Raw genomic sequence first — 140355 nt, 5'->3', positions numbered from 1 at the left:
AGTTGAATAGATCCTACGTCTGATACTATGCACGACCCTCTCTGATACGCTGAGCAGATCCTACGGCTGATACTATGCAGAACCCTATTGGATACGTTGAATAGATCCTACGGCTGATACTATGTACGACCCTCTCTGATACGTTGAATAGATCCTACGGCTGATTCTATGTACAACCCTCTTTGATACATTGCATTCCTTCTATGGCTGATACTATGAACGACCCTCTCTGAAACACTGAATACCCCTGCTGTGTATTTCTTAAAGGTTGTCTGCTGCCTTTGATTGAACAGACTTGTTTTTGTGCTACACATTTATTTTAGAAATAGGCTGCACGTGTTTTATTATTCAGTTCTTCTGCTGGGATTTGAAAGAACATTTCGTACAAGGTTGAAATAAACTGTGCTTTATTTGCTCTGTGCTCGGATAAATCTTATCATATAAATCTAAATTTGTTATTTTAAAAACAGAGTGGACACATTCAGACAAAGCAAAGTCCCTGACACATGAAATAGCTCTACTGCCTGAGATGTAAAACCACTCCCTATGTAAGCCAGGGATGGGGTCCCCCACAAGTCCAGGCGATCTCTAATACATCACTGTGCTTCTATAGTGAGAGTAGGTTTAGGCACAACTGTCTTCCAATATTCCAGGCCTTTTCATTGTAAACAGTTTGTTAACTATGTTAATCACATTTTTGACTTTTGATTGCAGAGCAGCTATTGCAAAATAGAGCACAATAGTTTCAATAAATATTGTAAGCTTGCCTCTTGTCTCTTTTCTTTGCATTGTGGATACGTATGAGTGAGCTAACGAAAGGTGTTTGCATGCTACCGGGATCCCTGTAAGGGTTTAGAGTCTGTGTTCTGGGGCGCCAAACTACCTGTTACTCTGTAAAGGTTGGGAAGGAAGCTGCAGCACTATGAGCTAGTCTTGATTTGGGCTCAGAGGTACTGATGTGGGATGGTGATTCACTTCCGACAAACTGATGCTCTGTGGCCCCCGGCATAGTTCTGTTCCTAAGTGGAATCCTTGCCCCAACCCTGGCTGATATATTGAACAGATTCCGCTTGTAATATACTGGCTTTATCTCAGCATTACTAATAGTTTGAAGCTTTTTTCATGTCACGTTGGATCTTCAATAATGAACTTGTTTCACCGACAGTCAAATCTCTCACTACTTCTGCCAATCCTTCCTAGTAAATAAGTAAACTGCCCCCTCTGTCACACCCCTGAGATAGCTCCCCCCAGGCTGTCGCCCACAGGATGGACTTCAAGGCATCAAGAGCTTGCTTATAAGCCCTCCTACATCCTGAAAACCACTTTGGATTTTGGAGGCCCCACTGCTGAGGGTAGTTTTTGTGAATAGACTAAGAATGCCCAGAGCAATACCATCAAAAGGTCTCTTCCTCCAGCATCTGTATCCAGGCAAGTGGGAAACTCCTGCGCACACTTAGCAAAGAGATAAGCTCCATGGGCCTCATTTATGAAAAGTGACGCATCGCTGCGTGAAAACACCGATGCGACACTTTTCACTGCGCCCTCCTTGGGACACCAAAGATGCGTCATATTTACAGTATGGCGCATCACGGCGCAAGGAGTTTCAGCTACGTCAGTATATCTCACGTATCTGTATGGCGCAAAAGTGACACAAAATTGATGCAACTCCAGCAATGTGTCCTTTGACATGGGGAAAGCCCCATGTGAAAGGGCCTGCGTCAGTCTTACGCCTGCTGTGAGGTAGGCATAAATTTTGACACATTTGAGTCCTAGAAGTGGCGCCGTGAAATCTCATAGATTTCACTGCGTCACTTCCATGACCCTTTCTTGTGTCAATACGCCCCCCTTGCATACATTATACCTGGCGCAGGTATAATGTGGCGCAGAAGTTTACAAAGTGATGCATCTGCTTAGATGCGTCACTTTGTAAATATGGCGCAACAAGGTGCATTTTTTACGCCACTGGTGCGTCACAAAAAGTGGCGCACCGGCGGCGTAAAAGTGACGCACAGCCTCATAAATGAGGCCCTAAATCTGTTACCCTGGCAAAAAGATACCAATTGACACCTCCTTTTACAGTGTCCATGGGGCCGTAGGAACATCCAAATATAGGGGCACAGGATTGTGATCACTAAAGAGTGGCTGTGAATAATATTAAAAGTAAAAGTAAGCAAAAATAAAGGAGCTGAAACAAAAATTAAATCAATGATCGACATACAAATCCTCCCCTTGATCGTCAGAACAATTGTGGATTAGGGGATGTTTACTAACTTGTCCAGATTAGGTGAGTCCAGGAAAGCGCTAAGCTTGAGCCCCTTCTTAGAGAGGACAAAGTCGCAGAGAAGACAAATAAAGTCCCCTGCAAGCAAGATTCGTTCCCTCCCAGTTACCCCCTCCCACAGTGTCTTAACCCTTTCCATGCTGATGACGGAACCGCTCCTTCATCAGCTGCGGTTGGGCTGTGCTGATGACGGAGCGGTTCCGTCATGGCCCGGCCGCCGCGCCTGCACGGCGCTGGTTTCGCGCCTGCGCGGCGCGTTCTATTGAGCGGGTGGGGCAATGACGGAACTGCTCCGTCATGAGCACAGCCCAACCGCGGCTAATGACGGAGCGGTTCCGTCATCAGCATGCGGACGCCCCGCGGCCGCCCCACCCCCTTAGCGCTGGGGCGGAATAGCCGCCGCAGCGATGCTGTTAACACCCAAATCAGGCCGGTGGACACAAGTGCCCATAAGAAGTCTCCCCCCCCCCCCCAAAGCAGCATGGAAGTTAATTAAAACAAATAGAGGGGAATTTGGGAATGAGAACAACCTCTGCATCATCTGGCCCTCCAAGCAGAGGTCACAGATATATTTACTCAGCTCAACTGCAACAGATGTGATCAGTCTCCCCGAGCCCTCCCTGCCACCGAGGGCTCTGCTGGTATAAAGTAGGAAGAGTGACCTTCTAGGAATGAACAAGGTGCTTGGAGGTAGACAACTTGACAGCTATTTACCAACTGTAGTCATCGAGGGTTAGTAAAATTAGCAGAAAAGTCCAACAATATTCCATGCCAGGAGAGTCCAACCAATTGAAGATTGAAGAGTGGCTGCTGAAGAAGTAGGCGGGGCTGGGGGCAACAAAGGGGGTCATGGGAGCCGCGTCAAGTGCATGACTCCAGAGCACTCAGAGGAGCAAATCTAGTTGTAGCATCAGAGAGGGGATTGCCTAGAAGCCATCCAGGCGCTCAGTGGGGGAGTCCCGCCCACCGGAACCGGAGGAGACCAACCCTTTCAGGCCTATAGAAATATCCCAACGGGAGGGCAACTATACCGGGTGGGTCACATATCTTCAGTGGGGTAGGGCTGACAGTATATCTGCCACAATCCGGGGATAGTTTGCTGTCTGAGTCCACACAACTCACTCTAGGGCCATAATGACAGATTCCACAGCCCCCAGCCTCGATGAGTTTGCAACTTTACCCAGTGCACCTCCATGTCTTTGAGCTCAATGAAGGTTTCACAAAAGAGGGGGGGGGGGCGGAGAGTGACATTGCCCAGCATGGAAACATAGGGAGTTGGCAGTAGATTGAGCACCGCACCAGGATTAATGGAGGGGGGCAGGGTACGTAAACTGTCCAGTTTGCTTGAGACTGCACTGGGGGACGGGCAACTATGGAAGCCTCTGTCAAGCTCTTCAACCCAGGAACATTTAGAGAGCAACCAATCACACCGGGCTCACCTCCGATGTTAGGGTCTGTGACAGGATGGCTAAGGTTGGTGGACTTCTGCTGTACCATAGGTAGGCTCTGCTCCTGTTGCGACCCCCTCCCCAAACTTATATGATTCAGAATCTCCCACACCCTGCCATGAAGTGGGAGAGCCTCGCCAGAATGGGGTCACGATTCTTAATCAGAAATGTATTAAGCTCAGTTAGTAACTACTTATTGGGGATGGGCTTCCCTCTACACAGATGGGGTAAGGGTCAGTTTGAGCTAACTCATTAAACCTGGAATGATTCCAGTTGTGACGCAACCCTTCCTCTTTCACTTGTGTGTAGGGCTAGCCACCAGGGATGAAGTGGTGGGGGGCTGAGTGTGACCCTGCCCAAACACCCTCTGTCCTTCTCTCTGATCGTCCTGATGAGGCGACCCAGGAACCCTGCTAGAGGCAAGTAAACCACAAATGGGTATGGGGAGGCTATCCCTGGACAAAGACAGCCTTCATTCAGCCAGCTCTATTTCTTTAGATACTACCCCCACCACCGATTTAAGAATCCCTCTGTAGGGTAAACACGAGGGCAGCCGGCGGGGGTGGCAATTAGGCTGAAGACCCTTTTTTCCCCCATGTTTGAAGCATCCTCAAGTACATTGAGACCCCCTGGTTCCACACAAAAATGGAGAGTAACCCTTCTCAGCTGGACTCCAGAAGTCCAAGACCAGCCCCCACAACAGCAGCCTAGCCGGGTGCGATACGAGTAGCCGCTAAGGATGTAGCCATTACAGGATGTAAATTAACAGCTACGATTTCGAAACAGGGTGAGAGAGCTGACTAAATAAACAAGATAATCCCACTTCCAGAGTCATCAAGGTCCAAGGTAAGTAATCAGGCCATCAGGTAAGTCCTCCCCCACGACAAGCTCCTCTCCTTCCCAAAGTTAGAACCAAGGGTGATGACTTCGCCAGCCTCTTGCTAATGCTGACGGGTGCAGGATGGGCCCAGACTTGGCCCGGGCTTTGCCCAGGCACAGCTGTGCATATCCCGCACAGTGATGGGAGAGTTAGCGCTATATGCGCGAAGGTCTCTCCTCCCCCTGAGAGCAGCTACGAAAGATTTTGGGCATGTTGCACCCTGGTACTGAATTTAAACCAAACAGAAATTCGCGAGACAGCCCCCAACCAATATAGCGTCCCATGCAGCAAGGGGAGAGGCAGACCTGCATGTGTGATGGTGATGCCTCCCCCTGAGATCAGCTTCAAATGATTTTGGACAATATGGACACTAGGACTGGAAGTCCCACCAGGGTGATTTAGGGCCAAACAGAAGTCCGGCAGGCAGTCCTCGAACAACACAGCTCACTGAGTCAATTCTCTGAATTTATGACTTCAACCCCTTCCTGGAGTCCCACAAAGCACAGGTTATTTATCATCATTGTGCACCCTTCCCTAATTCTTCCAAGTTCTTTGTTGTGTTCATCAGCTGTGGTACCTCCGCTTGTAGGGCTTTAGTCTCTTTAGGCTTGAGATACATCTATCTGCCTCAACCGCTCTATCTACAGCATTCCTGAGGGCTTGGCACAGGAAATTAATATCTAGGCCACCTTCCTTCATCTGGGTCCTAATAGTGTTATGTGAGGACTAAGCAGCTTGTAAAATACCTTCTGTGGATGTTGAGGGGATGTATGTCAGTACAACGCGATCATTTTGATCGCGGTACTTGACAACGCTGTTTTCACACAGCGCAAGTCGTTACAACGACTTGCGTTGGAGGGCGCTGGATTGTGGAATAATTTAATTTTCTATTCCAACTCCAGCCCACGTAACAGTAGGGAAGGTGTTGGAATAGAAAATCAACCTATTCCTAAAGCAAGAGCGTCATCCAGCGCAAGTTGTAGTAATGACTTGCGTTGTAATGGCAGAGTCCTAAAGGACACGCGGTGTAAACACCGCGTTGTAAAGGATGTTTCCCTGTTGAGGGTTTGAAATCATATACACTAGCACTTGTCTGGCTTGAGGTTCTCCGGTAAAGTCAAGGGTAGGTTATCATCACTTTTAGTGAATATGGGGCATATTATCAAGGGGCGCGATAAAATTATCGCCCCTTTAGCGTCCGTTTTGGGGTGAAAAGCGGTGATAACTTTATCGCATTATCATCAAGGACACATTAGCGCGTGATTCCATGCCTCAGCGCCCGTTTTCTAAATGCCCAGGATCGCAATGCTAATGATATGCAAAGAAGGCGTGTCTGACATAACATCACGGGAGAATATCGCTAACCAGGCTTCACGATATTTACAACAATGCTCCGGCCACTATAGCGATACACAAAATCGCGCGAACTGCCTATTCACGCTGGATTTTAATGTCTGCTAAAATCCAAACTTGGGTTATGACCACAAGGTCCTATCAGCAAGGTTTTTGCCGTTTATAGGTGAACATCGCTGGATTTCCAGCGATGTTCGCCCTTATTCCCGTCATCCCTGAAATTCTTTTTGCCAATGTGCTGAGCGTTGTTAATACAGCGCTAGGTTGGCGATAAGTTCCAGCGATAGGCTGTGATAAAAAAAAACTGCGCTAAGCGTGGTCAGCAATAAATATCGCTGCCTCTTGTTAATGTGCCCTCTTGTCTTTTTTGGTCTGACAGAATATGTGCACCATTTATCCTTTGCCGTGATGTCTTTCTTGCTTTTTATAATGTTTGTCAGATCGGATTTTTCCAGCTGCCCATCAAAGAACTTGGGGGCATATTATCAAAAACTAGCGAAATTTATCGATAAATAAGCTTAGCGTCATTTTTTCTATCGCCGTGCATCGCCAGATTTTATAGCTGAGATAACGTGCTATTAGCAACGTTTATCTCAAATGCGATTACATTTCCGGCGTTAGCGGCGAAATGCGTGAATATCGGTGGTAATACAGCAATATTCACGCATTATCGACAATGGGGACTCAGTCAGAATATCCACCTCCCATTGGATATAATGGCTAAGAACTGGTCTGAGCAGGCGTTCGTTTTCAGCGATATTCGCGCTTAGTTCAATTTTTTTTATTGCTACACCTGCCTTGCTTATAGTCGATAGCGACGTTAGCGACTGCTTTCAGTCACAAACTGGTTGGGTACGCCCACTTTGCATGTCATTAGCCATAAATATCGCTGATTTGCAAAGCGGGCCCCAAACCACTTGCTATCACCTACAAACTGTCGCTAACTGCTGTTAGCGACAGCTTGCTAATAGGGCGATGAAATTATGGGCGCTTTGCGGCTGAAAACGGCCGCTAAAGCTGCGATGATCTCATATCGCCTGCCTTGATAATATGCCCCTTGTTGTAGTCATATCTCAGGTACTCTCCTGGCAAATGAATATCCACAGAGCCTTGTCATTCTTCAGCTGCAGACACCATTAGTGTCCCACCCCAAGTCTCATTTGTGTTCTTTGGGAGGTACTCTCTGTTACTTCTTCAGTCTCTCAATCCACAGTGGATCCTGTCACTGTCCTTGTTGACCCATAAGGCTCTCCTGAATACAGGGAGGGGGTATTTAGCCCTCTTGTGAACAGTAAAACTTCACATTTATTGCAGGAAACTTGAAATCTATTTGCAAAGCTCTCCTTTCACCACAACAACTCCACCAGAGGAAAAGAGGGGATGGGAAATATTTTCTCCTGTCCTTACCCACTGCCCGTTCTCTGTCATAGACCCCAGTAGGAAGCCTGCACTGCCAACAAAGCTGCAAGCCTCTGACCGATACCCACTGTGCCTTTGGCTGGGTCAATATCTGTGGGACCAACACCATCTTGTCCACTGACCTGCTTTCTCACCACAGCTACAGTTCACTATGGCCCAGAAAGGTGTATGTCACATCGCTTCCCAATGGCATTGTTTCACATTTTATGCCAGGAGCCCATCCTGTGTTTATCCTCTATGCTCGTCTTGGCCAATAGTTCCTTCTGAAACCTGCCCTGCTATTATAGGCGGAACGTGGGATTCTCCTCTGCCAGTCGACAGCTCTCCTGTCTCCTTTTAGGCAGTGCAGTCAATGCTTCAGACAGGGTGTGCTTCCTGGTTACCTGCACCTTCTCCATCCTGCTGACTCACTCTGTTTGAAGTCATCGCTGATTGTCTATCGGTGTCCACTTCACACTCTCTCCTTGTCGCTTTGCTGTACTCCTCAGTTTGCCGTCGCCTGGTAGTCTCAGGGTTTTTTTCCCCAAAGACTGCAATTTTGTCCACTTCATCTCAGGTTCTCTCCTCAGTTCTCTATTGCCATGTCAGTCCTCTCCCCTCCTCACAGACCTAACTCCTCCACCGTTCACAGGAAACATGAGCAGCCTGTCAGGACCTGTCAGAGAGCTTCAGCTTGAGACACAATGGATGTGGTTATCGCCGGCACAGGCGCAAAGCTTCAGATGACCGGTGGGTGTAAGGGTTCCGTAGAGTGGTCGGACAGAGCTCTTTTTAGACCAGTCCGCCATGTTGGCCACCCAGGACCTGCTCCATTAGCGAGTACACTTGACTTTTGTCGCTTGCATTTACCACCTATTCACTAATGTTTAAGTTTCTGTGTGCTATGAGAAACAGATTCCTGTTTACAATTAAGTAGTTGCATACCTACAGAGATTCTATATTATTTTATTTCTTTCCTTTATTGTACAAATATAGTGATCAATTTTGGAGTCATATATTATCAGCACTATGCACAGGGATCTTCTGAAAATCTGTGTGCTTGGATTTATGAGGCTGTTGCCTCGGTATTGCAAAAATCTCCCAACTCAGATGCACTGTCAGGACCACATGCCATATTACTGCACACCCCCTCCACACACACCCATAAATCACATTCATTCTGAGGATAGCGACCACCCACTAACTCCTAAGCCGACGTTTAATCTCAGCTGTTTTCATTTGCACTACCCAACGCGGGTCATCCCCCACCAGTTTTAAGGATAATATGTTCTAGCGCAGAGACCCCTTTTTTTTCATTCATTTCAAGCTGTGTTTTTAAACATGTAACAAGTGATGAATTGCTGTCTCATCAAATGTATGGTTCTGGCATGTGCCATTATTCCATAATTATATAATGAACATATAAGCAAGATCAATCACAAACACATACAGTGATCATTTAGTGACTATTTAGCTGAAAAAAGATTCCAGGAATGTCATATGTCTTATTTTAGTTTTAGGTTCTTAAACACATACAGGGCAGGTTCCATTTTAGCTATGGTCTCGATTATAATTAGGTTCTCCAGCATGTTTACCTTTGTAGCAAATCCATCCTACATAAAGGAAGCTGCCATCTTAGACCATGGAGGCTGCCATCGTAGGCCATGGAGGCTGCCATCTTAGACCATGGAGGCTGCCATTTTAGATCATGGAGTCTACCATCGTAGACCATGGAGGCAGCCTTCTTAGACCATGGAGGCTGCCATCTTAGACCATGGTGGCTGCCATCTTAGACCATGGAGGCTGGCATCTAAGATCATGGAGGCTGCCATCTTAGACCATGGAGGCTGCCATCGTAGGCCATGGAGGCTCCCACCTTTGACAATGAATGCTGCCACCTTGGACAATGAATGCTGCCATGTTTCCTCAAATTATGCAGGATCATCAACATGTCTGTCTTTGCCCTAATGTTGTCTGTGCCCATCTGTCCAAGACTGTTAAAGTGTCAAGTCATTCAGATATAGACATCAACAGAGGCCTCAGTGTGACATCAGTCTGGGATAGGTACCTTTTCCAAGGTCATATGACAGCCATAACCCAAATAATGTAGTTTATATTGAAGTGTTTTTACGATATTAGTACATCCACTGATGTATATAATTATGCCCTCCTTTTTGCAGATTACACCTTGATGATCTCTAAATTGCCACATGGACTTCAAGAGCTTTAGATTGTTTTTCGGCTACTCTGTGTTGAGAGGGGTCTGTAACTAAATAGCTTCAAGACCAAATATCTGTTTTCTTCTTCAGAGAAGGCAAGCCTAAGTAAGAAATTAATTCTGCTGGGTGATGTCCCTTAGATGAGGTGGCTGAATTTGATCACTTAGGAATACAACTTACTAAAAATCCATGCTGGGCTCCGCAAGTGGAAATGGCACAGTTGTCCCTGGTTCAAATCACTACTAATCAAGAATAACTGTATCCAGAAGGGAGGCCCCTGCTCTATAGATTTACAGTGTTAAGGCGCTAGGTTATGTCGTGAATGGTGTGGAGTTATGGGGCAGTACAAACACCCGCAGCCTGTCTACAGTGGAGCACACGTTCTTGAGACCTTTATTAAGACTCACAGCGAGTACCTCCTTGATTCCGCTTTATTTAGATCTGGCACAAAAGAAAATTGCCCATAAGATTGAATAGAGACTCTTTATTTTTTGGCACAGGCTCTGCGTTAGAATCATATTGGGTGAGTCTTAGAGACCTTCTGACTCTGCACTGTGTTGGCAGATTTACAAGCCCCTTGCGTCACTTTTGCACTGCCGTTGCATCACTTTTGTGATGCAGCGGTGCCGTAAAAGTTGCGGCCTATTTACAATGTGACGCATCTAAGGAGATGCGTCACTTTGTAAAGCCCTGCGTCACGTTATACCTGTGTCAGGTATAACGTATGCAGGGTAGGCGTTCCCATGCAAAAAGCCACATAGAATTGGTGCGGTGAAATTTACAAGAATTTACTGCGTCACTCTACGCCTTCACTGCGTCAAAATCCCTATGCCTTTTGGGGTGGGAGGATCGCTTGACGTTGGCGACGCCGCTTTACGCCTCGGAACGTTTGGGCGGACTTTGGTCCATCAAGGGTTTCGACCGCTGGGATATGATAGGGATTTGTAAGGTGGGTGATGTGTGCACGGTAGTGTGAAGTCGTTCCAGGCCCTCCAGGCGGAATATGGTTTGAGTGGTAGGGAATTTTTTCGCTACCTGCAGGTCCGGCATGCCCTCGCCTCAGTTTTGGTTCCTAATGAGGCCCTGCCTGAATCTTCCCCCCTCGAGGACCGTGTCCTTGATGGGCATCTTCCCGATAGTACTATTTCTCTGATTTACAAGAAATTGATCAATAATCGGGCGGACTTATTGGTCCGACTTCGGGAGACTTGGGTTGGCGATGGGTTGGAGCTGGACGACGAGGATTGGCAGTCGGCACTCTCTTCTCCCAAGGAGGTGGCCATTCCTGCCCGTCTCCGTTTGGTTCAACTTAAGATTCTTCATCGAGTTTATGTCACGGGTCCGCGTCTGGTGTCGATGGGCTTTTCTTCGGATGGGCTATGCAAGCGTGGTTGTGGTTTGAATGCGACCTTTTTACATATCCTTTGGGAATGCCCGGCTGTAGCGGCTTACTGGACTGCTGTGCTTGAGGTGATGACTGCTGTGACTGGTGTTGCCCTGCGGCCGGAGCCGCGACGGTGTCTGTTGAATGTGTGGGAGCCCACTGACTACTCTGTGGCCCAGACCAGATGGGCTACCCTGGGATACATGATTGCGAAGCGGGATGTTGCGCAACTCTGGGGCGCTTCCAGGCCCCCTGAGGTTTCGAAGTGGGAAGACAACATGGACTGGTCCATGTTTCGTGAGAAGACGGTTTATGTTGCCAGGGGCAGACCCAGGGCGTGGACGAAGGTTTGGGGCCAGTGGAATGATTATCGTGGGGATGTTTGCACCCCTCCCCTTGTAGGCACTGCTGAGATTGTCCTATCTCCCTAGACGTGCGTTCCCGGATCCTCCCCATACGGGTTTTTTCTATATTTCCGGTTCTCCCCGCTGCTCCCCTCCCCCCCCTTCCGACTCGATTGGAGCCTCCGGGCTCTAGGTGTGTTCTCCTGTTCGTGGACCGTCCCCTCCTTTCTTTGAGCTGACCTTACTTATCGTACATTCGCCTTTTAGTGTTTGTTTTTCTTTTGTAAAATAAAAATTCGAGTTGCTCTGTGATATTTGTGGAGCGATGCTTTGTGCTCGAGCTGTACCCGACCGCGGGTGTACGTTTCTGTTTCATGCACTGTGCCTTGTTATTAGCGGCCAGCCCGTGCGGTTGTAGGCCCATTCTTGTACTTTTCCATGCTTGCTCCAATAAAGGTTTTTGAAAAAAAAAAAAAATCCCTATGCCTGCTCAGACCAGGCGTAAGGATTGACGCAGGGCATTTTACATGTGACCTCCCTATGTTTTGTGGTGCATTCCTGGAGTTGCATCACTTTTGTGACAAACTCCAACAATACGTCACTTTTCCTCCCACAGATATGTCAGAATTTCTGACACATCTATAATTCCTTGCACCATGGTGCGCTGTATTGTAAATACAGTGCACCCATGGTGGTGCAAGAAAACTATGCAGATGCATCACTTCCTTGTACATGTGCCCCATAGTTTGGACATGCCTCCTGCAATGGGTATGCCCTGTATACTCGGTGAATGACGAATGAGAGCGGCGAGGGGTTCAATGGTCAATAGGAATACGAAGGGGGAAAGAGGGGAGCCTTGACGGGTATCTCTTTGAATCTGAAAGGCGTCTGATATAAATCCTCCGCAATCGACCTGGGCTACGTGATTATCATAGAGCAGGCGAACCTTGGCAATAAACTGATCATCACCCAGGTCAAAGTGTTTCATGGTAGTGAAGAGGTAGCCCCAGTCAATGCGATTAAATGTCTTTTCTGCATCCTGGGAGAGGGTCGCATGTGCTGTTATTTTAATGTGTATTAATAGATGGCAATGTCCAAGATTTGGTTGTTCTAAGTATTATGTATGTAGTGTGTTATTTATATTTGTTTTTACTTTTTTGTAAGTGTCTTTTTTACGTACTTTTATGATCTAAAGTGATTGAAATAAAGTCCTTTGATTGAGTGATTGTGTCAAATCATTCCTAAGGTGACTTTGCAAATTCCATTGCAGGTAAAAAACAATATATAAATAAGAACTTCCACTTGACTACTTAGCCTGGAGAGAAACCTCACCCAGGTCGCGAACGCAGATCCAGATGAGCACAGCACAATATTCCATCTTGACCAAAGAAGCCTGCAGCAAGACACCCCAAGGCTCTGTGAAGCGTTCCATCACGCCTTCACAAACCAGTCCCAGGATTGTGTTCTCTCATAGACACAATCTCATAGCTCATGGTCTTGTGCTCAAAATAGCTGAGAAGATATTGCAAGCAAAACTAAAACCATGGCGCCCAGGTATGCGCACTTCCTGTGAAACTCAGGCTCATTATGTATTCATGTGCTAGAACTAGCATAGCGCTTAGAGATAGCACAGTAATTGTGATTTTTAAAAGGATATCTGTTTTTTATTATATCCTGTGATGTTACCAATATTATGTGCACTAGATGCTGGTATTTAAAAATATATAATTATGTTGACCTACATATTCCCCTGCTAGTGATCTTGAGTGTGTAAATCGTTAATAAACGATTGCTTGGATCACCATTGCTCCTACCTCATTTTCATACTTGGTGGGGTTCTGCGGGGCTACAATATCCTGTCTTTCACATTCAGCGCTGGTGCATTGGACTGAGTTCACTCTTGTCACCGGGGTATGAAAACAAACCTTGTAGCGCTGAGCCAGAGACTCAGTTTACGCAACACATGCAGCCGGGTGAGTCACCAGCCTGAGGCCAAAGCTTTTTTTTCCAGCCACATTCCTGCCAGAGCTCATAGACGAGCTGCTGTAGGCGGAGCCTTAATCATCCTCTCTGTTTTGTCCCAGAGCCAGACTTGATCAGTTCAAACTTAAGTGGTTGAAATTATGAGAAAGTCAAAAGCTCCCTCTTTCAAGAGAAAATGACAACATACACAGTGAGGCAACTTCCTCTTTTTGGAAGTTCACAAGGGTGCTTCCTTCTTTGTTTCCTTCCACACAGACTGTGGTTTTTTGTCAATAATCTCCTCCACTCACGCATTTAATAACTGCTCTTCATTGGGACAATACAGCTGGGATTTCTGAATATTTATTCCCTGTATGATATGTGTGGCATACAGAGCTCAGATTCAGTCTCAGCACACAGCGTGAAGCTCCCGTCCCAGGAGGAGATCCTGATCAAGGAGGCTGCTGAGGATCCACCACTGAGGATTCACCACTGAGGATCCACCACTGAGGATCCACCACTGAGCATTCACCACTGAGGATTCACCACTGAGGATCCACCACTGAGGATTCACCACTGAGGATTTACCACTGAGGATTCACCACTGAGGATTCACCACTGATGATTCACCACTGATGATTTACCACTGTGGATTCATCACTGCGGATTCACCACTGAGGATTCACCACCGAGGATGATTCAGGGACCTCTGCAGAGGCTGATCTACCTCAGGAACTCCCTAAACACCCTCCTTCAAAAGGGGCAGAGCATTTTCTTCACCTGAGGCATGAGCCAGGTAAGTATCGTATCCGCTCTTATCCAATAGAGGGGACAGAGCATCCGGTAAGTGACAGTGCAACTCTCCACCAATAGATGGGTCAAGGGATGGAACCGATAGAGCCAATCACTGCCAGGTGAGATGACATAGCCATGCTACATCAAACACAGTCCTTTCTGACCATGGGGAAAAGTGGAAAAAGTGGCAGCCACAAATGGGCAAAAGAATAGGTAGAGCAATGTGAAAGTGACAGAACATATCTCTGCAAGGGAAAGGACTTGGCAATGTGATATCTGGCAAAATCACTCTTTGCCCACAAAAATAAAAGGGCAATCTGACTTCAGGTATCAACATCGGCTGGAGCTACTCTCACAACACCTCAACCCCAGATCTTCCCTGAACTGGCAGATGCAGGAATACACTGCAGGAAGTGCCTAACTACTCTCTGTGTTTGAGAACTTTCTATCATCAACCTTCTCAAAACACACAAGTGTTAATTGTTGGGGGGATTTAGAACCTGAAGTTGAACTACACAAGTTTTTTATTAATTTAGAAATGTAAAAAATACTAAAAATAAAACATTGTAAGGAAATCCTACTGTAGGATACCTTTGCACAACTGAAGTTCCCTTTCCCTCCCTTTGTATACTCTAATATATGCCAAAGACAAAAATGGAAGTGGTCAAATCAGTTCTGTCCAGAGATTGACAAGGCTAGGAAGCATGTCAATAAAGCTGTTTCTGCTTACCTCAGAAACCATAACATGGGCTTATCTATAACAACAATCAACATTTTAACATGCATAACATCTACAGAACTGATGGAGTTCACTTCACAGATGAAGGGAACAGAGTGTTTCTCAACAGCCTTAAGCTGTGCATCCGCACCTACATGCAGCTGTAACAAAGCCAACAAAGTCATAATAAACACAAGAGCCCTTCTTAGAGCCACCCAAAACCCAACAGTAAAAGTTATTTATTTTTACACATATATAGTATTTTGATTCTTTTTTGGATACGCACGCCCATCGTGAAACTGAAAGATAAAAGCACTAATTCAATGTACTACAACCCATATAACCGTTCCACTATAATTTTTAATTTACATTTTAAATATTATATCAAACTCTGATTTTGAAGTTCAATATCACTACTTTAAAAAAAGTTCACAACTATAACATTACTTTCTGAATTAGATAGTATTTAATTATTTATTTAAGATGTATTTGTGATTTCACCCCAATGTTACTCTGGGGGGCAGCGCTGAGAAATGCGACTCCTCCACGAGAGAAAATAAAAATAAGTAATCCCTCCCACTTCCATAGGGCCCCTTCCACCCCGGAACACCATTTCATACATTATTTATATTTATTAGTAGAGGCCCGGCGGCCCCCTCCCCAGGCCGATTACAGCCCCTCTCTCCTGGGACCCGACCATTATTATTTTTTTTTTTAAGGGATTGGGACCCTAACTCCCGGAGCATGGCCGTCTCTTTAGGGATCATGGTCCCAGCCACCTCCCACCTCCTCGGGGAGCCAGCATTGCTTTTTATCCTGACATGTTGCTCCCTGAAGGTAGAAATCAAAGTGCCACACTCTGAACAGGTGAGAGCAAAATGCTCTCACTTTTTCACAGTGGAGCACTAGTTTGCTATGGGATGTCGAGAGCAGTGCTCCTTCTGTCCCACAGCAAACTGAGACCTCTGACCCTGCTCACAGGCAGGTCGCTCCCCACGCTGCTGCACTGCCAGGTTGGCATTGTTTTCTGCACCGCTGCTGAATTGCTTGTTGTGGTGATTCTGCCGTTTTTCTGCTCACTGCCTAGATTCCTTTTTTTTCCTCTCCCTCCTGCCTAACTCTCCTTTGTTTTTTATTCCCCTCCTGCCTTTTCTCTGTGCCCTGTTTTGCCTCTTGTTCTTCCCCAGCCGTACTCCACCCGTCTTTTCCCGCCGCTGTGTCCCTGTGGCCCTGTCCCCCTGCTTGCCCACTCGCCGCCCTGCTCCCGCCTCCCAGGTGCTCCTCCCTCCCCTCATATGGAGGCTGCGCAGTGGTGAAAGGAGTGACCTCTGACCCTGCTTGCAGGCCGGTCGCTCCCCATGCTGCTGCACGGCCAGGTTGGCATTGTTTTCTGCACCACTGCTGAATTGCTTGTTGTGGTGATTCTGCCGTTTCTCTGCTCACTGCCTACATTCCTTTTCTTTCTCTCCCTCCTGCCTAAATCCTCTCTGTTTTTTATTACCCTTCTGCTTTTTCTCTGTGCCCTGTTTTGCCTCTTGTTTTTCCCTCTGCCATACTCCACCCGTCTTTTCCCGCCGCTACGGCCCCACCCCACTGCTCGCCCACTTGACACCCCGCTCCCGCCTCCCAGCTGCTCCTCCCTCCCACCTCCTCTCATATGGAGGCCGCGCAGCAGACGCATGCCTAAGGCAAGCCTGTCTGCGCCCGTCCGCGACTGGACCACGCCCAGCGCCAGAACCCCTAGCCCTGTGAATGCCACAAAACCAGTCTCCGCTACGACTCCAGCACCCTCCATACCCTCAACGCCGGACGATCATGCACCTGCTGCCTGGCCGCCCCGAAGCACACCCAAGGACCCTTCTCCTGCCATAACTGCAGCTTCACCAGCATCCGGACTGCCCACCCACCTACCAAAGAACCCAACCACCTCAGATGCATCCTTCTCAACGCCTGCCCCACCCACAAACACGCCGTTAAACCCTGGGACCTACTCGACACCAACACCCCATACTTTACCTTCCTGATGGAGACCTGGCTGAACCCCTCCTCGGGCACCTGACATTGCCATAGCCACCCCAGAAGAAAACAAGATCACCTGCAAGGACCGCACCAATGGAGTAGGAGAAGGAATTGCCATCGTACACTGGAACACTCTCAAAATCTCGACAAACACCAATGACACCCTCTGCACCGCCGAACACCTGCACTTTCAGATCCACACCAACCCCAACACCACCCTCAGAGGAACCCTCGTCCACAGACCCCCCGGACCTTGACCACAGTTCAGCGACTCCATCGCTGACTTTGTCAGCACACACGCCCTAGCCTGCACTGACTACATCCTCCTCGGGGACTTGAACTTCCAACTCGAGAACAACGACTCCAACTCCTCCACCCTGATTGACAATCTTGCCAGCCTCGGACTCAGACAACTTGTCACTACACCCACCCACTCCGCCGGCCACACACTTGACCACATCTTCTCAGGAAGCTCCAACATCTTCATCAACCACACCACCGAACTCCACTGGACCGACCACCGTTTCATCCACTTCACCTTCCGGAAACACACCACACACCACTGCACCCAACAGATGCCTCACCGCTGCTGGAGCAAAGTCACCGAAGACCAGCTAAACACCACCCTCGCCTGAAGCCCACCCGCAGACCCAACCGACCTCGACGCCACAACCCGCAACCTCAGACAGTGGATCAACGACTGCACCAACACCCTTGCCCCGATCAAGAAACCCTCCAGCAGACAGACCAGAAAGAAAGCGAGCTGGTTCACTGAAGACCTCCAGGCCTCCAAACAAGCCTGCCAAATGCTAGAGAAGAACTGGAACCGTGAACGAACACCGGAAAGCTATGCAGCTCACAAGAACGCAACCCGCAGACACCACCACCTCATCAGATCCGCCAAAAGGGCCTCCTTCAAAGACTGCCTAGAAAACAACGATACAATAAGTGGTGCATCCCTGCATATTAGCAGGGATGCGCCACTTATTGTGCGCCATGTCTCCGCCCCAGGAACTCACCACATATGATAGGGGGCTCGGGGCCTCACAGTTCCTCCAGGGTAGGCCTCATGATGTGGCTGTCAGCCTCCCCTGAGATGACTTTTCAGGCGGGTGTTCACGAGCACAGGATAGGGGCAGGTCTCTGCGCCTAATGAGGTCTTCACCTTGTACGCTTTTCCTCAGGGTTCAGGTCTTTTGTGGGTCACTGTTGAGTCTCAGATATGGCTGACAATGCTGGACAAGGTGTGAGGGGGATTTCCTGCAGCTCCAATTCAATGGCTTACTCCTGTTTTCAGACTCACGACAGGAGGTTAGCCGAGTCACATGGGGAGCTAGCTCAGTTCCCAAGTACGCACCCGTCGAATCTTTGCATTGCCCTGTTTTGCCTCTTGTTCTTCCCCAGCCGTATTCCACCCGTCTTTTCCCGCCGCTGTGTCCCTGTGGCCCTGTCCCCCTGCTTGCCCACTCGCCGCCCTGCTCCCGCCTCCGAGGTGCTCCTCCCTCCCCTCATATGGAGGCTGCGCAGTGGTGAAAGGAGTGACCTCTGACCCTGCTTGCAGGCCGGTCGCTCCCCATGCTGCTGCACGGCCAGGTTGGCATTGTTTTCTGCACCACTGCTGAATTGCTTGTTGTGGTGATTCTGCCGTTTCTCTGCTCACTGCCTACATTCCTTTTCTTTCTCTCCCTCCTGCCTAAATCCTCTCTGTTTTTTATTACCCTTCTGCTTTTTCTCTGTGCCCTGTTTTGCCTCTTGTTTTTCCCTCTGCCATACTCCACCCGTCTTTTCCCGCCGCTACGGCCCCACCCCACTGCTCGCCCACTTGACACCCCGCCACCGCCTCCCAGCTGCTCCTCCCTCCCACCTCCTCTCATATGGAGGCCGCGCAGCAGACGCGTGCCTAAGGCAAGCCTGTCTGCGCCCGTCCGCGACTGGACCGCGCCCAGCGCCAGAACCCCTAGCCCTGTGAATGCCACAAAACCAGTCTCCGCTACGACTCCAGCACCCTCCATACCCTCAACGCCGGACGATCATGCACCTGCTGCCTGGCCGCCCCGAAGCACACCCAAGGACCCTTCTCCTGCCATAACTGCAGCTTCACCAGCATCCGGACTGCCCACCCACCTACCAAAGAACCCAACCACCTCAGATGCATCCTTCTCAACGCCTGCCCCACCCACAAACACGCCGTTGAACCCTGGGACCTACTCGACACCAACACCCCAGACTTTACCTTCCTGATGGAGACCTGGCTGAACCCCTCCTCGGGCACCTGACATTGCCATAGCCACCCCAGAAGAAAACAAGATCACCTGCAAGGACCGCACTAATGGAGTAGGAGAAGGAATTGCCATCGTACACTGGAACACTCTCAAAATCTCGACAAACACCAATGACACCCTCTGCACCGCCGAACACCTGCACTTTCAGATCCACACCAACCCCAACACCACCCTCAGAGGAACCCTCGTCCACAGACCCCCCGGACCTTGACCACAGTTCAGCGACTCCATCGCTGACTTTGTCAGCACACACGCCCTAGCCTGCACTGACTACATCCTCCTCGGGGACTTGAACTTCCAACTCGAGAACAACGACTCCAACTCCTCCACCCTGATTGACAATCTTGCCAGCCTTGGACTCAGACAACTTGTCACTACACCCACCCACTCCGCCGGCCACACACTTGACCACATCTTCTCGGGAAGCTCCAACGTCTTCATCAACCACACCACCGAACTCCACTGGACCGACCACCGTTTCATCCACTTCACCTTCCGGAAACACACCACACACCACTGCACCCAACAGATGCCTCACCGCTGCTGGAGCAAAGTCACCGAAGACCAGCTAAACACCACCCTCGCCTGAAGCCCACCCGCAGACCCAACCGACCTCGACGCCACAACCCGCAACCTCAGACAGTGGATCAACGACTGCACCAACACCCTTGCCCCGATCAAGAAACCCTCCAGCAGACAGACCAGAAAGAAAGCGAGCTGGTTCACTGAAGACTTCCAGGCCTCCAAACAAGCCTGCCAAATGCTAGAGAAGAACTGGAACCGTGAACGAACACCGGAAAGCTATGCAGCTCACAAGAACGCAACCCGCAGTCACCACCACCTCATCAGATCTGCCAAAAGGGCCTCCTTCAAAGACTGCCTAGAAAACAACGATACAATAAGTGGTGCATCCCTGCATATTAGCAGGGATGCGCCACTTATTGTGCGCCATGTCTCCGACCCAGGAACTCACCACATATGATAGGGGGCTCGAGGCCTCGCAGTTCCTCCAGGGTAGGCCTCATGATGTGGCTGTCAGCCTCCCCCTGAGATGACTTTTCAGGCGGGTGTTCACGAGCACAGGATAGGGGCAGGTCTCTGCGCCTAATGAGGTCTTCACCTTGTACGCTTTTCCTCAGGGTTCAGGTCTTTTGTGGGTCACTGTTGAGTCTCAGATATGGCTGACAATGCTGGACAAGGTGTAAGGGGGATTTCCTGCAGCTCCAATTCAATGGCTTACTCCTGTTTTCAGACTCACGACAGGAGGTTAGCCGAGTCACATGGGGAGCTAGCTCAGTTCCCAAGTCCGCACCCGTCGAATCTCTGCATTGCCCACTCTGTCGTTATAAGCTGCAGAGCGCTCCTGATGGGGCCACAGTGTCCGCCACGGCAGCCAACGATCAGTGTGCAACCTCCCCGATATGTGCTGGGGCTTAAGCGATAGGGTACAATATGATTGTAGCTGTGGCAGCCGGAGCTCCTCAAGATGCAGTCATCTTCGTGCATGTCTGAGCCCTGTTCACACTGATTTTAGCCAAATCCATCTCTACAAGTCTTCGTAGATTTGAGCTTGCATCAACATCCATGGGAGGATGCACATGTTTCACAGCATACCGCCAGTCTCTGCACATCATCACAATATTGTTATCATGACTCTTGATAATGTAGTCTTTGATGCAATGGATTATTAACAATGCATATATGTCTGTACAATTACTTGAAGTACAACAACATAGAATGATTTTGAGGATGTGTTATTCATTTCATATATGAACAATTCACAATGTGTATCCAATATATCTATTTATAAAAAGTTTTGCTGACAAATATCAGTTTGATATCAGTTCTGATAATTATTGCCAATATTATTGTTGCAATTGTAGAATTCTCTTGCCCGTATTAGTTGTTATTCACCGTGCCCAGGTGTGTCTTTTCATGTTATCAATGATTCCCTGTCAGTGCTTATTTATCCTACATACAGGAGCCCCAGTCCTTTTCCAGATGATGCACAGGAATGGCCATGAACCATTCGTGGAATGCTTCCTTGAAGCAGAGTAATGCAAGGCAGAGCATTGGGCAGCATTACCTTTTGTTACAAACCAACACAAATCACCATTTGAATTGGTTTGTAAAGAACAACCTTGATTTTGCTTTAGGTCTGTGTTACAAAAGTAATGCAAATTTGATGTAAAATCTTTCTGGATCTGGGCGATAGCGTCTCCATGTCCTGTCTGAGATAGCAGGCCTGCAAAGTTAAAAATATAACCAAAGACCTGGCAATCGTTTCCTGCTGGAGAAAGAGGTACTGACTTTGGTTGTGAAATAAACTCATGCAGAGGTTTTCTTAGAAGAGTGACCAGCTCTAACCACAGACCCATGGAGTCACAGCTGGTGAGAGGGGAGGAGACATCCTTGGCACGAAGGGCTGGAGGAGACTGTCTGCAGACAGGGCAAGAGCAGGCACTCTCACTGCACACAGGACTGTTCAAGGGTCAGATTGTGAAAGGCTCAGGACTCCTGCCTCCGCAGACAGGGGAGTGAGGACACAGGGCCAGTGCAGGCACACTTGCTGCACACAGGAGTCCTGTCTCTGCAGACAGGGGAGTGAGGACACAGGGCGGGATCTCCACACTGAACTCTTCTTCCAGCTCAAGTGTGAGCTCAGCTCCTGGTGTTTGAAGCACAATGGTTATTTCCCTGAAGAGCTGGAGGCCGGGTGGACGAGTTCATGGTCGCTGGGGCTGGATCCATACAGGTGAGGCAAGTGACGGGTGAGACACCATGACCGGTGCCTGTAGTTTCCGCACACACAGGAGATTCCCAGGGTCACACATTGTGTCATTTATAGATAGAGGCAACTGACCTCACATCATTACTACCTAAATGCTATGTTGGTGGCTCAGAACTCCAAGAATGTGGAAATCCACGTCTCTGATGAATGACGTAAGCATGACATAAGAAGGGAGAGGCAGGTGTGTTTATGAATTACTCCTTAATGTATTCTTTCATTGTTTTTATAAAGCACTTAAAGAACCTTTAGAAGTCTTCCAAGCACATGAGTTGGGAATTATAGAGGAGACAGAGTAAAGAGTGAGTGTTCACACAGTTAGTGATCCACTGTTAAAAGATGTACACGATATGTGTGCACTATTGTTACTAACTGTGCACCATTCGTGTGTACCAATGTTACAAGTTGGCCTGAGACCTCCTAATCTCCAGGATGAGAGTTAATTGCTGTCCATGGCTTCAATCCACATCCATGTGCAGTCGTGTCCTGGAGGTCGTCATCTCTTTTAATGACTTTTATGAGATCTTGTTCCACAAAGAGAGGATCTGGGAGGGAGGTGAAGAGAAGGGAGCCGGTGTGTGTGCAAAGCAATTCTCCAGAGTGTTCCTACCTCGGGGAGTGTCTCCTGAGAGAGAGGTAAAGAGAAGAGAGCCCGATGTGTGTGCAGAACAGTCTCCAGAGTTTTCCTACCTTGGGGACAGGGAAGTGAAGAGATGGGAGAGTGGTGTGTGTGCCAAGCACTCTCCACACTGTGCCTACCTTGAGGAGTAAAACACACAAGGTGATGGATGGAATTTTGCACATTGGCAAAACATTCACCCCCCGTTACAGATCTGGGTTCAATCCATGGTTATTTTGCTCACCACGCCACCCCAGTTCAGACATGGCCATATGCAAATTAGTCTTGACCCTGTGCCTCATGGGAACAGTCCAGCCCGAACTGCCAAGCCATATCTTCCCACTTGTTTCCAGTCCAGGGAGGACCTGGCTTGGCAGTTCGGGCTGGACTATTTCCATAGGGCACAGGGTCAAGACTGATTTGCATATGGCTGGGTTCAAACTGGAATGGCATGGTGAGCAAAAAAACAATGGATTTAGGCCCATATATCTGTACTAGGGTGAATGTATGACATTTTTCTGCATTCTGTCCATCAGCTGTTTATTTTACCTTAGGGAGTATCTCCTGTGAGGGAGGTGAAGAGAAAGGAGCCAGGTGTGTACAGAGCCATCTCCAGAGTTTTCCTAACTTGGGGAGTATATCCTGGGAGGGCGGTTAAGAGAAGCGACATGGGTGTGTTCCTACCTTGGGGATTATATCCTAACAGGAGGTGAAGAGAAGGGAGCTGGGAGTGTACAGAGCCCTCTCCAGGGTGTTCCTACCTTGGGAAGAGCCTCCTGGGAGGGAGGTGAAGAGAAAGGCACCAGATTGGTGTTCAGAGACCTCTCCAGAGTGTTCTTACCTTGGGGAGAGTCTCATGGGAGGGAGGTGAAGAGAAAGGAGCCTGGTGTGTGTGTGCAGAGACCTCTCTAGAGTGTTCTTACCCTGCGGATAATCTCCTGGGACGGAGCCGAAGAGAAGAGAGCCGGGTGTGTGCAGAGCCCTCTCCAGACCGATCCTACCTTGGTGAGTGTCTCCTGTGAAGGAGGTGAAGGGTAGGGAGCCGGGTTTGAATGCAGATCCCTCGCCAGAGTGTACCTACCTTGGGGGGTGTCTCCTGTGAAGGAGGTGAAGAGAAATAAGCCTGGTCTGTGTCTTCAGAGACCTCTCCATACTGTTCCTACATTGGGGAGAGTCTCCTGGGAGGGAGGTGAAGAGAAGGGAGCTGGATGTGTACAGAGCCCTCTCTGGAGTGTTGCTATCTCCAGGAGTGTCTGCTGAAGGTAAGAAGAAGGGAGCCAGGTGTGTGCAAAGCCCTTCCCCAGAGGTGTCATACCTTGGGGAGTGTCTCCTGGAAGGGAGGGGAAGAGAAGAGAACTGGGAGTGTACAGAGCCCTCTCTCAGAGTGTTCTTACCTTGGGGAGTGTCTCCTGTGAGGGAGGTAAAGAGAAGAGAGCTATGTGTTTGTGGAGACCCCTCTCCAGAGTGTTTCTATCTTGGGGAGTATCTCCTGGGAAGGATGTGAAGAGAAAGGAGCCTGGTCTGTGTGTTCAGAGCCATCTCTAGAGTGTTCCTACCTTGGGGAGTGCCTCCTGTGAGGGAGGGGATAGAAGGGAGCTGGGAGTGTACAGAGCCCTCTCTCAGAGTGTTCTTACCTTGGGGAGTGTCTGCTTGGTGGGTGTGCAGAGCCCTCTCCAGAGTGTTCCTACCTTGGGGAATATCTCCTGGGAGGGAGGTGGTTAGAAGCGAGCCGGTGTGTACAAAACCCTCTCCGAAGTGTTCCTACCTTGGTGAGTGTCTCCTATTGTGTGTTACGGAGAATATCCAAGAGGAAAAAGACAATCTTGGCTCAGGCAAGGACTTAATAATCTTCCTGCACAAAGCAATCCTGAGTTCTGCATCACATATAGAAAGGGGAAAAATGGGAATAAATAAAGATATTTCTCCTCTTTATCTTTTTGGCACATTTCCAGTTTTACAAGTCCTTGTAAATGAGTCAAAAACCTAGGGAGTTTCATGGGAACACCGACCGCAACGCCTATGGAATGCCTCCGTTGCGCAGAGTACGGCATCAGCGATGATTTGCGATGTGTCACTTCACTCAAGATTTATGATGCCACTCATCGCCTCGCAGGGTGGCTTTGCACGGCTTCAAACATCTGCCATAAAGTTTGGAAGCATGATGCAACTTTTGTTGCTATTTCTAAAAATGGATAAATCATTCATGTACTTTTTCATCCTTGTGAAAGCCAGTTCTAATTGCTAAATCTGCCATAAAGTTTGGAAGCATGATGCAAAGCTCTCAAAAATATGTCCCTCAGTCTCTGCCACTTTTCCTTTCCCTTTCTATTGTGTTGGACTCTGTTCTTGTTGTACTTTAGCTCTGGCAGAGGCCAGTGATTATTAACTATGTTCTTAAGTTTATCTGTATATTAAAACAGTCAACTAGTTTAATAAAAAGTCAAAGCTATGCAGCACCAACTAACAGTCTACCACTGCCCAGGGCCTGGGAAAGTAAAAAGGTGGCGCCACTAAAAAACACACAGGATTTGCCTGTACTTCTTCCACCGTCCTGACTGGCTGATTGTTGTCAGTGCCGCCTCCACCCTTCCTTTTCCCTGGACATTTCTCCTGTCTATCTCCTCCTTGAAGCATTGGATTAGAAGGCTCACACCTAATGCCTGTCCTTGTTGCACAATAACCCCTACGGCTCAGATTTCAGTTCATGAATTTTTCACCACCTTTGGTCCTCCACTGTGGTGTCTGTTATTCCTGGCCTAGAGGGCCTTGCAGTCTCACTGACTGCTGCTGGTCCTAATCTTGGTGTTCTCGGTTCTGCCCACCCTCAGCTCCTATATTCCTATGTTTGCGACAAGGCGGGCCGGTGCTGCTGAGGAGACGATGCAGGAGTTTCTGACTCTCTGGGTGGGGTGGGGGGCACGAGCACGGCAGCACAGCGCAACGCGGCACAAATCAGCTTTACAGAGTCAACCAGTCAGGAGATGGTTTCACATCAGACCCAGTAACTCCAGGGCATACATTGGCTCTCAGAGCCACTCCCAACCCTTGCGACGGGGCTGGGTCTGTGTCCTCTTGTGCTCCTGGCTGTGGCTCCTTCTCTCTTCAACTCCAAGATGACAAAACTAGAAAGTGTTGAGATATCCTGCATAGGGGTCGTGGAAGCACCTCATCTCATAGTCAAAGTCCGTGTCAGGTGGACGATAGCAGCGCCCTACAAGCTCCTGGCAGAGCTTACAATTTGATTATATCCCCAAGAAGGGAAGGGACAGAAGCCATGACCCTGTCCCCTTGAAAGGGTTTTCTAAAAAAATGACCCTAGTTACCCCAGGTCTATATTTATGCCCCTCTGAGAGGTTGTTTCTACTCTGAAGGTCTCTCAGAGCCTGAGCTGTTCAATATAAACTCAGGAGTGCAGGGATCCCCATTCATGTGTCCCAGAGCTGCAGACACACATTGAATAAAGTAGAAGAAAGGCTCTGGGACACGTCATTCAATTCAGTGCTTGATTGACATGGAAGATGGTAAACAGAGCATGGTTTTACAGTATAATGAATGCTATTGACTTCAAGGGTGGGTTATAACATGTATCGCATGCTGGTACTATTCACATTGACTTCAGGGCGGGTAAAATGGTGAAATATAACATGTTGCTGCTTTTACTGATGTGATGACACCCTTCTTGGTAATGCCCCCCTTACATTATGATAATGTATCCAGTATCGATTGGGGTTATAGCGGGTATAGTTTTCAGGATGTGAGATGATTATATCGCCAAATGTATGTTCATCCACCTGAATGTACATATTTGCACTTTAAGGGGTAATGTTTAATACTGTTTGCACCATAAAAATACTTTTGATTTTTATAAGACAAGGTCTTGGCTGGAAATGCTTTATTGAGTGTTGTTGTGGTTATTAGCCACACCGCTCCCCCTTAGTAGGTCTTGTACTGTTCTGCTTCGCTACCCTGAGAGAGTCAAGTGCTATAATGGGGTACTTGATACCTAGTAAATAAACAGATGTAGACTTATTACTGGTGAAGGACTCTGATTCTTATTGTAGCATTTTAGCAGTCACCTTTTCAACTTTTAACACTTTTTATGTCAACATTGTCCCTTATGTTTATAGCCGATGGGTCCAAGGGTGCAAGGAACCACAGTCGGGACAGAGGACAATCTTACCAAGCCCTTCTGTCGATATGAAATGTGCCCGACTATCGACCTTCATATTTGGATTCTGGTATAGCAGCTCGACCTTCTTAATGATCCCTTCCCCCAGCCTGAACTGCTGAGCACCCTGAAGAGGAAGTCACGTGGAACCTAATAAACGTTTCTTCTCCATTCAACAGCACTGCCGTTCAAGGGACCCCCTTCTCCTCACCACCCACAGCACATGAGCTGATGATCTCAAATTACTCTATGGGCATCGTCCTGTTGTGAAGCTCACTTGCTCTTCTTGTACTAAGTCTGCTTTGTGTGGTTTTGGCTGTTTCACCAACACATTTGTCAATATATTTACATCTGCTGTTGTCAACAACATAGGGTGATAGTTGACACATTTAGGGCAGTCCTGATCCAGCTTAGGAAGAACCGGTATACCTGCCCTATTGAACTCACTTTTACTCTCCCATAGTCAACAGATCCTTGAAACTCTTGACCAGCACTCTGGCCATAACTTCACCACATATTTTATAAGATTCAGCAGAGAAACCTTCAGCCTCTGGTTCCTCTGTCCCCAGTCCTTGATAGCCTCCCTCATTCCTCTCCGGTGATCAGCGCCTTGATATCCTCATGGGTGACAAGTCCCGATATCTCTTGTCCAACCTTCAGAATTCTTACTTTTGAAGGTATACTGTAGAATGTCACAGTGGCGAACGTTCTGAGGCGAGCTCCCTGCGTGGAGTCAGAGAAGGCTTTCAAGACGAACAGTTGTGGCCCTTTTCGTTGTACTTAAAAAAATAAGTGTCACCTTTTATACATCTGCGTCTCCTGTGCTTTTAGCAACTGACTTGAATTCGGGAGCAGAGCAGCACAAGAGAAAGTGACCTTAACACGCGAATGAAAGACTCCGATGGTGTACTGCAACGGAACCGTGAGCACTACGAGGAGAGTTTCCTGCTGCCTTTTGGGAACGTATGCTACAAAGTGTGGAGCGCATTTTACTAGACGAGGGCAGAAGAACAACTACAATTAAAAGAAAGGAAAATTATTCCCTTACCTTCTGCCGGAGTCTTGGTTAATCTCATCCTATGAAGTACCGGCTATGCACCGCTCTTATCTCAGACTGTTAGTTCTATATGCTGTCGCCTGGCGAGCGGTGCTTTGGCTCTGAGGAGGAAGGTCAGAGATTGGGGGCACCCTACCAGTCGTGTGTCAAATCAGTGAGGTGGAGTATTGGTGAGAAGATCATCGGAGTGGGGCGCGTTTAGAGGCAGCACTGTGTTCCCTTTTCCGCTCACTTTGCGCTTCACGGGTGACTTCTGCCATTGGGACGGCTCAGAGAGGTTTGCCTTGCCTGGGTGGGCACTCTGTGGCCGGGAGTTGCTTTCCCAAGCTCGCTACGTAAGGCCGAGTTCAATTACTCGGTAATCGAGAAAGAAGCACTAGCGGCGTATTGGGCCATAAACAAATTCAGAGACTTTGTGTGGGGAATGAAGTTTAACCTGATGACCGATCATAAGCCCCTGGTCGAAGTCTTCAGCAAGAAAGGGCTAGACTCCATCTCGAGCAGGATCAGATGATGGGTCGTGAGCCTCCAAGAGTACGCATTTGAGGTGGAATTCATACCGGGAGTGAGTAATCTTGTAGATGACTGTCTTTCTCACCTGGTGAGTGAGGGTCATGATGAAGCAGTCGATGTGGAGGAGGATAATGAGGTTGATAAAGAAATGCAGGTAGGGAACGTGTGCGTCATCACTCAAGGAGCCATTGAAGAAAAAAGCTGGACGGAAGCTCTCAGAGCTGACATGCTCCTACATAAAGTTTGTAAAAAGGGTGTTTGTATGGACTAAGACAAGTGGGAAGAGACTCTTCGACTATTCTGGATGGTGAGAAATGAACTATCCTTCACAGATGATTGTCTTTTTAGGGGTACAAGGTTGGTCCCTCCCAAGACCTTGAGAGAGAGTTTAGTCAACCTGGCCCCCGAGGGGCACTTGGGAGTTACCAAAACCAAACAAAGATTGCGGCTAGACTACTGGTGGCCCAGCATGGATCTCGAAATCAAGAGGAAAATAAGAGACTGTCTGCCATGCTCCGCCAGTGACAAGGTTCTAAAACAGCACACACCTCCCATGCAGTGTAGGCCTCTTCCTGTGGGTCCATGAGTGTATGTGGCTTTAGACATTGTGGGTCCCTTGACTGGGGAACATCGTACACCCTACATCTTGGTACTCATAAATCTTTACTCCAGGTGGCCGGAAGTGAAATTTGTGTCTGGGAACACCACGAGGGCTGTCATAGAGTTTCTACTAGAAGTATTCATCAGGGAAGTTTTGCCAAGTAGCTTATTGACAGACAATGGGTTGCAACTCTGCTCTAAAGAAATGAGAGAATTCTTAGAGTATAATGGGATTGTACATAAGCAGTGTGCACTTTATCACCCAGAGACGAAGGGGATGGTTGAACGATTCAACAGGACCATCAAGGAGTGTTGTGTGGCATTTTAAGCTCAGAGTGAATTTTCCCGATTCATGCCCTTATATAGGTACAATTCACATTGCCCTTATATAGGCATAGAAATCAATCCCTTATTTAGGCATAGACCATGCTACCCAAATACAGGCATGGCTACTTTCACCCGTACCAAACGTCACAATGATTTCTTGGAAAATCGGCTTAAGCAGTCAGGGAACTTCCCCTTGCTTGAATATTGATTTGCCCAAGGAAGTCATGTATTTTGCAAATAACAACTATTCCCTAGGGGTTCTTTCCTGACGTTCATATGCCCGACTTTACGTCAAACTATGGCATTCCTAAACACCTTCAAGGTATAAATATGCCTTCACTTGCTATGGCAAACTACGGTGGTTCGGAGCAGTTCGAAGACCTACTTGCCCGCCGCAGCTCGCTACAGCAAGTGCAGAAAGAAGCCGACTCTCCAGCTGACACACTGATCAAGAGGCTGCCCTTCTCTTGCCGAGAATCCAGCTCCAGTGTTTCCAAGCTCCCCTTGCGGGGTGTTGGGAAATCGAGTCCTGAGACTGAGATACCAGACCTCCTTCATTCTAACTAAGGTATGGAGCTGATTAGAACCTACAGAAACCTTTGGTAGATTCTTGGCAAAACAACTAAACCTATGCTACACAATACTTACTTCTTCCCTCGTGCTGAACTTAGGTTAGGTATATTGGGGTCGGCGTATTTTAGAAGCACCAGTTGAGTATTTTTAGTCAATGTTATTTATGTATGTATTTTTATATGGCTTAGAAACCATACAATGCTTTTACAGTATTATTTTATAATACTATTCTCGCTGTAGGCATTATACTTTGCAGTCTTCTTAATAATTGTAGCAGTTCACTTCTCTTGTATGAGAAAGAAGACTGTTCAATAATCCTTTTTATTGAAAACGCCCGTCTCTCTATTTCTCTACAACTCTGTTGAAACGAAGCATGCACGATTGACTGAGTGAAATACTTATCTATTGTTTACGCAACTCTGAGAGATATATTTCTTATTCTTGGGAAACAAAGTTGTCATGTTTATGCAGTTGTCAGAATCTAATCCCTTCTTGTGAATTCGAGAAAGTTTCTAGTGACCTCTGAGCTAGCTGTCACTCACTATTAGTTATTGCATCAGCACTTGGTTGGTCTGACCTCTCCCCAAGAATTGGGAAAGAAGGCAGACAAATGGGTCAGAACCAGGGTGAAGCAGAAGGCACAGAACCAAGGTGGTGACCAAAGAAGCAAGACCAAAAGGGTGGGAAGAAAGCAAAGACTAGAAGTCTTCTCAAGGTCCCCAAAAAGCTTCTAATGGTGGGGGCTCCCAGCAATCTAAGAAGAAAGAAGGCCCAAAGAAACCATGGCCCTAGTTTTGTAAAGTAAATACTCACTGGACCAGTGATTGCGCCAAGAAGGAGGCCGCTCCAGCCACCATTGCCGCTAAGGCAACCGTTCCCTCTAGTTCAGCTCCACGTGGTGGCTCTCAACAGAATGTTTTAGTAGGGTTAACCCTGGTAACTGAGATGGATTCTGGCCTAGTCAGAATACCAACTCAAGCTGTTTTGATCTGTGATGGGGACACAATTCTGTCCTCTACTGTGAGTCCCAATAACTTGGGCAAGTACAGACAAACTCCTTTTTTAATTAATGGCAAATTAAAGTGGAGAAGTGTGGCTCAATGGTTAGAGCAGCAGACCCTGATGCAGAGGTCTGGTCCGGGACCAGGGTTCAATTTCCTCGGACCTGATAATTCTCGCCTCGGTGCCTATTCTAATCATGAGTCCCACTCTGCAACTCTGGGCAATAGCTTGCTTAATCTCCACAACGGCCCCAACAGCGCAGGGGTGCCTAGCTTCACCTTGGGGGTGCCCAGGAGTGGACATTTCACAGGGAAAAGCCAGGAAGGGTTCCACAGCGGTATGCGTTACAGCGCCAGGACACCCCAGTTGGGGTATTAGTGCGCTTTACAAGTACAAATTACATTTACATTACATTTACAAAGTGGCTCAGGCCTACAGGGGCACATGTGCTAGTGTCACAATGGTGACACCTGGCGTTGTGGACCCTGGACAGATCATACTTGGTGAAAATTACCTAGTGACCAATGCTAGCAATGTCACAACCATGTGGCAATTGTTAATGTCTCTTGGGGAGGGGTAACTGGCCTCAAAAAGGTTGTGATTAGCTCAGACCTCTCTGTAGGATGTTTGCTTTGAAATGGCCTGGAGACTTCAGCTTGTGCTGAAGTGTAGTATAGGACCCATGCAGAAATGTTAGGGATATCAGCACATGTCCTTGCTGTGACTAGGTCACAGGTCAGAAATTGCAACACTGAACAGGTCCTGGATTCTGGAACAATGGACAAGTTGCCTACCAGGGAGAGAAGCAGTAGGGTTAAGGCAGTGCCTTCCCCTTGCCTCAGGAAGAGGATCCGCCTTCTGAGGAAGCTGTGGCTCAATGGTTAGAGCGGAAGACCCTGATGCAGAGGTCTAGCCCGGGACCAGGGTTCAATTCCCCGCCTCGGCGGGTCTTGGGCTCAAAAATTCCACGGACCTGATAATTCTCGCCTCGGTGCCTATTCAAATCATGGAGTCCCACTCTGCAACTCTGGGCAATAGCTTGCTTAATCTCCACAATGGCCCCCACAATGCTAAGGATGCCTGGCCTCCACCTTGGGGGTGCCCAGGAGTTAACACCTCACAGGGAAAGCCAGGATGGGTTCCACAGCGGTATTCGTACAAGCGCCTTGAGACCCTTGCGGGTGGGTAGTGCGCTATACAAGTATCAATTTACAAGCTGATTGTGAGACCCAGAAAGCAACTGTCCTAGAATAACTTGAGCCTGATCAGGTTGAGTTTCAGATCTGAGGCAGGCGCAATTGCACTACCCTTCTCTTGAACCTCTCAGACAGCAAGCTGCTGCTGAGGCTACAGGGAATGCTAGTGGGACCCATAAGACTTATTGGGTTGAAGGGCTCCTGTATTCAGAGGCTAGAGACCCCAAGCCTGGTGCTACCAGGAGGTTGGTCATACCTTTGGCATTCAGGGGCTTCCTTCTCACACTAGCCCATGATATTCCCCTTGCAGGACATCTTGGCCAGAACAAGACTTGGGACAGGCTTGTCCCTTACTTTCACTGGCCTCATATGTCGGAGGATACCAAGGAGTTTTGTTGCTCCTGTGTCACCTGCCAAGCCAGTGGCAAATCAGGTGGCACCACAAAGGCCCCCCTTATACCACTACCTGTGGTGGGGGTTCCCTTTGAACATGTAGGGATTGACATTGTTGGACCAATGGATCCCCAAACAGCCTCTGGGCACAGATTTATTCTGGTGGTAGTGGATCATGCCACCAGATACCCAGAAGCTATTCCCCTTAGGACCACAACAGCACCTGTTGTGGCAAGAGCCCTCCTGGGAGTTTTCTCAAGAGTGGGTTTTCCGAAGGAGGTTTTCTCAGACAGAGGTGCAAACTTTATGTCTGGATATCTGACTGCAATGTGGAAGGAGTGTGGAGTGAACTACAAGTTCACCACACCCTATCATCCAGAGTGAAATGGTCCAGTTGAAAGATTCAACAAGACCTTAAAGGGCATGATTAAGGGTCTCCCTGAAAAGCTCAGGCGGAGATGGGACATCCTGCTGCCCTGCCTTTTGTTTGCTTACAGAGAGGTCCCATAGAAGGGGGTTGGCTACAGCCCTTTTGAACTTCTGTTTGGGCATCCTGTAAGAGGACCTCTTTGTCTGGTGAAGGAGGGATGGGAGTTACCTCTCAAACATCCCAAACAAGACATTGTGGACTTTGTACTTGTTCTCTGCTCCAGGATGGCCGAGTACATGAAAAAGGCATTCAAAAACCTAGTCAGGAATTGCAAAAGGCCTGGCATGACCAAAAGGCTGTGATGACTGTTTACCAGCCAGGACACAAAGAATGGGTGTTGGAACCTGTGGCCCCATCAGCTCTCCAAGACAAGTGGAGTGGACCCCACACTATGGTTGAACAGAAGGGAGAAGTCACCTATTTGGTTGACCTTGCAACTCCCAGGAGCCCCCACAGGGTGCTTCATGTCAACAGACTGAAACCATATGTTGACAGGGCAGACATGGGCTTGCTCATGGCTACTGATGAGGGACAGGAGGAAGAGAGTGACCCTCTCCCAGACCTGCTCTCTCAGAACCCTGATGATGGTTCAGTAGATTGTGTAGCCTTGGCTGGCAGCCTCACTGACCAACAGCAGCAGGACTACAGACAAGTTCTACAGTCCTACATACATATGTTTTCACTGACTCCAAGTCAGACTACCTGGTGCACTCATGAAGTGGATACTGGGGACAGTCTGCCCGTTAAAAGTAAGATTTACAGGCAACCTGATCATGTCAGGGACTGTGTCAGGACAGAGGTCCAAAAGATGTTGGATTTGTAAGTCGTTGAGCCCTCAGGGAGCCCTTGGGCCAGTCCAGTAGTCCTGGTGCCTAAACCTCACACCCAAGATGGTAAGAGAGAGATGAGGTTTTGCGTGGATTATAGAGGCCTCAATGCTGTAACTAGGATAGATGCCCATCCAATACCCAGGGCAGATGAACTCATTGACAGAATGGCATCTGCCAAGTTTTTGAGTACATTTGACCTTACAGCTGGCTACTGGCAGATCGGACTAGCTGATGATGCAAAGCCAAAGACAGCATTTTCAACCCCGGGTGGGCATTATCAGTTTGTGGTGATGCCCTTTGGTCTGAAAAACGCTCCTGCCACATTCCAAAGGTTGGTGAACCAAGTCTTATCAGGTCTGGATGACTGCTGTGCAGCTTATCTAGATGATATTGCAGTCTTTAGCTCCACTTGCGAAGATCACCTGATCCACCTGAAGAATGTTTTGGAGGCCCTGCCAAAGGCAGGCCTATATCAAGGCTACCAAGTGCCAGATAGGGCAGAGTCAGGTTGTATACCTGGGCCACCTTGTAGGTGGAGGCCAGGTTCAACCATTGCAGAGCAAAATCCAGACCATAATGGACTGGACTGCTCCAACCACCCAGACTCAGGTCAGAGCTTTCTTGGGTCTGACTAGGTACTACAGGAAATTTGTCAAGGGGTATGGTTCCATAGTGACACCCCTTAATGACTTAACTTCCAAGAAAATGCCAAAGAAATGTCCGTGGACAGTCAGCTGCAAAAGGCATTTGATGACCTGAAGCAGGCCATGTGCACTGTACCAATTCTGCAAAGTCCAGACTACTCCAAAGAATTCATTGTTCAAGCAGATGCTTCTGAGTTGGGGTAGGTGCTGTGCTTTCACAACTGAATAAAGATGGTCAAGACCAGCCAGTAGCTTTTATAAGCAGAAGGCTGACCCCTAGAGAGAAACATTGGTCAGCTATTGAGAGGGAGGCCTTTGCTGTGGTTTGGGCACTGAAGAAGCTGAGGCCATAACTTGTTTGGCACACACTTCAAGATTCAGACAGACCATAAGCCCCTCTTGTGGCTAAATCAGATGAAGGGTGACAATCCCAAACTGTTCATGTGGTCCATTTCCCTACAGGGGATGGACTTTACAGTGGAACATAGGCCTGGGACTGACCATGCCAATGCAGATGAACTCTCCAGATATTTCCACTTAAAACATGAAGGCTCAACTGGTCAAGGTTAGTTTAATGTCCCTGCGTTGGGGGGGGGGGGGTTGTGTAGGAGAGTAGGGTCTGCCTTCTATGGTCACCCCCACTTTTTGCTGTGATTCTGTGGTTTTTCGAGACTTTAGTGTGGCTGAGGGCCTGCTTATCAGACTCACAACCCAGCTGTTCTCTCTCTAACTTGATACCATGTACTTTAGGTACATACCAGATTGGTTACTGGGTCACCCTTGTGAGCCCCTGTATAGTGTACCCAGGGCACAAGTTCACCTGAGGCCTACCAGGGGCTGCAGCATGTATTGTGCCACCCCTGGTTTGCCTTCCAAACTGACAGCACAGGTCTGTTCACACAGCCTGGGTAAGGTGGTGTAATCACCCCTTACTTAGATAGCGTATCCCTATATCTACCTTTACATATAGACACATATACACCTATAAGTCACTCCTATGTTAGGCCTTGACAATCCTGGAGGCAGAGTGATTAGTTTTATGTGAGAGGGTGCCCTAGCATGAGCTGAGCCCCCTCTGCAGCTTTCGGAACCATCTCCTTATAGCTGTTCCATGATATAGCTATACCATATACACTTAAGTGCATTATAATCCTCGCGGGTTAATGCTAACTTTGGTTTGGCTTAATCAAAACATGTCGTGTAAGGTGTCAAACACTTTGGAATAGTACCCCCCCCCCCCCACCTGTCCTGGTGGCGGGGGTAGCATTCCACCCTTCTAGAGGGAGAAGACATGTAGTTACTGCTTTACCCGGTTAAAGTTAAACAGAGCCTCAGCATCACAAAATGGATGCTGCTGCCACAGACACGAGTCTGACCTCCTGTTGCTGGACGAAACTCCAGCAGGGGAGGCTTGGACAATAGGTTTCCTGTCCAGGGAGGTGCCAGCACCTCCCCAGACAGGCTTTAGTGTATTGGGGCAGGGAGGGTTGCATTCAGTGAATGCTTTTCAGACACTGCCTGGGGCACACAAGGTGCTCCATGCATAGCCCAGTTCAAACCAGTTTCTGGGGCCCACAGCCCAAGCTCTGGCATAAAACTGGACCAAGAGAAAGGGGTGTAACCACCCCCTTCTCAGGTCCACCCATAGGAGGGACCTAGCCAGGCAGTCCAGCCCCCATCCTTAGTATAAGTATAGGAGCTGTGTCCCTAGGATTTTAGATTACCCTGGACGAATTTTTGAAAGACATATCCTGGACCTTGAGCGTTCCATTCTGACTGGAATATGGAAGATATCTCCCTTGTGATCAAGGAGTGACCGCCCTATTCAAACAGGCACCAACAGTAACTTTGCCGGTCTGCATTTTTGAGGCTCCCGCCGGATCCCAAAGAATCTGCGACACAGGACCTGGACTTCCAGACTTTTCTGATCCCAACACACATCCACAGCAAAGCTGAGACCCTTGGCGGACAAGAGAGACGTGGGACTGGAACTCCTGGACATCCTGCATTTTGCAAGCTGCACTCCTTCAACGAGGTATCTCGCAGTTGTGCTTTAGGGTGCTTAAAACCCCAGCCCCGAGCACCTTTTGCACCGAGGCCCATGCACCCACACTCCACGAGTGTTCCGTGGGTCCCGCTTTTGCATTTGAGCTTGACGCATCTTCCCGATTCCTAGTCCATTGGCTAGTGAGCCCCCTGAAGACTCCATTTTAAAAGTAACTCATTTTCCTGGTTGCTCGAGGCTTGCTCCAACTTCCCTGCAAAGGAGAAACGCCACAAACCTTGCTGGTCTGAAACAGAGCCAATCTTGACATCCTGCATGGGTCACGGTTGCCAAGGCTTGTTGGGTCCAATCCGGATACCGACACCGCAGTCAACTAGATCCATTGTGGTACAACTCGAATCCAGCGCCTGGTCATCGTCAATGGCTCCTGGACCTCGTGCCTGAAGAGACAAGTTTGACTACTTCACCTGAAATCACCTGACATCGCCTGGTCCCTTCCTTTTTTCTTCCTGGTCACTGGCTAGTGACCCAGACTCTGTCCCTTCTGCTTTCAGGTTCTACAGATCTTCGATCCACCCTTGGATCCTCCCGGACACTTTTCATCTGGTCGCCTGCAGCACTTCTTTGCAGCTCTCCATAGAAAACTACGACGAAACCCGACACAAAAAGACACCTATGCACCCGGCTTCCCTGGGTGAGGTAACATGAGTACTTTGGTGCTCCCGTGGGTCTTGACTCTCGAAGTGTCATAGTTTAAAAGGCTTCCATCCTAGTCCATCCGGAAGTGTCCTTAAATTATATATTTGTAACTTTTACGATCTCCATAGAAAGTCAATGGTAACCCGCACCTGTGTTTAGACACTGCACGCGTCTCCCGTGGGCCTCCTACTTCCTAACTTTTGGTCGATTAGAGTAGCCCCATGATTCCACAGGCCCCAGGGCTGCTTTCTAATTCTCTCATGGTTCTTATACCACTTTCTTAGTATATGGTTTGTGAGGCCCCTAGGGCATAACGTATACTGTGCAACTTATCGCATATTAATTGTGTGACTTGTATTGTATTTTTACCTCTTGCCTCATAAAGAGTGCAGAGGGGTTGTGTTTAGATTAAATACATATATATTTGATATATACCTAGTGTGGTGTCCTTTCATTTGGTACTTTCGGGATTATAATCAATCAATCAATCAATCAATGAATGACATTTATAGAGCGCGCTACTCACCCGTGAGGGTCTCAAGACGCTGAGGGCGGGGTGCTGTTACTGCTCGAATAGCCAGGTTTTGAGGTGTTTCCTGAAGGTGAGATGTCCTGGGTCAATCGTAGGTGTGTGGGGAGGGAGTTCCATGTTTTGGCGGCCAGGTAGGAGAATGATCTTCCACCAGTGGTGGTTCTGTGAATCCGTGGGACGGTGGCGAGGGCGAGGCTGGTGGAGAGGAGCTGGCGGGTGGGGGTGTAGAACGAGAGGCGCATGTTGAGGTATTCGGGGCCCATGTTGTGGAGCGCTTTGTGTGTGTGGGTGAGCAGCCTGAACGCGATTCTTTTGTTGACGGGGAGCAAGTGCAGGTTTCTCAGGTGTGCGGATATGTGGTTGTGGCGAGGGATGTCGAGGATTAGTCGTGCGGAGGCGTTCTGTATGCGCTGAAGGTGATTCTGAAGTTTGGCTGTGGTTCCTGCGTATAGGGTGTTCCCGTAGTCCAGTCGGCTGGTGGCGAGGGCCTGGGTGACCGTCTTTCTGGTTTCAGTGGGGATCCACCGGAAGATCTTTCAGAGTATGCGCAGGGTGTTGAAACATGAGGATGAGACGGCGTTGACTTGTTTGGTCATCATGAGGGAGAAGTCCAGGATGAATCCCAGGTTGCGTGCGTCGTCAGTGGGTGTCGGTGTGGTGTCCAGCGCCATGGGCCACCAGGAGTTGTCCCAGGCGGATGGGGATTGTCCGAGGATGAGGACCTCCATCTTGTCGGAGTTGAGCTTTAGACGGCTGTGCTTCATCCATTACGCAACGTCTTTCATTCCTTCCTGGAGGTTAGTTTTGGAGGTGGCTGGGTCTTTGGTGAGGGAGAGTATCAGTTGGGTGTCGTCGGCGTAGGAGATGATGTTGATGTTGTGTTTGCATGTGATGTTGGCGAGGGGGCTCATGTAGATATTGAAGAGGGTTGTGCTGAGCGAGGAGCCTTGGGGTACGCCGCAGATGATCTCAGTGGCCGCGGAGCGGTAGGGCGGGGGGCGGACTCTCTGGGTTCTGTTGGAGAGGAACGAGCTGATCCAGTCCAGGGCCTTTCCTTGTATCCCAGTGTGGTAGAGGCGGGTTATTAGGGTGCGGAGGCAGACGGTATCGAAGGCTGCAGAGAGGTCCAGGAGGATGAGAGCGGCTGTTTCCCTGTTGTCCATCAGGGTCCTGATGTCGTCGGTGACTGTGATGAGGGCAGTCTCGGTGCTGTGATTGACTCGAAATCCAGACTGGGATGGGTCGATGGAGTTGTTGGCTCAAGGAATGTGGTCAGCTGTTTATTGACGGTCTTCTCGATGACTTTAGCCGGGAAGGGGAGAAGAGAGATGGGGCGGAAGTTCTTGAGGTCTTTGAGGTTCGCTGTGGATTTCTTCAGAAGGGTGTTGTTCTCCGCGTGTTTCCAGCTCTCAGGGAAGGTGGCTGACGTCAAGGAGTTGTTTATGATGTTCCGGAGGTGGGGTGCGATGATGGTGTCGGCTTTGTTGAAGATATGATGAGGGCATGGGTCGGAGGGGGAGCCAGAGTGGATGGTGTTCATGATGTGGGTGGTGTCTTCCGTGCTGATGGAGGTCCAAGCGCTGAGGGTGGTGGTGGGGGTTGTAGGTTTGGTGACTGGAGGCGGGGTCTCGGGTCCAAAACTGTCGTGTATATCTGCGATCTTGCGGTGGAAGAACGTGGCGAGGGAGTTGCAGAGGTCTTGTGATGGTGTGATGTCGTTGTTGCTGGCGCTGGGGTTGGAGAGCTCTTTGACGATGCTGAAGAGTTCCTTGCTGTTGTGGGTGTTATTGTCCAGTCGCTCTTTGAACGATGTCTTTTTGGTGGTGCGGATCATCTGGTGGTATTCACGGATGGCGCTCTTGAGGGCTGTCATGTTCTCAGATGACCGTTCATGGCGCCAAGTTTTTTCGAGGGATCGGCATGATTTATTTGCGGTTTTGAGGGCGTCTGTGAACCATGAGGTTTTCCTGTTGTTGGTCTTGCCTGGGGTGTTCTTCAGGGCGCAGTTGGTGATCCACTGTGCGAGGTTGTGGGCTGCGTCGTTGGTGTCAGGGGTGTCGATTGGTGGGTTCTGGCTCAGTGATGTGGTTAGCTGGTCTGTGGTGACTTTGCTCCAGCATCTGCGGGGGATCTGTTGCGCGTGGTGGTGGGATGTGGTCTTCTTGAAGGTGAAGTGGATGCAGCTGTGGTCGGTCCAGTGTAGTCCGGTGGAGTGGCTGAAGGAGACGTGGTTGCTTGCGGAGAAGATGGGGTCGAGCATGTGGCCAGCGAGGTGGGTGGGCGTGTCTACCAGTTGCTTGATTCCGAGGTTGGCGAGGTTGTCGAGCAGGGTGGTGGTGTTGTTGTCGTTGTTCTTCTCCAGGTGGAAGTTCAAGTCCCCTAGGAGGATATATTCTGGTGAGGCTAGGGCGTGTGGGCTGATGAGGTCGGCGATGGTTTCGCTGAATTGTGTGCGTGGGCCCGGGGGTCTGTAGATGAGCGTTCCTCTGAGGGTGGTTTGGGGCTCGGTGTGGGTCTGGAAGTGTAGGTGTTCGGCGGCGGAGAGGGTGTCTTCGCCGCTGGTCGTGACGTTGATTGTGTCCCTGTAGATGATGGCGATTCCTCCTCCAGTTTTGTTGGCGCGGTCTTTCAGGGTAATTTTGTAGCCGCCCGGGATGGCTATTGCGATGTCGGGGGCTGAGGAGTCGTTCATCCAGGTTTCCGTGAGGAAAGCGACGTCTGGTGCTGTTGTATCGAGGAGGTCCCAGATTTCAACGGCGTGCTTGTGGACAGAGCGGGTGTTGAGAATGATGCACTTTAGGTGGTTGTTGTTGTTGCTGTGTACGTTGGGCGGGGTGCAGGATCGAAGGCACGTGAATTTGCAGGCTTGGCAGGCAAAGGGTCCGTGGGTTCGCTTCGGGGTGGCTCGTTAGCAGGCGGGTGGTCGGCCGGTGTTGAATACGTTGAGGGTGGCGGAGTCGTATCTCAGTCGAGTTCCCTGCATCCGGTAAGGGCCAGAGGTTCTGGCGCTGGGCGCAGTCCAGGTGCGGACGGGCGCAGACGGGCTTGCCTTAGGCGCGCCAGCAGCGCGGCCGCTGCGCGGCCTCCATATGAGCGGCAGAGGGAGGGAGGAGCAGCTGGGAGGTGGGAGCGGTGTGGCAAATGGGACAGCGGGGGGGGCACGGCCGCAGGGACGCAGCGGGGGGAAAATGGGACACAAAAGGCAAGAAGGGGGGAAAGGGGGCACTGAGAAAAAATGGCAGAAGCAAGGGGGAAAAAAGAAACCAGGCAGGAGTGATGGGGAGCACAATTCAGAACGAGGGAGAGGGGGTGCAGAAGCAAAAACGGGGGAAGGGGGCACAAGAAGGGCACCAAAGCAGTAGGAAAGAACACGGGCTAGGAGAGCCTAGGAGGGCTCACGCCAGTCACACCAGTCAGCAGGAGCAGGAGCAAGGATCCAGCGGGGGCAGCGACACCGGAGGACTGTGTGGCGGCTGGGGGGGCGACCTACCTGCAGGCAGGGTCAATGTTCGCTCCCTTCAGTGCTGCGCGGCCTCCATATGAGGGGCAGAGGGAGGGAGGAGCAGCTGGGAGGCGGGAGCGGGGTGGCGAATGGGACAGCGGGGGGCGGGGCAGCCGGGACGCAGCGGCGGGAAAATGGGACACAGAATGCAAGAAGTGGGGAAGGGGGCACAGAGGAAAAACGGCGGAAGCAAGGGGGAAAAAAGAAACCAGGCAGGAGTGAAGGGGAGCACAATTCAGAACGAGGGAGAGGGGGTACAGAAGCAAAAACGGGGAAAGGGGCACAAGAAGGGCACCAAAGCAGTAGGAAAGAACACGGGCTAGGAGAGCCTAGGAGGGCTCACGCCACGTCACACCAGTCAGCAGGAGCAGGAGCAAGGATCCAGAGGGGGCAGCTACACCAGAGGACCGTGTGGCGGCTGGGGGGGCGACCTACCTGCAGGGCGCATAATTGGTAAAACAACTTGCTTAACTCGCCTACTGAAGTCTTAGCCTGATGACTGCTGGCCACTGCTACCCCTAGGATAGCATTCTGTAAGGTTGACTTTACAACCACCATCAATAAGGGTCGATTAGACTGGTGCAACGTGCCCACTAGAACCAGTGGACATCATATGCCAGGCTAACTTCTCACAGAAGGTATCCCTTCCCGCACAAAAACAATCCCGTCTGTACTGCAGGCACTATTGTGCAAGGGTGCATGTGTTGGCGCTAGCAGCACACCGTGCACCAGTGCAAGGAGAGAGCAGAATGCCTCATATCTTTGTAAATATGGCACATTCCCGCCCTCTCCCTTTTTACTCAGTTCAGCCAGGTGAATTGGGGCATTGCGTTGTGTGAAAAAATGATAAATATGCCTCCATATTTATGAAGCCGTCTTAGTGTTGCCCTTGCATCATGACAAGTGACACACGGACAACGCAAAGTTAACAATAAGATGTACAAAGCCACATCAGGGGCGATATGCGCCATCTCGCGTGATTTTGGGAAGAAATGTAACTCAGTGCAGTTGCATGAGCGGCATCACGCTACATTTCTATTTGGAAGGCATTCCAAGGGTGGAGCGCGGGCGTTGCGATGAGGCCACCCATGGATGTTGGCGCATTCCAAGGGTGGAGCGTGGGCGGTGCGATGAGGCCACCCATGGATGTTGGCACATTCCAAGGGTGGAGCGTGGACGTTGCGATGTGGCCACCCATGGATGTTGACGCATTCCAAGGGTGGAGCGTGGGTGTTGCGATGTGGCCACCCATGGACGTTGACGCATTCCAAGGGTGGAGCGTGGGCGTTGCGATGAGGCCACCCATGGATGTTGGCGCATTCCAAGGGTGGAGCATGGGCGTTGCGAGGTGGCCACCCATGGATGTTGGCGCTTTCCTAGATTTACAAAGACATCTAAACCTGGGAATGCGTGAACTTATGACGCTTTCCCAAGTAAGGCGTAATGAGGAGAAATATGTTTATTTCTCCTCATTATATTCTCTTTCCACATGAGCGGTGCTCTGCAGTGCACCTAGAAAGAGGAAAATGTCTTAAAGGATTACTTATGTGCAGGAAGGTATCCCTGTTGCACAAAAACAATCCTGTCTGTAATACAGCCCCTTGCACTATTGTGCCCCTTGGGGCCTGCGTTGGCGCTAGCAGCACACTGTGCACCAGTGCAAGGGGAGAGCAGGAATGATCCATATCTTTGTAAATAGTGTGTATTTCTGCTCCCTCCCTTTCACGCAGTGCAGAAGCGTTGCTTGATGCGCTGCAATGCGTGAAAGTTTAGTAAATGTGCTCTACATGTGGTGAGAACCTACAGGCAGGTCACTCTGTTTCAGAGACCCTCAGATCTCAAAACCCACCGATTTATTGATCCAGGCCAGTGTGGCGGCTTCGAGGCGAGAATTGATGATAGACCCCTGTTATTGCCAATATCTGCCATCAGGGCTGGTGGGGGAAGTGACGCGTCTTTCATAGTAGGTGTGGCCACCTCTGTGACCCTACAGCTGACTACATGGCCCCCCTTGTGTCTGTCCAGAAGTAAAAGTTGATGGGTTAAACTGCTGAAGCCTTTGTGATGGACATTAGGGGTCTCGGGTCAGTGATGCTGCCCAGGTTTGGGGAGAAAGAGCTGCGTGTGGGCTGATGGGAGACTAGTCAAGGTTACTGAGTTAAGAACGAGTAGGGTGAAGAGACAAGACCCTTGCTTACACCACACTCTCTGTGAGGCTGTGTTTACGGGAGCTTGATTAGATTTTGTATTATTCGGTAACCCTGGCATAGGATTATGGAGTTAACTGGGGGAATAACTATGTATATTTTATCAGGAAGTTTTCTCGAATGAGTTGGGATAATTGCGTATTTATTTAAAATAAGTTGTGTAGGACTTCAAGTGTAGAAGTTGTAGCTCTGCGCTGATATTGTGATGCTTTCATGTAATCCATTCATCTAGATAAAGTTGACTTTGTCTCTTGGCACCCACTGGTGTCTGTTGTTTTTGGGGTTCAGCCGTGCACCTCTAATGTTGTTTCTCTTCTGTGTTTTCTTTCAGCCTCGGTGACGTCACTCTGGGTGACGTCAGTCTGGGTGACGTCATTGTTCCAGTGCACAGCGGCGCAGCTGTCAATCACTCCAGATGTGGTGACCGCGGTGGTGGGAGACACCGTCACCCTGTCTGTGCGGTACAAGGGGCGTTTAGAATATGTTGTCTGGTTCAGGGGTGGAAGGCCAAGCAAAGATGACGTCATCATCGCTCTCGTTGACAGTCCTCATCCTTTCTATGGTCATCAATCCACCGGCCAAGAGACACTGCTCCCGGACGGGTCTCTGCGGATCACAGATGTGCAGACGTATCACAGCGGAAACTACATCGTGACAATGAACGTGGGTCATGGGGGGCGACAGAAGGCCACAGCACAGCTCAGAGTGCACGGTAAGGTCGGTCACACCTGTCCAGTCAGTGCCACCTGCCCACACCTGTCTTACTCCAGGAACTCGCGTCTTGTGTGACCCTCGGACACTTGTCTTACTCCAGGAGCTCGGGGTCTTGTGTGACCCTCTGACACTTGTCTTACTCCAGGAGCTCGGGGTCTTGAGTGACGCTCAGACACTTGCACTCCTCAGTCAGTGGTGATTGTGAGCAGGGCAGGCCCTAGGGCGGTGTGGTTGGTGCCTCTGCACCAGGCACTGTCCTTTGGGGTGGGGGCGGTGGGAGTGCAGTGTTTTCAAGTACATTATGATTTTATAAAGCACCTGCTGCGGTGCCCCTGGCCTCCAGCAACTTTATGGGAACCAGTAAAAGTGTCCAGAAAACTCTGGTGATTGATGGGCCTGCTGCAGAGATCGGTGTTTTGTTTAACGCACGTTTTGAGTTCTCATAAGGTAGCGCAGAGGGTTAATGTGCCTGCTGCAAAGCACGTGTACCCTACAGATGACAAAGAGCATATAATGGAAACAGATCAGTGTGTTTCTGCTTCTGTCAGAGGCCCCTATTGTTACTTGTCGTTTATAAGTTTAAATCCGAACAAAGAACAGTGAGCTAATAACTGGAGGGTTCCACTAGACAAACCTCCATCTTTTTCCAAAAAGACGATTAATCACTGGACGTCTCTTGACAATTCACTTAATGTCTGAAAGTTGCTGGAGGCCAGGAACTAGGCAGAAGGTACTTTTAAAATGATAATAGACATTTTGAAGAATGACGCCCCCACCCCAAGTCAACGCCCGGTGCGGTTGCACCGATTGCACCACCCTAGAGCCTGAAGGAGCTTACTTTTAAAACACATTGGGGCATATTATCAAGGGCTTTTTCTCTGCTTTTTTTGGCTTTAAAAGCCAAAGAAGCGGAGATAAAAATATCGCTCTATCTACAACAGGGAGCTAACATGCAAAATCGCATGTTAGCACCCTTTTTCCACTACGCTACGCTTCCCCTTGCATCTCTAATGAGATGCAAAGTGGGCGCTCCAGAGCAAAATAATAGGAGAAATGTCGCTAAGTGACATTTCTCCTATTATCAAGCTTCACGCTAAGCCTGTTAGTTTCAAGTTTCAAGTTTATTTTATTTGTTTTAGTACTCTGCTGAGGACCACAAATTTTGTACGGTAAAATTCAGTTACAAATGCGATTAGAATTTCATATTAATACAAAGCTAAAAAAGGTTTTCAAAATTTATAAAAGTTATAACAAACTAATTCATTGGGGGGAAATTTACATACTGTGATCAAGTCCTTTACAGTAGTAATACGGCAGTTAATGTATATAGGATTCAGGTGTTTTGTCCTAGCTGCCACTACTTTTGGATTAGGGCATGTGAATAAAAGATGTTCTACATCCTGCTCCCCTCCGTAGCAGAGGTTACATAATGAAGATCCATTTAGGTGCCATCTTGATGTTATGGTTAGCACTGGTAGAATGCCAAGCCGTAACAGGATGATTGTTCTCCTAGCGCCGTGCGAAAGATTAAACAGCCTGATTCATCAAGCTGATTTGCGCTCGCAAAGGGCCAGATTCTGAGAATCTGGCCCTTTGCGAGTGCGATTTTTGCATTTGGGATTCATCATCCCAAATGCAAAAATCACTATTACCGAAATCGCATATTTGCGAGGAATTGGATTTAAGGAATCTCTAATAGAGATTCCTTAAATGCAATTCATCAACCAATTAGAAATAGCGAAATCGCAATATTTGGTCTCAATTTACCACCAAGTCTGACTTGGTGGTAAATTGCGAAAATAGTGTAAAAAGCACTTCAGTGCATTGTTTTCTTTTGCATGTTACACACACACATGTCCTTTGGACATGTGTGTGCGCAACACCTGTTCAAATGTGCATTTAAGGGGTGCTACAGCAGGGTGTCCTTTGGACACCCCTGGCACCCTTAAAATCGCTATCTTATTTGCGAGTAGCAAATTGCTACTCGCAAATAAGGGATACTCCCCATTCATTCCTATGGGCCTTTTGGCCCATAGGAATGAATGGGGAGTTATTCCTTATTTGCGAGTAGCAAATTGTTACTCGCAAATAAGGAATGTGTAGGAATCGCTATTTATTTAGCAATTCCTACATGAATACCGTTTTGTGAGTCCTCAATAGCGATTCGCCATGAATCGCTATTAGGGGCTCGCAAAACGGCCCGTTGATGAATCAGGCTGAAAGTCTATGTATTGTTGCACTTGCTTAGGTGAATTGTTTCCGCAAAGCTTTTATACAGAGTCAATTTGGCACAATGTGAAAAGTCAAGATCGTAACTGAGTCTGGGGGTAAAACATTTTAAAAAAAGTTTCAGTTGTGATGGAGTCCACGTAAGCAGCAGGTTAACATTGATCTCAGCTAGTTTAAATGCAGTGGACATGTTGCTGAAGAATATTTGTTTCGAAGCATCACAGTCGAAAGTCTCGGCTTTAAGTAGTGGACGGAGAGTTCCATCCTTTGCGTGCAGCAGGTTATATGCCCACCTGATGACGTTTGCAATGGCTCTTGAATAGGAACTCGTGATTGAGAATTCGAGACGAGGGGCTTGCACCGGAATAGATTGTGATACCTTCAGCATTTTCCCCAGTATCTTCCCTTCTTTTTGGTCCAGGAATGACCACTGTTTTATTGGAATGTATTCCAAAGCAAATTATAAAGCTGGAGGTATCTTTGTACTATATACTTTGAGAAGGGCTGAAAAATGTCTGTTACCTGAAGCCGTGTATAGTCTTTGAAGGGCTCCAGCATGCACCTCGGATTTCCTAGTCAGGTTATTAATCAGTGAATTGTTTTTTAATGTCTTAGTAAAAATCCTGCCCAGGTAAGTGTTTTCGTCAGTCTCTTCTATTGTTCCAGCACCGAGTCTCCAACGGAATTTGGTACTTCTTTTTCTTCCTGAGAAGGAAACTATTTTTGTCTTTGTGAGATTTGGATATAAGAAGTTTTCCTGAGTGTATTTGTTCAGGGTGTCTAAAAGTCTTTGCAGACAAAAGGGCGTAAGATCTAACATTACAATATCGTCTGCGTATAAGAGAGCGTGAACGTTTTGGGCAGCGATCTTTGGAGGCGGACTTGGCACTTGTTGCAGGTGCTGAGGCAAATCACTATGGTATAGTGAGAATAACAAGGGGGCTAGGAGACACCCTTGCTTGAGTCCATTTGCTGTTGGAATAATGTTGGTCAGGCCCTTTTCACACCCCATTTGCACTTGGCACCACATGTGCAAATGTAGTGTAATTATGATTTGTAATATTTGTTCAGGAATTCTTAGCTTCCTCAGTTTTTTCCAGAGAGATGGTCTGTCTACTCGATCAAATGCGGTAGAAAAATCGATGAAAGCTGCGTATACCGATTGGGATTTTCCTACAACGTATTTGTCGAGGATTGTTTGTAATATCGCGATGTAATCAATAACCGAGTGCTTTGGCCTGAAACCGGCCTGATATAAGGGAATTAAATCCTGAGAAAATGCCCAGTTTTTTAGTTGGTCCAACACTTCAGCGGCAAAGATTTTCCCTGTAGCATCTAGTAATGCTATTTGGCGATAGTTACCAGCCTGATGTCTTGATCCTTTTTTAAAAATCGGTATTATGATACTCCCCTTCCAGGATTTTGGCACTGTTCCTGTTTTGAAGATGAAGTTAAAAAGGGGAGAGAGCATCTTACTCCAGCCCTTAGGGTCAGCCTGTAGGACCTTGATTGGTATTTGGTCTGGGCCGGAGGCGCCTGTGGATCTCGCCTTTCGGATATGCATTTCTATTGAGAACGGAGAGGCGTATCCGATCGGCGCGTTGTTTCCTTCGCTATTATTCTCTGTGTTTTCGGCCGCTTCAATACTCGTGTTTACTCTGTACAAAGCTGTCAGGTAGATTTCCCATTCTTGAGGTGGAACTGGGATGGAGTGCAGGGCCTTTTTTGTTCCGGTTTCCTTTGCAATTAATGACCAGTATGATCGATGGTTGCGCTTTTTTGCCGCTATTTGTAAGCCGACCCAGTTTTTGTCCTGTGTTATTCTTTTGAAACAACGCTTTTCTCGCTTGAGTTGATTTTTCAGTTTGTTAATTTCTACCTGCCTTGAGATTGAACGGTCCACATATTGAGCATAAGTTTGTTTAGTCTTTTTGCAATTGCAGAATTCAAGGGCGAATTTTTGATTTTATTCTTTACTTATACAGCTTGTTGCAATTTGTTTTGAAAGACTTGCTTTAGATTCTCGATAATGGATTCAAAGTTTGGTTTTAGGTCAGCGGAGTGTTCTATGGATAAAGGATTGTTTGTGTCAATTAAAGTAGTTATTATGTCTAACATAGTTGAGTTCCAGTAGATCCGCCTTTGGTTTATTTTTGTCTCTACTGTACTGTGTTTATACATAATTTGACTAGGTGAGCAGGTGCTTATTTTCCATTGCGTGTGTAATAGTAGGATTGCGTGGTCACTCTCTTCAGTGAAGTAGGTGCGAAGATGTGAAGCGGACTCAAACAACTCCATGCTGCAGATCATATAATCTAGGATTGAAAGGGTGCCATTTCCCCGTCTTGTGTGGGATGCAGGGATGTCTTCTTCCACGTTCCCGTTCAATATAATTCCATTTAATATTGGAAGGGACACTAATAGCATTTTCCCTCTTTTATCAGCCCTGCTTCTGGTCGGGAATGTCGGCACCGGTATTTCTAAAGCTTCATCTTTATACCAGTTCGCCCAGTTGGAGATTTCGGTGTTTGATATTTTGCCGTTGAAATCACCCATGATCAGGTATGGCAGATAAGACTGAGCTTCGATTATTTGCTGAATGGCGTCAAGGGTTTCCTCAAATTGGACATTGTTCTTTGATCCGGGGGGGACGTATACATTGAAAAGTAATAGACCTTTTTGAGGGTCTAAGGAATGAGTCTCCATCCTGATCTTTATACACTGGAATTGCTTAGAATTGGTGTCAAGAATCTCTTGGGCCCAGAGATACTCATCCCTTAATAGGATAGCTATCCCTCCCTTAGCGTGTCCCCGTTTGGCTTCCTGCGCAGGGGTGTCATAAACAAAGTAACCGTCCTGGTTAAAAGTTTTTATTGACCAGGTTTCCTGTAATACCAATATGTCCGGTCGATTTTTTGTGGCTTCCGTCATTTTATCTGTAGTTTTCCCTGCCATGTTCCAAGATGTTATCGAAAGGCCGTTGCTAAACGGATTGGGTCGTATACTTCGCATTTTTCCCACCGTTCAGTGATTCAGAGATCCATGACCATGACTGGAGCATTTTTGCTACTTCCTTTGCTTCCGCGTCTTGGCTCCAAACTTCTCTTTCTCCGTTCTTTACTAAAATCCTTAGATTTTGATTTGGATTTGAACTTGTTACTGAGTCATCTGTGCTATAGGTAATTTTGTTGTGAGTATGGGGGTTTTCCCATAAGGGTCCTTTGAACCATTTTTTCGGATTGTTGACTGTGGTTTCCTGTGTTGGGATCAAATCGTAGCCATATTTATGTAAGGTCTCTTGTTCTCTTAGGATGATCCCTGGTAACACCGGTGACCAAAAAACTACCACCGATGTTTTGGTATTTTCTTTATCTGGGAATATTACTAAGTCAATCTCTTTTCTTGTTAAGGTTTGTAACGGAGTAATACGTTGGAAAAGATTGACTATTCTGCCACGATTTAGTGGGACACTATCTGTGGGAAAGAGCTCTGTTATTTGTAAATATTTTGATGATGTTTCTTCCCCGGGTGGGACTTTTTTGTCGTAGTCTTCTGGCCCTTTGAACTAGGACTCCCTTGACCCTGAGGTTGTTCGATTGAAGTGAAATTTTTCGGCTCTTGGATTTAAAGTGGTATTTTGTTGAGGAATTTTAATGTCTGCGTTTGCTGCCGCGTTTCGATTTGTTCCCTTTGTGGGAGTCGGTGTTTTCGTGCTTTCTTCGTGCTCGTGCTGGGATGCAGGGGGGATTATTGCTTTCTGGAATTTGAGCCTACGCGCTTTCTTCTTTTTGATTCTTCGTTGCGGTTTTCCTCTTTTTTTCCCAGCTCCTTCTTGGTTCTTTTTGATTTTTTGTGTATCCCTCGCTTGTTCACCGTCGAGAATGATGTTAGCCTTCTTTTCTTGATTGGTCACCGAATTGGACGTTGTTGGTTTATTTTTGGTATTTGCGAAAATAGGATATTGGTTGTGGACGTTAATTGTATCTTCGCTGAAGAGTTTCTTTAGGGAATATATAATTGGCTCCTGATTGTTATTCTGAGATCCCTTGTTTGATATTCCTTTCGTTTGAGTACCGATGTCGCTTTTTCCCTGATCTTGTAGCATGTTGTTGATATTGTTATTACTTGTTGCCTTTAGAATGGTTACTGGGGTTTCTTGTATTTTTGTAGACTCGGTGTGGTCTTTTTTTCTTTTTTCTTCTACTAGGAATTTTAGAATTCCTATTTGGACATCAAGGGTTTGGTCTGAATTCTCCAGAATATGGCCTAAGAATGAAAGAACAGACTCTAAAATTTCTTGCAGGATGAGAAGTGACTTAGACACAGGAGTGTTGTGATTAGTTAAGCTGGAAGATTTAAACAAGTGAAGGTCTGGTGAATAATCGAGATCAACCGGGGATTTATGTAGTGTACTGGTAAATATCTCCTCTGGCCTTATTTGCGATTCGAGCTTCTTATCGTCCTCCTTGACAATTTTTTCTGGACGTGAGTTGTTACAATCAGTACTGCGTTGGATGTTTAATGGACTGGAGGTAATTAGGCCAGATAAGTCAGATTCCAAGGGGGGTTCCTCTATAATTGATGGACTGGTTTTTTGTTCAGGATCAAATTCAGGGTTTGTTAGATTTTGATCACCTGATTGGTCCTGTGAAACTCCCGATATGTTTTCTCCACCCTCCTTCAACTCAGGTTTTATTCCTTCGTTTTGCGGTAGACTTTCTGTTTGGTCATTGGTGGTAAGTGTGGAGAAATAATTAGTTATTGCAGGGGTCCTTATTATCCGTCCACTTTTCACCGCTTTATTGGAGGACTTCCTAATTGCCTCTTCAGTTCGCATTCGTTTCATAAAAATGGTTTGCGCCCTCAGTTTCTTAAAAGCCATTTCCTTATCTTGGGGCGGCAGTTGTTCCGCCTTCCCGGGGGGGTATTTATTTTGGGCTGCCCCGCGTGTTACCTGGCGAGTTTGTGGGTTGTGAAGAGGCGCCAAAATCCCTCTAGGCACAAGACAAATGGCTGAGTGGGTACTCTTCGAGGGCGCAGGGCGCTTTGGGGGGGGTCACTCGGGCGGGGAATGGCAGCGTTGACCACTCAAATCACCACCACCTCCTTCCCCAAACCCAGGCGCCCCTCTCACCGTCCAGCTGTCGGAGGCCACCACTCAAGCTGGTTGTCTCCTTCCTCAGAATCCACCAGATCCCGGGGCTCCTCACCAACACCACGAGCCACTTCAGTGCTGGCGCGCCGCTGACGCTTCGGAGCGCCGTCACTGGTCCGCTCCTCCCACTCCGGTCCACCTCAGTCCATGGCCCGATCTCCTCCGCTCCGCAGGTCGATGGTGGGCCCTCAACTGCACAGGTCACGTTCTCCACCAGGGCCGCCGCCGCCCTGCGTTTCACACCGTAGAGACCTGGGTGCTCGGCCTCGCCTTAGGTGCCGTCGGCTGACCGCGGGTTGCCACCTTCGCCCGGGCTGCCGGCCACGCCTCAAATCGCTTCAAATTACGCTGCGGGCACCCAGCGGGCCGGCGGACAGGCGGGGCCACTTTCGGACACGGAGTTGCCTACGAGCCTCCTGCTCTGCTCCTCTCTGCTCCGTGCGCTTGAGACCCGACTACTTGGTCTCAGTTTTGGTGATCGCTGCAGGAGCGGGTAGGCACCGCTACTTGGACTGCCTACTGGTCGGCTGGCAGGCGGGGGTTCTTTCGGTCGTGATGTTGAGGCAAGCCTCCCGCTCCGCTTCTACTCCTGCTTCGCTCCGCTCTGCTCCACTCTGGTCAGCGGTCCGTCTCTCTGGTTCTGCCTGTTAGAGACAAAAAAAGCAGCGCTAACCACGGTTAACGCTGCTTTTTTACGTCTTCTAATTTTCAGACTTAGACAAGTAATCCAATGGGAGGTGGATTACATGGCTAAGATCACCCTGCCCTATCAGCAAGGTTTCGCTGGTTGCAGTGTGATGGAATCCAGCGTTAGCCTGCGATAATTATCCTCGCGCTAAAAGTGCTGAGCGATAATTATCGCAGGACCTTGCTAATATGCCCCATTGTTCCAGTCTGGGACGAGAGGGAGACCCAGATGGATGTAAAGATAATCTTACAGAGGGCTTATCACCCCTTCTATGAGGAGGGCCGCACCATGGGTTTTTTATTACACGCTTGTCAATAACATTCTTTAAAGATCATAGGCATTAAAGACAGTTGTGCTCGGCCTTGGGTTAACCGGAAATATAGAATGAAGTAAGTAGAATATTGTGCATTTCCAAGAGAGTTCCACAAACCTTGACAACATTCAAAACATACTTAATGGAGGAGTTTTGGGTCATTTCATCTAAGTAAATGAGAGAGAATAATGGTAAATTTGGATTTTTAGATTATTTTTTCAGTTTTATGTAGGGCACTCCTGACACAAGGGCATTGCTGCGTGTTCCTATCAGCACCAGATTACATTGCACATTTATTTAAGAATGGAAGTTTAACATAGTCCCCAGAGTCACAGGATGTTGATCCAAGGCTGGGACTTGAACCTGCTTCTCCACTTCCAAGGTCGGCCACCCTGGGATTCGCGCCAGGCTGTCTCCCGTTTACTTAGAAGAAATAAAAGAAGTGGTCCATGCAGGACGCGTTTCAGGCTCGTCTTTATATTCCGACTGATCATAATATCTGTTTTATATTTGTAAGTGGCCTCGAAGCTCCAATCCAGAGACCTCCTGATCAGAGCTGGTGCCCGTCAGGGACCATCACAGGTTCTGCTGAGTCCTGCCAGGACTTGAAGATGGCAGGCAGGGGCCACCGGGGCCAGCATTTCACTGTCGCTGCCTGTGCCCATGTAGGCCTCTCCGAGGCCCCATGTTGTGTGAGAAGAGTGAAGGTGTGGTTAGGGTGACCAGGCGTCCCCGTTTTGCCAGGACGGTCCCTGCTTTTAACCAGCTGTCCCAGCAAATTTCAAGAAATTTACCTCAAGTCCCCGTTTTTGGAGAGGGTCGACTGAAAATAGTGGGAGGTGTTTTTTATGTTTTACAAAGCAGGCATAGTTAGCAGTTGTTTCAAGAAAGCAATTTTTTAACAGGCAATCTACTGGGCTTAAAAAATGCATTTTATGTATGTTCTTACTGCCTGTTCTGTAATTCTTTGCTGAGGAGCGCTCTCATCGCTTGAAGTAAAATTGTAGTCCTTATTCTATTTTTTTTAAATGTCCCGGTTTTTTACTTTAAAATTCTGGTCACCCTAGGTGTGGTACATGTAAACATTGGCAAAAGGGTTGGTTTGCTTCAGTCCAGTGGCTTTGAACAGCCAATGAGAATGGAGCAAAGTCTATTGTGTGACAAGCAGCCTTGACATGTCATTGAGTCTGAGACAGTGATTGACAGGTCACAGTCTCCCTTCCAGCTGCATCAGCATCTTTGTGTGATGTTGAGTCCGTGGTTTCTTACGATGGCCATTTAGATGTTGAAGAGTGTGGGCTTTACCCGTATCACGATGTTGATGATGTATGTATTAGTTAGTTATACCTATATACTCGCTATTCCCCTCCGCCTGGCAGTGGCCTTGAAAAGCATAAAAGACTGAATTCTTCTTGAAGCCCTAAAGAGCGATCATTCCTAAATTCTTTACGTCGACAAATTACCCTTACTCAGTCTCTCTCACAGGGGGTCCCTTAAGGCCCCACTCTTCCCCTAGCCCTGTTTAGCCCTTACAGATTTACGGCACAGCGTACCACCCAAGTGCCGAGGAATCTCAGACGCACATCAAGGTCTCCACCAGGAAGATCTACCTCACCTTGCTAATACATTAGGGGACAAACAAACCTGGTTGGCCGCCTTTGAAAAATTGTGTTGTTGGTTGACTAGGGTAGAAGCCTACAGCCACAGTCCCTTGCAGGGTGAACCACAAAAAGTCACTAAATTAACCTGTGCTTAACCATGGGTAGGTTGGTACAAAAGAGGCAGACCTACCTCAGAAACAATGTGAAAAGTATGTATGCTGCACACAAACAGTAATAAAGTGAGAACACCACACAAGAAAAATCCCACACCAGATTAAAAAAAAGAATCAAATGTCAAACATTATTGGACACACAGTACTCAATCATTGATCCCAGTGAGATTACATTACAGAGACTTTCATTTCACAGATGTTCCCATAGAAAAGCCCTAAACTGTGCACCACAATTTGCATCGGGAGAAATATCTTCAACAATATCCCCTTCTGATCACTCGCTAATTGATCCCTCTGCTTCAACCATATTCCCTTCTGATCACTCTCTAATGGCTCCTAATGATTTGACCATATTCCCTTCTGATCACTCTCTAATGGCTCCCTATGCTTCATAATGTCCTTCTAAACTGTGTTGTTTGTTGTTGTCCTGTAACCAAAAACCATGGTGTTTATTGTTGTATTGTTTTTAATGTCTGACACGTAACTCAGTGCTTTGTAAAGTGCTGTACCTGCCTGTAGAGCTATGCCACTGATATATAAATCCACAAAGATAAATAAAATCAATGTGTCACTTACGTCATCCAGGGATCCAAGCAGCTAAAGGCAGACATGGGAATTTTAGTCGTTTTTCTTGGGGCAGTATGCTGGCAGAGAGTATCTCCACTACAGTGAATGCTGTCAGTCTCACCAATCACACCGTAGGTGCTGCACATTTGTAAGAGTGTTAGAGAAATGGCCTAAAAAGTGACTTTTGATATCCATAGTGGATAAAGACTGTAACAGAACCGCCCTGCATTGTCCATATCAAACCTACACTGACACTGTACTGCATTCCAAAAATAAATATCTTAATTAACTATAATTGGATATTTAATGTTGAGCTAAGTTAAGGAGCCCCGGTCCGGGTAAGAAGCCGGTAGCCAGTCCGGCCCTGACAGTGGGAGCTCACTCGGTGGCCAACAGAGCTAGGACTAACACCCACCCCTATCACTCAAGTCAAGAACCTAAAGATTGTCATCAACAGCAAACTTAACATGACCACCCACGTCAAAACTGTCACCACCTCACACTTCCATACCTAGAAGATGCTGAGGAAGATTTCAAGTGGCTCCCAATCAACACCCTGAAAACCATCATGTATGTCTTTGTCACAAGAAAACCGGACTACGGGAACATCCTCTATCACCAAACACCTCACCAGAAGGCTGCGGACTATTCAGAACTCGGTGGCCAGAATCACTTTCAACCTCCTGCACCATATTCATATCACTCCACACCTGAAAGAGCACCACTGGCTCCCCATATATATGAACAAGCACAATTCAAACTCCCCACTCATACTTTCAAGACACTAAATAACACGGCCTCAATTCAATTCCATTCAATTCAAGGAGCTTCTTAAGCGCATGGCGAACCAAAAAGCTTTCCAGAAATGGTAGGTCTTCCAGGCTCCGTATCGTATTTTTAAGCAAATAGATGCATCTTGAGTAGTTTCCTGAAATGGAGTAGGTTGTTGTTCAGCCTAAGGGTTAGGGTTAGCTATTCCACAGCTTGAGGCTAGGTATGCAAACAAACGCCCACCACTCCTGCCTTTCTTTACCTTAGGAATGGAGGGCAGAGTAGACTCAAGTTACAAGATTTTAGCTCTCTTTTGAGGTGGTATGGGCAGACTAGATGGTGAAGAATACATGGCACCTGCATGTACCTCGCACAGTGGACCGTGCAAAGAGGTTTGAAATGAATCCTCTTTTGCATCAGTAGCTGCAGTAATATGGCTAGTGCAGAAGAGGCAGCCTGATATTTAGGGATACTCAACAGGATCGAACCTGCTACATTTTAGATTACCTGAAATGTTTGAATAACTGAAAGTGGATTTCCCAGGTAAAGGGGAAATGCCAGACCTTGAACAACCACTCTCAGAACAGATGCTGGTAGCAAACTGGGCATCCTCCCGAGGGCTCTTGAAAGGCCAAAACAGCGGCACAACATCTGTACTTGTTTTCAAAAAATGTATTTGTTCAGGTGGTGACTTCAAATGAACTCTTTCAAGTGCACAACACTCCCTTCCAACCCAGCCCTGGCTCCAGACATCAGTTGGGGGTAAATCAGCCAGGACACAAATGCAAAGTGTGAATGCCCCTCCCTCTCCTATCCTAGGAAGACCATCAGTATGCAGATGAATCAAGATTTAACACCCTGTCACACCCAGCCCCTCCTTTGTTGTGGCAGTCTGGAAGGTATGCATCAAGTGTAGCGGTCACCCAGCCCTAGATGTGGATAAGAGTAAGGCTGCAAAGGTCGGGCTGCAAAGCACAAAAACTTATAAGCACAAATAAATGGCCACTTTCTAACAGTAAAAAGAACAACTGATGGACGTAAAGCTGAACAATGCCAAACATTCTGTCAATGGCTGTTCTTTCTACAGGTTAACCACACGCTAAGTCCCAATGCCCTTCTCAGAACCCCTCTGCTAGGAATGTTTTTAATACTCCTTCGCAGGTAAGTACTAAGGGGGGAAAGGGGTTGGGATAAGAAGAGACTGCTCCAAAACTCCACCTGTTCTGCTTCTCTGTTCTGTTCAGTCATAAGAGAAAACAAGGTAACTGCGTGTTATCTTTCTTTTCTTTATTAACTGCTACCATTCTGTATTTTCTTCCTTGTAATATACTTACAAGAACAAGTGGTTGAGAAGACTCTAATTTGGGGGTCTGTAATTCTGTGCCAAGTCTTCCGTTTCTCTCCTTATAACCAGAATATCACCGGCCTCTATATTGATTTTTAATTAGAAATGAGGTCTCTAAACATTGAGATGTAATGTTGACCTATTTAGGAGTGAACGGGGTTTGCAATCGTGCCTTTAAAGATTTCAGATAGATTGCCAGTGCACTCGCGAATTACTGCCTGTTTCTAAAGAGTCTGGGGCAGATTTATGATGACTGGCGCATCCCCAGGGATGCGCCAGTCATCCTGCGCCGCTGCTCCGCCACCCATGGTGCGCCGCATTTACAATGCAGTGCACCATGGTGCAAAACCGGCACAGATGCGTGACGCATCTGTGCCGTAAAGGTGGGTCATGGCAGGAGCTGCGTCGCAAGCGCGACGCAGCTCCAGCAAGGCTCGGGGGTGCCCCATCTCCACAATGCTGCGTCAAGACCTACGCCTGCTTCAAGCAGGCGCAGGGTTTTGACGCAGCATTGGCCTGAAAGTGATTGAGTGAAATCTTATAGATTTCACTCAGCCACTTTTAGGAGGCGTTCCTGCGCAGGAACGCCCCCCCCCTGCGCAGGAACGCCTCCTATGGCGCAGGGCTTTACAACGTGACGCATCTCCTAGATGCCTCACGTTGTAAATAGGGCGCATTGTTTGCGCCGCCGTTGCGTCAAATAAAGTGATGCACCGGCGGCGCAAGGCCTTCATAAATCTGCCCCCTAAACTGTATGCCCAATGAAGATGCAAGCGTCGACTCTTCTCATTTGAAAGTGGCGCAGGAGAGCCCGCGTCAGTCTATTGGCCAGAAATCATCCAGCTTTAATCTTAACATGTGGCACGAACGCGAATGTGCGCACATAAATGATTTCATTTTTCAGAGGCTGAAGCTCTATGCAGCTCGTGTTAAGCTTCTGATTATTATTCTTTCAAGAGGGCTTTGAAAGGTTTAGTCAGACGCGGCGTCTACTTAACTCGCAAGGTTTAAACAAGATATGAATCCAAGACTTGGTGATTCTGTCAAGGTTTTAAATATATCCAATTACACTGCTTGAAAACGGTCTTTCATGACTAATTAAAGTTACAAAACAAACACCTGTGTTAGGAATGCATTTCCAGTTTCCTGTTGAACTTCAGAAATACATTAGTTTTCAACACTAACCTTGTTTTAAGGAACTTTGAATTACCGATGGAACTAAACCCGGAATTTTCGCGACTACCCTGACTATCTTCCGCGACGCTCGATTTCCAGGCGCTCTTCAAGTAGACTCCTCAGTGAAGCGCGCAGTGGAATGTTGGAGTGCACCTCACCAGACCGTAATGACCTAAAAGACTAGACCGCTAAACAGCATTAAGCTGTTGCAGTGTCAGAATGTTGGCAGCCATGTTGGAGTTTCTGCGATGCCAACCAGCGCTCCAGCTTAACGGTTTATTTACTCTTTCAGTTTGGAATGAGAGGGTAGAAGCCACCGAGGAGGTATGAGGAGGAAACCTCCCGTGATTCCTGACACATTCACTCCTAGTACAGCGATCTGGACCTATATCCATAATTTTTTTTGTTTCCTTAAGTAAAAACTCACCACTTCATTCCAGTTTTGACCCTGCGCCCCATGTAAACACTCTAGTCAAAGAGCCAAACAGGTCCTCCATGGACCAGAAACAAGCATCCTTAGGAGTATAAATCCTCATCAGCCCAGATAGCTTGAATCTGGTGGCATAGCGAGCACAGGGCCCACATCTGGGCATCCTCTTCCCACTTAGGGGAACAAATGCAAAAAGAACAGATGATGTACGGAATGCTAAATAAATCAAATATTCACAGTGAGACACATATCTGGGTTAAATCCATTGGTTTTTTGCTTGACACGCTGTTCCTGTTTGGACCCAACTGATAGAGCGCGCGAGGTCACCCAACCAATAATTTCACCGCTTCCGGCTTCGGGCCCATATATTTCAATTCACCATATACATTTGACCGGGTGACTTCACGAGCTGCTACCAATTTGTGTGAATTCCCTACTGTTATTACTCAGCGTACCCGACTTACCATCCACCGACACGGGTACCTACGACCACAATGGATCAGGGAGCTAGCTGTAAAGGAAAGGCAGCAAAATACAAACTCAAATGACATTCAATACCTTTGTAAAATGACCACGGACAACTGGAAGTTTTAAAATCTTTATCTAAAGTTCGTTCTCGGTAAGCATTAGATTTACAAGAATAAGACAATCGATAATCAAGATAACGAAAAGTACATAACTATAGAGAAATAAAGTCAGGGTAATCATGGAAATGCTAATATGAGATGCAACAGGAAACGCTATGCATTTAAGGCAAAAGTTCTTTGGACAGTTTAAGTAAGGCCGTTCTAGACCATATCAGAAAATGACAGACTGCAATGCAAAATATGATTTCTAACAGGTAGGGTAACATGGGAACACGTTATGAAAATATGCAATGAAATTACGTTTTAATAATTTCGGCAAAAGCATGGAAAATCAACATGTGCAAAGGTGTGTCTTTATTGAAGCAAAAGACAGAAAAATAGAAAGGTGCAAGTTTAAAGATTTTAGAGCAATATTTACCTAGACTGGTGTGGAAACCAAACCCTGGCCACGGGTCAGTTAAGGACAGGAAACCCTCAGATTAGGAATCAGGACGGGACCTCAGGACAGGAACCCCTCAGGACAGGACCGCACCCGCAGTTTGGAAGCAACGCCTGCGCTCCACCCTCTCTGCAGCTATCGATCAAGACCCCGATTGGGTCAGCGAACTCCCAGCAAAGTGCTTCGCCAGCACTTTAAGGTTCAGTAGAACCTTAATCTATGGTCAATTTCGGACAGAGTGCTCCGCAGCTCTCTGTATCTTCAGTCACCTATTGAGTGCGATGGGTCAGTGACAGGTCAGCTAAACCAGACAAGTCGGACCATTTCCCTAGGTGAACCCAGGGTAGATATACAGTTTGGGGACGGTGTACCACCCCCCAATGTTGCAAAGTGTCAGAATCCCTCAATTTGGATTGGTCCTAAGGTAGGATTTGGGTAACACACCAATCAGAACACACTACTTGGATGCCTGCTTTGCATCTCTGGGTACCGCCTACCGAGATTGGGGTTCTCGTGTGAAAGTCCAGGGAAATACAATGACAAGTTTACATTGTTTCAAAATGGGGACACATGACTCTGTCCTGCTGAGTTCGCAGGTCAGCTTCTCAGGAGCATCTTGCCCATCCCTGCCAGCTGGCTGAGTTCCACCAGCCAAGGTTGACTTCTCCCCAGGCGGACGGTCATGCGTAGTAAGGACCTCCAAGATGGCATTCGGCTCAGTCAGACCCCCATTCCCCGCGGTACATGAAAAGTAAGCGAGAACAAATTAATACCTAGAAATAACGTTATGAAAACTCATCATTGGGTTTGTACTTTCAACTTATCACTATAAAATATACTTATGCAGTCTAAATGTTAGCTACATATACACGGGCACAAGAGCAGTGGCACGAGCAGTACCACGTTACTGCCAAAGCTATGTATTACGCATGCGCAACTATTTCCCTCCCAACCTGCAAACACATCAGGACACGTGAGTGTGACTGACGCATGCGCAGACACTATTTCAAAGCAGCGGCCATTTTAAGTACTCAAATTAATCGTATTAGAAATACACATAGGCAAGCTTCATGGACCTTGTTTCAAACATGAAATAAAGGTTAGTAAGACGTACAAATTATTACCTGGTTACACATGAACGAGGTTCATGACAAAAGCAAGTCGCAAATGCGAAGCTTTGCTTCATCACAACCATATGCAAATCATTCTTAATCCTTATGCCCATAGGAGCAGTCCAGTCCGAACTGCCAGGCAACGTCCTCCCTGTGTCCGGACGTGGCTCATGGCACCACTGGATTCAAGGTAGCCTGGTTGATGAGAAAGGAAACCCCGAATCCGGTGCAAGTATGATTGTTTCAGTTCGACGGACGATCTGACTTAGCAGTTCAGGCTAGACCGTTCTCATGGGGAGCAGGGTCAAGACTGATTTACATATGGCTGGGTCCAAACTGAGGTGATGTGGTGAGGAAAATACAATGGGGCAGATTTACAACTTCTGGCGTATCTCTGCTAATCAGCAGGGATGCGCCAGAACAGTTGCGACACGCCAAACCACCCGTGCGCCACCACTGATGCGCCACATTTACAATGCGGCACCCCGTGGCGCACGGATGGACAGACACATGTCCATCCCCCGGCGGATAGGCGGCACATTGCTGGAGTCGCAAGCGCAATGCAGCGCCAGGAAGGCTCGGGTGCCCCTATGCCTAACATGCTGGGTCAATTCTTACGCCTGCTTCAAGCAGGTACAGGTTTTTGACGCAGCATGGCCATAAAATTGACTGAGTGAAATCATGTAGATTTCACTCAGCCACTTTTCCGAGGCGTTCCACCCCAGGTGGCCTTTTTAACAAATGGCACACAAACCAATTTGGCATCAGATGAGCGTAGTAATCTGTTTGGTGTGCACCAGTAGAGTCGTTCTTTTAAATAGGCCAACCCTGCTCCATAAAGTGCCTTGTGAACCAGACACCTCGCCTTGAACATGGTACGCTTCCTAACTGGCCGCCAATGCAGTTTCCAAATCTCTTTTGCTATTGGAGTGTATTTTGAGATGCCAGACACCAGTCTAGCTTCCGCCTTCTGCAAAACTTGCAATTTCTGCATTAAACCTTCCTGAATATTGAAGTACAGACTATTACAGTAGTCCAGTCTTGACCTAGTGAGGGCTGTGATCACTGTTTTACGACATTCTATAGGTAACAGAGGCAACATTTTCTTACATGACCTAAAAGCGAAAGATGTAGCAGAGGCCACCGCGTTAACTTGGTCTTTGAAATTGAGCTTCTGATCCACCCACACACCAAGGTTTTTAACTTTCCTATTGGGTGCGGGAAGAGGGCCCAGGGTATCTGGCCACCATTCTGGAGTCCAAAAATTAGGATCATTCCCAAAGCATACCACCTCCGTCTTACTGGAGTTTAACTTAAGGCAGTTTTGGGCCATCCAGATCCCTACTGCATTCATACAATCTTTAAAACGGTCTGCCGTGTTCTTTGACTCAACGGGTAGAAGAGACACCACAATTTGGGTATCATCCGCATAAGTAGTCAGACTGAACCCAAATGACTGAATAAGGGGCGCCAGAGAGGACACATATATATTAAATAGTGTCAGACTCAGTGAGGACCCCTCGGGACCCCACATGGTAGTGAAAAAGGTTTGGATACAAATTCCCCCAGCGCCACCAGCTGACTCCGGTTTGCCAAAAATTATCTTAGGAGTCTTGAAGCCGAACCCTGTACACCAATCTCCGGCCGCCGGTCCATCAACAAATCGTGGAGGACGGTATCCAATGCTGCAGAGAGATCTAACAAGATCAGAGCAGCCTTGCCACCTTGATCTAGGATAGTTAGTCCGTATCTCTTCTGTAGATTTCAAAAGAGCAGCTTCGGTACTGTGGCCCCTCGAAAGCTATACTGTGTTTAGTCCAAGGCTTGATTGGACTCCAAAAATTGGCTAAGTTGCATATTTAAATTTCTCTCAATGATTTTAGCAGGTACCGGAAGTCTAGATATTGGTCTAAAATTGTTAGGGTCTTTTGTATCGAGATTCGGTTTCTAAAGAAGGGGCAGAATAGAAGTTTTTTCCAGTCTAACAGAAAATATCCCTCTGAATACATTAAATAAAAAATGGGTGTCAAAACTCGAGAGACTGGCTCTGCCGCTCACTTTAATATCGCTATCGGACAAGGGTCCGAAGGAGACCCGGATTTCACCTGGATGAGAAGATTACCAGTTCCTGTAAATGAAAGCTGGGCAAATTTGTCCAGTAGAACTTTCTTTTCTATTTGTCGGTCAACAGTGTGGCCCGCCATGCTCTGAGAGGTTGCATCAGAGAAAGTGGAGAAAATGGCATCCACTTTCCCATAGAAAAAACGGGTCAATTTTTTACAAAAATCCTGACTAGGCGTAGATGTAATCGCCACTGGATTGGTCAGGCTGGTAACTGTATTAAACAGTTCCCTAGCTGAGTTGTTTGCTCTATTAATCTTCATGGAAAAAATAGAAGCTTTGCCTGATGAATCTGCTGTTTGTATACTGCAAGACCACGTTTATACTCCTTATCAGTATCCTTGTACTCTGTTCTCCACCTTCTCTCCAGATGTTTACAAATCAATTTTTGTTCTCTTAGTGCCTGTGAATACCACGGAGCAGAAGGCAGCCGTCTGGTGGGGTAGAACATTTTTATAGGAGCAAGCATGTTCCTAGCTGTTTCTAGCCAGCTAGTGTAGGAGCGTGTTGCCGCTTCTAAATTTGAGGGGGGGAAACCTACAGTCTTATTGAGGATGTCGCACAAATCCTCAGCCATTACTTTATTCCACACTCTTTTCACCAGTTTTTTCTCTATAACTGGCTTCTGAGAAAGAAGTTCAGGAATAGTGAGGTTAAATAGAAGCGCTTTGTGGTCTGACCATGGGAGGGGAGTAATATTGGTGGCTAATAACTGTGGATTATTAGAAAAAATGCCATCAAGTTTATGTCCTGCCTGCTGAGTCCCATCCGTCACCAATTGATCTAAATTACTGCACTTCATTAAATCTAGCAATTTGGCTGTGTCTGGATCTAAAAATGTTTCCAGATGGAAATTAAAATCGCCTCAAATAGTGTAGGAACTAGCCAGAATACCTATTTCAATGAGTTTGCCCACCTGCTCAACGAAACGGCCTCTAGGGCCTGGTGGTCTATAAATAAGAGAGCCTTGAAAAGTGTAATAGGGAGATAAGCGGAAGGAGAAGTCTGACGCCTCGCAGCCTTCCAGGAGGAGTGTGGCTCAATGGTTAGAGCGGCAGACCCTGATGCAGAGTTCTGGCCAGGGCCCAGGGTTCGATTCCCGCCTCGGGGGGGGTCTCGGGCTCAATTTCCTCGGAACTGTTAATTCTCGCCTCGGTGCCTATTCTAATCACGGGCCCCACGCTGCAACTCTGGGCAATAGCTTGCTTAACCTCCACACCGGCCCCAACAGCGCTAAGGATGCCTGGCTTCACCCTAGGGGTGCCCAGGAGTGGACACTTCACAGGGAAAGCCAGGAGGGGTTCCACAGCAGTATGAGTATCAGCGCCAGGAAGCCGCGTAGGCGACACCGCAAGGTGACCGTCTGGTGACAGTGCGCTCTATAAGTAACTTGACAATTGACATTTCACCTCTCCCGGGCTAAACAAAGAGATAAGGGAGGAGTGATAAATGACCCCTAAACCACCTCCTCTTCCCCTGGGCCTGTTCAGAGTATGACAAACAAAATTAGGAGGCGTCGTCTTGACCAGGTCCGGGCCGGAAGCATTATCCGTCCAGGATTCTGTAATAAAAGCTATCTTAATGTTTTCAGCTTCCATGAATAAAGCACCCTCTGTACTGTGTTTAATCAATGACCTAACATGCATCAAGGCCAATTTCCAAGTTGAAGTCCCAATGTTTCTCTCAGTCTTTACTGCGTGAGTTCTAGACCTCTCTAGGGTATCAAACAATAACTTTGGAATTGTAGTCCCACACCCTGGACAAACATTAAGAGGCTCCCGGGGCTGCGCATCGGGAGTAATACAAGGGCATAAATGAGTTTTAGTATTGGCATGGAAGCTTTGTAATATGAAACCATCATAATGCAATTTAACCCGTTTGCTGCTTCGAACGTTCAGCGCCAGTGCTGAACTTTCGAAGAAACGGGTGCGGCTGTGTCGGCCGTTGGACGTGCGCAGCACCAGGGAGGTAGCTCGTGCGACGTCCAACGGCCGACGGCAGCAGCGAAGGGGTTAAAACGTTCACCTTGACTTCCCTGGGCAGAGGAGCTGGCGCTGAGCGCGTTACGATAGTGGACGGATGCAGACGGGCCTGCCTTTGGCGCGCCTTTGGCGCGCCCGCGCATACTGCGTTTAAATCAAATCAGGGACGAGAAAGCATAGCCTGCTAAGCCCCCGACCAACTCAAAATGGCAGACCCGCGTTCCCACTGCCGGCCAACCAGTACCGGAGATCGGGACTACGAGAAATTAAGTGAGGTGAAAGTAACAAAGGAAATATAATAGCAGTTTAGAAGCGTTTTAAAAAAAAGTTAAAATCAATGTGCAAATATCGCATTAGAAGGAGCAATAAACATGTACTCCCGGCTGAGCCTCCGGAGAAGTCACCCTGTGTGTCTTTTCATGCCCTTGTAAATATGGGTCACTTTCACACATTACTCTGCATGAAAAGGGCGTTCCATGGGTGTTGCTGTGGGTGTTCCCATGCAGCATCTATAAACCTGACTCATTCCCAGATCTACAAAGTGTTGTAATCCCTGGAATGCGCCAGAATGCTTCGCCTCCGAGGAGTGGTGCAACGAGGAGAAATACTTGTATTCCTCCCCCTTTTTCTTCTTTCTATGTGTGCTGCATTCTGCACTCAAGTCCAGCAAAATGACTGCAGCTGATCCACCTCGGTCGAGGACCCTTTTCAGCTCTTCAGTGACAGTAAGGACGCCGTTTCCGTACTGCACCTAGGCTGGAAACCAGTTTGGGCAGAATTCAGGATATTGTGGGATTCCAAGAATCCAGAGAGGTGATTGCTAATGTATTTTTTCAGAATTTTGCTCAAACCAGGGAGAAGGAAGATGGGCCTATATCTTTCAGCTAGCGCAGGATACAAAGACAGTTTCTTTAACAGGGCTCTGATAATAGCATGTTTCCACGCTTCTGGAACACTGCCACTGTCCAGTGAAAGATTGCATATATCAGTAAGTACAGGCAAGATAGCATCCCCCCTTTCAGTAAAAGTTTGAGGGGTGCTGGAGCCTCCTCCTCACTTGAATTCAGCAACAAGCTAAAGACCTGACTTTGAGTAGTCACATCAGGCCCCAGGTTTGGCTAGACTCACACCTGCACAGCACAAGGGTACATTTCCCTGTGAGAGTGCGCTCTACAAATCAACATAACTTAATATACCATAATGTCAGGGAACTGTGTTAAAACCGTGGCAGGTTCATTGAGCCTTTTATCCTTCTGTGTTCGGTACAATGAGCATCGCTGAGCTGGGTAACATAAAACGGTATACAACCTTTACAACGCAACTTTTACAACGCACTACCATTACAACAAAACTTTTACAACGCAAAATCTATTACAACGCATGCATTTACAACGCAGTCATTACAGCGCATGACACTACAATGCACACCATTACAACGCATACCATTACAACGCAGTCATTACAACGCATACCATTACAACGCAAAACTTACCATCCAACACTTACCCTACTGTTGCACCCCCTGGAGTTAGAATAGTAATTTTAACCCCTACACTATCCAACACTTACCTTATATGCAATGTAATGATGCGTTGTAATGGTATGCGTTGTGAATGTAGTATGCATTGTAGTGGAATGCGTTGTAAAGGTAGTTTCTAAGAATTCGTTGTAATGGTATGCGTTGTAATGGTGTGCGTTGTAATGGATGTTGCGGTGTAAAAAATGCGTTGTAAAGGTATGCGTTGTAAAAGTGTGCGTTGTAACGTCATACATCCACATAAAACATATCTTAATCAATGCCAAAATGCCCCACAGGATGGACTTAACCTTACAAATACACAACTTATGGTATAATATGGTCTTTTGTGCGTTCCACTTCACACTTCTGCCTCATGCTTTTCACAGGCATGTTAAGTTCAGTGTTATTATAAATGCATTATTCATGCAACACTGCAGTCCCTGGGGATCATAGAGTAATGGACCCTCTGCTCTCAGGCTAGGAGGGCAACATCCCAGCTCTGCTTGAGGTGGAATGAGAGCTCCTTCTGGTGACACATGATAGAGCCATGGCCCCGGGAACCAGAAAGAAGGGACCTGGTTGCTCCTCCTTGTATGAAAACTGAGAGTAAATATTCCTGGGTCCCGGATAGATTGACTTGCCTCTTCTTGGGTAAATCACACCTGTGAACTACCTTGGGTACTGCCATTTACTTGAATTAGGGAAAACTCCAATACAGACACAGATAGAAGTTCAGGTAATGGCAATATTCAGAATTTTTTTTAACAATGGATTAACTTCTGTCTTTTTTATAATATCAAATATGAAAAAGTTTTTGTTAACTTTAGAGCAACATCCTATGTGCTATGGGTATGACCAGAAGTGGGTCCAAAGATCACTGTGCCTCTAGAACCAAGCCGCACCCGATGGAATAGCCCCACCTCGGGTGAAGTAAGTCTTAGGTTGCTTGTTTTCCATTTCAGAGAGGACCTGGCTTGGCAGTTTGGACTGGACTGTTCCAATGGGAGCAGGATCAAGGCTGATTTGCATATCTGGGTCTAATCTGAGGTGGCATGGTGGGCATAAATTAGTCATTACAAGAGGCTGAGCTTAATCCAGACATTCTCTCCATCACATTTATGCATATCTCAGTGTGATTCTCTAAGTTCAATGGGTATGTCCAGACGTGGATCCAATGCTCCCTGTCCCACTGGAACCAGGCAGCTCTTGACTGAGGAGCTGTGTAAGAAATGTAGTTATTTGTTGAGCGGGGTGAAAACCCACCTCAAGAAACAACCACAATACCTCTCAGGGTGAAAAACAAAAGTCACTAAATTAACCAGTGTTTAGCCTCCCAGTAACTTGCCACAAAAACAGTCAAGCTTAAGTTAGATGCACTGAGGTAAGTGTTTTTCCAGCACACAAATTTTAATATAGTGAAAATACAACACCAGAAAAATCCCAAACCAACTAAGCAATTTAGAAAAATAGGATATATTTTATTAAATAAAATTATACCTAAACTAATTAAATCCAATCAGTAAAACCGGGGTTATGACATTTTAAAGCTTTTAGTTTAAAATAGTGCCTCAAAAAATAAAGCGCCAGTCACGGGTATCTAGTTGTGCATGATCAGGGCAAAATCAAAGTTAAGTCTGACTACGATGGAGAGTTGGTCAGATTCACACAGTGGATCGGGTCCAGTCTTGGCTTTCCTTCGGACTTAGAAGATAGAGTTCAGCGAGGCAAGGCAGCAGGCTGGTCATCATCGTCATCGATGGTGTGCCAATCCCTGACGAGCTCAGTGAAGATTTTTACCATCGGACTTGGACAACGTTTTGGAGTCAAAAACCTCCAGCGAGACGAAGCTGCAGCTTTAGTCAAATGTGGCTGTACAAGGCTGGATACCATTACTCAGAGATCCGGCTGAACAACTTCTACTGCTATGGAGAAGAACATAGAGGAAGCTTCCACAAAGGCAGGCTGACCAGTGACTCAACTTGGGTGGATCGGCTGGCAGGTGACCCAGACATCTGTCAGTTCTTCTGGCACTTTTTTGTAAAAGTTCTTCTAAGTCCCAAGTTTTAGGGTTATAATGGAGAAGCACCTCTAACATCACTACCAGAGGTCCAGCACCTGGGGCATCACTTGGGGGATAGGACTCACGCCAACAGATGTCAGCAGCCGGGTTCAAGGTCTTTGGAGCTTGCGGTCCTGTTGCTCACACAAGAGGTCAGCCAACCAGCCAATGAAGTCACTTCTAGTCATCCTCGGTTCAAGGAAATGGGTCAGTTCTTCCTCAAGCAGCAAGACAGGCTTCCTACCAGAAGCAGGGCAGTCCCCTTAGGAACAAGCTAGGCCTCAGGCAGCAGAGCAATCCTCTAGTAGCAGGAATACAGTTTTCTAGGGAACCAGTGAGGTCTCAAGCATAAGGACAGTCCTCTTGGAGTCCAAACAGTCCATCAGAAGTCTTCCCCCCCAGGCCCAGGAGTGTACAGAGGAAGTATTCTAAGGGTCCAATAGTGCCAGTCTTTGAAGTGGGGAACACCCTGACCTATACCCACACCTGGTTCCGAAAATTACTTCCCTACCTCTGTAATGATTCCAAGAGATCTGGGGAGAAAAAAGGTTAGTGTCAGGTTACTTTATGTGTGTGCTGGAGGCAGCCTTTTGAAGTGTAAGTGGGGCAGGGAACAGCTCCACCCCAGCCATCCTGGCAGGATGGCCCATCCTGCCAACACCCAGTCCCCTTTTGATTCACTCTCTGGAAGGCATACACAAGCAGCTAAGTCATTCACAGTCATGTGACCCAGGACACTGGCAAGATGCACTAAGTGGTGGCTAGGACAAGGAAATTATAGCTTTAGAAAGTGGCATTTTCAGAGTTTGGGTAAAGGCCACACCACGGATGTCAGGTCTAATATAAGTTCCTGCCACACAGTTGAAAGGAGGGAGAACTATCCCCACTCATAGGCGTTCTCCTCACTAAGTTACTAGAACCCCGAAAAGCCATCAGCATTGGAGTGCTCAGTCTCAGAATAGTGTTCCATCGTGAATTCCATTCCCTGCACCAAGATGGACCACCCCAACAGTTTGAGATTCTCACTCCATATCTGCATTAACCGGCATTCAATGGCAAAGCCAGGCCTGCAGTGCGTGACTGCTCTACCATTCTGCATTTGCAGATTGGTAGACTCGTATTACTTGGGTGACCTCCAGGGTGGCACAGTCAGTGCTGCAATCAATAAGTTACCCCTCTCCCTTACTTTCTCTGGGAACCTGGGTACCATCAACTAGGGACTTACTGGTAAGTTTGCCATTTCCAATTGGGTACTGACAATTCGACATGCACTTTGGGATCCGGGCACTGGCATTGATGTCTGATTAGCAGCTCGTGGTGCACGGTGAGCCATTTAGCTCGACGGCATCTTTGACTTCCCCAAAGGCAAAACGGATTACACCCTGAACAATCAAAACAATTACCTAACAATCATCTCCTGGAACGTGGCTGGCCTCCAGAAACTGTTTAAAAACGACTCGGCTGTAGAGTACCTTCGAAGCGGCGATTTAATTTGTCTCCAGGAAACATGGGCAACAGCTACTACAGCCCTTTCCGGATTCTTTGAAATCCATGCCCCAGCAACAAGACGCAATATTTTTGGGCAGCCGATGGGCGGCCTCTCTGTTTACATCAAGCATTCGTGTAGGCTGGAAGCAACTATGATAGCATCCGATTTACCTGGAATTCAAGTACTACGTATCAACGGAATAAAAAATCATTACACCGAGCTCCGCTTGCTACTATTTAACTGCTACGTTAATCCAGCCCTGCACCCGAGAAACCAAGCACTTGACGACCTGGGCGCCATTATTGGAGATCTCCTTATTAAATATCCTAATCACAATCCACTTATAGTTGGGGACTTTAACAATAGATCTCTTGACAAAAAAGGAAATGAAAACAAGCACGTCAAAGAGGTCGCGCTATTACAATCTTTATTCAATGCCTGTTCTATATCATCCGCACAAAATCTAAGGAAAGCAAATGATCATACATGGGCACCGCCCCCAACGTATAGGAATATCTCTACTATTGACTATTTGTTCATGGGAAGCACACTAGCTCTCCACCTAAATGATTTTAACATCGACCACCGAATAGAGAGCGACCATAGGCCCCTAAGAGCATCCTTTAGCCTTTCCACCGTTGCATCCTGCAAGTTTACACCCGTAGGAGAATCTACGGGCGAGGAAATTGACAAAATCCCACACAGGATAAAATGGTCCATTAATCTAGACACAAAACTGTCTGTATGGGCAATGAAAAACGATCAATTTAAAAACTTCTATTAGCCCACAAGCCCTCTTAGACTATTGGCCCATTCTTTTGATAGATTTGCATCGGGCTCTGGGGGGAAAATCTGACGCTCAAGGAAAACATGCGTCAAAGGCTTTAAATCGAGACTCAAATAAGTTAATACCGGAAAGCAAATGGAAGAGCCAAAACAGCCCAAAGGGAAGAATAAAAGGGGCAAGAGCATTTCAACGTGCCACAAAAGGGCCACTTCAAGCAGCTTGCAAGAAGCGTGCATGGGCCCAACGGATTAAACGAACAGAGGAAGCCTGGCTTAACATTTTCTCTCTCTTAAAAGAAAAAAATCCGGCCCCATTCTGGAGATACATCAATCAACTTAGCAACAGTGGCCAGACTAAAGAGAACGAGGTACCCGAGAATGTATGGGCGAATCACATCAATCAACTCTACAGCAGTGGGGCAGGGGAGCTGCCAACTCCCTCCTTGCCTCAAGCACTATCTTATGAAAACACCCAGGGTCCGGATATTTCTGTAGCCGCAGTAACTAAGACCATTAGTCGAATGAAGAACGACGGAGCGCCAGGGCCAAATGGATTACCTGCAGCAGTTTTTAAATCATCTCGACAGTTTTGGGCAGAGCTCCTCACACCTCTCTTTGGACAAGCTTTTGTTACAGCCACAATTCCACCTACCTGGCAGGGCTCAATACTACACCCAATTTATAAAAAGGGCAATCGCTAAAATCTGGCTAATTACAGACTAATAGCTTTGCTGGACATTGAAGCTAAAGCCTATGCCCGTGTTTTACTGGCAGAACTCGAAAACTGGGTTACAGAAAATAATATCTTGCCCCGCACCCAGTCAGGCTTCAGAACAGGCTGCTCCACGACGGACAACATAATAGCGCTGTCCTATCTGTCGCGGAGAGCCACTTTGGCCAACCAGCTACCTCTATTCTGCTGCTTTGTGGACTACAGCGCAGCATTCGACAGAGTCAACCGAGGGACGCTATGGTACAAATTAAATTATTGGGGGATACCATCCCCACTTCTTTCAGCTCTGATATCTTTGCACCATAAAACTTGGGTGAGGATCAAAACGAGTGCAAAAACACTATCCACAAAAATTGCAACTGAAAACGGTCTAAAACAAGGCTGCGTATTAGCTCCACTATTATTTAATCTTTACACCGCCGATTTACCTAAAGAACTGGCAGGAGCAGCCTTGGTCGCCCCAAAATTGGGCGGGATACGTCTACAGATAATGCAATACGCTGACAATATCATTACTAAGGGCCACACAAAAATTGGATTACAAAGATCGCTCATTGCCCTTAACATGTATAATATAAAGAACCATCTTCTGATGAGCGAATCAAAAACCAAAGTTATGACCTTCGGGAAATAAAAAAAAAGAGAAAAATCTGTCCTGGCGAGCAGGGGGACTTAATGTAGCGACCTGTATCAGCTATAACTATCTAGGAGTTTGGTTCAACGAAAAGGCAAACCAAGCATCTCACCTTAGACATCTAAGGCCCAAGGGCATGGGGATTATACATATCCTGAGGCGCCTGAACCGTCATTTGCCCAGCCCCACAGTCGAGCCAATTCTAAGGGTGCTACTGGCCAAACTACTTCCAGCAGTGTCTTCCCTGGAAAAATGGATACATTCTTAGCAAATCTACAAATAAAAGTCTACAAGAAAATATTTTCTGTTCCGCAGCACGCAAGGAGGTCGAGGCTGAGACTTGAGCTGGGCCTGGCAAGCGCAGACCTCCACTGTCTGGAAGACTTGATTAAATTCTATATTCACACTCTACGAGCTCCAGCACAATCCATGAAAAACAATTGCAAGCTGTGTTCACGGATGAACTTTCTCCTTGGCACAAACAGTTGCATCTCGCTATTTCCACATTAAAGTTCGAAGCCACTATCCTCACTAATCCAACCATCCCCCTGTCAATGTGGTAAAAAACAATAAAAAGCCAAATCACTTTAGTGTCATTCCAGACAGACGTTGCCGGGATTTCTAATAACGCACTCTTCACAGCCCTGATATCAAGGGGAAATCTCAACCATATTTCAACTACTCTCTTTACTCTCAGACTCGCAATAAAATACTGTACATGAGGCTGTTAGCTCTACCAATTTTTGATTTTAACCCGCTGTGGGCCCGGCGGAAAGAGCAGCTTACATGCAGACTCTGCAATTATCTACATGAGTCCTGGCTTCACCTGCTATGTTGCTCTCCGCATTTTGCCATAGATTGTCGCCGCCTACTGGCTCCAGTTTTTCGGGAAAAGACATTGAGACACTGCAGGGAAGCATCGGATTTGTGTTTTAGCAATAACTCAGCCCAGGCTCTAGCAAGAGCTGGGAAGTTTGTTAATATTATCTTAACCGCACTGCATAATGCTTAGCATTAAGAAACTGATTAGGACTTTTATATTTTAACATTTTATATTACATTATGTATTGATATGTTTGTATATTATGGTTTTAATTAACTGTATAATAAAAGAAAGAAAGAGTGAGTCAAACATCATCAGGCCAACAACTTGGGGATGACCACGCAATAAGAGGCATTACCTTAAACCCAGTAAAAGAAATCTGGAAGCCAAAACAAAGACACAAGAGTGATAGGAATATATGGGCCAGGAGGTGGACAATCTGGAAGACTAGGATACCAGAGCTACAAGGACCAGGACAGGAAGAACCAGACCTACGAAGACGTAATCCACTAGGGCCAAGGTTACCAATGCCAGAGGAGACCAGGAATACATGGACAAGCGGAACAGGACTAAGAAAAAGGGGACTGGGGTACTGGACTAGAGTGAGAAGGATCAGGAGGGCCAGCAGGACATGGAGCAGGTGTATAAAAACCCAAAGGATCAAAAGGACCATAGGTAAAAATACCCACTTGCACTTCAGAACTCATATCCCAGAAACAGAACACTCAGGTGGGCGGTTTTTAATTTCTTATACAATCTACTCCCATCAACTGTTCTATGAGGTCATTATCTGTCAAATATATGTCATCGACATAAGGCAATGCCTCATCATCAACATTTTCAAGGACAAAAAATAGGTAACAGGTAATAGGGCGCACTGTAAAAGATTTTGGCTCAGTTAAATTCACAAGTTTCTCTGGTTGCTACTAGGCAGAATAGGAAGGTTACCTAACTCCCCAACTGGTTCCCTGATTCCAGGGAGTTTACATAAATTCAAAATTCCTGCCGAGCAATCAAAAAGTGTATATAGTATTTACACTTTCATACACTATAGTCACAAAGTCCGTATATTGTCCATTAACCAGTTAGACACCAGAGTCCTGATATAAGTCGATCCGTGTTTATTCTCAGCTTCACAAGATTCAAATTTTTCTGTCGTCAGATTCACAACATTCTTTGTAGTCAGATCAGCCAACACGTGTTTCGTTGTAAAAACAACTTCATCAGGGCTGCAAGCCAAAAGCAAAATATAAACTTTTGTGTATCTACATACTTCTCTCATTATTTAGAAGAGTTTTAATATTAGTTAGTCTAGCACCACCTAAGTGAAAGTGAAAGCACATAGTTCCCAATATATAAGTGCCTTTGGTTGATCGATTCAAATAAATTATATGTGACTCCCGGTGTCAAATAATGATGCACAACAAAAACATTCGGGTATTTCGCCATACATAAAGGACAAATGTATGTTTTACCTAGGTTAAACAATTTGTCTTCCGTTATTTCCAATCTGTAGTTTTTTCATGAAAAAAGTTTTTTTCTCATTGGTTAAAGTCTCTGGAATGATATAAGGAAACTCTTAGCTCTGTCCTAAAAATCACCACCAGTTAAACTGAATATAAACTTCATCTAATAAATGTTTCTGATGATTATCATGTATGTTGAACTAGTAAAACATAAATGAGAGCAGCTTCCCACTGAGCATATATGTTAAAGGTTCTACTCAAAATCATTTAACTTATTCACTAAATTAGTCACTTTATCGCTGGATAAGTACAAGTAGTACTATATTACCTCTCTAATATTCATGTTGGTCATTCAGTAATGTAGTCTTTCGACGTCTTTTTTATTTTTATATTGTATTTTCTTGCAGGTTCTGTTAAAATAAATAAACGTAATCTATTGGTCTATGTTCTCTGTATTTATGTATCTTTTATAACTGTTTTATAATTTATTTGAATCGATCAACCAAAGGCACTTATATATTGGGAACTATGTGCTTTCACTTTCACATAGGTGGTGCTAGACTAACTAATATTAAAACTCTTCTAAATAATGAGAGAAGTATGTAGATACACAAAAGTTTATATTTTGCTTTTGGCTTGCAGCCCTGATGAAGTTGTTTTTACAACGAAACACGTGTTGGCTGATCTGACTACAAAGAATGTTGTGAATCTGACGACAGAAAAATTTTAATCTTGTGAAGCTGAGAATAAACACGGATCGACTTATATCAGGACTCTGGTGTCTAACTGGTTAATGGACAATATACAGACTTTGTGACTATAGGGTATGAAAGTGTAAATACTATATACACTTTTTGATTGCTCGGCAGGAATTTTGAATAAACATTTTCAAGGAGCTCTGTAACTCTGGCTGAGAACATCCCAGGCTTTTCTTATAGACCTGGAGCAAATGGCAGAACTGTTTCTGAGAACCGAGCGCACTGAATGCTGTCAAGTATTTGCTTCCAGGTGCAAAATTGTGGCAGGAAAATCAATTTGAGATGTCTAGTGTTGTTTTGTATTTCTTCTGCACACTCTTATTCATTAGTGCTGCACTATGTGCATTTTGTACTGCAAATGTGCCAGTAGCGGAGTTTAAATGTCTGTAATCGAATACTAAACGATATGACTGATCTGGTTTCAAGACTGAAAACAATGGATTATTTATGGCAGAGGTGCAACTCTTTATTACACCTTGATATTATTTAAGTTGTTCTAGGATTTCCCTAACTTGTTCTTTAGCTTAATTTTTTTATTGGATATTGTCTTTGAGGTTGTGGGGTTGTCCTCAATGGAATGTCATGATTCGGTGAACCGTTATTCCACCCCACATGGCTACGGTATCACACAGTAGCTAGCACTGGAGCCCAGTCCTCGGCGTATGAATGTTTAATTGATTACTATTTCCCCGTTTAAGCAATCCATTATGAAATCAGGTGGCCAATACTTTTTGGCCAGAAGAATATCGTACCCTTAAGTGAGGTCCTCCCTAAAAAAGGCCTTAATAAACCTGGACATGTCCCCCTCCAACCGTAGTTGGAATTTGTATAAACACTGTGGAATGCTTAAACTGGTATCTGGTGTTTCCACCATAATGTCCTCAATCAGCTCTACTCCTAGGGGCATATTATCAAGCAGGTCGTTAAAACTTATCGCCATTTTAGCATCAGAAAATTGCCGCTAAAGCGGCGATAATGGGCTTGATAATATGGACTTGTGAATTCCAATAGAAACCCATGTTCTGGTGTGAACCTGGGCTTCCCTTGGAATTCTCCAGGGCATATTATCAAGCCCATTATCGCTGCTTTAGCAGCCGTTTTCTGCCGCTAAAACTGCGATAATTTTAAAGCCCTGCTTGATAATATGCCCCCGGGTTCCACCAGACAATCCATCAGATTCTGATGAATTATTGTGATATCTGCCGCACTGTACAGCATTGTTAATGCCCATTCCCCCTTCGGAAGCACAGCTCTCAAAATCCAGAGCATGCCTTATCTTAAGTCTATCTACCTTCTTCTTTTGAATAGGTTTCGATGTTTTTGGCTTTCCTTCTGGCTTAATAATGTAGTCAAATAAGTGCTGTGAGTACTTCCTTGGTTGGCTCTTCTGATCTGCATGCTGTCCAGCCTCCTCTTTCCTAATGTTTATAGGATGAATCCTGGATGGAATGAGAGAAACGTGTATCAGTATCCTTATACCTGTCAGGTGGTTTAACATTATCACGGTTCCGCAATTTATAACAAGTGGATTTCTGTGGTGGAGACCCGCCCGGTGATTTTGTTTTATCTTTGTTTTTCTTATTATCCCACTTCTTCTTTGTCGAAGGGTCAGGTGCCTGCTTAGAGTTATCCTTTTCAGAATTACTCTTCAACTGTGGTTTTCCCAGATCTGACCCCCAAATTAACTCTGCTAAGTGTAGCATAGGTTTCATTGGTAATTCACAATCCTGCTGTGAGGGAGTCGAATCCCTCAGGCGTTGGCGTATATCTAAAGCTCCTGCTTCCCCTTTAATGTTGCTCATCATTAAGGCAGGTACTGGTTCAAAGTTGCCGGAGAAGGGGTACCATGTGTTCTAGTAAATACTGCAGCAATTGCCATACCCCAAGTTGCACAGTCCTCCACAGTGGGAGCCATCCCAATTGGCAGGCAAATTGTCAATATTCTATGGTTTTGCTGCATTCCTGTATGGAGACATACTGCTTCAAGCTGATTTGTTTTTTATTCAATTCAAAACACAATTTCTTCCCTCTTGGTGGGAATCTTACCCATAACTGCATTCAGCATTTGTGGGCTAATGCCTGGTGGGACCAATTGTGGTGGTGCAGCTTGAACTGCCTGCGCAGGAGTAAGTTTTAATATTTGCATCATGAACTGTGTAATGCTTCTGCATATTGATACTAGATTATTGTATAATCCCCGCATCTGAGCTGTGGACACATTATTGACACTGGGATGCAGTGTGTATCCGGCTAGGACTAGCCATGTCGCTCCCTCATTGCTGAGTGGGCCCAGTCTCACATTTTCTTTAGTGTGTGTTAGGGTTCCTTTAAACCAATTAATATGTTCTTGGTAAGTGGAAGGAGGTTCTATTTCTTCATTTGGAGTGTATTCATCTGGTATTTTGTCCTTGGTGTATTTGTGAAATACCTGTTTTGATTTATCTCAGGTGGGAATTTAACCAAAGAATAAAATACCTCTGTTCTATATGCTTTGTCTGCCTCTACCACAAAGGTAACGTCCCCACCATCTAGTGTGAGACCATTTTATAGTAGCTTTTGATATACTCTATATCTCTATATCTGCAGTTCTCAGTGATGTTTTCTGCCATGTATGAAAAAATGAGGTAATGTGTGTCCCAGTGGAGAGCAATTGAAACAGACCTACTGGTGCCCACTCTCCTACCCTCACCTTGGTCCTGATGAAGACCCCGCCCAAAATGCGTGAAATTTGATGTTCCGTTTAGGGGTCGAAACCTCAACCCTTCCATATATATATTTTTGTCAGACATATACGACAGAGAATGTTTATCTGTAATTGTGTTATGACTTGACATTCAATGATTTGACAGTAAAACTGTCTGGATAGTTTTCATTTATTTTACTGATGTATGTATGTATGCACTTCTGTCCTTTTTCACAATCCTTCCCATACACCTATCACCTCACCCCTCTGTGCACCTGTTTTTCAAAAAATATATCCATTTAGGATTTGTTTTGTACTTTATAAATTGATTTATTCATATACTATGATGCAATTAAAACACATCCATTGTTGGAAAGACTGTATGGTGGTGTCTGACTCTGATTAGATACTATTGATTAAATCCTGTACTGATTTATCTGTTTCAATTCCTCTCCACTTGGACATTACCTCATCGTACCACTATTTACCCAGGCCCAGTGGCTTTTGGGTCACCTCATTGTTACATAACTCTAAGTATGCAAAAATGAAGCACAGATAAAGCTATCACAGTGGAAACTAGATCATTTCAAGCTTGAATTACCAACAGCCAATACATAGGGTATACCTGCTCTGCTGAGGAGGATATTTCCTACCACAACAGGCGTCTTCGGTTGAAAGGAGTGTAGGGGCCTCTGAGAAGGCACACTTGAACTACTCAGATGAACCACACAAAATAAAAACCCAACCAAGGTTGGCAGCACCATGTCAATTAGTTGCCACTAATCAGTAGGAACTGCGCGTTTGTGGACGACATAAACTTTGAGATGGTGCCAGACTGATTCTGTGCCCCCCGAAGGACAAGCTGTCCCATAGATGTGCTAGCTCTCAGAGCCACCATAAGCCTTCCTAACCTAGACAGAGAGTGAACAGTTCTGGCAACGACTGAACATGACAACTCTGTTCCCTCAGGAACCATGGTGAAAGATGCTTATTGAACCAACATGATTTGTGTATAAAATATATGTGAATAAATCAATAAATTAATCAATCAATCAATCAGTATTTGGTATGCGTGACTACGCACCCACTAGGGTCTCAAGGTACTGGGGGGGATGTCCCCTCGAACAGCCAGTTCTTGAGGGCTTTCCTCAACTGGGTCAGTGATGGGGATAGCCTGAATTAGGGAGGCAGGGTGTTCGAGGCCGTGGCAGCGAGGAAGAAGAAGGATCTTCCTCTGGTCCTGGCTTTGCAAATATGAGGAATGGTGGCCAAGGCCAGTTCGGCAGAGTGGAGGTGTCTGGTGGGTATGTGGAATGAGAGGCCTTGGTTAAGGTATGCTGGTCCAGTGTCGTGGAGGGCTTTGTAGGCATGTGTGAGGAGCTTGAACCTGATTCTTCTGTTAACTGGGAGCCATTGGAGTTCTCTCAGGTGTTCGAATGTGGCTGTGGTGGGTGATGTTGAGGACAAGGCAGGCTGCGGTGTTCTGAATGTTCTGTAGTTTCTTGAGGAGTTTCCGGGGGATGCCTGACAAGAGTGCTTTGCCTTAGTCTAGTCTACTGCTGATGAGTGCATGGGTGACCATCTTTATGGCGTTGGTGGGGATCCATCTGAAGGTCTTTCGAAGTATGCAAAGAGTGTGGAAGCATGATGAGGAGATGGAGTTGATCTGGTGGTTTATCGTGAGCAAGGATTCCAGTATGATGCCCAGGTTTTGTGCGGGATCCGTTGGTGTTTGGAGGGTTCCTAATGTGGTGGGCCACCTGGAGTCTTCCCAAGCTGAGGTGTTGGGCCCCAGGATGAGGACTTTGTTCTTGTTGAAGTTGAGCATGAGGCAGCTGTCTCTCATCCATGTAGTGGCGGCCTTCATCCTGTTGTGGAAGTTTTTTCTGAAGATTTGGGGCTCGTTGGTGAGGGAGAGGATCAGCTGGGTGCCGTTGGCATAGGAGAAGTAGTTGAGTCCGTTGTTCCTGGCTGCGAGCGGGGCCATATAAATGTTGAAATGGGTGTGGCTCAGTGAGGCGTCCTAGGGGACCCTGCAGCCAATCTCTGTGGGTTCTGAGAAGAACGGCGGTGTTCTGAGTTGCTGTGTTCTACCCCTGAGTAAGGAGCGGATTCAGTCCAAGGCTTTGTTGCAGATGCGGGCATCGTAAACTCTTGAGCTTAGGGAGCGGTGGGAGACTGTGTTGAAGGCAGCTGCGAGGTCCAGGAGAATAAGGGCTGCGGTTTCTCCCCTGTCGAGTAGGGAGCGGATGCTATTGGTGGAAGCGAGTCATTGAGGCACCGAGTGCTGCAATGATCAATAGGCAGAAGCAGGTGAAACTTATAAGAAGTATCAAGATATGGAACAATATAAAAGGATCCACCATTGTGCAGAAACAATGTATATATGCAGGCATATGTAACATTATAACCATCTGGCAGTCTCCCACTATGGAAAACCTAAGCTACGTGTCTAGGGTATGTGCCAAGAATCAATTTAATGAATAGGCCAACCCACTTACCTGGTGGTTAAGAATGTAGGACCCCATCTTGGTTACAAGCTGGGCACCCCGCATGGAGATGGTAGCCAGCTCCTATGCAAAATTATCAGCCTGTGGAGACCTCTAGATATCATCAGAAGTGTCTCCTCTGATTATACCCAGAAACATGTTTATTTAATTTTAAAAAACATCCGGTCCTTGGGCTGATATGTGATCAGGCTGCCATTGTTTATGTGCTACAGGTAGGTCGGTTACCATATGGACGAAAATAACAAACACATTTGCCCAGCGTGAGCCTTGTACATAGTTCCAAGGCAAAAAGATAGTGTTCATGCGAAGATGACTCATTTAGGCACGGATGATGTTTCCAGGAAATGAACCCAAAGTATCACGAATACGAATGCAAATGTGTGCCAAAAGTCAATTTGACAAGTCAAGACCTTTTAGGTGGCAAGCTGTCAGTGTTCCTTCAGACAGCGTATCTGCCTCTGTTCCCGCGTCTATAATTCGGCGCAGGTGGAGAGGCAAAGGGATTCCCTCATTTGCGCGGGGACACCCTCTGGTGATAGTGCTATATGTATTACATATATAGCATATACATATTACATAGCGCGATCTGTATTACAGAGAGGGTCTTACAAGCACATGCGGCTCTTTCTGTGATATCAAAGCGCAAAACAGGTGCACATGCCCGTTGCGCTCCCGGTGCACTTTCTATAATATGGCCCCAGGTATTCACTATGAAATATGAGAAGTCAAAAGTGCTGGTTCCACGACTGATGAGTGGAAATGTCATTCAGTTTAAACATCTCACCATCTTGACTCATGTCAGTGAAAATTTGCTCCAATGAAATGGCAGATGGTGTGCTTGATTTCGCAATTAAATTTATGTCGACTTCAGTCGATTAATAAAGGGTACCTGGACATTGCAATGGCACTCTTGAAAAATAGTCAGTTGATTTTTGATCTTTTCCTGGACCATGCACCATTGTGTAGTTTACTGTTGTAATCTTAGACCTCAATGTTCAATGGGAGGAGGCATCTTCACTTTTGGTTTGCCAAAGATGGTGTCTGGCGTGAAAGGATTTCCATAGAAAAATATGCTGAAATGTTCGCAGGACCACACACTACTAAACTTTCTTTCTCAGGTTGTGAATAAGTAGGTTCAGTTTGAGACTAACTTTTGCTTGCATATGCTACAATATGCCTTTCAGCATTTTGCTGACTGCTTTGATGTGCACCTAACCCAACTGGGCTAGAGTCAATAACCTATGTTTAAAGCTTTGGATCAAAGTATGCCATTTCAGTGGCGTTCTCTATGCCGTGTTTGATTTTCTTGAAGCTTTACCCACATTATTGTGACCAATGAAATGAAACACTTTTTTTCGTCAAGTCTCTTAACGGAGCACTTACAGTGGCAACTGGCCATGCCAAGGAAAGCATGTAAAATGGAAATGTCTTCTAGGGAACTGGCAGTTGACAGCGCTTGCTCTCTAGGTGGATTGGGGGTCATCACCCCATCAGAAAAGATATGGCCAAAGAATTTTAACTTGTTTTATGGAACTCACATTTATCGGCATTCAAATTTAAACCTGCATCAGCTAGACAAACTTATATGAGAGTTTTGTCATGTTCCTTCTGTGTTGCTCCGAAAAGCAATATGTCATCACTATAATTGAAAGCATTCACGACAGGCTGCATGATACAGCAAATGATGTCTAGGGAGAGCCCTGTGGCAGATGACACATCGAAACGTAGTCTTTTATATCAGAACAGACCGATATGTGCAGAAAAGGTTGTAATGTACTTGTGATTCTCTTCGAGTTCCCTCTGATGATATCCCTTATTTAAATCAGGCTAGTGAAGACCGTCACACCATTTAATTGTGTGATCATGTCAGCGATGTGCAGACCTGGATTGCCTTGTTCATTAAATACATCAAGGCAGAAGCCTACAGCTCCTTCACTGTCTCTTTTGGGCTTTACCGCTATGAGGGAAACCCATGGCGTCGGACCAGTGGAACATTCAATGATAAAATGTCTGAGTATTGATTCAAGTTCTTTTTCAACTGCCTTCTGCAAATGAAATGCAGCCGTCTGTGTCTCTGAGCAATAGGACAGAAATCCTCCTTTATATGTAACTGTACTTTCATAGTCTTGTGTTTTCCTAACCAATTATATCAAAAAGTCAAATGAACCTTGACTTTTCTAAGGGTGTTGAGGCAGCCCATGTATATATTTTGGATTTCAGTGGCATAAGTTGGGGCAATGGAGATAATATATTGTATTTCTCCTCAGGCATATTGTTTATCCAAGTACCACTATCAATGGTGAAAGGTATCGAACACCCATTTATCTTTAGAGTAATCTTTGGACAATGTTTGAAAGACCTGGGTGCTATCTCATGTCGACTTTTCTTTGACTTGTACGTTTCTTCACATGCGACTAGTGCCACACATGCAGGTTCTCCAGAGGTAAACATCATCATTGCACAGCCTCTTCACTTTCACTTCATACTAATAATGAAGAACCTTTCAACAATGATTTAGATGACAATCAACTTCATTTGGTGTTAGTTTGCCTCAGCTGGTGTGGCCGCTTGGCCTTGTGGATGTGCATTGAACGTCGCTTGTGGAACATTCAGGTGGCCATTTTGTCTTTGCGCCATGTTGCTCGAATATGAATTTACCTTGAAAAAATTAAAGAGAGGAGGTGTTTGGCAAAACAGGAACAATTGGTTCAATTAAACACTTCGGTTCGGAGCACAGTTACACAATCAATCTGTGTGTATTCTGTTACTGGGCGATCCTTGTTTGTTAAAAGATTGCGGGCCTTGTCTGTGGAGTCATAAATAAGGCCTCTGATAACAAACGTATCTGGGCTTCGAGCTTGCGTAGACACAATGTGGGTCAGTGGGTAACATGTCCAGATGTCCGGCATGAGGGGCGCTTCAACACTGCCTGTACTGTGTGCGCTGTGTCCTGACTGGCTGTGTGTTTCTAAATTCATGTGGCATCTGCCTTTATGGTGTTTTGGGATTGTGCACACTCCTCTGGCCATATGTGCTTACTACGGCTAATTTCCCTGGACCATTTTGGTGTTGCTGCGCTTATCTGGGGATTGACCTGAGTTTCCTGTTTTTCAGTTTGTCTGGCAGCAACATGCCATCCCACCTGTGACCTGTTAATCAGTAACGTCAAGCCTAGGTCTTAAAGCCTGCCTGACCACGTATTTCTGAGTCTGGGTTGCTGGAGGGTTCATAATAGGCGAATTTGATAAAGTGATGAGATTTTGTTTGCTTATGAAAGTGTATCATTATACCATTATCATTGATTTCTAGTTTGGCTTTGGTCTTGGAGGCCTCTTGTTTCCTATGGGATGTGTCTCAGATGATATCCCCCTTACAGTTTCCTTTCTTGCTGCCCAAAGTTTATTAGGGGAGTCAATTGACTCTATATTATGTTCCAAAAAGACTTTGGGGCATATTATCAAGGCAGCGCTATGAAATTATCGCCGGTTTTGCGTCCATTTTCGGGCGAAAAGCGACGATAATTTCATCACCTTACCATCAAAGACACGCTATTGCGTGTTTTGCTGACTTAGCGCCAGTCACAACAACGCCCAGCTTTGATGCAAAGTGGGCGTTTCTCCCCGAAATGACTGGAGAAATGTTGCTAGCCGACTTTTCTCCAATTATTAAGCTGCACGGTAACAGGCAGAGCGATAAGAAAAGTAGCGCTAACCACGGTTATCGCTACTTTCCTTACGCCTGCTCGTAATCTGACTTAGCCTTGTAATCTAATGGGAGGTGGATTACATGGCTAAAACCACCTTGCCCTATCAGCAAGGTATCGCTGGTCGCAGTGCGAGTTTCATTGGTTTTTCCAGCGATAATCATAATGTTTTCCAGCTAACGCTTGGATTCCTATCGCATTGGAGATATGCGTTGCTGATAACATGATATCGCCACGATAGAAACCAGCGTTAGGCGGCGATAGGAACCAGCGTTAGGCAGCGATAATGATCCTAGCGCTAAGTGCACTTCGCGATAATTATCACCTGGCCTTGGTGATATGCCCATTTGATTTGGGAGCGTAGTTGAGTGTTTATCGTCAGCCAATTTGCACTGAGACAGGTTCACTATCCATTGACTCAGAGGTGGTCTCAACACACCCAGATTGAGTCAGATATGATTGGGATTGTGATCTGAAACCCCTGTTGGTAGGGCAGTGTCAAGTAATTAAGCCAGAAGGGTGAGGATAACAGGAAATGTAAGTGTAGTCCCAAGTTGTGAGCAGAATTAATCTCCATGGGTCCACCATGGAGAAATCTGAAATCATATCCACAATTAGCCCCATTTCTAAGTCATTCTGAGAACAAGGATGGTCAGCCTACTTCGTGGAAGGATTCTGGACTAAGTTCCAGTCTCCTCCAGTAGCGCAATCGTATTTGGTTACATAATGGCCCCACCCTACTGTTGCTTGGAGGCCCCTTTTCCTTCATGTCCGGCTAAATAAAGCCTTCCTTCACACTATTTATACGGCCACCGGTCACATATTACATCATCTCTCTATGAATAAACTGCAGCATGAAGATAATGAATTATCTTCATTAGAAAGGTACTTGACCCTACTTGGTCCTGAATAAAGCTCAATCTTAATTGGTTAAATCAATCAGTTAACACAGGGTTTAGAGCCTGACAGCCCTTTATTATCACCTTTAGTACATTTTAAAATATAACTTCCCTCTTAGCTCATATAGGGGTTTGATACCATAGCGGTATTTCAGTGACCTTCCAGAACAAACAAAAAAGTGACTCTATTGGTTTGTTAAATGAAATTGTAGAAACAGCAGAACTGTGTACATAATCTTACATAATGTTGCCCTCCAAGGTATTAAGGCCTCAGTAAACAACTCTCCATTGCCCCTGGGTAGAAATGTGTTGCATAAATACATACACCACATATTCCTTCACAATATATATACTAGTATAATTTAGAATTGGATTGAAAATGTGGAGTGGTAATGCTTAGATTGGGCAATTAAAAGGCAAATGTAATGTAGCAAATGTGTTTTGACTGTTTGAAATAAGTGACAACTTGACAAAGTTTAATTACCCACTGCATGTAATGTCTCAAAGTTTAAAACATCACCTCAATCTTTCTAAATTAAATTAAGAAGTTTCTAACTAATGATGGATTTCTTTCAGCATAATGATATTAAATACAATAGATTAAGGCAGAGAGGAACTGTCTCTCCACCACATGTGTTACTCTCAGGTCATTGATGAGGGGTGGGAAGGATTTTGTGATTCAGGCAAGGATCAGAGAGAAGGTCACATTTGTCAGCTTGGTTCTCTTCAGTACTTGATTGTTAGATATTCAAGTGTGTTGTCTGATGCATGGGGGTAGTCTGCCATGGAGGAGGGAGACCTGGCCTGACTGACAAGAGGAGGATTCACTGGAGGATTTTAGAATCTGAAGTGTGCATTACATGGTAGAGCTCAATTTTAAAATCAGAGAAAAATATGAGTGAAACCACAACAGTGAATATGGTAAGCATTCTGTGTATCAGTCGAGTATGTAAGTCTTTACTGACAAATTAATAAAAATCATTACTATCATGGAGAATAAAAGCAACAAGTTTCTTAAAAAGAACTTTGGAACTGATGCATTACAAATGTAATAATAATACAATTCAGCTATGACATGCCGTACTGGACCACGAAATCACATTAAACATCATAAAAGTACTATTTCATTCATTTAATTTCATTATGTGGCCACTCTATAGAGTAATAGTAACACCTTCCATGTATTCAATCTTAGCCGCCTAGCCCAGCAAAGTAATTAAAGTGCCTTAGAACAATCCCTTCGAACAAGCTATACTTGATACAGACACATGTCATATTTAATAATAATAAATAATAACTTAATCTATGAAGTGCCTCCGGGTCTCTACTCCAAGCTTAACTGCGTTTTATTAGGATCATATGCAAGGAAACCTATGTTTCAGAACAAATTTCTGAAACTATCCTTAGGAGGACTCGCTGATAAGTTCAAATAAATATCAAACAAAAGTTTAAAATGTCTACGTGCCTTCGTTCTTACCATTTTTTTAAAGGAGTGAGTTAAGATTAGAATTATTTGACTCATTTTGGGTATATCGGCCAACTTTAATATCTGGTCATAATGAACTTTAATGATTACAAACAGTAATGTTTTACTTTAACTGGAACCCATCTTACACCGGTGCAATAGCAATACTAATACAACAACAAGGCTATTAATATGACCATGTATTATTCCTGTAACACAGGCAAAACATCAGCCTGGGTCAGTTTCTTCTCAGCTGTAAGGATTAACTTAAAAAAGTTGGTTGTTAAAACGGTGGTATTCCCTAAGAGGCACGATAGAATTGCTTTGCAGCACATTCTTACTCCTATTTCCTTAAAATGGGGTTTTAACAGTGTTTTCCTCACGTGTCGCAATCCAGGCAAATACATACAATATGCAATAGCATTTCATTGACACAACCACATAATCTGCAATTTTGTGTTTGCCAATGTTGTACCCATCTCGTAGTCCCATCCTTTGTTGGATAGCAGCCAAATCTTAACATAAGATATCTATCCCTTAAAACCGGTTTTAAATGGGAGGTTAAATAAGGTTGGGGCTCGGTTTTATTGTACGAGTTAATAACTGGCCAAGAATATTTTTTTTTCTAATCGCCTCCTTATCCAATAAAAGCGATAACAAATTAGTTGATTGATTTAACATCTGCTTTAACCCCTTCGACGCTCATGACGAGCTGGGCTCGTCATGCAGTAGCCTCCTGCTACGCTCATGACGAGCCCAGCTCGTCATGAATGTGCGAGGATCGCGAAATCCCAGCACAGCAGGGGAATTCCCATAGCATCCAAGAGGTTAAAACTATTTTGTTTATATCCAAGTGTGCCAAAGACGTGAACTTTAAAGTGTTTAGGCTCTCCATTAAATAGGATCTCCAAGCACTAGCATAGTCTTTATTTATTATTTCTTGCCAACACAAGTTGACAAAAGAGTCAGAATCTGATAGATAAAACAAAAATAGACATTTCAGAAAAGTGGATTGTCTCACCAGAGTTTGGCTTATTAGGCCAAACTCTAGCCTATCATTGAGATTGTTTTAGGGAGACGGGCGGTAAATTCATACCTAAAGTCACTCAGCAACAATCCAGGACAAGTTCTCTTATGATGAAAGTTTGCTGTGGGGACAATTTGAACAAGTGGATGAAGTAGTAGGTTTTAAAAAAAATAAAAAAATTCCAGGTCAGCAGACAATGACATCTTCTTGCGGAAGCTGGTGCTGGCACAGTAGGTAATTGGTGTTGGGACTCATTCTGACTTGTGTTGCAAACCATAAACCTGAACTTTAAAGACTTTGGGGCAGATTTACAAGAAATTGGCGCACCTGTAGAGCTGTGTCAGTTTCCCTGCACCAGTCTGTGATACACTTTTGCCACCAACGATGCACCGTATTTACAATACGGCGCACCATGGCGCAAGGATTGGCAGATGTGTCATAAATTCTGACGCATCTGTTGGCCCAAAAGTCATGCATTGCTGGAGTTGTGTCGCAAGCACGACACAACTCCAGCAACGCATGGGGAGGGCTATACTCATTGTACTGTGTCACTCCTTATGTCTGGTTCAAGCAAGAGTAAGGTTTTGACACAGTGGCATCCTAGAAGTGGTGCAGTGGAATCTTGTACATTTCACTGTGTCACTTCTATAATGCTTTCCTGCGTGGGAACGCCCACCCTGCATACATTATACCTGATGCAGGTATAATTTGACTCAGGGCTTTACAACATGATGCCTCTCTCTAGATGCGTCAAGTTGTAAATTGGCTGCATTGTTTACGCCGCCGCTGCAGCACTGATGTGATCAACGGCGGCGCAAAAGTATTGCAAGGAGCTTGTAAATCTGCTCCTCCTTATATATGATTACTTGTCGAGAAAGGTTTTCAGTATGTCATTGACACAACTGTTGCAGATGTTACTCAGAACTGTTAGGTTGGGTAGAGGCAAGAACATTTAGTTGGGCCAAAAATTACTGATGGAAAGGAGGAATGGTTTTGTCGAGCAGGGAAATTGTTTCCAAAATCTCTTAAATGGTAGCCTTATAAAGCTCAAATTCAGTTAAAGATTACCGTTCTAGTGCACAAAGCCCTGCATTTCAAAACTCCCAGGTACCTATTGCAAAAGCTGGAATTATCCTACTGTGGAAGAGCATCAAGATACGCTATCACTTTTCTCCTAGAACCACCCATCCTTAGGAAAAAGAGACCCGGGCTCTGAGCCTTCTCCGGCGTGCCCCCAAGGTTTTGGAACTCTCTCCCACTGGAAGTACGCAGAATCTCTTCCACGACTGCTTTCAAATTGGAAGCCAAAAGATTCCTAATGAACACATTTTTACCTTAATTTGTGCTTGGATCACTTGCTCCAAATCTCGTTCCTGCAACCATTGTACCCTCATGTGATCCTACTCCTCTTTACCGCATTCTATGTCCCCCTTCGCAGCCCTTTATTTTCTTGTTTTTCTTATTACTCCCTGTGAATCACTTGTTCAAGGACACAGGTGAGTATTCCTGTTGTATATTCCTACTTGAAGTCGATATTGGATCTATTCTCCTTTTTCCGCATTGTTTACCTCCTTTCTTAGTACGCTACTCACTCGTTTATTGCACTATTCTCCTTGATTCTTTTGTTCTGGGATTAAGGCGTTTATTTGTCTTCGATTAAGGCAAACATTTCTGTTGTGTACTCTTACAGGTTGTCATTATTGGATATATCCCCTTCCCTCCTTCCTTTGTAAAAGGCTCTGATATCCTTTGGAATTCTGTTGCACTATATAAAACTTTATAAATAAATAAGTAAAATAAAGGAAAAGAAATTAGAGGATCTGGTGATGCACTTCACAATTAAGTGCTCAAAGGATTCATAGATTGATTTTCGGCTTGCTTTGTAGCTCCTGATGCTGGTGGAAATACCATCCAGACCTCCACCCCGAGGATCGTCTCTATTCCAGAGAAAGGTAGGTCAGAATGAAGTTTGGTGTGAATTTCTTGTGTAACAAGAGGTGTGTTTTGCAGATTATAGGTGAATGTCAGGGGTGAAGCATGAATTTCATGTCTCCTTTCGTGACTGACAAGCACTGAGCTGGCCCTGTTAGTATGGGGAGCAGAACCCCAAACCCCAATGTTTAGGCACTCTGAAATTCAGATCACCCCAAATTATACCTTTAGCGGTTCCACTTCAACCCCTCGATCTATCAATGAAAAAACTCATCCTCATTATCAGGCCCAACATTAGTTTAGCAGAGTATAAATAATTAAGTGGTAACATTCAGTAACTGAGTCCTGATTATGAATGCAGACGGACTTTCGTCCAACCGGCATCCTCTCGGGAATGGGACTATCGACTACTTGTGAAGGCTGTCGCAATGTGTATGTTCTGTGTTGCGGCGTGTGCTGTTGGTTGCAAGTACACTCTGCAGTACAAAAAAATACATATTTTGTATATCCCTGCACTATGTAGAAGGCACCATGCAGTGCCTTCCACATGGTGTAGGTATATTTGTAGGGGGGCACAATAGGTGCCCCCAGGTTAACCACCATGAACTGGCTGGCGGAAAGGGACATAGTAATCCCTATGTCGGTCCCTGATCATGCACCGCCACTGTTGTAGGAATACAAGTCCGTCTCACATCAGATTTTTATTTCTTTATTTCTTTCTTTATTGAAGTTTTGTATAGCGCTGGCTGGACCCGAGGGTATCAGAGCGCTTCACAGCAAATACAGACATGCACCAAAGGTAAATGTGGACAGAAAAACAAGAACAAGGAACACAAGCGAGAAGTAAAGTCTGCACAACATCAACTTGAGCACATTACGGGACGGAGATCAGGAGCGAATCCTCCGGCACTGGGTTCAAAGAGATAGCGGTCTTTCACAGTCAGGCGTGTGGTTCTCGTTACGAACCAGAGCGCTCAAGGAAGAGGGCTTTGAGTAGCGTCTTGAATTTTGGGAAGGAGGCGGTCATTCTGATATGGGGTGTGGATTGAGTTCCAGATCCTGGGAGCATTACCGGCAAAGGATTTATTAGAGGTTTTGTGTTTCTGTGATTTCAGAGGGATGAGTAGGAGCGTGTTGGAGCTTCTGAGGTTCCTGGACTGACCGGCCTGTTTGAGTTTGGTGGCCAGATATTCTGGTTTGCCTGTATGCAGGGCTTAGTGTGCGAGGCAAGCTGTACAGAAGCTGGCTTGTTGGTCTATCGGGAGCCGCTTCAGTTCTTTGAGTGCCGGAAAGCTGTGCTCATATTTCTTTGTTCCTGTGACCATTCTTGCTGCGGCGTTGAGGATGGAGGTAAGAGGTCCCAGGTGAGATTTGGCTGTTCCACTCAGTGCTGCGATGCCATAGTCAATTCTGGTGAGCACCAGTGCCTGAGTGGCCTGTTTCAGATCTTTTTGGGGGAGGAAGGGTTTTATTTTGTAGAGAAGTTTCAAGTTAAGGAACGCACTTTTGGCGGTTTTTGGGATGTGTTTTTTCATGTCCAGTTTGGGGTCGAGAGTGATCCCTAGGGATTTTGCGGAGTCCGTTGGCGCTACAGAAACATTGAGGGCGTTTAAGGCTTTGAGCCATTCTACTATTTGGGGGTTTTCATCTTTATTCGAGATGAGGAGCACTTCTGTTTTTTCTTCATTAAGTTTAAGGTGGTTGGATGAGAGCCAATGTTGGACCGTTTAGTCTGTTAATGTCTGCGATCGATTTGGTTTCCAGATACAGTTCTGTGTCATCCGCTTAGAGGTGGAAGGGGATGTTGGAGTTCCTTAGAAGTGAGGTGAGGGGTTCCATGTAGATGTTGAAAAGTTGCGGGGAGAGTACCGACCCTTGTGGAACTCCTCTACTAATGGGGAGGGGATCCGATTCAAAGCTGTTGATTTTTATTCTTTGAGTGTGGTTGTTGAGGAAAGAGGAGAACCATTTTAAGACCGTCTTTTCAATGCCCGCTCTCTCCTGGAGGACGTTGAGTAGCAGGGTACGATCAACTGTGTCGAACGCAGCCGAAAGGTCTAGGAGGATGAGAGGGCTACATTGGGTGGAGTCTAGTGACATGTGCAGATCATCTAGGACATTTAGGATTGCAGTTTCAGTGCTGCAGCCCTTTCTGAACCCTGATTGGTGTGGGTCAAGTAGATTAGTGCTCTCTAGGTGTTGGGTTAGCTGAGGCAGCACACATCTTTCAAGAATTTTGGATAGGAGCGGAAGGTTCGAGACCGGTCTGAAGTAGTTCCTGTCCAAGGGTTCAAGGCCAGTTTTTTTTAGGAATAGCGTGACTTGTCCTAATTTGAGGCAGTCAGGAATGAAACCCTCGTTCAGAGAGCTGTTGATGATCTTGCCCCAGATTGGGTCTAGAGTAAGCTTCAGCTCTTTGGTCATTCTCGAGGGTAGCTGATCGAGGAAGTGAGACGAGGGTTTAGCGGAGGCGATAAGATTGCTTATCATTTTATCATGGACAGGCCGAAAGGATGACCAGCGGATAGACGAGGTTACTGGGGAGTTATGGTTAGTTGCACGAATTCGGGTATCTGTGTGGGAGGGGGGCTTGGATTGAATGATCGATCGATTTTTTCATTGAAAAAGCTTGCAAAGTTGTCGCAATGGGTTTTGGACGCCGCCAAGTTGGCTGTCACTGGATTGGAGGTTTGGTTCCTGATGATGTTGAAGTGTTCTTTGGGGCAGTTTTTGGCATTGTCTAAAGCAGAACAGAAGAAGGATAACTTTTTGCTCTTGATATGATTATAGTAGTTTTTGCGTACTGCCTTGAGTTGATCCCGGTGGAGGGAGATGGGGTTGTTTCTCCAAGTTCTTTCCAGGGATCTGAGGTGTCTTCTTTCCTCATTAATGTCAGTGGAGAACCAAGACCTAGAGGAGATGCTCTGGGTTTTTTTAGTTTCAGAGGTGCCAGCTGATCCAGGGTGAGCTCCAAGTTGGTATGGAAGAGCAAGGTGAGTTCCGTGGTTGAGAGGAGCTCCGTCGTATTCGGGAGGAGTGAGCTAAGTCCTTCTTCTAGCTTGTCAACGGGGACTCTGGATGTGTTCCTGACCCACTTAGGGGAGGCTTGAGTGGGTGGTAGGGATAGGGCCGAATGGTTGATATGAAAGAGAATGATGTGGTGGTCTGACCAGTCCACTGGGATGATGTGATCAATCGTGATTGCGTTTTTGTCCGCGATGATTGCATCCAGGATCGCTCCTCTATGGTGCGTTTCCTCTGAGCAGTGTTGGATCAAATCATTGTCTAGCATAAGGGTGTTGAGAGATTGAATTAGCGAGTTTTTAGCTTCGTTCCATTATAGGTTGAGGTCGCACATGAATTATTCTGTGGTAGCTGTTGAGTGCGAATTGGGTGATCAGATCCGTCAGCTGAGCTCCAAATTCCTTGGAGTTGCCTGGGGGATGGTAAAGGAGATGGCATTGAAGTGAACTATGAGTGGGAGATTTGAAGTTGACCGATAGGCATTCGAAGGAATTGTGCAGGCAGGCGAGGGGTTCAGAGGTGGAGAGGTCACTTTTGTGGATAATTGCTATGCCGCCCCCTTTGTGTTCGGGCCTGTCTTTGCGGATGATTGAGAAACCGGGCGGCACTAGCATGTCCAGAATGGGGAGGGATAGGATGTTTAGCCACGTTTCCGTGATGAAAGCTACATGTAGGTCATGAGAGAGGATGGTTTCAGCTATTTCCATTGCATGTTTGACTGCGGACCGGCTGTTGATAAGCATACAGTTAATGGGGGGGTCTTATTCTTTTGATTTCAAATTGTCAGGCTTGACTCTGGGTATGTAGGATAGATACATTGGGGGTCTAGTGGCTCTGCGGGGGGGCGGGTCCCTACCCACTCCAATGATGACTTGGATCGAAGAGATGAGAGTAGAGTTTAGGGGTGGGTCTGGGCTAGCTGGTTCAAGGGGAGTTCGTAAGATGAGACGAGTGCGCTCACTTCCTGGGGGGAGAGGGAGGTTATAGTTCTTCTGGGACTGTCTGCTCGCGACTCAGTCTGGAGTTTAGTGAGTGGAGGCCTGGTACCTAGGGGGGATAAGGACCTGTTGAGGGGCGGAGAGTCATTCCTAAGGAGAGGCGGAGGGATGTGGGGTGATGCGGAGAGAGGGGAGGGCCGCTGGAGATTCCCTAGGGAGGATAAGGTTTCCTGCAGGCCATGAATCATGGTAGCGATCTGCGCTTCTATCAGGTCGAGGCGTTGCATCAGCTTGAGTGAGGGCGAGAGGAGGGGAGGGTGGGCGGAGCTGAGCCCTGAGTGTGAGGGGCTTTGGGGCGAGTCTCTACTGGGGGGGTTCACAGGAGGGGGGAGCTGGAACAGGTTTAGAGTTTGGTTGTGTGAAGGCTAGGGAGGGAGGGGGGTTGCGGTCCCTTTGGAGGTGAATGTTTTCTTCATTGAGGGGGACGGTGTGAACTAGTGGAGTGGGTGTTAGCCGGGGGTGCTGAGAAACAGAGTTAATAGGGTTCTGGTCTCTCTCAGGGCGGGAGACTGAGAGCTAGGAGTGCTTCGGGAGCTAGGGAATGGGGGGTTGGGAGTAAATTGGGGAAGAGAGGGGGGCTGAGTACTGGAAGGTTGGGTGAGAGGGTTGGAGGACGGGGGTTGGGAAATAGGGGGAGCTAGGGCTGGTGATGACGTATGATTGGCGGAGTGACTAAGCATGGTAGGGTGGGGACGCTGTGGTGGCGGAAGCATGCTCTGAAGACTAGGAGTTTGTAGGGAGCCATTAGGCGGAGAGGGCGTCGGTTTGTATGGGTAGTGAGCTGTAGCCATCTTAAGTGTGGGGAAGAGAGAGTCGAAGAAGTCTAGGTTCTCGTCTTTTGCCTGAATTAGAATGGTGCCATTCACGAAAATGGTGATGCGATGTCTCCGGTCAGGGACTGCTGATTCAGGGGGAGATTGTTAGTTTACGGTTGTGCTCAGTGAAGGTGGTTTTGGAGATGGGCAAGAGTGAGTTAAAGATGGTGGCCCACAGGTCAGACCTGTTGGTATGGAAAATGCAGTCCATTTTCTTCTGTCCTCTCGATGAGCAGTGGTAAGTGTCAACGACTAGTGTTTCGGGGTGTTGCCTGATTAAATTCTGTTTGAAGCGTTTTTTTGCTTTGAAGGACCGCCAACAATCTGGCCGCCATTGTAATGTGGCGGGGGGGACCTCCATGGTCCAATGGCGGTGGGACCGTCACCAACGGGCTGACAGTGGCAGTCCCACTGCCATCATAATCAAGTCCTGAGTTCGAGATCAGGAAGAGTTAAAGAGTTTCATTACAAAATCTCAAAATCAAGGTGTACAGAGTAATGCAAAATATGCTGTGAAGTCTCAAATGTATAATACATAGTCAGAAATCCAAATATTCTAAGTCCCAAATGAACAGTTAAATTTTAAGTGGAAAGAACAGAGTCCTTGGTAGAAAATGAAATGGATCTCATTATAATTGATATAATCACAAAGGAAACCAACAGCATTTCCGGGAGAAGAATAAAGGCCTCCCAATAAATAGACATAGCCCCTACTAGACAGGAACGTCTTCTGGTTCACCTCCAAAACCCGGGTTTTATACATAATCTCAGAGTAATTAACCTCTCCCCTCAGTGCCACGCCCTTTTATAACTATTTGGGGTATTTCGCACTTAGACCCCTGTACCTTTTTGTCCACATAAGGTATCCATGCCAAATTTGCATCCTCTTCTTCCTGCATCGTGAGGATTCTAATGGTTCCCATTGTTTGTGGATTTCCCCAGAAGGGACAAAGAAATTAGGCAAAATACAACTACATTTTGGATTATGGGCGAACAAATGTGAAATAGGTGCTGCAGAAAGCAGAATCTGTTTTTTTCCTGCAAATGGTATCAGCAGAGGGTTTGTGATGTTGACATTACCATCTTTCCAACTTTCAGGTATAGGCAGACTTTTGTAGAAAACCAAACATTTCTAGACAGTTTAGGCATTTTACAGGGAAATACCCTCATTTTCCTATTTTTTTTTTACTTTCAACCTCCTTCCGGTTAGTGGTAGAAATTAGTGTAAATCTAATAATGGATCCCGGAAAGATATACATTTCTAGAAAGAAGGCACGATTCTGAATTTAGCAAGGGGTTATTTGTGTAGAGCATTCAAGGTTTTCCAATGGAAAGTACAGTTAACATAAACAAATATTGAAAATGAGCTGAAAACGATCCTTAATTTTCACCTGTATCTTCTTCTAACTTTGCTAGATATTTTAAAGAACCCTACTGTTTTGTGTGCAGTACACTTCTGGTTGTGGGGATATATCAGGCTTGTAGGTTCACCAAGAACCCAAGGTACGCAGAGCCATTAACTGTGATGCACGCTGAAATGTTTTTTCATTTTGTACCCGGTATACAACAATTCATTTGGTAAAATGTAAAGAGTGAAAAATAGGTATCAATGAAACCTATGTATTTCTGAAATGAGAACAAGATATGGAGTTTAGAAGCAGTGGTTAATGGCAAATCTCTGAATTTGTGGGTAGCCAAACTAGCATCTGAATTAAGGGGCATTTTTCAAAATGTCTATTTTTTTGTACACACTGTCTTACATTTAGAGGGCAGAAATACATAGAAAGACAACTGGTAATAACACCAGTTTTACTATTCTGTATTCTACTAAGTATCCTGATACAAACAGTACCTCAACTGTGTGGGTAGGCCTTGTGTCCACAACAGGAAATGAGTCAAAACGCAACATGGACACATCACATTTTTACACTGAAAACTGACCCTTTTATCACAATGTGCCTAGCTGTAGATTTTGGACCCCCGCGGTCAGGCAGCACCTAGGGAAACCTATAAAATCTATATATTTTATACAAGGTTTTCCTGTGTGGGGACGCCAACCCTGCATACATTATACCTGATGCAGGTGTAACGTGATGCAGGCCTTTAAAATATGTGTGTCATGTTGTAAATTGGCTGCATTGTTTATGCCGCCGCTGTGTCACAGAAATGACACAACGGTGGCGCAAAAGTGTCGCAAGGGGTTTGTAAATTTGCTCCTCCTTATATATGATTACTTGTCAAGAAAGGGTTTCAGTATGTCATTGACACAACTGTTGCAGATGTTAATCAGAACTGTTAGGTTGGATAGAGGCTAGAACATTTAGTAGGGCAAAAAAATGACTGACGAAGGAATGGTTTTTGTGGAGCAGGGAAATTATTTCCAAGGATAAGAAATTAGATGACCTGGTGATGCACAATTCAGTGCTCAAAGGATTCATAGATTGAATTTCTGATTGCTTTGTAGCTACTGAAGCTGGTGGAAATAACATCCGGACCTCCAGCCCGATGATCGTCTCTATTCCAGAGAAAGGTAGGTCTGAGTGAAGTTTGGTGTGAATTTCTTGTGTAACAAGGGTTGTGTGTTGCAGATTATAGGTGATTGTCATGGGTGAAGCATGAATTTCATGTCTCCTTTCGTGACTGACAAGCACTGAGCTGGCCCTGTTAGTATGGGGAGCAGAACCCCAAACCCCAAAGTTTAGGCACTCTGAAATTCAGATCCCCCCAAATTTTACCTTTAGCGGTTTTGCTTCAACGCATCGATCTATCAATAAAAAACCCCATCCTCATTATCAGACCCAACATTAGTTTTGCAGAGTATAAATAATTAGGTTGAAACATTCAGTAACTGAGGGCCTGATTATGAAAACAGTCAGGCTTTCGTCCAACCGGCATCCTCTCAGGAATGGGATCACCCGACTAGCTGTGAAGGCGGTCACAATGTAAATGTTTGTATTGTGGCGTGTGCTGCAAGTTGCAAGTACACTCCGCAGTACAAAAAATACACATTTTGTATATCCTTGCCCTACGTGGAAGGCATCATTTGGTGTCTGCCGCATGGTGTAGGCATATATGTAGGAGAGCACCATAGGTGCCCCCAGGTCAACCGCCATGAAATGGCTGGCAGAACGGGACATTATAATCCCAATGGTGGTACCGGAGCAGGCACCGCCACTGTTGTAGGGATACAAGTCTCTCTCACATCGGATGTGTGTCGGTTGGCCTCTCCGACCTCCAGCAATGTGCCCGCCATTGTAATGGGGGATGGACCTTCATGGTCTGATGGCGGTGGAACTACCACCAAAGAGCTGACTGTGGCAGAGTGGACAGAATCCGTCTCAATCACAAGGGTAACGTTTCTATTTGGCTATGAAGGAACAAGTACTCAAAGTCTTCATGTGAAATTTGATGAATAAAGACTATGCAAGGGGGGGCTCAATCTCGTCTAAGAACACCTTCTGCTGATAGTCATCTTTGAATTCCAGAAAGGATACAGTAAGAGATCCAGCCCTAGGAGAATATAGAATTAAGTTGCCAATGTGGCGCCAATCGGCACCTTTTAACTCTGACGTTTAGACTAAAGTCGCATCTGCAGGGGAATCCCAGAGGTTCTTTAACCCAATTTTCCCCAGCCTATCTTTCATAGACTGAAGCCACGCAATCTTACAGGCCCAAGGCTGCCCCAAAACATCTTCTGATCTATTTGGCGGAGGAGCTGGGTGCTAAGATCATCGCTTAAGGAGTAAAAATGATTCATCCCGTGCTAGGGCTAGAGCCTGCCTTACAGCTGTTTTTCAAGGGCTCCTTTCTGCACAGCTCAAGTGCAATGAAAACAAATCAGAAATCCTCTTGTATGGGACTTTTCCCTCACAGTTTAAGGAATCACTCTGGCCGGCTGAATATCCACTCCCCAATTCCCAAGGTCAGTCTATTAAAAACCTAGGGATCTGGTTCAATGAAGATCTCCGGTTCACCACTCAGATCAAGAAACTAGCGGGGCATTGCTTTGCCACCCTAAGATCACTTAGGAAATTCCTCCCTCTCCTGCCTATGGCTGTCAAAGAAATGGTTACCCGCGCCCTTTTCCTCTCGCGCATTGTCTACACGAATGCCCTGTACATTGGCCTACCCGGGTACCAACTGAGGAAACTGCAAGTAGAACAGAACACAGGAGCAAGGTATTTAAAATTCCAGGAAGATCTAGCATAAAGAAACATCTGAATGATCTTCACTGGCTTCCTGTGGTGGAAATGGTTAAGTTTAAAACTCTCACTCTGGTGCATGCAGCTCTGTACCAATCTGGCCCGTCATATCTTAGGAAACCGTTCAAGTTCTATGTGCCCTCGAGACAGCTGAGCTCAGCGTCGCAGCTCTTGGCAGTTATTCCTCACTTTCGCCTTGTGAGAATGGGTGGCAGCTCCCTGGCTTGCAAGGCAGCAATGGCCAGGAACTCACTTCCCCACACCTTCGCAGCATCCAGGATCCAAAGCTTTTCAGGAAACGTCTGAAAACTCTGCTTTTTGTGTAATTTCTCCGCTGACCCTCAGCTGCCATTTAAGGTATCGCGCCGGAACACTCTTGAGTAGCCGTGCGCATAATAAATGCAAATAATTAACTAAACATAAGACCCTACAGATTGGCATGAGCTTAGGGACTACCCAAAGACTTAAGCAGTACCACAGCAGTTTCAGCATCAGCTATGTCATTGACACGTCTAAGACCATTGTCTAAACATAAGGGGACAGAGGGGTGCTGACAGGTAGATTGCTTAAGTTCCTCATAAATCAGTGTTCTGTTTGCATGAGGGGTCTGGTATCTTAAAATCCCCACAGTTCCCCACCATACAAAGTAGCCCCTTAGTGCCTGACATTTATAGATTTCGAGGGCTGGACTTATCGTACAAAAAAAAAGAGGCCTGTTGGCCCCTCAGAATGCTCTCATAATATTACTCTCATTTGAGCCTGGATGTCTGAACATGGGGAGACCAATGGAAGCACTCAGGACTCTCTCCTGTGCTATGCCACTTAAAGTCGGGTTGGAACAAGATGTTGGAAAGGGATTAAATACCATGCATGTAGTCATTGCAAGGTCAATCTCCAGCCCCCGCTGCCTGCAGAAGGACCCAAAGCAATCCAGAAGTTTCTGGAGACCCATGGCGGATTTAGATAGGAAAAGGGTGTCATCTGCAAACAGTAGGGTGGGATAACCCCAGCAAGACATGGGGCTTCACCCTCACATTTCTTGAGCTGAGATCCAAGTCACTAATGTATAGGAGAAAGAGGGTTGGGGCAAGCACGCACCCGTACCTCATTCCCAGATTTACAGGGATTGTGCCTGGTAATTCACCCAGAGGGCACGCATCTCAGTTAAGCGTATTTGTTAGCAATCTAAATATACCTTTTAAAAGGAATATCAGGGACCCCCATCTCCACTAGCGCCTCCCACAAGGATTCACTGGGGACAATGTCAAAAGCGGACCAAACTCCCACAAAGATCATATAAAGTCTAGCTCCCCCAGATTGATGTCTTTCCAGTACTGCAACTGCAGGCAAAATGCCTGATTTATTGTTCCAATACCATCCCTGAAACCAGCCTGCAATAAAGTCAATGCACTAGTGTTGGACAGCCACTCACTCAACCTGTTCAAGATGATCCAACTAGCAACTTCTGTGAGCTGTCAATAAGGCTGATTGCTCTGTAGTTGGAGGGTAGGGACCTTGAATATTGGGACAATCTCAGCCTCAGCCCCAGCCCTAGTGGGGGGTATAGGTGCACCATTCATGATAGTGCTAACAATAAAGAAAAGTAAGGGCACCATACATCTCCATATGACTTTAAAGGATCTCCAGGCATCTTTTCCTACCTAGGGATTTATTTGGTATGGTCCAAGTGAATACTTTGGAGATTTCCATTCTAAATAAATAATGAATCCAATGTGTCACTGACTCAATGGGAAGCCGAACTGCAACATCGCTGGGGAGTTTATTACTTGCCACCAGTGTTACCTGGCCAATGGGTGCATCCTGGGACAGATCCTGGTTGACATCACACTAATATAACTGGGAGAAATGCTCAACCCAGGCAGCAGCAGAAATATTACTGTCTAGTGCGGCAAAGGTGCCAGAATTACCATCGACCATGATGCGCTAGAAAGAACAGTAATCCTTGCCTTTGATGGCACTCAGCATTGAGTCCCATTTGGTATATTACAAGTTTTTTAGCACTAACAATTGAATCTTTTTAGAGTAAACTGGCTGCCCCCTGGCATCTCTAGGCCCACCTCTGATAGACCCAGAGAGGCATGCCTTGCCTCTTGAGAATATTTGACGTACCGGGGGCCTCTTTCTTTCTCTTTGGGATATTCTTAGATTCTACCACAAATACATTCCTTAGAGAGGAAAAGTTGGAGTTATGTACTGCATTTAGTCTCATCATGGAATCTACATGATCAAGGGGCACATTCTCAGCAACTACAGCTTCCAGACAGACTAGTGGACACAACCTTAAACACTTTCCCAGGCCTACTTCGAATTCTACAAGAGTTCCCCAGTTAAGCCTAAGCCAATTGTTGGTTGGGACCAACCTACTGGCCAACGGCTCATGTAAGGTGTGCAGGAGGGTGTTGCCCAGGGCTCCCAATGTTATGATCACAATCTTGCCTGGGGATTACAACCAAATCTACCAAGATAGGCCATAGTCTAATATCCATCAGGATATAAACAACGAGGCTGGAACTCTGTGGATGACGGTACGTATGGCTCCCTCCCTGTCAGATTTGGCTTTCCCATTACATGCCTGAAGACCATTACTAAGTGTAAACACATTTAGCGGTAACCTGACAGCAGTCAACCACTTGACAGGAGGGAGTGTGAGATGGGTGACACCCAGGCTTGCTCCTCATCACCAATAGGATCCTTAGGGAGGATGGATACTGGCTGAATTTACAGTTAAAATCACCTGCCACTATTTTAACGGAATCTGCGGACAGGTCTGCCATATGAGTACCAATCAAATGATTACTTGTAGTTCAGATCCTCCACACCCATGCCTACAATATTCATTGTGTAGGTAGTATGCCTGCCAGAATAAAAAGACACACTGTATTTCTGCACTTTCCATATCAATCTCCTAGAATCTGCATCAGCGGGTGGTTTTGATCGAAAGTGAAAGCCCACCCAAGGGTCTGCCCTTTCCCGAGGTAGCAGCAGGTGGAACAAGGTCAGTGACGGTGGTGGCGTGTCATATTATCCAGTCTGAGTTTACATAATCCAATGGAGTGTGGATATTAAGCTCTGATATTTATATATAGGCCCCTGGTATTTCCATTCAACAATAAAGGAGCTGTACTAGAATCTCCTGGAGAACTGATCCAATTTACACGTAGACCCCTATGTGACATTGCTGTAAAGAAATACATGAACCCTGATGACATCGTAATTTGGGCTGTTTCTTTGATGTTTTGAAGAATAGAGCATTTTAAAGACTTCATATAACGGCTCCCATGTTATTTTGATATTGGAGAAGAGTACGTTGATATTGACACCATTGAATTATGTGTATTTCATAAAAGGATGAGAGAAGAAACAAAGAGCAGAAACTCTACAATGCAATTGTTGGATTCTTGAGGCACTCCCTTTTGTTTGTTTTTTCTATAAACAAGCCCCAGTTGGGGCACAAATGTTTGGCCATTGAGCCAGCTACATTCCAGGAAACAATCTCAGATTGGGAGGGCTGATAAGAGATAGCATCACCCAAGTCATAGGGCTCCGAGACTGAGGGTGGTACAGTGGCGGATCATCACGGGTGGGGGAACGGGTACATAATCCAGAAGAGGTCTTGTCAAAACCATTTTTTTAAATTAATTTTTTATTATTTTTCAAGTCAGAATGTTCAGTACATAATGCTCTGTGTGCTAAATATGCATACAGAAGAAAAAAGAAGTAGAAAGAAAGAAAGAAAATAGGTAAATAATGCTTAGGCCCGACCCTGAACGTCATCTGAAGAAAAGAACATCAATCAAATTATAATTTGATCAATCCCAGCTGAGACCCGCCCATATTTTATTGAGTTTCCTCAGGGAGGAACGACCTCTAGGTTCGTCAAGAGCCAACTCTGACTCATAGATTTTTCTCAAAAGAGCCCCCCATTCAGTCTCCTTAGTGGGGGCATCAGAGACCCAAACACAAGCAAGACATAACCGGACCAGACTATCATTACCGCTGATAGGCATTTGTTACCACCATCATCCTCAAACTTAACATTGACCAGAATCTCTTTAAGGGATAATGAAACCTGGAGGCCTAGACAGCGCGACATTAATTTGGTTACATGAGTCCAAAAGTCCTGTCGGGCAGGACATACACCGAACATATGTACCATATCTGCAGAAATCTGCCTGCATTTTGTGAAACTATTTATACCCCAGAATCATTGACTCCCCATTTAGAGATTCTTTCTGGGGTGTAATATAGGAGACAAATAGCCTTGAATTGTTGCAGGTTCTGATGGATAGAGTGAACTGATCTGTCCAAAATCTCCAGTGCCCTCTGTAGCTCCAAGATGTAAACGTCAGACCCCAGTTGCCGGCTCCATTTTCAATCCAATAGCACATTGTCCTCAGTTACATACTGACAAAGGACCTGATATACCAAACTTATCAATCTACTTGCTTTATGAAGATGCCGCTACAACTCTGTACCTTCCAGATCCATTGGGAATTTAGATGCTGTCAAAAAGTAGTCCCTCACTTACAAATATTTTTTTAAGTGATTATGGAGCCCATATTTAGCCTGTAATTCAAGTAAGTGAGCAGTACACCTGCCCGATATTCTGAACCCCATATCACATCCAGGCTTTTACAATTGGATCTTGAAACACTCTTGGGAAAGCAGGATTATACAACAGCAGCGTTTCTCTACTTAAAAAGGCAATTGAATATTTATTACAGATTTCCTGCCAGATACGAATAGCATCCTTCACAACCTTGAAGCGAACCCTCTTGAAGTAATATGGGTCCCCAGCCGGTATAAAAAAGGCTTACAGTCATCCCCCAGGGCTAGCTGATAAGCAGAAAGCCTCTTTATCAGGGTCTACCAGGATTAATAAACTGCACAAGCGCCCCGCTAATTCAGCCCAAAAATACAACTGAAAATCTGGGAGGTGAAAGACCCCTCGCTTATATGGGAGCTTTATAAATCGGTTTGCCCGTCTTTCCTGCCTGTAACCCCAAATAAAACTTCCAATGACGACTTCAAGGGGCCTAAAAATGAATCCGGGACACAAAAAAAAATTGCACTAAAAAGTTAAAACAATATCAGAAGATTATTTATTTTAACTATATTACATTGTCCAATAATAGTACTGTCAAACTATGCACCAGTAGAAGAGCACTGAGCCCAGAAATAGAAAATGGACTATGCACCAGCGGAAGAGCGCTAAGCCCAGTAATCGACAATGACTATGCAAGAGTTGAAGCGCTCTAAGCCCAGTCATGGACAATGGACTATGCACCAGTGGAAGAGCGCTAAGCTCAGTAATGAACAATGGACTATGCACCAACGGAAGAGCACTAAGTCCAGTAATTCACAATGGACTATGCACCAGTGGAAGAGCGCTAAGCCCAGTCATGGACAATGGACTATGCACCTGCGGAAAAAAGCTAAGCCCAGTAATCGACAATGCATTATTCACCACTGGGAGAGCTCTAAGCCCAGCAATAAAGAATGGACTATCCACCAGTAAACGAGGGCTGAGTCCAATAATGGATAATGGACTATGCACCAGCGGAACAGCGCTGAGCCCAGTAATGGACAATGACTATGCAAGAGTTGAAGCGCACTAAGCCCAGTCATGGACAATGGACTATGCACCAGTGGAAGAGCGCTAAGCCCAGTTATGGACAATGGACTATGCACCAGTGGAAGAGCGCTAAGCCCAGTCATGGACAATGGACTATGCACCAGTGGAAGAGCGCTAAGCTCAGTAATGAACAATGGACTATGCACCAACGGAAGAGCACTAAGCCCAGTAATGAACAGTGGACTATGCACCAACGGAAGAGCACTAAGCCCAGTAATTCACAATGGACTATGCACCAGTGGAAGAGCGCTAAGCCCAGTCATGGACAATGGACTATGCACCTGCGGAAAAAAGCTAAGCCCAGTAATCGACAATGCATTATTCACCACTGGGAGAGCTCTAGGCCCAGCAATAAAGAATGGACTATCCACCAGTAAACGAGGGCTGAGCCCAATAATGGATAATGGACTATTCACCAGTGGGTGAGTGCTACACTCAGTAAAGGACAATCACTATGCACCAGCGGTGAGCGCTAAGCCCAGTAATGGGCATAGACTATGTACCAATGGAAGATCGCTAAGCCCAGTAATGAACAATCGATTATGCACATTGGAAGAGTGCTAAGGCCAGTAATTGGACAATGGACTATGCACATTGGAAGAGTGCTAAGGCCAGTAATTGGACAATGGACTGTGCACCAGCAGAAGAGAGCTAAGCTCAGTAAAGAACATCGGACTATGTACTAGTGGAAGAGCACTAAGCTCAGTAATTGGATAATGAACAATGTACCAGAGGGAGAGGCTAAGCCCAGTAATGGACATTGGACTATGCACCTGTGGAGGAGCACTGAGCCCACTAATGAGCAAAGAACTATGCAGCAGTGGATGACCACTAAGCCAATTAACGGACAATGGACTAAGCACCAGCAGAAGAGAGCTAAGCCCAGTAATAGACAGTATAGTATTGTCAAACTATGCACCAGTAGAAGAGCACTGAGCCCAGAAATAGAAAATGGACTATGCACCAGCGGAAGAGCGCTAAGCCCAGTCATGGACAATGGACTATGCACCAGCGGAAGAGTGCTAAGCCCAGTAATCGACAATGACTATGCAAGAGTTGAAGCGCACTAAGCCCAGTCATGGACAATGGACTATGCACCAGTGGAAGAGCGCTAAGACCATAATGGACAATGGACTCTGCACCAGCGGAAGAGCGCTAAGCCCAGTAATGGACTATAGACTATGCACCAGTGGAAGTGCACTAAGCCCAGTAATTGACAATGGATAATGCCCCAGTGGGAGAGTGCTCAGCCCAGAAATGGACAATGGGCTATGCACCAATGGAAGACAGCTAAGCCCAGTAATTCACAATGGACTATGCACCAGTAGAAGAGCGCTAAGCCAGTAATTGACATTGGACTATGCACCAGTAGAAGAGTGCTAAGCCCAGTAATGGACAATGGACTATGCACTAGTGGGAGAGCCTTAAGCCCCGTAATGGACAATGCACTTTGCAGTAGTGGAAGAGCGCTAAGCCAAGTAATTAACAATGGACTATGCACCAGTAGAAGAGCGCTAAGCCCAGTAGTGGACAGTGGACTATCCACCAGTGGAAGAGCCCTAAACCCAGTAATGGACAATGGACTATACACTAGTGGAAGAGCGCTAAGCCCAGTAATTGACTATAGACTGTGCACCAGTGGAAGAGCGCTAAGCACAGTAATGGACAATGGAATATGCACCAGTGGAAGAGAGCAAAGCCCAGTATTGGACAATGGACTATGCACCAGTGGTAGAGAGCAAAGCCCAGTAACTGACAATAGACTATGCACCAGTGGAAGAGAGCTAAGCCCAGTAATGGATAATGGACTTTGCACCAGTGGAAGAGTGCTAAGCCAAGTAATGAACAATGGACTATGCACCAGTGGAAGAGTGCTAAACCCAGTAATGGACAATGGACTATGCACCAGTGGAAGAGTGCTAAGCCGAGTAATGGACAATGGACTATGCACCAGTGGAAGAGTGCTAAACCCAGCAATGGACAATGGACTATGCACCAGTGGAAGAGCACTGTACCCAGTAATGGACAATGGACCATGCACCAGCGGAAGAGCGCTGAGCCAAGTATAGGTCAATGACTATGCACCATCGGTGGAGTGCTGAGTCCAGTAATGGAAAATAAACTATGAACCAGCAGAAGAAAGCTAAGCCCAGTAATGGACAATGGACTATGCACCAGCGGAAGAGCGATAAGCCCAGTAATTGACATTGGACTATGCACCAGAAGAAGAGCGCTAAGCCCAATCATGGACAATGGACTATGCACCAGTGGAAGAGCGCTGAGCCCAGTAATGGACAGTGGACTATCCACCAGTGGAAGAGCCCTAAACCCAGTAATGGACAATGGACTATACACTAGTGGAAGAGCGCTAAGCCCAGTAATTGACTATAGACTGTGCACCAGTGGAAGAGCGCTAAGCACAGTAATGGACAATGGAATATGCACCAGTGGAAGAGAGCAAAGCCCAGTATTGGACAATGGACTATGCACCAGTGGTAGAGAGCAAAGCCCAGTAACCGACAATAAACTATGCACCAGTGGAAGAGAGCTAAGCCCAGTAATGGATAATGGACTTTGCACCAGTGGAAGAGTGCTAAGCCAAGTAATGAACAATGGACTATGCACCAGTGGAAGAGTGCTAAACCCAGTAATGGACAATGGACTATGCACCAGTGGAAGAGTGCTAAGCCGAGTAATGGACAAAGGACTATGCACCAGTGGAAGAGTGCTAAACTCAGCAATGGACAATGGACTATGCACCAGTGGAAGAGCACTGCACCCAGTAATGGACAATGGACCATGCACCAGCGGAAGAGCGCTGAGCCAAGTATTGGTCAATGACTATGCACCATCGGTGGAGTGCTGAGTCCAGTAATGGAAAATAAACTATGAACCAGCAGAAGAAAGCTAAGCCCAGTAATGGACAATGGACTATGCACCAGCGGAAGAGCGATAAGCCCAGTAATTGACATTGGACTATGCACCAGAAGAAGAGCGCTAAGCCCAATCATGGACAATGGACTATGCACCAGTGGAAGAGAGCTCAGCCCAGTAATGGACAATGAACTATGCATCAGCGGAAGAAAGCTAAGCCCAATAACGGACAATGGACTATGCACCAGCAGAAGAGTGCTAAGCCCAGTAATTGACATTGGACTATGTACCAGTGGAAGAGTGCTAAGCCCAGTAATGGACAATGGACTATGCACTAGTGGAAGAGCCCTAGGCCCAGTAATGGACAATGCACTTTGCATCAGTGGAAGAGCGCTAAGCCAAATAATTAACAATGGACTATGCACCAGTAGAAGAGCGCTAAGCCCAGTAATGGACAATGGACCATGCAGCAGTGAAAGAGCCCTAAGCTCAGTAATGGACAATGGACTATGCACCAGTGGAAGAGTGCTCAGCCCAGTAATGGACAATGAACTATGCACCAGCGGAAGAAAGCTAAGCCCAATAACGGAAAATGGACTATGCACCAGCGGAAGAGCACTAAGCCCAGTAATGGACAATGAACTATGTAACAGGGGAAGAGTGCTAAGCCCAGTAATGGACAATGGACGATGCACCAGTGGAAGAGCCCTAAGCCCAGTAATGGACAATGGAGTATGCACCAGTGGAAGAGCGCTAAGCCCAGTAATGGACAATGGACTATGCCCCAGTGGAAGAGTGCTCAGCCCAGTAATGGACAATGAACTATGCACCAGCGGAAGAAAGCTAAGCCCAATAACGGACAATGGACTATGCACCAGTGGAAGAGAGCTAAGCCCAGTATTTCACAATGGGCTATGCACCAGTAGAAGAGCGCTAAGCCAGTAATTGACATTGGACTATGCACCAGTAGAAGAGTGCTAAGCCCAGTAATGGACAATGGACTATGCACTAAGCCCAGTAATTGACATTGGGCTATGTACCAGTGGAAGAGTGCTAAGCCCAGTAATGGACAATGGACTATGCACTAGTGGAAGAGCCCTAAGCCCAGTAATGGACAATGCACTTTGCATCAGTGGAAGGGCGCTAAGCCAAATAATTAACAATGGACTATGCACCAGTAGAAGAGCGCTAAGCCCAGTAATGGACAATGGACTATGCAGCAGTGGAAGAGCCCTAAGCCCAGTAATGGACAATGGACTATGCACCAGTGGAAGAGTGCTCAGCCCACTAATGGACAATGAACTATGCGCCAGCGGAAGAAAGCTAAGCCCAATAACGGAAAATGGACTATGCACCAGCGGAAGAGCACTAAGCCCAGTAATGGACAATGGACTATGCACCAGTGGAAGAGCGCTAAGCCCAGTAATGGACAATGGACAATGCCCCAGTGGAAGAGTGCTCAGCCCAGTAATGGACAATGAACTATGCACCAGCGGAAGAAAGCTAAGCCCAATAAAGGACAATGGACTATGCACCAGTGGAAGAGAGCTAAGCCAAGTAATTCACAATGGACTATGCACCAGTAGAAGAGCGCTAAGCCAGTAATTGACATTGGACTATGCACCAGTAGAAGAGTGCTAAGCCCAGTAATGGACAATGGACTATGCACTAGTGGAAGAGCCCTAACCCAGTAATGGACAATGCACTTTGCACCAGTTGAAGAGCGCTAAGCCAAGTAATTAACAATGGACTATGCACCAGCGGAAGAAAGCTAAGCCCAATAATGGACAATGGACTATGCACCAGCGGAAGAGAGCTAAACCCAGTAATGGACAATGGACTATGCACCAGCGGAAGAGCACTAAGCCCAGTAATGGACAATGAACAATGTACCAGGGGAAGAGCCCAGTAATGGAATTTCAGCGGAAGGACCTTGGGCACTTGCAATGTTAGAAACACTGGGAAGTTTATTCACAATTCATTCATATTTAGGACATTTGCAATGACATAATGTATTCTTCATGTGCAAAGCTGCATAGGGAAAGATACACATATAGAACGGGTTGGGAGGGGGCAAGTAACAGGAGTGAGCAGAAAACAACATCCATATTAAATAAAATGGATAAAATATGGCAACAAAATTACAATTGACAAATGTTAGACTGCTGTTGAGAACTGACGATAACCAGCTCAGAACCTTTAATCCAAAGTACTGGTGTGTTTGAAGACTCTTGTAGATCTTTGTCTCTCTACTCCTTTTGTTCTTCTTTTTTTCTACGTTCTAACTGCACCTGCCAAGAGTCGGACGAGCCTGACACTCACAGGTTGTCTCTCTTCTTCAGGGGCTCCTCCTCCTTCAGATGCCGCATCTACTATCTGGTGGGTCGCGCTGGCGGTGGCTTCAGGGATGCTCCTCGGTGCTGTCGTCGCTGTCCTTGGTGTGGTTCTCTTCTATAAGAGATGCACAAAGAAAGCGAATGGTAAGAGTCTATTCAAAGTCCCATTTCAAAGTTTAAAGCAGTCAAAAAGCAGATATTTTAGAATGTGCTCTCTTATTTCAGGTGCGACCCCTGGTGGCAGCCGTAGAGCCATCAATGAACCTGCAGTGAATTATGTGAACGTGGAGAACACAAACCAAGCACAGCCTGCAGTGAGTCCATTAAAATAAATCCATAAATACATTTGTACAGTCTGTACCCAAGAGACCACTCACAAACGACAAAGAGTAACACATTATTACTATAGACAGGTATGTTCAGATAACAGACTTGTAGCTGAGCACAGACTGAAGAGTGTGAGTTATAGTAAATCTATAAATATATACAGCCTGAACATGCAAAGCACAGGTAACGCGGAGGGGCGGAGAGGCGGAGAGGCGGGGTGGGCGGCGCTCGGTCAGGGGGCAGTGGAGTTTGACATCGCTGACTCTGCGACACAGCGAGCGCAAAGTAAGTGCTTTTATTTATTTATTTATTTATTTGCACTCCACCGTCCCGTCGTATGTCAAACTCCACTACCCCCCTAACCAGCACCGCCCACCCCGCCTCTCCGCCCAACAGCATTACCTGTGCGAGCCGGCACTGAGTAATAGATAAAATTACCATAGACAGATATGTAGAGATAACAGGTATGTTACCAAGTACAGATTGAAATGAGAGACGCCCTCACAAACTGAAAAGAGTAGCACATAATATTACCATAGACAGGTGCGTACAGACAGCAGACAAGTAAGCAAGCACAGACTGCAGTGACTGCATTAGAATACAAATTCAAAAACATATGAAGAGAACGTAACCATGAGACCACTCACAAACTGCAAAGAGTAACACATTATTACTATAGGCAGGTATGTAAAGAGAACAGACTTGTATCTGAGCAAAGACTGCAGTGAGTGCATGATAATACATCTATTAATACATATGTACAGCTTGTAACCAAGACACCACTCACAAACTGCACAGGTCCCTGTGTCCGACCCAAGCTCCATTGTTTTCGGCCTTTGCGTTTGGATTTGAGGCATTGAAGTGCAAACCGATAACCGGGGTAGCCACTATCTGCTTCTAAGCACAACAGACATTTTTATTCTTTAAAAATTCATAACTTGACATCTCAATATTGGATTTTTGTCTTTTTGGTCTTGGTTCACTTATCAAAATATTGGCTGTTTTTCTAAACTGGTGTGGAGTCCTTTTGTGGTGATTTCAACAATTTACTGTTTGTGGTGTGCACAAATACTGTACACATTGCCTCTTAGTTAAGCCTGACCGCTCAGTGTAAAGCTACCAGAGGGTGAGCACAAGTTAATTTAGAGTGTCACTGACTTACCCGGTCTAGGAGTGTGGTTCCTGCTTGGACAGAGTGCAGACCTCTGCCAACCAGAAAACAATTTCTAACATCCACCATGGCCCATGTTTTGCCTCTGCTCCTGCCCCTCCTGCCTGGCTTATGTGGTTCATTTTTCTTTCCCTGCCCCTCCCACCCACCCTTTGATTTCAGCTTGCAGACTCTGCACCTCTGCCCTCTGTGGTATTGTATGAGCTGCTCCTGACCCTCCCTCTTGCCCTCTGAGTTCAGCTGTTGAACCTACCCCTGTGACCTGCCCTCCATGGTCAGTGTGCTGCTCTTGTCCCCATCCACCTTCACTCTTTGGTTTGTTTTGCTGCCTCTACCACACCTTGCTACCCTCCGAGGTCAGCTTACTGCCCTGTCTTTGGTCCATGTGATGCCCCTTTGACTCCAGCCTGCTCTCTAGGGTCCTTGTACTCCCACACTACCTCGACCAGGCATGCATTTTCTGTGTACTCCCTCACATCTTGCCAGGCACGTCTGCTTTGTGTTATTAATTTCAGTGGTCAGTGGTTATAAATGGTAGCGGCAGCGGGTACCGCAGGACCTGCATCCCGAGTAATTTAAAAAAACATTTAACTGGATTGGGAGTCACTTTGTAACCATTCCTCATATGGCCTAGGGGTTCAGAGTGTGCCTTCACTTCACCCTAAGAGGCTATTTAAAATTATTTTTCAGGACTCAGTGATGAGTCCCTCAGGTTTGTAATGTCTGCCACAGCAGTTTGTTTCTTGACCAGTAAATCAAATCCCTGGGAATATTTTGACAAGTCTTGGTCTGACTGTACCATAAAGGCTTATGATAGAAAAAGGTTTCTGGCCAATCAGAAGGCCTCACTTTAAAAAATGACAGTCTCTGTGGGACCTACTGTCAATGAGTTTCACCAAAACTCATCTTGCACTTGAATTTTCCGAAGGAATTTTAGACAGCGATACATGAAAAATGGATGAACAGAATTGCACTAAATTTGGCAGTAAGCTAGATCTTTACTCACAAATCTTGCTTTTTGTGATTTAGTGTAAATCCATTCAGCAGTTTATGAGAAATTAAGGTTAAAAAAATCAGAAAATCTAGATGATTGGTCCCACTGGAGTCCTGCAGTACTTCTGCGGTGTGGCAATAAAAAACAAAGAATGCTCTAATGGCCTCGAGGCCTTATTTTCCTGTCCACCTTCTACACTGAGCCTACTCTACAGAGCAATATTCGTGTTGCGGCCGCCATTGCAGACACAAGAACACTCCCCGGTGCCCTGAATTTGTCAGAGTAAATAGTACATTACAGGGCAGGGTAGGAGCACCTGACTTCGGGTTATATTATGTTTGCGAGTCTAGCAGCGCATTTCTGCGAGGAAGCAGCGATTTTTTTATCGCATTATTTACAAGGACTCACTGTTGGATTTGGCCCTTTTTCCCAGATTTTTTTCGCTTTTGTGAGAATCAACATGTCATGTGGATGTATTTCAAATGTAAATGTTAAATGCTGTGCAATGGTGTAGGCACCTATATCTCCCCCATGGTAGAGGAATGTATAGGCCATGTGTGGTGCAAGATGCAGTGATACATGCTGCGCAATTGTGTGTGTGGAGTCATTTTCACCATTGAAGAAATGCACCTTTGTAAAATGTCACTTTTAAAATGGACGCCAATTCTGTCTGCTTGTGCCGCCTGACTGAGGTGGGTTAGCGGTCTAGTGTTTGAAGTGACAAGGTGGTCTATACCCCCCATGCCTCGTAAGCACTACGCCTGGGTCCTGACTGCTCCCTAGCACCTGGAAAAGAAAATCGCTTTATCTGATTGCCAAGGAGCACCTTTGACTGCGCCCAGAAGGAGGTTGATGCCTCATGTCATGCCCAAGGTGTTGCTCAGGATTCATGCACCGGTGATTCATGCTACCGACGATGCCTTCATGCTTGCATGTTTATGCTCAGTGCTAATACGTTAGAAGCCATTGGTAATGGGATGTTCGCTGATGCTATGCAGGGTAGGATGCACAGCCATGACTTATGTTGATGCTCCTGGGGCCTACTGCTCTTATGTTACTGATGTTGCAGTTATGCTGGTAATGTACTTTCTCCCTAACACTACAGCGTTGGACCACCTGATTTATGCCAATACAGTTATGCCTAATATGTTCCTTCCCGGCTGGGGCATAGTGTGGTTCTAGACTGGCCTGCCGTGGTTATTGCAATGTTACATATTTAGTGAGAGACTGTACCTTCGTCCTTCACCCTTCCCTTCACCCCAACTGTACCACCAATGGTTCTGGCAGCGGCCCGTTATGCACTGCCCTGTAAATAATCTCCGAGCAAACCATTACACAGTGCCGGCTGGCACCGTTTACATGCCACTGTGATTACGTTCTACTTTGTTGATTTGGTAATACACTTACTGTTTTCACCCAACCTGGTGTGGTCTCTTTGAAGTGTGCCTTGTGTGTCGTTTGTGTGTGCTGCATGGATGCTTTGCACATGTCCTCTGGAGTTTGGCCCGCCCGCTCTGCACCACACTACCCCATTTCTAACACTCACTAACATGCTTCAGTGCCAAATTCTTGAGATAGCAGCTGTTTTTTGCCGCTTTGCATGTCGCTAATGACATGTGATGGAGCAAGGGAGAAACAAAAATGTGTGTACCCCTATATTATTGTTCCCTCATAACTTTAATACTATTAATTGTGTGAAGCATGTAAACTAATCAACAAAATGCACATTTTTAGAACACTACACATGGGAAACTAACTGCTGTTTGCAAAAATCTAATTTACTAATGAAAAATTAGTCGTACTAATATAGAACTGTGATGACGTAATTAAATGGTTGGGCATCTACTTTTAAGTTTTAGATGTCCTAGTAGTGATACACTCCTACATTCACTTTCGCACTACTGTGAGGCCTACCCCTTCCGCAGGATAACATTGAGGATTACTTATTACATTTAAAATGCTATAATTTCCAATTGTGAACAGGTGGCTACATCAGGTTTGGTGTCTTTGGAATTGCAATAGAAACCCCTATTTAATGATAAAGACTGTTTTTATCACAGTTTTGAGAATGCCAATGTTCTTTCCTTAGTCCTTTGTGACTGCAAGTCTGTCTTGGGTCACATGACTGAGTGTAAATGCCAGTTAGACTTTGGGAATTCCTCCCAGACAGTCAGACAATAGAGGGATTTGGTGTGCCTTAATAGGCGATCTGCTGGCAGGGTGAGAGGGTGGAGCTGGTCACAGCCCCACTCTGCCCTCACATAAAGAACCTATCCCCTTCACATTGTCACTGCAGTCAGCTTGGAGCCAGGGTAGGGGAGTAAGAACATATCATGCACTTTGATTTAACTTTCTAGAAGCATCTCCCACCTTCCGGAGTAAGGGCACCATTGTATAAAAGTAGGACCTCAGTCACCAACTCTTCAGTACACTTCTGGACCTATGGATGCTCTGCCAGGAATTAAGACTACCGGGGAGTTGAAGGGAATGCCACTCTGCTGACCTGCATCAGCCTTGCTGAATTTCTGCCTTTCCACCCTGCTGCCCTTTTGTCAGGGACGGAAGAACTGGACCTGCAACCTCATCTTGAACCCAGGGCTACCAGAGTGACTCCAGGGGCTCATCGTCTGGCCTCCTGATATTTTAACCAGCACCTGGACCCAGGGCTCTAGTCAAGTTTAGGGCTCCTTGTGACTGTGAATGGGTCCGCTCACACCGAGACCTCACCGCTCACGCTGCGATTAAGTGCAAAGCTCCATCCTCTGACCATTCATGCTACAGCATCAACCGCCAACCCGAAGCTCAAGCAGTGCCCTTTCACAACACCTGGTCTGCTCTTTGCTCGACTCTGGAAGCTTCCCACGATGCTCTCCCTTTTCCTCGCAGTACCCATGGAGTGTGCATCCCTTAGTCAATTTGCGTAGGTCTTTTGTATACCTGCAAATGTTGAAATGTCTGCATGGAAATTTTCGACCACTGGTTGAAGATTCCATGTTGTGATGAGCATGATTAATTTTATAGCTCATGTGTGAATCAATTCATCTTTCAAAGATTCACCATATCTGATGAAAACATTGGCTTCTCAAAGTTCAGTGTCCCATAGGTTAGAATTCTTCAATGTTTATTAACAATTGTTTGTATTGAATTATAAACAATACCATAGGTTGTCAGACAGATGAGGCGATCAATCACTGGTTTCTGAAATGTGTGTGACAAAAAGTCTCTAGTGCTGTTGTCCTTCTTATTATTCCAGTGGGGTACCATTTCTCCTGCAGGTCTTTGGTTAACATACCCACACAGCATGTGTTGTCTTGTTTTTCAGTAAAGTTACCCTATAGCCCTCAAGAATTGTCCAACTGGGAGATAATCAAGAAGGGGTTTAGGATGGAAGTGAAGCTATCGTACCTTAAGAGTTTTTTACGATCAGTAGGTTTTTAAAATACTTCACACTTAAGAGTCTTTAGTAGTTCTTATCTTCAGATCTGAGAAAGAGATATTCATTTTGTTTCTACTCAGAGTGAACCTAAATAACCTATTCCATTTTTGATCCAATCAGAACAGGCAAGAGGTTCTTCTTCATTACCAGGTCAGATAATGAAAATATAATCAATGTAACATCTATTCCAAGATAAAGGGTTAGAAAGTTTGAAGATGAGTGCTTTCTCAAAGCTGCCCATCGATGCACCCTGCATCTGTAAATAAAAGTAATCTCCAAACTTAAAGTATTTCCTGGTAAGGATCATGTGTGCACAATTTAGAACAAACGTAACTGGGTTTTTGAAACACATTCATATTGGGATAGGATCTCATTGAGAACCTTAAGGGATTCCTCTTGAGGAATACTTGAATAAAGCGCATTAACTTCCAAAGTCATCAGACGATGTGTCTGAGGGTTAAAAGACATACCCTGCAAGAAGTTAAGGATATCCTTCATATCTTTTACATAAGAAGGCATGGTTGTGACTAGAGGTCATAAAAAATGGTGAACGAACTCCGATAAAGTCTTCAAGGCAGACCCTATCTAATGCTACTAGTGTTGGGCCCGATTCACAGAAATAATCTGAGACAAAATCCTAAACTTACTACTTTTGGTATTCACAGAATGCATTTAGTAGTAGTAAAGTTAGTATTTTGTCTTAAGTTTGACTTAAGACAAACTTAAGACAGACTTAAGGCAGAGTTAAGACATACTTAAGACAAACTTAAGACAGACTGAAGACAGACTTAAGACAAAATCATAACTTTAATACTACTAAATGCCTTCTGTGAATACCAAAAGTACTAAGTTTAGGCTTTAGTCTCAGATTAGTTCTGTGAATCGGGCCCGTTGTGTTCACCTTCTGCCATTTGACACTGAGAAAGTCTTCCATCCCTTCGAGGTAGATAAATTGAGTATCAATACATTAAGTAATGTTGTTATGTTTGTAATAAACTGGCTCTATATATACTACACCAAAGTGAGGTATAGTGTGCATAAAGTCCAAGTGTCCCCAGAGGTAGACAGAGGTTAAAGTTAGATAGAACCTTACTCTCCGTTTGTGGTAGAGTGGGCGAGCAGTAAGGCAATATCAGAGGACCGTGTGAAGCATTTGATATACACACTCAGTCAGAAAATGAATTCACACACTCAAGAACTGAACTCTAGGCCAATTATTTTTGTTTAAAAAATATACTGTTGATTTATCTAAGAACCAAGCAAGCCTGGCACAGGTAAGCATAAATACTTTGTAGCAATAGGTTGCTGATTGTAGAACAGTTTAAAAATGCAATAGAAAGTGTACTTGTTTTAATTTACAGGGAATGCAGTAGGTTGCAACACTTAGCAAAATGCAGTACATTGAATTACAGGTAAGTTACTTTTTACGTTACTTTTCTAATTCAGTGCTGGATACCTAGATTCAGCACTGGGGCATTTCCTGCAAACAGGTAAGAAAATAAGTTTTGGTTATGTGTGTGATTTTTAAAGTATATTTTTAGTTTTCAAAACTCCAAATTGTCAATGTTAGCCTAAGGAGAAAAAACAGGTTATCGGTTTGTAGGTAAGTAGTCGACTGTGGGAGTTAAGGTTCTGGGGTTAGACTCAGGGGTCTCCCAGAGTCAGTGATGCACTGTTGTTGCACCTTCAGTGGCACCAGGGTGGCCCGGTGCCGAGTGTTGCGGCCAAATGTTATCCTATGGAGGATAGGGGGTCTCCGGTTGGTGGCTGCTGGCTAGCAGGCCACCGGGTTGTGGGAGCAAAGCTCCTAGGGTTTAGCTCAGGGCAAATAGGGGACCAAATTAGCACCAAAGGTGCACACTCAGCGGCACTAAGACAGCCAGGTGCAGGGTGCTGGTTTGAGGTCGAGTGCCCTGTTGTTTCCAATGGAGAACCTCGGGTACAAAGAAACACTGCAGGCTCGGGGACGAGGATCTTCTGGGTGCGCTCACCACTTCAAGGGGTAAGTTGGGATGTTGTGCGTTGGTTAGGCACCATCGGTTTGGGCACACAAGGCTGTGGGGTGTCAGGTGCAGTGGTGCCTTAGGAAGTCGGAACATCTTACCCGATCTGGTTGCGGTAGAGGGGATACTCTGGATTGAGGCAGCAGACAACGTCTGGAGGCTTGAGGCAGGTCAGGGGTCACCAGATCTCCAGACAGGATCTCCGGTGTGACCTCCTTGTGGTGTTTTTCAACTCGAGCTCGGGACGGATTTCGCGGGTGCAGAGTGGGATTGATTTGCTGTGTCCCTTCAGAGCCAGAAGCTGCAGTTTGAACACGTCCGGTGTTCACTGGAGATTCAGTCTTTGAAGTGAAAGCAAGCAGGTTCTCAAGGCTTTTTGAGGTTGCTGGCTGGAGGACACACAGGGATTTTGCAGGAGCAGGTTCGAGGGGAGACAGGCCTGTAGGGCTGGGGCCAAGTCAGTGGGCGTTGTCCTCCTGTTAGCTCTGAATGGCTATTCAGTCCTTCTTATCTTGTTTTCTTGTAGTTTCTGGATATGAGGAAGCAAGATTCAGGGTGACCCCTAAGTACTAGACTTAGGGGTGTATGGGTAGGTAAAGGGCAGAGACCAATGGGTCCTTTCCCTGGGATGGGAACACCCCCTATTCAGCCACTCTCCAGTAGGATGGGTGCAGGAGCCGGTCCCTGGTTGGCTGGGCCCTCTCATCTTCAAGATGGCGGGGACTCGAGGTTGTGCTTCACCTTGCCTCCCCCACGTGAGGGGTGGAGTTAGCAGAGGTAGGCACCCAAAGTGGGGGGTAGAACCAGTAGGGACCAGTTGCTGAAAGCAGAAAATGGTCTGGAGAGGCTCACAAAGGCGGCATTCCTTTGAAGCCTCTCCTTCGTGAACCCCGCTCATCCTAAGGGAGGAGGCTTGGCACCTCGTCTCAGGATGTACATTGTGTCAGGCCCCCAAGAGTAGCAGCTCTCGACCCAGGGGTCCAGAACCATGTCTATTCGTGGTAGCCTAGGCAGCCACTCAGTCAGGTCACTAGAGGTTAGTCGAGTTTCAGGGGGCATCTTTAAGATGCCCTCTGTTGTGCATTTTACATTAAATCCCATACTGGCATCAGTGTAGGTTTAATGTTTCTGTGGAGTTCGGAATGACAAACTCCCCGGACCATATACTCTTAATTGCAGCACGGCATTTACAGAGCCCAGAAATGGACTTGGGCACTGTAGGGGTACATGACTGTGAGGATTTGGGCGGGATGCGGCGCAGAAGATAGGGGCAAGAGACGGACTCTCGGTAACTGAGGCTTTATTAAGGCAAAAAGCTGGTCAGTACAAGTATGCCGGTTCGAATGTCGTCTGGGAGACCTGCTCCTGCTTCTCCGACGATGCTGTGGTTTCTCCTTCTTCCGGCTTGCTTCCGGCCCTCGGGGTGGAGCGTCGTCCTCCTCGGAGTCCGTCCCGGCAGGCGGAGTTGCTCTCCAGCAATCCCCAGGGAGAGAAGAGAGGAGAAAGAGGTCAGGCGTCAGTCCCACTCGTGGCAAATACAGGGCAGGGAGTGAAGGGATCACCAGTGCTATGTACAATCAGTGCAAGACAAAAAGAGGGGGGGGGGGTGTTTCGTGCACCAGCAATGGGACCGGGAATGCTACACGTCCCGGGGAGGCGTACCTATCGTACGTGGTCTTCCCACCCAGCCCCTGAACCGGTCACGCACCTGATTGAGCCACGCACCTCCCCTGGGTGAGTGGCTGGGCGGATCGCAGGGTCGGTGGCCTCCCGGCTCGGCTTCGTCAGTGGTAGGCGTCGGGTCGGCGTCGTCCCTGTCTCGGGATCCCTCTTCCAGCTGGCGCTCTGGAGACCAAAGTCGAGCCTCTTCTCCCGTGCTCCGTGGTCTGTTCCCGATGGTGTCACTGTCGAGTTCGGCTCGCTTGTCCTGGCGTTTAATCCTCACGGCTTCTGCTCCCTCCTCACTCCGCTCCGCTCTCCACGCTTCCGACCTCCAGGTGAACAAAACACACCTGAGAGTCGGTGTCGTCTCCTTTTGACGGACAGGCCTGATAGGACGGCTCCTCCCACTCCGTATCTTCTCCTGAGTTAAAGGGCCAGTCCAGGGCGTCTGCTTCAATCAAGCCGGCACCCAGGTCCTGTGATGCAGGGAGAGAGAGGGGGGGGGTTGGTACAAAAGTTAGGTCATGCCTCCCAGCGGGAGGGGCCACACTGCCCCCCTTAGATGTCCGAGTCGGGGTGCCGGTCGATGCCTTCCTGTACACCCCGTTACAATGACTCATGCACTTGTACCCTCACCACTGGCACAGGGCACCCAACTAGAGGGGTGACTGATGTATGCCAGGGCAGTGGTTTGTGGGCATATCACACAGGGATGTGTGCTATGTCGACTCTTCATTTTGTTCTGCACCAAGACATGCAGCCTGCAAAGGCAGTGTGTGAGTGTCAGGGTACAGGGCCTCTAAGGGTGGCACAATAAGTGTTGCAGCCCTTATAACCCTTCTCTGGTTACAGTGTACTTGGTAATCAATCAATCAATCAATCAAAGAATTTGTAGAGCGCGCTACTCACCCGTGAGGGTATCAAGGCGCTGAAGGGAGTGGGGGTACCGCTACTGCTCGAATAGCCAGGTCTTGAGGTGTCTCCTGAAGGTGAGATGGTCCTGGGTCAGTCGTAGGTGTGCGGGTAGGGAGTTCCATGTCTTGGCTGCCAGGTAGGAGAAAGATCTTCCTCCGGTGGTGGCTCTGCGAATCCGTGGGACGGTGGCAAGGGCGAGGCTGGTGGAGCGGAGCTGGCAGGTGGGGGTGTAGAACGAGAGGCGGTTGTTGAGGTATTCGGGGCCCATGTTGTGGAGCGCTTTGTGTGCGTGGGTGAGCAGCCTGAACCTGATCCTCTTGCTGAAGGGGAGCCAGTCCAGGTTTCTTAGGTGGGCTCATATGTGGCTGTGGCAAGGGATGTCGAGGATGAGTCATGCGGAGGCGTTCTGTATGCACTGAAGGCGTTTCTAAAGTTTGGCTGTGGTTCCTGCATACAGGGCGTTCTCGTAGTCCAGTCGGCTGGTGACGAGGGCCTGGGTGACCATCTTTCTGGTTTCGGTGGGGTTCCACCGGAAGATCTTTCGGAGCATGCGCAGGGTGTTGAAGCATGAGGACGAGACTGCGTTGACTTGCTTGGTCATCGTGAGGGAGGAAGCCAGGATTATTCCCAGGTTGCGTGCGTGGTCCATGGGTGCCAGTGCGGTGCCCAGCGTCGTGGGCCACCAGGAGTCGTCCCAGGTGGATGGGGGTTGTCCGAGGATGAGGACCTCCGTTATTTCCGAGTTGAGCTTCAGACGGCTGAGCCTCATCCATTCTGCGATGTCTTTCATTCCGTCCTGGAAGTTGGTTTTGGCGGTGAGGGGGTCTTTGGTAAAGGACAGTATCAGTTGGGTGTCGTCGGCGTAGGAGATGAAGTTGATGTTGTGTTTGCATGCGATGGTGGCGAGGGGGCTCATGTAGATATTGAAGAGGGTTGGGCTGAGTGAGGAGCCCTGGGGTACGCCGCAGATGATCTTGGTGGCCTCGGAGCGGAAGGGAGGGAGGGAGGCGGACACTCTGGGTTCTGTCGGAGAGGAACAATGTGATCCAGTCCAGGGTTGTAGAGGCGGGTTATTAGGGTGCGGTGGCAGACGGTGTCACAGGCTGCCGAGAGGTCCAGGAGGATGAGAGCGGCCGTCTCTCCGTTGTCCATCAGGGTCCTGATGTCATCGGTGGCTGCGATGAGGGCGGTCTCGGTGCTGTGGTTGGCTCGAAATCCAGACTGGGATGGGTCAAGCGAGTTGTTTGCTTCGAGGAATGCAGTCAGCTGTTTATTGACGATCTTCTCGATGACTTTAGCCGGGAAGGGGAGAAGAGATATGGGGCAGAAGTTCTTGAGGTCTTTGGTGTCCGCTGTTGGTTTGTTCAGAAGGGAGTTGATTTCTGCTTGTTTCCAGCTTCCAGGGAAGGTGGCTGAGTTGAAGGAGCTGTTAATGATGTTCGGGAGGTGGGGTGTGATGACGGTGTCGGCTTTGTTGAAGATGTGATGAGGGCAAGGGTCGGAGGGGGAGCCGGAGTGGATGGTGTTCATGACGCAGGTGGTGTCTTCAGTGCTGATGGGCGTCCATGCGCTGAGGCTGGTGGTGGGGGTCGCTGGTTTGGTGTCTGGAGGCGGAGTCTGGAACCTGTGGTACCATTTCCCAGGGGCTGACATGTGGCCAGAGATGCCAATTGGGTTTTAGGCTTCAATGCAGTTTTATGGAAGGAACATACAGCCTGATTCATGAAGTATAATTGCGCCCGCAATCTCTGCGAAAATGCAATTGCGGGCGCAATTTACGTAATTGGCATTCAACAACAAAATTGCGAATTCGCTAACACATAATAGCGAATTCGCTATAAAATTCTGAGAATCCCGGTAGGCGAGCATTAGCGAATCGGAAAATGCGACAAACCACGGATTCTGCTAAATAAATAGCGAATTCGCAATATAATCTCAATCGGCATTCATGAAAAATCGCTAATAGCGAAAAACCCAAAAATCGCTATTCGCGCGGCGCAAATTAAGGACACCTCAAAGCAGGTGGTAACCATAAAAGTCATGAACTAATTACATTTGAAAAACCGTTGGCCAATCACCAACAGGTTCAGGCCTGACCAATCACACATAAGGACATTCAGCAGCAGCATTAGGAGTTCCACAATGCCAGGAATGTACATGGTGGTGAGGCGTCGAAGGCTACAGCGAGCAGCACGGAGGAGACGCAGGATCCAGGACAGGATTTTCCGCCAGCGGGTCACCTTGCTGGGCCAAACCAGGGAGCAGATATATGCTAAATACAGGCTGAATGGGGAAATGATAATCCAGCTGATACATGACCTTGACCCCCTGATGCAGCACCCAACAAGGCGAACCAATGCGGTGCCTACACATGTGCAGGTATTGTGTAGCCTGCACCTCCTGGCCTCCAGGAGTTTCCAGGGGATAGTAGTGGCTGCTGGGGGGATATCCCAGCCCACCATGTCACGCTGCCTCCGCACTTTCGTTGACGCCATGCTCACCCAGCTACACCGTCACATCACATTTCCCACGAGCCAACAGGAATTGGACTTGACAAAGCTACAATTTTACAATGTAGCCCATTTTCCCAATGTACTCGGATGCATAGACTGTACCCACGTCGCCATCTGCCCACCACTTTCCACGGAGTATATGTTCCGCAATCGTAAGTCGTACCACTCCCTCAACATACAGATGGTTTGCAATGCCAAGACTTACATCACTGACATTGTGGCCCAGTACCCAGGGAGTACCCATGACTCCTTCATATTCCGGCACAGCGGCCTCCACACACGACTGCTCAGGGGAGAGTTTGGGGAAGGACACCTACTTGGTAAGTACACTTTGTCGACAATGTCACATTGCTATGAAGTAGCAGCGCAGCACAGGCACTCACCCTCTTCTCCTCTCATTCAGGTGACAGTGGCTACGCCCTCCGTGATTACCTCCTCACCCCATACCTCAACCCTGCTACACCCCAGCAACAGCGCTACAATGTTGCACATATTCGGACAAGGAATTGTATAGAAAGGACATTTGGGCTGCTCAAGAGCAGGTTCCGCATACTGCACAAGACAGGTGGGGCCATGTATTACAGTCCTGCAGTGTGCTGCCGCATTGTGGCTGTCTGCGCAATACTACATAACATTGCAACCAAGCGCCGGATACCTATCGACATCTCTGGCAGTGAATCTGAAGGGGACGACCGGCCACCTGCACATGCGCACCATGCACGCAGGGAGAACCCAGCTGAAGGCCACAGACGTCGCAACCACATCACAGTGAACAGTTTCTAGGCCACCCTCTTCCCTCACCCCACAAATCACAATTGCATGCAAAATGTAATGATGACACAACGCTAATGTGTGCTGCAAAATAAATATATTTGTTTCATTCACAAAAAATGTCACCAGTACAACTATTTTCTACTAACAATATTACTTCATACTGCAGTGTCAAAGGACAGGGCAGGCTTATAGTCAGCCTGTGCCTGTAATTGTCTAAATGAGTCAATTGCGCCTCACGCGCGTTCCGCCCAAGCGCCTCTGAGGCTCTTCCTCTTCCGGGGCACCTGTACCTGGAGTTGCCCTGGTGCTGCGCCTGAGTGGCGGGACTAGTGTGGCAGAGTGGCTGCTGATGCTGGATGCCCCCTCACTGCCATCATCACCCCCAACAGTGGCAGGTAGAGCAGGAGGGTGTAGTGCCGTAACCGCCCTGGTGAGGTGCTCCAGGACCCTGGTCATGTCCTCACAGCACTGTACGAGTTGGTGCTGCTGTACTAGTGACCGCCGCGACAACTGTGAAGTGGCATTCGCTGCCACATAATTGGACCTGCTGTAGGAGGCCAGCCGGCTCATGAGCTGGTGGTGGCGCCGGCGTGCTGCACTGCGCTGCTTAGTCATCGCAGCGGTGTTGGCCTCCATGGCTGCAGTCATGCGGGCCATTCCCTCCCCCACACCTGCCATGGCTGCAGTCATGTTGTCCATGCGGTCCCCCATACCTGCCATGGCCGCCGTCATGCGGTCCATGCGGTCTCCCACTCCGGCCACATTGCGCCCAATCTTGTGGCGCTGCAGCTGAATGGCACCTTGCTGCCGTGCCTGGCGCTGATGTATTCTCAACATGCGTCTTTCGACGCTCACACAAGCAAGACTCTGTCCATTGCCCCTCCTGCTGATTGCAGCAGTGGTGTGCTGGCGAGACCTCCCACGCCTGCTCTGCTGGCCTGTCACTGTGGCTGGCCGCTGTGTTGGCGCTGTCGCAGGCCCAGATGTTGTAGCACCAGCTGCTGCTGGTGTCACAGCAGGCGTTGCTGGTGCGGCAGGGACTGGAGGCACAATAGTGGCGGGCCTGGCTGTGGCTGTCGGTGGTCCGCCAGATGCAGGGGGCACAATGGTGGGGGGCCTGGCTGTGACTGTCGGTGGTCCGCCAGATGCAGGGGGCACAATGGTGGGGGGCCTGGCTGCTGGTGTTGTAGCAGCGGCAGGGGCTGGTGCCTGGGTTTGTGGTGGAAAATCCTCCTCCTGGGCCTCCTCATCAATTTGCAGCCTTTCACTGTCGCTGCTTTCAGCGCCACCTGTGAGGGTAAGTGGACAATCATTAGTTGCATGTGTCTGTCAGACGTGCAGTTGTTACATGCATGCTGGGTGACATTCCCTGAATGGCTGTGGATTTGCGTACTTTGGGACCTGTCTGGCTGCATTGTGGTACTACTACATTGTGGCCACACTACATCTCCCACAATGCTTCAGGGCATTGCCAGATGTGCAACAATGGCATGACTAAGGGACATTATGGGAGCCTATTTGGTCAGGGACAGTCATAGGGGACAGGGTCGCAGTCGCATGCCACTTACCTTGGGTGTCTTGGGTGGGGCGGGAGGAGTCCAGACGTGTGACGCCAACGCACGCCTCCCTCTCAAGGGTGTTCTCCACCTGGTCCTCCAAGGGTGTGTTAGGAGGGACTGTAGGTCCGCCACCTCCAGTGCCCGATGACTCTCCAAGGCGCTCCGCCACCCTCTCCTTGGCACGACCTCGGAGGTCATACCATCTTTTCTTCAGCTCCTCAAGTGACCTATCGGCCACACCCACGGAGTTGACAGTGGAGGCTATTCCCTGCCAGATCCTCCTTTTTTCTTGCTCCGGGACCTTCCTGGAGTCTTTGCCAAAGAATTTTTCGTGGTTGGCCACCACCCCTTCAATCAAATGTTCGAGCTCCTGCTCAGAGAATTTGAGCTTCCTCTTCCGCCCTGTGTTGTTGCTGGCGCCAGGAACAGGTTCCTCTGACATGGCAGCAGAGTAGTTGCAGTTTACAAATCACCAGAATAGCAGCAGCTCTCCCACTTGCTCCCTCCAGGTCTGCCTCACTGTGGTGAATGGGGGTGGGAACTGCCTGCTTCCTGGTTGTGATGTCATCACTGTGCTCGAAATGCGACTTCCCGTTTTCCCGATCTCGCGAGTTTGCGAATCGCAATCCCGACGCGGGTAGCCGGAAATAGCGATTATTCTGCGATTATCTTTAATCGCAAACGGATTTTGCGCCCGCGTGCGAATCGCATTTTTTTATCGGTAATCTTCATGAATTCAGATTTGCGCTTTCTCAATAGCGATTCGCAATTTATCGCTATTTGAGACTCGCAAATCCCGTTTTTAATTAATCAGGCTGATAGGCTCTGGGTACCTGATTGGCAGGAGCCCAGAGCAAACTCAGTCAAAGAACATCAGCAACTCAGCAAAAAGTGGGGGCATACCATGCAAGAAAGTGGGCACTTTCTCACAATGTTACATTATTATAATTTATTATTTGCCCAAATCACTCCTGGAGGGGTATCTCGACTGGAATGCTAGGAGCCAAGCAGAAACTAACACAGTTAGAATAGGTTGATCTTAAATAATTTACTGAATTGGAGATGATCCTTGCCACTTCTCATTTGAAGAGGCAGCTTATTCCATTTACAAGGTTCTGGGGAAAAAAAACGACCTGCACCCTGACCAGGACTTTCTGACCTTAGGAACCGTGAGCAAAGCTTTATTGCAAAATCTTAAGTCTTGAGGGGGAGTAGCGAGTAAGGTTTGAAGATAGATAGGTAGGCCCTTTACCAAATAGAACTTTGTGAGCTAAGCAGAAAAACTTAAAGATAACTCTGTTCTTCACAGGTAACCAATGTAAAGCATGTGGGGGGGGGGGGAACTGCTCTAGAGGGAGAATTGCAGATGAGATGTCGGCAGTGTTCTGCACCACCTAAAGTTTAGATAGCAACAACTCATCTACCGAGGCCAAGGGTTTATTACCATAATCCAGTCAGCTGATGACCAATTCCTGGACTAAACTTTTTCATGCTCTAAGTGGTAATAAAGGAAAGGCCCTTCTCAGCAAACGCATCATGCGGAAGCATGAGCCTACAGTGGACACCATCTGATCTTTCATGGTGACAGATTGATCTATCCGGACTCCCAAGTTTTTAACTACTAGTTTAGATAAAGGGGACATACCAAGTTATGAAGGCCACCAATTATAATTCCAGAGCTGTTGGGCCTTCCCAAACAGCGTAACCTATGTTTTTGCAGGTTCAGCTGGAGACAGTTTTTGGTCATCTAGATGGCAATACCCTTCATCCCGGCAGAGAAAGATTATTTAGTTTTGGCCAGATTTTTATCTAGGGAGATGAGAAGCTGTGTATCATCCACATATGATATAATTTCAAAGCCAAAGGCTCTGACAATTTTGGCAAGGAGGGCAACATAGATGTTAAAAAGTTTAGGACTAAGACTTGAGCCCTGGGGAACCCCCCATCTAACGTCATGGGACAAGATTTATAGGAGCCTAGAATACCCGTTTGGGTCCTGTCGGGAAGAAAATCTGAAAGCCACTGTACCGCTCCTCCATGGATACCTATCTCATGAAGCCTCCAAAGTTACTTGGGATGACATGCCATTTCAAACGCTGGAGACAAGTCCACAGCACCAGCATAGATGGTATATTAGCATCGAGAGAGTGTATGATGTGGTCAGTGACCACTACCTGAACTGTCTCTGCTATGTGATGCCCTGAAGCCGGACTTTGATGAGTCTAGGATACTATTTTCCTCCAGGTATTTTATAAGTAGTTTATTTATATGCTTCACCAATATTTTCCCATTTAAAGGGAGCAGTAACTGTCAAGATTCGTCAATGACAAATTAGCTTTTTTTCCTGGGTCTGACCTGAACTCAGTGGCATAATAAAATGTGAGGGGGCTCCCATGCAAGATATGCTGAATGGGCCCTCACATCAGAAGGGCTGAGGACCCCCCTCCAGTATGAGTAAGCCTGGCCCCGGCGCTCTGCGGTGGCTGCGGAGGCATTTGTTTTGCCTCTGCCTGAGCTACCTTCCAGTCCAATGGAATAGTCCTGTATTGATAGATAGATTGAACAGGAAACAAATTGAAGGTGCAAGCAGATAGGTAAGGTCAGCCACTATTCTGGGAGGGGGCAGACATCTAAGGGAGAGCCTGACTAAATCGAGACAAGGAGTTTCTGATTTGTCTCTGGTGTAGAGCATTAAAATTTGCTTGCACTGGTAGCACAATTAGGGGGAGGTGCACCAAGTAAAGGAGTCACAAAGTGTTTGTGAAGAATGTATTTCTTGGGAGCATGCTTTAAAATTTATAAAAGTATTAAGCACATTAAAAAGGGCTTTGGAAGAGTTTGTGCCTCTGCAATTTGGTTTGACATAAGCAATTTACGGGCTATCTTGAAGTTGAGATGGTAAAGGTTTAAGGATACTTTATAAGCCCCCCTATTGGATACATTATTAGTCTGACACCATTGTCTTTCTAACCTCTTACAAGAGGCGTTCTCTGTTTTTTATTCTGTCGAGTACCAAGGTGCATGGGGTCTATGTATCCGATTGTCGTAAAGGTTTGACGGGGGCTATTTTATCAACTTCTGACCTCAGAGCTCTGTTGTAGTCAGAAAGTGCTTGATCTACTTCTAAGTCATCTGATGGGACATTAAACTTCAGCACCTTAGCCACAGAATCAGGGGTGATTTTCCACCACTGTCTAGACATATTTTTATAACATGTACTTGTTTTTCATGTCTCATTATACTTGGGAATCTGAGAACAGATGAGTGAGTTGTCTCTCCAGAATAAAGATTTGGGTGGTTTGAAAATGAATCGTGAGAAGTTGGTAAAAATGAGGTCCAGAGTTTGAGCTGCGACAATAGTTGCACTGTAAACTTGTTGGAATAGACCAAGTGTTGCTAGATTGGAAACTAGTTGACTAGTCTCTGAATCAAAGGAATCTTCCCATGGTAATTGAAGTCTCCCAACAAGAGGAACCGTTGTGCTGCAAGCACAAGGGGCACAATATATTCCAGTTGGCTTTGACTAAACTCTTTTTTTGGTCCAGGCGGACGGTAGACTAAAGCGCCTTTCCAACTTACTATGGTAGGGAGTTGGGCTTGAAAATGCATATTTCTGATCCATGTCCCATGGCAGCATCAATGGTAACACCTGATATTTACAGTGAAATGAAGCAGCAGAAATGTGGTGTGAAAGGCTACATATCAACAAGTTATTATTAGGCCTGGGCAAAGCACTACGCTACGCTCGCATATTTTGCGAAGTTTGCGCAACTTCGCACTACGCGAACTGCACGTAGCGCAGTGCGAACACGCGTAGCTTAGTGTATCGGTAATTTTTTGCTTGCTCGTGGTCCTCAACACCAAGTTGACGACTGCGAGCAAGCAAAATGACATCCTGGCGAGAGTTTTTCCTCGAACGTGGGATACTCAACGTGGGGAGGTCAGGTTTCTCATTGCGAGTGGTCTCGTATGCTCGCGACCGCTCGCGATGAGTAACTACCAGTCGGTGTTGAGAAAGCTGCCGCACGAGTAAAAATCTCCTAGAGCGGCAGAAAACCACAGCTCGCACTGTGCAAGATGCTGTTTTCAATTATTGCAGTGCCGGATGCCTGTCTGCACTGTGCAATCATTGAAAACGGCACCTTGCACAGTGCGAACATGCTGCAGTTCGCGTAGAGCTACGCGTAGCTCGTGTAGTGCGAAGTGCACTTTGCGTAGCTTCGCGTAGCACTACTTCGCGAACTACGCCCAGCCCTAGTTATAATTAGTAGTAGGTTAGCACTATCGTGCTTTCATAACTTTGGAAAGTGTTTGTAGAGTTTTTGAATTTCTATCAGTTGTATGTTATGTATGTGGTTGCATATTTAGTTAGTATTTGTTAAACATCTACTTTAATTGATTGTATTTGCTAATTTGAAAGTATAATAAGCTTCTCCCTGTCAAGCATATGTTTATGTTTGGAAAATTTGTTAAGCGTACGTATACCGAAAGGTCTCTTGGCGCTGGAGGGGAGGGAGAAACTTCCTGAGAGCTACTAGCAGTATGCTGGAGTGAACAGCCATGGTTTCAGTTTTTGCCTGAAGTTGGTGTATTCAGGAGTAAATCTGATGTCCATTGGCAGCGAATTCCATAGAGTGGGGCCAAGGACCGAGAAACGGGGAGCCACCCGTTCTCGTACGCTTGAATCTTGGAATCGAGGTCATAGACATTGAGTGAGATCTGAGATTCCGTTTGGGTAGATACCTAGAGATCTTAGCAGATATGAATTTATGGCCTTTCTCACAGAGGGCGTTGAAGATCATGCAACCTGTCTTAAACATGGACCGCAGAGTCACTGGAAAAAAATGTAATTGCTTCTGAAGTGGTTTAATGTGGCAGTGTCATGGTTGCTGAAGGACCAGCCTGGAGGCTTGGTTTTGAATTAACTGCCGCCTATGGGTCTGATATGTGGGGAGCCCTAAGTAGATGGCGTTAGCGTAATCTAGCCTGGACATGATCAATAAAAGCATGACCACCGTACTTGCTTCCCTGGTAAAGAATTTCCTAATTTTCTTAAAAGTCCTCAGGTAGTAAATGCAAGAGAAGGTAACTAGGTTGATCTGTTCATGTATAGATAGCTTGGCGTCATTTTTAATTCCTAAACATTTAAATGAATTTTTAGGGGTAGGTGGAAGGCCCTGTGCAGCTGGCCAGTGTTCTGGCATCCACTGATCGAGTCTATTATTAAAAATAACTATCTCAGTTGTATCCGAGTTTAATTTGAGACTCATTACAACTAAAAGTAAACCAATCGAAGTCCTTTATAATTATAGCTGGGGGTACAAAAAGAGACAAAGTCCCACACTTTAGCATGGACGCAGGAAAAATTGAGGTTGGAGACTCTTTTCCCTATTTAGGTATTCTTTTTGACAAACATCTGTCTTGGGCAAAACTGATGGAAGGAAGGAGGCTGGTGAAGGAGAGGGGTATTACTGCCGTAAAATCTTTTGCAAAGACATTGGGCGCCAAACCCCTATTGCCAATAAAAAACATATACCAGGCTAGAGTAAAGGCAGCCATGACCTATGGAGCCAGGGTCTAGGGCACGGTCGCATCAACACCACTACAAAATATCGAAAACATGTTTTTAAATCTGTAGTGGGCCTCCCTTTGTCTTTCATGAAAGGGATCGTACACACGGTATTGACCCTTCCTTACATATCAGATTATATACAATTATCCCCACTCCTCTTAAGGCACTCTATTTGGAGGAGAGACACAGTACCTCTGACACAAATGGTAATTAACCACATGCGTGCGGCGGCTTTTTTCGCGCTGCGCGTCTTTTTTTAAAAAGCCGCGTTACATGACGAGCTCAGCTCGTCATGAGCGTGCGAGCGGCACAACTCATGACGAGCTGAGCTCGTCATGAGCAGGGAAGGGGTTAAGAGTTGCCTAGAGATGGATAATTGGAAAAGATCTAAGTGGCTAAGTCACGTGGAGACAGTTTTAAAAGAGATAGGCCTCCACGAACTCCTTAAAGATCCCCTAGTTTGTAAGCAGGTGTCCAAGCAGAAAGCTATTGCCATGTTTATGTTGTTGGCTGAATATAAGCGTAGGGAACATTATAAAGAGAAAAACGCAGTACGGGTTTATTACCTTAATCCACCACTAATGGAGGGAGATTTCTCCTACCTAGCCAACGTAAACCGTGCGCAACAGAGATTTATACTGTTAAGATTCCGCACTAATTTGATTCCTCTGATGCTGGACTATCCTGAAAAAACCTATAACCACTCCAATCTAAGCATGTGCCCGTCTCACAATCTATCACCCCAAACTGAAATGCACTTGGTTTTGTTCTGCGGGCTCTATGAGAGCAAAAGGAACGCCTATTTGAAACCAATTTTAAAGAAAATGGGCTTTAAGCAGTGTCCGGTAGCACTATTCTTTCTAAAAACATTGCCCGACCCTTTGGTTTGCTACTCTGTAGCAACATTCTTATGGGCTTGCATGAGGAAAAGGAAGGGGATGACATGTAGCCCACTGAGTATGATCAATAATCATAATGTAACAAGACCCGCAAGATGAAATGTTTTACTTATTATATTTTTGTATGCATTCTCATCTTATTCCAGGACTGTGAAGAAACATTTGTAATTTTAAAAGAAAATATTTTGTAATAACATCTGTTTATTGATGTAGTTATATGTGCTTTTATGCTCATTTTTAACATGATCGAATTAGGATGATGATGATGAGATAGTTATGACTTATTCAGCCTTTAATGAAGAGCATTGTACGTTGGAAGATATCCTTAGACTCCTCCGTCTCGTCAATTGGCAAGATCAGCTGCATGTCGTCAGCGTAATTGTGCACCTTCACTCCCCTGGATTGCAGAGCATGAATCAAGGGGCTGATGTAAATGTTAAACAGGTGGGGGAAAGAGATGAACCTTGAGGGACACCACATGTGCTCTTAACACAGGCCGAGGCAAAAGGAGCCAGCCTAACAGATTTGTAGAGTGCTTTCTCTATAGACAGGTGTTCAAATGGCTCTACCATTTTGTTGAGTTCATTGAGTTGGATGGCTGGTGGTTCAGTGTTTGTCTGCAAGAACACTTTGATAGGAAGGTACATTTCTGTGATACAATGTTGTGCATTTGATCGTGTGACATGTTTCAATGCATTGTATTTGGATGGTTCTAAGATGTATGTTGACCTGGTCCGAGGGCGTTGCTGTTGAGTTGAAGCATCTTGAAAGAATAAAGCTTTGTTGGGGTCTGTCAACCGTGTTCAGATTCAGAAAGGGAACTATAATCATTGTAGGAAAGATGTCCAATAATGAATATTGTTCAGTGGGAGATGCTTTTCGGTGTCCACAGTTAGCTGAAGTGTGTATGTCTATTTCATTCTGCATTGGCGGGTTTGTGGTGTTTGGTATTTGTGTTGTAGAACATGATGAGCTGCACTACATGGCAGACCTAAGGTACCTTGGCGGCTGTAGAGGAAGGTAGGATCAGAAGTACATAGTGATTAGACCAAGAAAGGAGAGTGTTCACACACGCATGAAAGAAGAATTGTGCGTCATATGAGTGAGGACGTGTGTGTGATAAAGGAATATGGAGTTGTCTGGGAATTAAAATTGGAAGATATTCTAGTAGTGTGATACTATCCTCAAAGAATAGGACGCAAAACATCTTCTACACATTTCCAGTATATTCCCTCACCTTCTAGTGTTAATTCAATATTAGCATTTACATTTACTAGACCACTGTTTCCTTTATGAATTGGGAAGTATGGCCTTCAGTAATTGTGTATTTAATCTGTTAACACATTATTTTCACCTGCTGATAAAAATGCAACTTGGTTATTGTTGAGTGAACAGTATCCCTGGTTGTGCAGGAATCATCTCACACATGCATGGTGAGTCTGGACCCAGTGACGGAACAAACATGAGATGTTTCTGGGTCTTTAACTAAGATCAGGGTGCGTTTCTACTTTGTGCTCACCTCTGTGCCAGCCAGGTGACCAGGGGTGGGGTATGGCGGCTCTCTCTCTTCATCTAGTCACCAGGGGTGGGGTATGCGGCTCTCTCTTCCTCTAGTCACCTGGTGACCAGAGGTGGGGTATGGCTGATCTCTCTTCATCGAGTCACCTGGTGACCAGAGGTGTGGTATGGCTGCTCTCTCTTCATCGAGTCACCTGGTGACCAGAGGTGTGGTATGGCTGCTCTCTCTTCATCTAGTCACTTGGTGACCAGGGGTGGGGTATGGCTACTCTCTCTTCAACTAGTCACCTGGTGACCAGAGGTGGGGTATGGCTACTCTCTCTTCATCTAGTCACCTGGTGACCAGAGGTGGGGTATGGCTGCTCTCTCTTCATCTAGTCACCTGGTGACCAGAGGTGGGGTATAGCTGATCTCTCTTCATCGAGTCACCTGGTGACCAGAGGTGTGGTATGGCTGCTCTCTCTTCATCGAGTCACCTGGTGACCAGAGGTGGGGTAAGGCTGCTCTCTCTTCATCTAGTCACTTGGTAACCACTTCTCATCTTTGTTTCCCCAGGCGCAGTCCCCTGATGCAGCGCAGACTTACATGGTAAGACAAATTACAGTGTCTCTCAAAAGAGAATGGTGTTTCTGATTGCTTAGATAAATGTTATTTCTTGACACCGCCTTAATTAGGTCACCTCTGTAAGTACAACACGATCCAGTGGACGGTTAGTAAGGCCTGGGTTCTGGATTAATCTGTCATGGATATCTAAGCTGACAAAACAGAATCCTATGAACTGACCTGATAAGATACTCTCCCTTATCGATTGTAGAATAGTTTTAGCAAATGTCATTTCCTGGTTGTCAAAGTTGTGCTTCTAGTAACAATATATTTAAATTAACTCTCCAAAGGCCTTTTGGTGCTGTAGGAATAAAAAGAGGGACTGTTTATAGGAAGAGCTAAATATTACCAGGCCTGAATTAAGATCTTTGGAAACTAATAAATAAATGGCACCAAGTGTGCGCTCAAAGGTGAGATCTTCCACAAGATGACAACCTTCCCTGAGAAGCATAGGGCCTTACAGTTGGGTCTCTGCTGTGGGGGAGCAGAGAGACGACTGCACCAGCTGTACATTAAGAGGTGAGGTGTTCCACAAGGTTGCACCTTCACTGAGAAGTATCCCACCTCAAAGTTGGATCACTTCTATAGGGTAGTTGGATCACTTGATCCTGATTGTGATAGAAGCCCATGATCAAGGGTCCTAGGAGAATTCAGTCCACAGTTCATCCACTTATTGAATTCACACCTATTCAGTGACATGTGATATACAAGCCTTCTTTCATTGTCTGCAAGAATACAATACCATATTATATAAGAGAAACAATATAACAAATACAAAGGAGGAAACAAACAAAATAAATGCCACAGAACAAAAGTCAGAGTAAGACTGTCCATCTCAATACAATAAAGGTATGTATCTTCTGAAGGTGTCTTAATACTGTCTCTTTTGTTTGCAGGTATTAATGCATGGAGATCAGGCAGGATACGACCACCTGTAAAGGTAAGCAATTGTAAACATCACGCTTTTCACCTCACTGAAATATCTATACTACCTTCAGCCGCATACAAACCCCCCCCAAAAAAACAGAATCACACTAATGGAAAGAATGACTGAGGCGATAGACCACTCTGGGGGGGGGGGGGTGATACATTAGCTTTAGCAAAGCGTAACAGAGCAGTCAAAGTATTATTTTAAAATGGCCTACGACTGCTGTCCACCTCTGCATTGAAGCTCAAGTCTGCCTAGTGCACTGCACAACCTTTGCGCTATAGTGCACAAACGTGTGCATGCTCTTTTGCATACAATGTATACTGGAAGCCTACTCTTCCTGGAAAACATTCTGGCCTAGATTTACTGACAGTTGAGGCAGTGCAGCAAGTTGTGAAGCTGTGTTGTGTGAACAGGAGAGAGCTGAACTGCACCAGAAAAGGCCTTATAACTGCTGAGACCTGGTATACAACATTCTATGTCCTATCATGTGTGGGCTTAGGGATACTGGATTTGGGGATAGGTTTACAGACTGAGCTAAATGGCTAGCCCGTCCTCTGACAATGTTCTGTACGTATGTCATGAGGAATTCACTTAGGGGCGAACTCTGACTGTAATGTTTGTCTTTACATCTGTGACTGTAACTGAGGGGGAGGCAGGAGGCAGAGCATCAGCAGCCTCTAATAATAAGGACACTGCAACCTGACTCCAAATGTATCCACTGAGGGCAGAGTAAGGATGTACAAAGACTATAAGTTAATGGTTCAACCTCAGTGGATCAGCACAGAGTAAGGCTCAGCACCAGCCTCACACTGAGGACAGATCTCCCTGATGGGTACCCCGGTGGGCAGTGTGTGTATGAGAATAATAACATGCGGGCACGTGTGGCTGTCACTAGTAGACTGTAGTCTGGCTAGCAAGTTCACAACACTGTTTACAAAGGTCTGTGATTTATAGTACTGTTTGGGCGGGGTGCAAATTAACTTTAAGTTACCATCAAAACTTTTGAATTTCTTATGTTTGTGGATTTTAAGTATACTTTGTTTAGAAATAGTAAATTAAGTTATATAACATAACACCAGGTAGCTCACTAATAGACAGAAGCAGATAAAAGTGATTACAAGCACCAAAAGTGTGAATAGTAAATATAGTTCTATTATAGCGCTAAAACAATGCATATATGCAGGCCTATAAACCGGCAGTAATCGAGTGTACTCCTATGATGCAAACCCTACTCTAAGTGTACCTAGAGTTTGCTTAGGTGTAGAGCCAAGAATCCCCCCAAGTGACAATCCAATCCCATTACCTGATGGGATAGGATTAAGGACCTCGTCTTGGTCACACATTGTCAGACTACTGCGTGGTGATTTCTCAGGTCGCAAGGACCCTCAGTGTCAGTGGAAGTGTCTCCTCTGCTAATCTATCGGGATGCTCATCTTTGCTAATAGAAAGCCGTCTTGCAATGTGTGTATAGATTAGTGATGTTATGGATATGTGGATAGCCCTTTCGCCCCATGGATGAAGATAAAGATGACATTTGTACGTAGGAAAAAAAGAGACCTTGTACATGATGTTCAGGGTATTGTGATAATGTCGTGCGAAGCTAGATGTGTAAACAAGTTTAGTTTCAGGGAAAGTAATCCAACATTGTCACGCACGCAAATATATAGAAAAGGTCACAGCTAGAAATTTTATTTGTGGGAACAATGAGAGAAATAAGCTGCTTCGCCCCATGAGCCTAACTCAGGAATATAACAGCGTTACATGGATGGTTCTCACGCATCCACCTATGGATTTTGCTGCATTCCCAGATTTAGGAAGACTGGAAAACTTAGGAATGAATCAAAATACTACTCGTTCACAGGGGATGTGCAACGAGGAGAAATATCTTAATTTCTCCTCCTTGTTTCCTCTTCCTAAGCATGCTGCAGTCTGCGATACACTTAGAAAGGGGTAAAAAGCCTTTGTGGTTTCTACACAAAAAAAACAATCTTGCCTGCAACAGAGAATGCACTGAGTGCGCCAGTCCAAGCAGAGGACAGGAATGTGCCATAATTTGATATATATGGGGCATTCCTGCCCTCTCAACTTTCATGCAGCGTGACACATCAAGTTGTATTGCTGCGCTGCGTGACAAAATTATAAATCCAAGTGCTTCATGTGCACATAAATGATTTGCTGATGCTGAAAAGTAATGCTTTAGGGTATTGTGGCAGATACGTCTTCCCTCTCAGAATAATCTGGAAAGCCCATGCATTACTAGCTAATTGTATTGAAAAGCTATGGGTCTGACTTAGATCCTGGTGGACGGGTTACTCAGTCACAACGGTGGCAGATCCCGTCCGTCGAAATATGAATCCCATAGAATATAGTGGGATTTTTATTTCGTGGACCAGATATTCATCGCCATTTTGATGGAGTAACCCGTCTGACAAGATCCAAATCAAGCCCTATGTTGTAAAAATCATGATCTGGCCCCATGTTCTCCAAATATTTCTAAAAGAGGCCCAAACTCTGCCCCTTTTCCTGGAAGGAGACGGGTATTTATGCCCTAAGGGCCTCAACCTGAATCACCTTTGGCATCACCAGTTTTCAGAGAGAATGAAACAAATGTACAGTGAGGTCCATTCATTTTCCCAGGATCACAAACTTTGGTGAACTGGTAGCTGGGATTTGAACCCAGGCCACCTAGCTCCTAGGTCATGCCATCAAACAGGGTTTCTGCTCCAGTTTCATGTGGGTAGCATTATACCAAGTAAAATTACAATACAAGGAAATTGAAAATAGGAAGAAGAGAAGGGAAATCCAGTTTTAATTTAGTGATGAAGACAGTGATGATGACAACACCAAGTTGTCGGATGCTGTAAAACAATAGTCAGTCGGTGAGTTTACTCTTCCCGGCTTGTTGAATGGATTGCATGGCCATAAGTACATCCCTTGCAACCCCCTAAAGACTCTCTTCTCAGGGGCTGCATTGATTCAAGTTATATGTTGCCAGGGACACTGAGTGTCACTCCCACAACTCCCATTGTGTATATTAATAACACAGGAAAACGCTTCTAGTGCACCCTCTGCCTCTCTGCATGTTGGGCTCCTTGAAGATGACTTTGTCACCACAGAAATGACTATTGATTCACAGGCTTTGCTTGCAGTGGTTAGGAACTTGAACATGGGGCAGAGGGGGCTGGGCACGGGGGCCCTCAGGGTGCCTTGAAGGGTCACCACCCACCTTTGTTACACCACTGACTACAATGAGGAAAACATTTTTTCAGCAATATTTAGGATAAGATCCTATGCATGTGTAGAGTATATATACTACTAGCTTACCCGTCGCGCGTTGCTGCGATCTCCGAAGAAAGGAAATTCAAGGAAACTCGTTATGATAACATTCAATTTACATTGTGTCATTTTTATTGAAACGTATTAATTTTAATATGGAAAACATTTCAAAGTGCCGTATTAATTCTATTTATTTATTCGAGTGCTTATGGATACACGATTTTTTGCTTTTCCGTCTGGTGCGTACATCAGTATTCGAAAGATTATGAAGACCCTGGGGCGGGGGGCGATATTTAAACAAAATTTATTCCAGAAAGCTTTGCCGGTGTGTACTCAACAACTTTCCAAAGTTTCCTGGCGATCGGATGAATGCTGCTTTAATTCTATTTATTTATTCGAGTGCTTGTGGATACACAATTTTTTGCTTTTCCGTCTTGTGCGTACATCAGTATTCGAAAGAATATGAAGGCCATGGGGGGCCGATATTTAAAAAAATGTAATGCCAGAAAAATCATTGAGAACATTCAGGTTACAGACTAGGGCATTATTGCCGCTTTAGCTGGACTTTTTCCTGCTAAAGCGGTGATAATAATATCGCCCTATTAGCAAGCTGTCTCTAACAGCAGTTAGCGACAGCTTGTAGGCGATAGGGACCGGTTTGAAGCCCGCTTTGCATGTCAGCGATATGTATCGCTAATGACATGCAAAGTGAGCGTACCCAACCTGTTAGCGACTGAAAGCAGTCGCTAACATCGCTATCACCTATTATCAACGCAGGAGAAGCGATTGAAAAATTTGCGCTAAGCGAGAATATCGCCAAAACCTAACGCCTGCTCAGACCAGTTCTTAACCTGTATATCCGATGGGAGGTGGATATTCAGGTTAAGACCCTATTGGCGATAATGCCTGAATATCGCTGGTTTTCCAGCGATATTCATGCATTGAGCCGCTATCGTCGGATATTTTATCGCATTTGAGATAAATGTTGCTAATAGCACGTTATCTCTGCGAAAAAATCCGGCGATAAAAAAAAAAATTGCTAAGCTCATTTAGCGATAATTATCGCTATTTGTTGCTAATATGCCCCAGAGTCCTTTCAAACTCCAGGGAAGGGGGAATTTCGCCTGGAGAACAAGTAGTCTAATTACACAGGTTCAGTTACACAGACTATGGAACAGTAGAGCCTGAAGACAGGGAACGGTGTTTCTATTGTTGTCATACTCCTTCCTAACTTTGTAAAGCCTACAAGAACACAAAGTTAAGAATTCAATTAAATACGTTTAAAGCCTTTTAGGGGTATGGTGTTTAAAGAGTAGTTGGGCCCTCCTATCACACAATGCTTAAATTAATTGTCAAAGAACAAGCTGTATAATGTTGTAATAAGCTCCTGACATACCCCAAAATTAGGCTGAGAAGTGTCTTCATGCTCTCTTTTGTTTCTTCCTCACAGGCCCCAGAACTGAATTCTTCATGTGCCCACCTGATCCTCTTTGATGAACGGAATACTTCTTACTATGCATCACCCCCTGATACATTGCATTCCTTCTATGGCTGACACTATGCGTGACCCTCTCTGATACGTTGAATAGATCCTACCGCTTATACTATGTATGACCCTCTCATATACGTTGAATAGATCCTATGACTGATACTATGTACGACCGTCTCTGATACGTTGAATAGATCCTACGGCTGATACTATGTACGACCCTCTCTGATACGTTGAATAGATCCTACGGCTGATACTATGTACGACCCTCTCGGATATGTTGAATAGATCCTACGGCTGATACAATGTACGACCCTCTCTGATACGCTAAATAGATCCTACGGCTGATACTATGTACGACCCTCTCTGATATGTTGAATAGATCCTATGGCTGATACTATGTATGAGGTTGTATAATTAAATCACAAATTCCTAAACCACAAATGCTAATCAACGACCAAATCCTTACAACTAAGTATTCAACCACTTCTTACTAAACCACGAAAAAAATTATCTGTTGACGTACAAACCAAATCTACCATGCTATATAAATCTACAAAACAAAATATGTTGCTTGAATGACAGGTGGCCCAGTTCACTATACTGCCCTGCTACAGTTCAACGCTCGCTTTCAGTAAACCATTTTTTAAACTGGTGGAAATGAAAACCTCCTATCTCTGAAAATGCCACTCTGACAGCGTTTTTCTTTTTATAATACTAATATTTACACATAGACGCTTACCTCAGATTTTAATTACATTTTCTACAATGCTACTAACCATTAATCTCCAGACTTAAATTAAAGAAAAATATTGCTGCTATTGACGTTTGGTTACGGAAAATCTATTTTCACTTTGCGAACTGGGCAGCGCTGTTTTAGGATGTTGTCATCGAACATGAAAATACTCATACAGTAGGCGTTCCTAGATCTGGGGAGATCTGGTAGAAAAGAGAGAAGAATTGAGTGAAAGAAAGTAAGAAAGCGGAAGTGCCGGGTGGTCTGTTCTTAAACTGTTAATATATATTCCAGTAGCTGTTTGATGCAGCAGGCCACATCAACTTAGTTAATTTCTGAGCACTGAGTTATAGAATCTGTGCAAAATAGTGCAAAATGCCAGAGTTCGATTTAAATAAAATACACGTCAGCATAAAAACACCAGTTGAAAACAATCCTAAAGTGTCATCTACTGTCCTCACAATGTAGATTAAAACTGTCTCTCTGTTCAAGATTGTTCATTAAAAATAGTTTTCATTCTCAGTGATTTTTAAATGAATTGCATTTTTGTTCGTGTTTAAAGGTCGGAGTCGTTGTTAAGGCCCCTCGTTGTTTAATGAAGAAGTCGTTGAGGAGGTCATGGTTCAGTTCCAGGTAGTTTTTGATGAGTCGTTGTTAAGGCCACTTGTTGTTAAAAAAACGTTCTTCAGGCTGTTTCCCTAGGTGTCACCCTCTCTGATACATAGAATACTTCCTACGGCTGATACTACGCATGACCCTTTTTGATACATTGAATAGATCTTACTGTTGATTACTACTTACTTTACTTTACTTTACTATGTATGACCCTCTCTGATACGTTGAATAGATCCTGCAGCTGATATTATGTATGACCCTCTCTGATACATTGACCACCTACAGCTGATACTATGTACGACCCTCTTTGATATATTGAATACCTCCTTTGGGTGATACAATGTACAACCCTCTCTGATACACTGAATACCCCTGCTGTGTATTTCTTAAAGTTAGTGTG

The 140355-nt window shown here is 46.3% G+C and overlaps 1 protein-coding gene across 1 annotated transcript; it reads left to right on the top strand.

Moving 5' to 3' along the window:
• Positions 1-21768: 21768 nt before the first annotated feature.
• Positions 21769-138670, top strand: LOC144767769 (uncharacterized). The gene is made up of 5 exons (XM_078651151.1): positions 21769-21838; positions 43530-43880; positions 108969-109106; positions 109188-109276; positions 138566-138670. The coding sequence occupies exons 1-5, from the start codon at positions 21769-21771 to the stop codon at positions 138668-138670; spliced, it is 753 nt and encodes a 250-aa protein (XP_078507277.1).
• Positions 138671-140355: the final 1685 nt, after the last annotated feature.

Source organism: Lissotriton helveticus, chromosome 7, assembly GCF_964261635.1.
Source record: "Lissotriton helveticus chromosome 7, aLisHel1.1, whole genome shotgun sequence".
Taxonomy (NCBI): Eukaryota; Metazoa; Chordata; class Amphibia; order Caudata; family Salamandridae; genus Lissotriton; species Lissotriton helveticus.
This window is presented reverse-complemented; position numbering and strand designations above follow the sequence as displayed.

What these genes read in the sequence shown, in the direction of transcription:
- LOC144767769 (XM_078651151.1), top strand. Translation starts at nt 21,769, where the DNA reads ATGGTTATTTCCCTGAAGAGCTGGAGGCCGGGTGGACGAGTTCATGGT. An exon ending in CTGGGGCTGGATCCATACAG is followed by an intron (nt 21,839 to 43,529) that starts GTGAGGCAAGTG and finishes GGGTGACGTCAG; the next exon opens with TCTGGGTGACGTCATTGTTC. An exon ending in ATGCACAAAGAAAGCGAATG is followed by an intron (nt 109,107 to 109,187) that starts GTAAGAGTCTAT and finishes CTCTTATTTCAG; the next exon opens with GTGCGACCCCTGGTGGCAGC.